The sequence below is a fragment of the Dermacentor variabilis genome, chromosome 1 (genome assembly GCF_050947875.1).
Source record: "Dermacentor variabilis isolate Ectoservices chromosome 1, ASM5094787v1, whole genome shotgun sequence".
NCBI lineage: Eukaryota > Metazoa > Arthropoda > Arachnida > Ixodida > Ixodidae > Dermacentor > Dermacentor variabilis.
In genome coordinates, this window is record NC_134568.1 from 212648261 (window position 1) to 212792439 (window position 144179).

General features: G+C 46.1%; 2 protein-coding genes across 6 annotated transcripts in view; both read right to left on the reverse strand.

Moving 5' to 3' along the window:
* LOC142592616 (luciferin 4-monooxygenase-like) overlaps positions 1-7071 on the reverse strand; it is an 83471-nt gene extending 76400 nt beyond the window's left edge. The window contains exons 1-2 of one of the 3 annotated variants that reach the window (XM_075704166.1): positions 6797-7071; positions 2952-3132 (exon numbers count right to left, since the gene is read on the reverse strand). In XM_075704166.1, the coding sequence (XP_075560281.1) occupies positions 2952-3122 (171 nt within the window). In that variant the 5' untranslated portion in view covers positions 3123-3132; positions 6797-7071. Of the gene's footprint in view, positions 1-2951; positions 3139-6796 lie in introns of all 3 variants that reach the window. The other 2 variants (XM_075704159.1, XM_075704172.1) reach the window with 2 other exon arrangements.
* A 28304-nt stretch (positions 7072-35375) lies between these two features.
* Positions 35376-105365, reverse strand: LOC142592638 (putative 4-coumarate--CoA ligase 1). Of its 3 annotated transcripts, XM_075704199.1 has the most exons (10): positions 104876-105365; positions 87680-87887; positions 73332-73438; positions 65547-65740; positions 59867-60038; positions 55608-55779; positions 51158-51255; positions 44561-44705; positions 43078-43335; positions 35376-36448 (listed from the first exon to the last, which is right to left on the reverse strand). In XM_075704199.1, the coding sequence occupies exons 1-10, from the start codon at positions 105008-105010 to the stop codon at positions 36312-36314; spliced, it is 1626 nt and encodes a 541-aa protein (XP_075560314.1). In that variant the 5' UTR covers positions 105011-105365; the 3' UTR covers positions 35376-36311. The 3 variants fall into 3 exon arrangements, with proteins under 3 accessions (XP_075560314.1, XP_075560325.1, XP_075560317.1); XM_075704210.1 differs by lacking the exon at positions 87680-87887 and having other exon boundaries at positions 104876-104955; XM_075704202.1 differs by lacking the exons at positions 59867-60038; positions 65547-65740.
* Between the last annotated feature and the right edge of the window lie 38814 nt (positions 105366-144179).

Genomic DNA, 144179 nt, shown 5'->3' on the forward strand with positions numbered 1-144179 from the left:
CTGGCAGCGAAGGTGTACAGTGTAGGTCGGGAAGGAGGAGTCACGCAGAGGTCCGCATTTATTTTGGCACCGATAACTTTTTGCGGGAGTGTTTAGCTCCCCTGCAGGACCTCCTTGTTTCTTGACGTAGGATAACTTATTCGTTGACAGTGCAACTTTATTGCACTGATGCGCCTAAATTTAAACGCCACTCTTTTTGTTTCGATGGTGTGCCACGGTGGTGTAAAATTGTTTAAATTTATTAAATGTTTAATGCTTAAATTTGTTATCTTAACGCTGAACAAATTCTGGCCAGAATGCGTGAGGCTGCTTACAATGTTAATACTATTTAAATACTTCTGAACGAGGACTGCGTAAGTATTGACACTTATATTCGCTATGGAAGTGACACTTTCGAAGCATTTCATGTTCGTATCGCGCTGTCCAGTAATACCCGGCAGTGTGCATGTTTACAATGTTCGGTGCACTGCCTGAATGCATAGTGCGATTCATTGCGTTAAGCGGGATCTACATTCGATGCTTATATAATGTTTTCAGGCGCACAGGGAATACCGAAATCGAAAGTCGACATTCTGACGGCACTCTGAAAAACAAAGGAATCTTCGCTGGGGCCGTAATGGTGATAAGAGCATACGCTGTTGCAGGTTGCTTTTCAGCGATAACGGAAGAGAGGAAGCGTGCCGTGGGCAACGCTACGTCCTTCGCTTCCGTTATCAATGCCGATATCCAATGTTTCTCTTTGAACAAGCTCACCGAGGATGTCATTGAGAGTGTCCTGGCTCACAATGGCGAATCGGTGTAGAAAAACTTGCACTGGAATGTCTCCGTGCATGACTGTAAGCGGAGGCTCGTGTGTTCCGCCTTACGCTATTATCAGTGCCAGCGCCCTAAATCCAACGTTACGGCTTTTCATGATGCCACCATAATGACAACATAATGACAACAATCGTTCACTTATGAAGACTTGGTTCCCTTAGTATACGCCACGATGGCTCCGTGGATATGACATTCTGCTACCGAGCCTGAAATCGTGCGTTCGATTCCCAGTCGCGGCGGTCGCATTTCGATGGAAGCGGAATTAATGCGCGGTCGCGTACCGAGCTTTGATTGCACATTAAAGAACCTCAAATGGTCAACAATAGTTTGAATTCGTTCGCTACGGCGTCCCCCATTACCTACCGCGCAATTCCAGGACGTCAAACCATGCAACTTTCCTTGCTTTTTTTTCTTACACCAACTGCGTGAATGGCATCTTTCGGCCTTGCACGAGGAGAAAGAGAGAAAAATAATATTTATGCTAAAATTAACTAAACGCTACACCAATGGCATCGAATGCATTCATAATCTCACAACCTAAATCGTTTGTAAAGAAGCGAATATTTGTCGGAAGCACTGGAAACAGCTGAAGGTCTTTTTTGTCCTGTCTCGGCTTTCTGGGATTAAGAATGTTCTCTGCTGTAGAAAAATCAACTCAGTTATATTAATTACTTTCATGTGAACATAGAGAAAGATAAGAATGTTTAATGATACGAAGAGCAGCGAGGTCGGCTTGAGGTATATTCCTCTAGCCAGCTACCCTGCGCTGGGGGAAGAGGAAGGAAAAAGGAACAAGATGGGTGATGATGACGAAATAGGTGGAGAACACCATGCGGATGTAAACTGGGAGCCTAAATTCGAGACCCGCTTTTTGAAAAAAAAAAAACAACAACAGCTAAGGACTGGATGACTCAAAATAAAATTGAGAGCACCGCCAAGTATCTTTGGTAAGTTCCTTTTTCTCCTTTTTGGTTGCGGAACTTGAGCAATATGACACGCACTCTGGCAACGGCTGGCTGTCGAAACGAGCAAGAGCAACAGAGAAAATATGTCGATCTCGCTGTTATTGAGGCCAATCTCATAGCACGCCGTCTATATCGATTCAAGCAAATGACATTGTTGGAACAGTGAAGATTCAGTGTGTCGCATAAAATGTAAATCTGGGATTTCTGTGCTGAATTTAGGGTGGTGACGTTGACATAAGTATCCGCTGGGATTGCGGCGATATAAGAACAGAACGCGAGTGTCTGAAGAACCCGAGTGTGTGAAGTTACAAAGAGAAATATTGCTACATTTATTGCGCATTCGCTCTTTTTGTGCATTAATTTGGCAGTCAGAAGAAAAAGCTTCTATTATTTAAGACGTTAACGACAGGGGGCATGCTTTGGTCATGCCAGACGTTGAAAAGGAGCGTCACTGTGACGTTCAAGCATCAGTTTGACGGGGCGGTGAAAATGACGCTTTTTACAGCTAAACAGCTTTTAGTAGTTCGGTGCAGGGTTTCCGGATTCTCTGTGCGCGCGTTACGAATATAGCCGAGTGAATCACCGTAGGGTATGGGCCAGTACACTGCTTGCAGGAATACTCACAGAAATTACACCGCTAACACGCGCTCCTATAGCGGAATCTTTCGCTAAAGTTCATCGCGAAAGTTCGCAGAAAAGAAAAAAAAATACACGCAGGATGGCAGAGGGCATAGAACTGTGAATTTATGATAGCATGTCTGAACACGAGTTCAGACCTCAGAAAATGCTTGCACAGTATCAGGTAGGTTTCGCACAAGAATACGCATAAATATTAGCTGAAGGTTTATGTTTAAAATAAGTGTGCATGCTATTCTATGTATATTACACAGTATGCATGTAACACATACACAGGTCAGTGTTATTTTAATGCTTGGGTTTTTTGCTTCATCATTGCCTAATTTTTGCTTGTTTTGCACTAATCTGGATCGAAACCGTGGAGGGCATGCTCAGTTTGATGCTGCTGCGTGGTACTAGCATATACATGTATTACACTGTGTTGTCATTATCTCTCTCTCTCTCTATCTCTCTCCGCGGAGTGGTGCACAGCGTTCCAGGGCACTTAATCGGGAATTTCGGGCGTTGAAATACCCTGATGGTTCGCGCACTCACCAGCGCAGTTCGGTCGGCAAACTCCTTCCATGCGTTCCGCAGGCACGTGGGGAAGTCACAGTCGGGAATAGGAGGCTCTGGAGCAGTGGAACGCACGACATTGTCCTCTATCACTGCGGCCGGGCCACGCGGTGCTTGCTGGGGGCCCTTTTGCTTTTGCTCGTCAGTCATGTTGTTCTTGCTGTAACTGGATGCATGCAGCACAAAGTAAAAGCAGGGCCTAGGTTTAACGGCACATATACTGAGTCCGGCATGATAAAACATTGGATGGTAATCAAGAGATCGGCGCACGGAAACCAACCATAAAGGGAAAGAAACAGGCTGATACTGGCGTGGTCTGTTCATGTTTTCAGCTTTAGTACACTCTCCATCTATCTGCCAGGCGTGTGAACGTTCTACCGTGAATTTCACGAAACACTAACTATACAGTTTCCTTGGGCAGGCTCCGCAGAAAGAGACCAAGCACAGCTTATGTTGAGGAGGGATGCCGTTAATTACGTTAAGCGCTACGTGAGCTAGCTGCCGTCACACGAAAATAATCGAAAGATGCTCGAAATCAGGACAAAAGGAAACACATACGTGTAGGGCGGAAGAATACGGGAGTTAAAAATGGCAGAGAGGCGACCTTCCACGATAGAATTTAGCTGTGGCGGCACGCTTGAGATGGATGGGTGGGTTTGCTTCACGCATGTTTTTGACATACCCTGCTAAATTTTACGATTACCTGAGCTACTATATGCCTAACAAAGTATGCCAGTTGAAATAATTGAAATACGCTATTTGAAATATACGCAGGAGCCTCGAACACACATGACCTTTCCTTGCGTTTTATACTCTGGGTATACAGCATATATAGGGTCATTCGTTATATCTGGTTTAATATTTTCTTTCAATCCAGGGGTTACAAATCGGTCATTATATTTAAAAAGGACAACCGCAGTCTTAAGCAAAATTACACCCTTTGGGTCGTATCTTGTCACACACCAATAAACGCCATCTACCTTGCTTGCGTTTCCTTTCTTGAAAACGCTGCTCCCGCTACTTTCCTTTCGAGAATGCTCTGTCATGCTGATAACGCGCATGCCGTTCGTAACTTAGAAGTACCGGACTTGCAGCGTTAAGGAAAAGAAATGCGGACAAGACAGATCGTTATGTGGCAAAATACGTCCCAAAGGGTGCAATTTTGCTTAAGAGTGCGGGGATAAATCAGGGTTTCAGTGTCGGCAGCCCAAAGTTCGGAGTTTTCCTGCTAGCTTTCAGAAACGACGAACACAGGCAACGTCTTGTGTCCAATTTAAACAAGTGAAACCACCCGTAAGGACATATATTGACTAGGAGAGCTACTCACAAGTCATGTGATAAACGCATATTTGAACAAATACTCGTAAGCAGGCATTATTTGCACTTTTCAAAGAAACGACATAAGCAAAAACAATAAATAGAGGCGTGGTAAGCGATCTTTTGTATACTTTGATCTCTGTACTTTTTTTTTTGCCAAATGAGGGGAAAAAACGCGAAAAGTAGTGCGCACGGACACGCTTCACACGAGATGTGACGCTTTTATTCATCTCGCAAGCCTTCCGGCGTAAATTATCATTTCATTTTGAGAATTTCTGTCTATACGAGGCCTGTCGGGCCTTAGAACGTACCTTAATTGGGTCATGTCACGGCGACCGTTCGCAACGTGGAGCAACGTCAGCAGCGCCGCGTTCTCTAGATTTGGGTATAGTGCCCCGGTGGCGTCCTGCCAGGAGGCCAGCACATGAATGATGTGCTCGCGGCTTCGTTATCATCCTTCAGAATGCACATCAGTAGTTCAGCAGAAATACGTAGTGAATGAATGATTCTGAGCTGGGGCTTTCCAACGAGGATCCAAAACCGCGTGCCGTGCCATCATACATTAAGCTTAATGTCGTCATTATCGTGGACATTTTGTTCAGTGTCCTGCCCCATTGCAACGTCCTACTGGTGCCCAGCAGAAAGCGAGCGGCTTGGCGCGAGTTACGATTGACGGTGAGCGGCGGTATCTTGGGTCGTACTAAAATCTGCTACGAGCCAAACACCGTCATGGCTTGTCTGGAAACAGTCGTAGATTCAGCTCTATGTGCGCACTGGGAGAGTCAGTGGCGTCAGAGGGGGTTGCCTCGCCAAGGCTGGCTCCCTCTTACGAGTTTCCGTTCCCCCATCTGGACGCGCGAGGCGCACAATTATATGTCGAGTGAGATTCCTTCGCTCGTTTTCAACTCTGAATGGTGGCACAATGATGAGACGTGGCTTTTCGACATTGGTATTGCATCTTGCCCTTTAGGAAAGAGCGAAAGTTCTTGAAAAATTGGGTTTAAGCCAGTTTTCATGAAACTTGTTCGTGGTGCGAAAATCGGGGATTATGTGGCTTTCCTCGAAAACGAAGGATGCTAATTATGTGTAATTGTTTGAATCTTATTGATCAAGTAAACAGCGCGAATATGCTAACTACCACAAAAAGTTGGTTCCAGAAATTCGTAGTGGAGAGACGCCGTAGTGGAGGGCTAACACCGCGACTACCGCTGCCGGAATTCGTATCCGCGACCACGTGCTCAACAGTAGAATGCAATGGCGACACAGCCATCATGCCGGGAACTAAATTATATGGGTATGGTTATACCAAAAATTTGGTTAAAGTTGGGTTACCTAATCGTATGTACGGCAAGGAGCCTATACAGGTGGAGCAGCACGCTGCATATATAATGTAATGCTCATACAGACAGACTGCACCGTGCACCCTCCGTTTAGATGGAAAAGAATCCTGAAACAGCTCTGCTACAACCCGTGGAAGTTCCTTTTACTTCTTTTGTTGGCTGCGGAACACGAGCAAATGACGCAGCCTCGAATATTGAGAAAGCCTATACAGTACAACATGCAGCACGAAGGAGGCAGAGGTCTATGTCATCTCGCGAGAACATAAAATTGGAATGGAACGTGAACCCTTGCCACGAGGGGCACACAGTGCTCAACCATTGCTCGGAAGCCTTCACGCTTCACCAGACCGCACGTGCATAAGACGCGAATTAGGGTACTCGGGAACATTCTCTGTGAAATGAGACGACAGACGTGGCGGAAAAAGAGCTGTCGAGCCAGAAAAAAAAAAGATTGTGCGATTGTTCTGTCGCAGTGTGTGCAAGTGATCTACCTATACTATCGATGGAAAGAAGATACGGTTTACTGGAGTCGTCGAGAATCCTTGTAGCTTGATATGCAAGCGTCTTTAAATAAAGATAAATTAGGGCTATGGCATGCAGGTGCAAGCGCAGAATTATCGAATATTTCAGTTCAGCCCTGCGTGCTCTGGCTGCGACGTGTACACTGGTATCTTCGTGTCTGCAAAGGTCCATAATCTTTCTTTGCTGGCTTTACCGCATTAGTGTAGGATTGTTTGGGCTCTTCGCTGTTACCTTAATAAAGAACCCTCGCTGATTACAAGATTGGCCCACTGTAGAGCATGTAGGATTGGGCATTAAACCGGCAACACTTTACACCATTTGTTACGTCCATTTCTTTTCTTAGTCAACATCGTTTTTGCGCTGTTCATCCGTCATCATGTAGCTGTACCAACCCGCCCAACTTGCCGCACTTTTAGGGAATGCTATGTGTGGAAAAGCACAAACAATAACTCACACAATTCTACAAGACACAAAAATATCACATTGGTCATGTTAAAGTGTGCTTTCAGTGAATGTTTTATACGACCCACATACACATGGAGGCAATAAACAAGCAATGCGCCCATCACAGGTCAGGCCTCAAATCCGTCGGTGCCATGCATTGGACTTTCGATATCTAAAGGCGAGACAGAAAGTGTACCTCACCTGTCCGAGCTCAAGTCCGCCCTATTTCCACCGTTCCGTCAACGGCTTCGATTGAAGTGCGCTGGGATGTACACCACGACAGCAGTCGGTAAGAGTGCCGTGTACGAGAGATAAGAGCACCAGACGTCAGTTACAGCAAGAAAATCACTCTCGTTTGCGGCCTCGGCGATGAACGCTTCCGATAATAAATCGGCACTCTACGGAAGCACGCTCACGACGTCACGCCAGAATAGCCCGGTGATCTATGCTCGCGCGTGTTCGGCCCGTTAGCCCGAGATTGCGCGGATGCAGTTGGCAGCACCGGAGCGGTTCTCGTCGTCGGCTCCGACAAGCACTGTTTGCTCGGCGATACGTCTAGAACGAGGACACTCCCCCATTGCCAGATGGCCTGGGGACACTCAACCGGAGATGGCTGCGCCGTTTTTCCTCCACCAGCGGCTGAAGGATACTTTTGGAGCACGAATGCTGTAGGAGAAATGGACTGAACCTTCTTGTACAGTTGACTCAATCTACTGACGCGCTACTGTAACATTAGGCTTGTATTTGATTATTCCTGATCACACGTGCCCACAAGTGGCCCATAAGTGTAAGAATGCCCATAAATAATGAATAAAGCAATTGATAATACAAACATTGTCTTCACATATGAACACATGCGAGTAGACATATAAAGAAAATGAAGATTTCTCGTATGTCATTGGCCGGGGACAACGTCCCTCATTACAATGCCGTGGCGTGGGAAACGACAGATGGGTGCAATAAAACGAACACGTAAGGAAACTGTAGTATATGACATGCCCGTTCGTGTTGTATACGGGTTTAAGAGGACGAATGATCTCCTTAATTTACCTTAGTTGACAGAAAAGTAGCGTAACGCTTCGGTGCCTCTTGATTGTGCAGGCTGGTTGGCCATATTCAAATTTGAAATTTTCTCGCACGTTATGTAGCCGATGCAGGTCCGTTTACACTGTAAAAGCGCTAATGCAATTTCAGTCATGGGTGCTGGCACCTGTGTGTATGGGCGCCGACTACGAAAGGGGGGGGGGGGGGGGCGGTGACTTGCCCCAACCCCATCCGGAAATTTGCCATGGCTGGAGGTGGTCGGTGGAGCTGGGCTGGCGCCGGCCGGCTCATCTGTATTTTTTTTTAAAACCTAAAGGTTGTTTAATTTCCACTCTACCCGCCTCCGTGGCGTGATATCGTTGCGCTACGCAGCACGAGGTAGCGGATTTGATGCCGTTCGCGGCAGCCGTATTTCAGTGGGGGAAGGATGCGAGAACGCTGTGTGCTGTGCTTTGGGTGCCCCATTAAAGAACTTCAGGTGATCAGAATTAATCCGGAGTACTCCACTATCGCGTCCCTCTTTGAATGACTGCGCCTTTTCATCACGTTAAGCCGCACAATTTAATTTCCACTGGGGAACGCACACGCGCAAACACACGATACTATATATATATATATATAACTTCAGACTTAAGTGATCCCTACGGCAGAATCGTTCTTCGACGACGTGAGAAATGAACATAAAGGATACGTGTCGCAGTATTATTGCTTCTCTTTCGGGTATACAACGCTGCGGGCTGGTGAAGTAACACTTCACTCATTTATATTTGTCAGCGATGGAAACATCGATGGAAAATATGCAAAACTTGCCAAAATGAAGCCCATCCGCGCTCACTCGGGCTCAGAATCAGTAGCGGTCAAGCGCTGCCGGTTTCTTTCGAACTCACACTCATAAATATCAGGGCGCTTACTCACAAAAAGGTCTTACGCTAGAATTGTGCGCGAGAGCAGCTTTTAACCAATCCTGACGCTAGACATATGATGCATTAGGGAAGGCGTCCGAGCAATGGCAAATAGGTCTTACGAGATAAAAGCTTTATAAATTGAGCCACAAATCCAGCCTGACTCTTCCGCCACGGTGGCTCACTGGTTTCGGTGATGTGGTACAGCTGAGAACGTGGTCGCGGATTCGAGGTCACTCGGACTCAAGCTCCCCCGGGCTGACAATAACGTTGCCATGGGACATCGGTGACGTATGCAGTGCTCGCTTTTCTAATTCGTTTTTACTGCGAAAAGCATTCTTAGTATTTTAGGACCAGATTTAGTTACGGTTATCTAGCGATCTAGCTATCCACATATCTCACCAAAAATGTGGGCCGATTCTTAAGGAGGTAGTGCAATATACAAAAATTCACGCAGAAACACCTCTGGAAGTTTTATAAGTATACGTAAGCATTGGGCCACTTCCTCATGTCCACGCAGATCGGTATCATTATCAATGTTATGAAATAGACTGACGGAAGGGCGGGTTTTGAAATGCTGACGCATTTTCAAAAATGCGGGCTGTTCGCGCAGGTATGTGCCCACTGGGTATGTGCCGCTCTTCAATGAACTTCTCTGAAGCCAACTTGGATAACTGTGTATGTGCCACTGGGTATGCGCGGGCTTCATGGCGGCACCGCCAGAAGGCGCAGCATGTCCAGGGGGAAGCGCGAGGGATACTTCGGCTAATGGCATACTTGGTAGCCATTGGGGAGGCCCACGTTTTTGCGTAGAACGTGAAATCTATAACCTCGAAAAATATTTACCAAAGTTTATGTGATGTGGTTTAGAAAAGAAGAGGAAAGGTTCAACAACAGCAAACACTTCGTCCTACTTACACGAGTTGTCTTGAGCAGGTGGCACCAACTGATAGAGTTGGTTGCCCTGCACAGTAAAGTTCTTCCTGCATGGAGGGATTCTTGCGTGCAGCAGCCGCCAGAGTTTAAACGCCACAAAGACACTTGGAGATATATAACTCGGATATTTAGAGCATTTTCCGAGGTCACCGGAGCAGCGCAGCCGGGGAAAGTTCATATTTAGGTCGACTCGCAGCTGCCGCTTCCTGTTGCGGATTTTCGTGTTGTCCAAAATTGGCGCTTCAACGAACGAAAATGTTGAGTACCGTTGAGGTGGAAGCTCGCTGCGCAGCCGAAGAGCATATCTTATTCTTTGGGCAGGGCAGAAATAATCAGGCATAGCCTCTCCTTTACAGTAACTGGAGACACTGTGCAAGTGCAGACATCGTTCCCCCCCCCCCTTTTTATATGATGCTCGGAGTATGGGCGTTCGCTGCAACTTCAAATGGTAAAGGAAAGCATCGCGTACTGATTCGTTGAGAGTGGCGGTTATTTAATAGAGATTGTTCTGGTTTCGCTCACTAATTAAAGAAGAAGAATCCTATAATTGGCTGCCAAGAAAAATCCCTGTTACACATCATGGTTTGTAAACTAGCACTGTTAAAATACGTGCAAGAAACAACAAGATACAAATGTTAAGAGGCGTCCCACATATAGAGACCTGTAAACGCGTAAATAACAGAATTGAATTCTTGGGTTTTATGTGCCAAAACCACGATTTATGTATAGGGCCCCCTTCTCTTCTTTGTGTTTGGAAATATTTCGGATGTAATCAACAGTCCCATTAGAATGGTTGCTAATGATAGCATTTTGTATACTAATTTGACTGAACAAGAGGATTCCGCACATCTTCAGGAAGATCTTGATCAAGTTGAGGTATGGTGTAAAAATAATTACGTGGTACTAAACAGCAACAAGTGTGTTCACGTCAGCTTTACCAAAAGTGTCGATAGGTTAACGAATCAGCACGGTTTAAACAATCTAGTTTTTAGGAAAGAGGACAAATACAAATATTAGGACGTTACGTTTTCCGAAGAAGGAGCATGGTCTGAGCAAACCAACAGTGTTATTAGCAAGGCAGGAAAAGCCCTTGGCTTTCTGCAAAGAAACCTTAAGCATGTGACTAAAGAAGTTAAACAGAACGCATCCCATGCCTATGTCAGACGCATACTTGAACATATCTGTCCTGTGTGGGACCCGTTCCACAATGTACATAATGATGTACTTGAGCGTACTCAGTCTACTGCAGCGAGGTTCGTTCTGGGGAAGTATGATCAGTCTGAAAGTTCTCGAGACATGGAGAGGCCTTAAGTGGCAATCCTTAAAAGAGCGAAGACGACATCTTAGACTTCAATTAGTTTATTCAATTTATAACAAGCAAACAGGAATCAATGCTTCAGATGACCTAAAACCAGTGCATTATCAGTTCTCCCGTTTGGATCACAAATTTAAAGTGCGGCCATACACCCCAAGGCCGATCTTTTTAAAAATTCCTTTTTCACAAAAACGATTTCCGAATGGAATTTATTACCACCACATTTGGTTGGCTGCGAGATTGCGGATTCACTTTATGAATGTTTGTACCCCCACAATGATGTCAACAAATGCACTGCGGGTAATGTCTGAGAGAGAGAGAACTAAACTTTTATTTTCTGAAACGGTAATCCAAGTCAGGACCCGGTTCACCCTAGGTGGGAGGATTCCTTATTCCAGGAGCCCTCTGGCTTGGGCTGCTTCCTTGGCCCGGACGACGAGACTGCGTTGGTCGTCCAGCTCATCAGAAGAAAGCTTGGCGTCCCACGTTTCAGTTGTGGTATAGATCTGCGGTGAGTTGGAGCGCTCTTTGTGTGCTTCTATGGGGCTGCATTCTTTGGAGTCGTCTTGTGGAGCTTGTGAGATGGGGTCTGCGAATGTGTCACAACATCCTCGAATAAGTGTGGCAGGGTGTCTGGGACGTCGCAATGGGTGCATGTGCATGAGTACTGCGTAGGATATAGTTTGTGCATGATTATTCCGTGTACGTAGGTGTTCGTCTGTAGGCGGCGGAGGATGACTTCTTCCTCTTGGCTCAGATTATTTTGTGGTGAAGGGTACGTTCTTCTGCCGAGTCGGTGGAATCGTAGAAGTTCGAAGTACTTTAGGGCGATGTCTTCAACGTTGGTGGCCGGCCTGGTGTGGGATGGCAGGAAATCCCGGCTGGTATGCTCGAAGGGCAGCAGCTTGTGCCGCCTCATTTCTTATCATGCCCTGATGGCCTGGAACCCAGTTGATGTGGGTGTCGGGGAGCGGGGCGCGTGCGATGTGATTTCTAAGTATTGTGAGTGCGGTTTCTGATATGCGTCCTTTTTGATAGTTGCGAGCTGCTGTTTGGAAGTCTGTTTGGATTACTGCTACTTCAGGGCAAGTTGTTATTACCTGAGTGATTGCTGTTTTCTCTGCAGTCTCGACGGCTCTTGCTCGGATGGCGACAGTTGCGAGTTCTTTGCGTTGGTGATCAGTGACGCTTAGGGCAAAGGCGTTTCGTTTAATATACCGGACAGCATCGGTGTATCCCGTATCAGAGTCTCTCACGTCTTTCTTGCTGAGTGCGCGGATACTGCTTTGCCGACGCTCCTTATGGTAAGTTGGATGCATATTGCGCGGTATACTTGCAACGCTGATACAGTCCCGGATTGCAGGTGGCGCTCTTGCTTTCTGGTCTGTGTCTGCAATGTAGCTTTCACTGTAGTTGAGGTAGCGCAAAACTGCACGTCCAGTGGGTGTGAGCTTGAACCGCTCTAGTTGGCTTATTTTATGAGCCTCGACAAGCTCTTCCCACGTATTTTGGACGCCAAGCTTGAGGTGTTTCTCCGTTGATGCCATGGGTGGGAGGGTCAAGGCTACTTTGATTGCCTTTCGAATGACAACATTTAGTTTCTTGATTTCAGCCGGCTTGAGCGTCAAGTAGGGAGTTCCGTAGGTGATACGGCTATAGTTAGGAGAGCTTGAATTATGCTGTCTCTGAAATATTCTTTTTTATTATCAGGCAAGTCGTAGCGGGGAGCTCTGGATAATTTCGATCACCAGGGGATATTTAACGTGCCTCCAATGCGCGGGACAGGAGCATTTTTACATGTATTCCTCATCGAAATGCGGCTGCCGCGGCAAGGACTCGATCCCGTGACCTCGTGCTTAGCAGCGCAACACCATTGCCGCTAAGCTACCGCGTCGGATCGTAAATAACAAAAGTATGCGACAGCCTAAGGGAAAAGATGACAAGGGAAAATTGGAATGGAGTCGAAGCACAGAAAATACCTTAGAATGATTCAAAGCTAAGATGGATACCTAGGAAGAAAGCAAAAAAAAAATCACTTGCCGTTTTTGAACCCGAGGCCTCATTTTCAGCAACACCAAGCCATATTGAGCCATACCGGCATGAGGTGGAAAACTTCACTAATCAGTTTTTGAATTACTGCGTGTTCAAGGTAGTCATTCTTCAATGTTACTCGGCCTTGCAAAACACTATTGGTCTCGAGCTGCTCCACTGGAGATACGGAGGCTATCGTCGGCGCGACGTGCTTGGTAGCATCACGTGCCAATTAGACAACAAATAGGCAAGTTCTCCCAAATAACAAATAACTTAACAATGAAACGACAAAACAAGAAAGTGATAAACTCCTGAGATGAGGGCCCTCGTTCAAGAAAGCGTCTTGTACTAGAATTGTTCGTTGATGAAAATTTCAGTCAGTCCTGACGCTGGACATATGATTAGCGAAGACGGCTGGCCAATGGCAGCGAGCACTTACGAAAGAAAAACTTTGTGAATTCGTCTCCAGACTGAATTGGCTGATTTTTCAAAGCTGACAAGCAAAAAGAAAATAAGGGATATTCGAAATTATAACATCGGATATGTTGAGGAAGCAGTAAAAAATGGGCGTAGCATAAAATCAGTAAAATAAAAAAAAAACTTCGCATTTTAAAGAACAGTATGCCCGGAGCCAAAGGTTAGCAGGGTAATGTGATCAGCGATTTCGACGTACTGAAGGCATTATAAAGGCAGAAGAGAAATTCGGTATGGAAATGTACAGTACACTCTCAGTCGAATGTTCAAAATAACGAAGCTAACTAGGCGGACCAAATATATGTGGCTAACAGCGTAACTGTAACCCCCAAAATTGCGCGACCCACAGTTGTGTGACCCGTTGTGTTAGCTGGACTTTTCTATGTGGTACAAAAGTTTAAAAAGACGACGCTTGCGATGCAGCTCGCCGTGTAAATGGGACATTTTTAGGTGGCAGAAAATTTGAAGATAGTGACGCGTACTATATTCGGTCCAGTAGACAGTACAGTCACGGCATGGCGAGTACATAAGTTTTCGCACATCTGGGTCGCCTATAACGTAAGCTTCTTTATTTGCGCGCGACAGTGGGTGCCGGGGCCAGCCTATAGCCCGGGCGGGCACCCGTCTCGCCCGTCCACTCTGGGCGGTCGAACATCCGAAGACACGGAACCTAACTGCTTTTCCGTTAGTCTTAGATGATGCTTATTTAGTCGCCAGCTTCCTGGCCTTGACAACGCGCCGAAACGGAAATAGCACTCCCCAGCTGCACGTTTTCTGGTGAAGCATCCTTTGTCCCGACGGACTGCCAGGCACGACACTATATTTATTATTTACAAATACTGCTATCTCATTTAGAGACATAGCAGAGGCGGGTTACATAACTTATGAACACAACATGTCAACCAACGTGGTTAGGCAGTTCTTTCTGAAATTGATTAGTCGGCAATGAACGCAGAGAACCGTCTAAGTTATTCCATAATTCAACAGTGTGTGGAAAAAAAAGAAAACTTGTAGCAATCTATTTTTGGAACGAAGGAATCTATGTTCGTCTGGCCCTCACTTACCCGTCTGTAGACCAGCTATTTAATGAAGTTCGAGAGGTACCAATAGCAAAAGCAAACAATACTCAATTAGAAGGAGTACGTCGGTGAAGATTCGTAGGACCCGGTGCAGGCCGCAGGTGCAGCGCCATTACGGTAGTGTAGCTTCGCAACCTCGCGAACACGAATCTGTAGTTTGACCTCAAGCTCATGAATAGCAAGGGAATATGGGACGATGGAGTGCTGCCGCCGGAGTGAAGGGAACCTTGATCATATTCGTAGCGAAGCCAGGCAAGGAACCCTCATTATCTAATCTGAGACTCACATTCCCTCCTCAACAGGCTTATACCGCACCTAAAAAAGGATCCCGCCACCTACTTTACACGTTAAGCTATTCAAACGATCTATTAATACGGGATACACTCCTTCAGCTGCACGGGAGCATAATCCGAACCGAGTGCAACTAAAGGCCACCTTGGCCGTTGACCTTGATAAAGCACTTGACTACGTATCTGAAGCTACGTGTGCCATGCTCGATGAATTTTCCAGTACCAACTATAGGCAGCAAATCTACCGCTTTGTGCCCGACTTACTTCGATGGCGTGCATTCACATTCAAGGTTTGTGAGCAAAGGCCACACAGTTATCAACACCCACAGAGGGGGAACCAGAGGGCTCCGTGTTTTCTCCGAGATTCAGCCTAGCGATGTGCCACGTACACCGAGGCCAGAAGCCCATGCCCGATGTCATGCACGCAATGTACTGAGATGACGTTACCATATAGAATAACAAGGTCTCTCAGGACGTATTCAGTATCCAATGGATAGCGTCACTGCTTGCATTGCATCAAAGCCTGTTGTACTGTGCAGCGCGCCACATATGCCGCTCGAATTCACTACGACTGGCTTTGGTGACTCCTATGACGGGCGATTCCCAGTATAATGATTAACCAGACGCAAAAACCGAAAGCGGCGAAATCTAAAGAGAAATGCACGACGAAATTAAGTGATATTACAACTCTAAAGATACTTTCAAATAATACAGCTTACAAAAAGGGCAGTGTTAGCGACGTTCTAAAGGATATGTTTGTGGGATATGAATTAAGAAAAAAAAAAGAGACGATCCGTTTGACCTGCTCTTGTTTTCACGCGAAAGAAGTAGAAAAAGACCGTACATGCCAGTAGCGGATTCTTTATCTCTGTGTACATCCCTCACAACAAATAGTGGTGCTAGTCTTAATTTAATTAACATAAATTTAATTAGATTACTTTGGGTGCCTGGTCATAGGGGATTATACATAAACAAGATGGCTGGCAGTCTCGCGAGAGCGGCCCTCAATGGTCCTCTGCTATCAGTACTTCCGGCATCAGCTTACCTAACCTTTACTATATACAGTAGATAGGCAATTGCTCTAGACTTTTTGAATCCAGCGATAGTAAATTTTCAGTATATCGACACCTCCTATTCCCTTGGCACAAAAATTTATTTCACACCAGAAAAACTGAAGTACTTTTCACCCGGTTACGCTGTCGAACACCGTTATTAAACTTTTATCGTCACAGCGCTGGTCCGGCGCCCTCCCCTCTGTGCCCATTCTGTGCAGTAGATGAAACAATCGACCATTTTTTCTTATTCTGCCGCCATTTTTCCGCTTTAAGAAAAAGCCTCTTAGCACCAAGGTTGATGCAACTTTGTTTAAATTTCTCCATTTTAAATATCCTTTCTCTAGGAGCCTCTTCTCTTGGCAACTACCACAGGGATGTCTGCTCAGCCGTGGAGGAATTCATAGTCGTTTCAAGACGTTTTTCTTATGTTCTTCAACTATTATTTTTATCCGTTTCCACATGGCACTTTAAACAGTTCTTGTGCCACCAAAATCTTCCTAATACCATCCAAATCTTGGCCAATCCCCCACAGTGGGTACGCGCCATTGAAGAAGGAAATCCAATCCAATCCAATCCAATGCCAGGGTGCCATTTAATGTGGCTGGACTCCTTTGCAGCTCGCATAGGCATCCACGGACTTCACAAGGAGGCCGGTCGACCCATTCAAAGCACGGTGGAAAGCCGGGGCCCCGTCACGAGGAACTCTGGGCCTTCGGAGCACCGGCGAGACCATGGATCCAGCACCGTCGGCGCCGGACCTGGCGGCGGTGGCCTTGACTCCCTCGGATGTGGCAGCCATGAACGAGATCGCGCCGCCGCCAAAGTACCGGCTCGAGCTTGGCTGCCGTTTGTGCTCACGCCGACGCTCGCCACCTTCGACGCTTTCCTCGTGTTCGCCGCCATCTCGGTCACGCCGGGCGTCCCCGCGACCGCCATGTGCTTCATCTGCATCACGGGCCTGGTCGCGTCCACCGTAGCCACCGTCTTCGACGCGCCCGATGAAGAGCACTAGTTTGGGCGGCCGCCATCGCACAGCTGTCCCAACAACGAGGAGGCTTTTTCCATGGAACGCCAAGTGCGGACATGCCGAAGGAGAACTGGTGGCATAACGTCAACGTGGGAGCTGTTTTATCGAAGTCGTTCTTGATTTTCGCACTACGACACAATGGTTATTACATTGATATTACGCTGATAAAATATTTTTATCACGGCCTTCTGTGTTATATTGTTTTTCTAACATGATTGTGTCACGCTGTTACAAAGCACATATAATTTATTGTTATAGGCAATGTTTCTAATTTTTAATAATAGCAGCGGGAAAATACGATCGTTTGACTAAGAAAAATGAAAGCCGCAAGTCTTAAGGTAACACTACGGAGCTGTGCCGTAATATTTTTGCCATAGAAACTCGGCCATCATGACAGTCAGATGTTCATATCGAAATTCGGCATCTAAATTACATTATTTCTACTAGCTCACAGCTGCTACCTGTTTACATTTAGGGGAAGGATCCGGCCGCAGGGGCTTTGCGCTCACCGTTTCGCGGAAATGTGCCCCATTAATTAATCAATGGCTGCATAAGTGTGCTAACCGATTACTGCCACTTCTACGTGAGAAGAGCCCTCACGCCGCCTTTTTAAAAGAAATACACATCTATGCCGCAGTACAAGCTGCACAAAAAGACCTTAGCCCCTAAATTAACCGATGTACTTAGAAATTTGCCCGCACGTCAGCAATAGCATATAGCTCGGAAAAACACGGTTGGATTACGTCTTGGTCTGTCAAAAAAAAAAAAACTCTGAGCATGTGGCCAGCTAGTTTTGTTGTTGGTGGCGGTGGTCGTAAATTCGATAAGCTTCTTGTAGGCCCACTGCGATATGAGAGATGCATTTTCACATATTGTTGAATGTTGCTTTAGAAGAATAGTATTTTCAGTGGTTGAGAAAGTGAGCAAATGCAGCTTCTGAGGGTGGTATTAGAATGATATTGCTCTGGTTCTCACCTGTATGTTTATGCTGAAATTTCTCTATCTCTTACTGTGCGTACTGCGCATGTGTAATGCGCATGCAGGGGCCCTATAAGGTAAAAATATTCTCATGCGTTTTTATTCAGATCTCCTGACGACAAATTTATGTAACCAACGACGCAAGCATCGGGAGGTGAACCGAAGCGTTGTTTGAAATGCCCAGTCAAACGCGCTCATCGTTTATAGGAAGTCACTTTTCTTTTTGCTTTCCAAGCGAATCACAGTGCCTACATTGAGCAGATTTTCTCATCGAATTGGCTGACAAGAGCCGAGGAGCACGCTCAAGTGGAGAGGGTTTTGACTGGGCCGAGGCTGCACAGTGAATGTAGATGAACGGATGAAGACAACGCTGCCGGCGTCTGCGATTGGTCCGCTTCCCCTTCCTTAGCTTGCGGGGGCTGGTCGAAAATCGCGGCCACATGCAACGGCGGGGGAGGGGGTAAAAAGGCCACCAGAACGGATCCTCAGCACAGAAGAGTTGGCAGAGCGATGTCGTATACGTTCCGAAAGGGCTCGATAACGTTAGATTTCTATTATACGCAAATAAATCCATGCTCCCCGGTAGCTCCGAGTAGCCAGCGCCAGAGCGAACGGCGGGCAGCTATCTTCTATTCCTTTGAGAACGAGAGAATCTCCGGCTATTACAAAGTAAGATAAGTTTTGTTCACCATAATAATGCGTCTTTAACGCGTACTTGTCACTTTGACGAGGTGAGTTTTCGCAGTTTTGTGACGTAGCGTGGCAGACAGGCGAAGTGGGCGCAGCCGCAAAACGTTTCACCAATAGGAAAGGGCAAATGGCGAGAAAGGCGTCGAATCAGAAATATTTATTACAGGGAAGCTGTTTGTGGCTGAGTGTTGGCGGGTCACATCTGCGTGGACATAGACAAACAATTTTTCATACGTGGGCCGATCCCGAAGATGTGCAATGCCGGGCCGACCCACGGTGAAGGTGAAGCAGGTGTTAAGCACTCCCCGTACGGGCCGATTCCGAAGATAGTGCAGCACTGGGCCGACCCGCGGCGGGGTTAGAGCAGGTTTCAAGCACTCCCCGTACGTGGGCCGATACTGAAGATAGTGCAATGCCAGGCTGACCCGTGGCAGAGGTGCAGTTCGCGATTCAAAGGCTCTCATTAACAGCTTCGCTGGTCGTCCTTCTTCACAGAGTGGAAGGGCACTGACTATTTTTTTCTTTCGTTTGATCTAATCATGCATAATCAGTGTGCATACATAATATTGCATGGTGCGTTCTCGCGGTCTTCGTGACGCCGCGTGACAGACCGGCGAAGTGGGGGCGGCCCGAAAACTTTTTGGCCAGTCTTGGACGACTTTTTACGGAATTGGAATAGAAAACTATGGAATAGCTTCACGTTGTAGCGCCTCTATTCCAATCTGTTTTTATTCAATATAATGACGTCAAATTTACGTAAGCGCCGACGAAAGCATCGGGCGGTGACCCGCAGCGTTGTTTCAATAGCCCAGCCAACCACTCTACTCGCTTATGCGAGGTCACTTTTGTTTGGTTTCAAAGCGAATAGCATTACCCACCTTGACAGGTTCTTCTTATCTAACTGGCTGTAAAGAGGCGAGGAACACGCAGAAGTGGAGAGAGATTTGTGAAGCCTGGATAGCTAAGTGAAAGTAGATAACCGGATGAGGACGGTGGTGTCGGTACCTGCGATTTGCCCGCTTCTCGTTGCTTAGCTTATGGTGGCTAGTCGAAAATCGCAGTGGCATGCAACGGAATGATAACAATGCGGCTAAACCAAATCCTCAGCGAAGAAAAGTTTGCAGGGCGATGTCGTATACGTGTCGGTAGGTATGGACAACGTTATACTGCCACGAAATTTTTTTTATTGTGCGCGAATAAATCCAGCATCCCCGGCAGTTCCGAGTAGCCAGTGCCAGATTGATAGGCGGGCAGCGATCTTTTATTTCGTTCGCAACCTTCGGCATTCTTCGGTTGCCCCGAAAAAAAATATATTCATATTTGTTCGGCATATTAATGCATCTTTAATTCACTCAGGTCACTTTGAGGCGGCTAGTTTTCGCGGTTTTGTGTTGTAGCATGACAGAAAGGCAGAGTGGGCGCAACATGGAAACGTTTGGCCAATTGGGGAGGACTAACGGCGGGAAAGGCGTAAAATGATTTTCCCTTTGTTCAGTCTAATCCTGCATAATAAGCGTGTATACGTCATAGCAGGTGGATAGTTCTAGCGGTTTTCGTGGCGAATTTTCTGACGAATCGTGGAGGGTTGATTGCAGAAATGGAATAGAAACAGTTTGGAATAGCTTTATGCCATAGCGCTCCAGGTGTCGCCTACGTGTTGTTCACATATTACATTTCCAAAATTTGTGCTCACTCAAGCAAGGGGCGGCCGACGCAATATTAAGGAAAATATCAATTCACATAGTTCTGTTCGCTTTTTAGGAACCTTGTGTAAAAATACTCGCCAGTTTAAATTTTATTGAGCTCATGTACATAAGTGAACGCATTCGATTGTTAGATTGAATGTTTCGGATTAATATGATTAGAATTGTTAAATCTGATCAATCCAATAGAATCTTCTGACTAGCGGGTTAAAAAAATAAATCCAATTGATCGTAACAATTAACCAATCAATTTGGTTTTTATTGATGTAAGTCAGTAAATAACATTAAATATCGACAGGTTTTAGGGTAAATTAAATAGAGAAAACAGAAAGAAGCGGCGATATTTGAATCGACACGTACTGCCTTTAATATCCCATTGACGACACCTTCCTTGAGGGAGCATAGATTTTGGAGAACTGGGCCCGTATTCGCAAACAGTTCTTAAGCTAAAAGCGCTCGTGCCAGCCAATGGGGATGTAGAACGTATTATTAGCGAAGGCGATCAGCCAATAAAAAACAGCACTTGCGAACGAAAAGCTTTGTGAATTCGGCCCTTGATCCTTGAGCGAAACGTTGTGCCACACTTGGAGGAATCCCAAGAGCAACGCCCTATATTTGCCGTAATGGGATAGCCACGCGTCACAAGCAGCATCCCATTGTTGAGTAACGATAACGCATTAGCGCCACGTGTGGTGCATGGACACGTGCAGTGTGTCATCATCGTAAGCGCATTATCGCAAACGATAATGCGCTTACGAAGCACTCGGACAGATACGGCGGTTCACGGAAACTGACCGTTCATCCGTGTCCCGTGAAATCAGTTTGACCCAAAAACAAAGCGTCAAGCAGAACTTTTGAGAAAGAAATTATGAAACAGATGTATAGAACTTAATTGTGCCTTTTGAAATTAAATAATTTCGAACAAAAATACTTCTCTAAGCCCTCATTTAGCTACTGTGCGCGCGCTTGGCCACCTTCGACTCGATGTGCAGACGCTGCACGCATTTCAGGCCATACTGGATATGCTATATGTGGCCCCACTCGAGAATGTTGCATCCTTTTCGACAAGAGATGTTTGTCGAATAAGAGGGTCCTAACTTTACAACATACATGTCAAACACATGCAACACATTTATCTTGTTTCATTTATATTCTAGTCATGCGTTCAGGAGCCGAAACGCGAACGCGGCCACCCGGACTCGGCCTGGGGAGCAGTGCGGGGTGCAGCAGCCTCGAGGCGTAGGTCTCTCCTTCACCGAACGTGGGGGAGGAGAGGACACTTCTGATCTACGGCAAGCCTTCCTGGCCTGTATTCATAGGATCCTCAGGGGCCAGACTACCGATTTGTCAGTGCCTTAGCGTCTTGGTCTTCATCTGGGCTCGTCTGGACTCACTTGAAACGGGAAAATGCGTATGAAAAAAAAAAGAAAAATGGAAAAGAAGAGCAGGAAGGCGATGCAACCTACAGTTGAAGTAGATCAAACATAATTTCTTCCGGAGAGAGTTAGGGGTGAGAATGGGGTCAAGCCACTGCGCTGGGCACTGTATGGCGTCATTCCTCGCGTGAGGGGAGTAGGAGGAGCGTCGGGCTGTTTAATTTTTTTTACTGCACCATCTTCAGGATCGGCCAACATTTTCAGACTGCCCATGCCCGTGGGAATAGCCGACATTTTTGGCCAACGATATGGCTGAAAGTTGTGTGTGGCCTTTAATACTGCACGCAAACAAGCAAAATGGTGAGCTGGTAGCTGGGCAAGATGTGCCCCGATAGTGTCGATGCGTTGTCCCTTGTAATAGGGCAACGGAAAATCTGTGGGCGCTTTGGTGAGCTAAACTGCGATAGGCGAAAACATATCTATGACTGCCTCTGTTGCTGTTGTCTGAACTGCTCTGCAAACGGACGCCGCCGAGGCCGCGAGCATGGGTGCAAGCACAGCCATATGGCTGCGAGGTTTGTCGCCGATGTGCGCGCACCCCCATGCGCATGTCCGTGCTCTCCCACGCGCCCACTCCCACAGCGCTACTGGCATGGCGCCTCCTCTCCTTGCTCCCCTCGCCGGTGATGACCGCTTTCCTGCGTCCGGACACTCATGAGCCCCTAAAGGCTTACGCCTTAATATCCTGCTGTATAATGATCACTGCCGCTGTGGGCGGGCAGTTGTGAGTACCGAGGCATGTCCTCAGAGCTAAAGCTTGTACAGCCTCGAGTTCACGCAGCTTCGTTTTGCAGGTGTTGCCCCCAATACAAGCAGTCTTTTGTATTACAAAACCTAGGAACAGAATATTACAATGTAGCGACATCAACCTTGTAGATGTACCCCATGACTTTCCGCTAATAAACTTGATGATGTGTTTATTGTTATAGATCGATACTTGGACTGTCCATTCAAACATAGGACAGGGCCAGCGATTACTATAGATGGAATAGTGTCGGGCTCGACACTCTGCGTTGCGGCTTTCCATAGTACGTTTAATGGTGAGTAACTGCGCTATCCTCGGTCACTGCGAAAAAAATATGTTTCAGTCAAAATCTCCATGCACTGAAATCTGTAGCCTATTTCTACGTCAGTCAAAGCCTTAACAGTATTCTACGTCAGTCAAAGCCTTAACGGTATGATGCGTTATGTTGTCGAATGTGCTTTTAATCTAAAAAAAAACAATGCTGCGGTGAGCCGTTTCAGACTTTCTTGACGTTGAACAAATGTGATCAAATCGATCGCATTGCGGCTGGAAGCCAGTCATAGCGTCTGTGTACACGTTGTAATATTCCAGGTACTATATCGTGGAAACAGAAATATCTGTCTAATATTGGCGTTTTTGTGACAGAACTAACTACTCTTTATATTTATAAAAAACAAAAACAAAATTTATAATTTTGCAACATGAACAATGTTGATGTCGTGCCCAGCGCGAGCAAGACCCCGTAAGTAGGTTAATCTCCTTTTTCTCTTTACTCGCGGGCAATGCGTTGCATTGTACGAAAAATGAATGAATGAATGAACTGTACGTGAACGTTAAGAAGTTAGAGAGAGTCGGAAGGAAGACAACGAAGTGCCAGGGGTCTTTTGCCCTCCGTCTCGCCGATTACACTCCTGGCGATAATTATGGCCATCAGAAAATTGGGTTCACAGATATCTAATGTATAGTGGTTACAGACGCGCTTTCGGTCTGTACACATTTAACTTTTACTAATCGGTCACGCCTGTTGAGTATATTTTAAACTCTTGTCCCAGACAATTTGTCTGAAGTCGGCTTTGTCTGGGTCCCCAGGCATAGTGGAATCTTTTTTGAAGAATCAGCTGACTTGCTCGCATCGTCATCGCTAGATGGTCCGGTTGTAAATGTTCTTCCTGATTTCTCTTTTATATCAGGAGCTAGATTCAAACACCTTTTATAGTTGAGTTATAATAAATCATCCATACTCTCCGCAGATGATTTTCGACATCTAAAATTTCAGTGGAACACGAGCATATGCCTTTCACGCCAATGCGAGGTGATGTTAGCAAGTTTCCGCTGTAGAGTTCCGCGCCTAAACTTTTACCTTCATAGATGTGGTTTATCCATAACTAACCTCTGCTCTTTTTGTAATGAACCAGAAACTATGGACGATTTCTTTCTTGCCGCCGCTTCCCCTCCCTCCGCAACATGTTCCTCATATTTCCAGCTAGTAAACTAGGTTTAGCACTTACAACACCAAACATTTTCTCTTTTGGTGCCTGTCAATTAGACAGAAGCCATGGTGCGAGGATTAGTGCTCTCCGCAAGTTCACTGAAGCATTCGGAAGGTTACGCTGCTAGGGTACCGACTGTGGGGCATTTTATTTTCTTCTTCTTCTTCTTCTTCTTCTTATTATTATTATTATTAATATTATTCACCTTTTCAGTATAATTTAATTTTCATTTATTTAGTTGATGTATATGTACTCACGAAATCTGTGTTATCAGTTAATTGCCAAATGGTTTGTTCTAAATGCTCACCCTTAGCCGTTTTGGTATGTTGTTGGGTGTACGTTTCAATCTCTCCAGTGTGGCCTATCCCCCTCGTGGGTATGACCCATATTTTGAGGCTTCAACAACACCAACAAGATGGCTGACACCATAGCCTAGCCCTACTGTGTCTTATTACAAATTTCCACAGCCGCATACTTTCTGTGTTTACATTCAAGTCGAGGTGTGGGTGGACTTCATCATCGGAACAAATGATCGCGGTGACATCCGAATCTTGGCTGCAGCTCCTCAAGGTGAAAAGGAACAAGCTCTTCCGGAAGCAGTGAGAACCGGTGCAGTTGTCTCCTATATAAGCGCTAGAACAAAGCTCATTTCAGGTGATTTCATTGCGAAAGAAAAAGTGAAGCTGAATATGAAACTTCAGGATTATGAGAATTTTGTTCTGACTCCAATTCGAAACTGCGCGAAGCCTGCTACCATTGCTTCGTCTGACAGCGGTGTCAACCCTATCACTAAGTTTCTTGAAGTGCAAAAGGAAAAGGACAGCAAAATAAATTAATGCGTTTGCTTGTAAACGTGACTGAAAGAGGAATAAACAGACCCAATCTCGAACACGTGAAGCCAGTTATATTTGATGGAGAGTCCAGTAGTCCCGAGTTCTGGCTAACATTTTATGAATATGCCTGCAATGAAAACTACTGGTACAGTGATGAAGATAAAGTGAAAAACATGCCACTATTCCTGTCAGGAATAGCAAAGGGTTGGTACGAATTGCGTGCTAAGGCTGACGCCAACAAGCCTTGGACGAAATGGAAGGAAAGCTTTCTCGCCTTTTTTGGCGAGAACAAGGTATTCTTATGGGACAAGGCTATCGTATTCAAGTGCAAATCTGGATCTACACTCAGCCATGTTTATGAAAAAAAGGAGGTTACTCCAGCTGGCTGACTCAACCTTGCCTGAGGCGTCCGTGGTTCTGCTTATCATTCATGGCTTGAATCCAAATATTCCAGAAGCAAATACAAGTGAAAGGGTCCAAAATGGTTGAAGAACTTCTGCAGGTAATGCGAAGCCTCTACCTAGAAGACACAGGACCCCAGCGGCAACCCATGATGCCTGGTGCAAGGTGTCCAACTGCCACATGAGCTGACGAAAGACGCCCGCTTGCAAGCTGGAAGCCTATCGCTACTCCTCTGTCCTTTCTCACTGACCAAAGAGGCTCAAGCCAATGTGAAGAGTGAGATGATGTGACAAAGAACTAAATAAAGAGGGCTTCGTCTTCCGCCTGACGACACCAAGAGAAGTTGTTTATTTGTCCCATGCAAGCCTGTTGTACATATATGTTTTTGTTGATGGAAAGGCAAGGAGCACGTTAGTTGACAGCGGAGCAAGCATCACAGTAATAAATGCAAGCATCGTTGACATTGAGAAAGTGCAACAGGGAGGGCCTGTACAAGCACATGGATACGACGGAAGGCGAGATGTTCACAATACTAAATGTACATGTGTAACCATATCGTGTTTCGGCAACAAGGTTTAAGTGCAGGTGCTAGTACTCGTCGGAGTGTCCTATAAATTACTCCTTTCACGTCCAGCCATCTGCGCACTTCGCCCTAACAACTACTGGACTGGAGAAGTAACCACAGAAAAATGTGCCACAGCCTGAGCGCTTCTTCAGCTTCGTCTTCGAGGAGCCTGCGGAAGCCATCGTCAGGTGAAGATGTTAAGTTGCTTTACCCTGTATTGCTTTGCTTAGAGGGATATCCCAAGGCAACTACCCAGTTTCAGGTACCATTTAAGTTAGGCGATACTACAGTGGTGAGAAAAAAGCCCTATAATATGTTACGGGAGAAGAGAATGGCTGAAGAACGAACTTAAAAAGATGCTGGATGCCCAGAACATTCGTGCATCCATGTCTACATTCGCGTCACCCATCACTATTGCACCTGAGGGAGACGGAAGTCTCCGACTCTGCGCAGCCTACAGGCAATTTAACAAGCAGACAGAGTTTTTCCTTTTCCTATGTCATGAATAGACTCTATCATAGACGAGACGAGTGGATCCAGAGTGTTTTCGCGTATTGATTTATGTAGAAGATTCTGGCAAGTTCCACTTTCTGAAGAATACAAGAAATGCTCCGCGGTCATAACGCCCTTTGACATCTATGAGTATAATTGACTCCCGTTTGGACGGAGGAACTCAGCCGCTTGGTTACAGAAGATGATGAACGACGTCTTGTGACCGTTTCTTGGGAAGTTTTGTAACGCGTACATCGACAATATAGTAATTTACTCTCGGAATGAGGAGGAGCACTCATAGCACCTTGCTAGTGTACTTCAAGCACTGAGTTATGCGGAGGTCAAGATTAATGACAGGAAATGAGAGTTTCCAAGGAAAGGTTGTATTTCTAGATAAAGTGTTTGATGGCCAAACCAAGACAACAAAGCAGGAATCAGTCGAATGACTCTCAATAATGCAGACGCCGTATAACCTACATTATTTGCGGGTACTTCTCGGCTTTGAGGGCCATTTTCGGTCATTCATTAGAGTTTATGCGGCGAAGACAAAGTGCCTCGCAGAAATGACCAAGCAGAATGTTCGTTTTGGTGTACAGCAGAACGCGATTCCATTTATCAAACCCTTGTAGACATGATTTCGTCTGATCTAATTCTGATGCTTGCAGACTTCAAGTTGCCCTTCGAGCTGAACCCCGACGCTTCTTATTACCGCACAGGTGCAGTACTTTACTAAAGGGATACAAAAGCTCAATGGAACCGGCAAAAGAAAATCGTGGGGTATTATTTGTATACATTCTCTAAAGCAGAGCTCAATTGCGCACCTACAGAGAGAGAAGCTTTGGCAGTATTAATGGCCGTACGTTATTTTAGACCTTACCTGCATGGTAGGGGCTTCACGCTCTGTACCGATCACCAAGCCTTTACTTATATCCTTAACCTCGCAGAGTCTAGAGGAAAAATCTGGAGGTGGGTGAGAGAGCTCCAGCAGATTGCGCTCGTGGTCCATCACAGACCTGGGGAACACCTCAAGGATGCCGGCTCACTTTCGAGACTTGCGGTAACCCCAGATCAGGAAAATATCAGCGCACCTCTGCTCTGGGAGGGAAGTGAACTGGAGTTCCACGATGGGAGGTTCGGAGTCCCGGAGACAATGGTGCCACCAATCTTGGAACTTTATCGTGACTCTCTAATCGGCCGCTTTCTGTGCAGGTGCTGCTGGAACACCATCGCCCGTCGGCCCATAAAGCGCTGAAGGCGCTTTTGTGCTTCTTAAGGACGACGGGCTTGTGCGACCATCTGTGACTATTAATCAAATTTCTGTAAGACCACACGCGTCAACGAACTCACCGCAATTTCCTTCTTTCCTTCCCTCCTCTCTCTCCCTGTGATCTTTGTTTTCCCCTTTCCCATTCCCCCAGTGTAGGGTAGCCAACCGGACGCTATTCTGGTTAACCTCCCTACCTTCTACTTTTCTCTTTCCTTCCCCCTTATCATTACTCTCGGAACTCTGGTGGGCACGACGGGATCAGGCAAACTTATCTCAAGATTCTTCAACGTTTCCGGTGGAAACGCATGAATGATGACGTCCAGCGATATGTCGAGTCTTTCCATCAACGTGAAGTCCACAAAGCGAAGGACCTTCTGAGGACAGACGAGATGGTCCTACCTCAACGTTCTGACATACCGGTTGGAGTCGTCCAGGTGGTTTTTGCAGAGCTCAAGAATAAGGCTGCAGGAGTAAAAAAAAACACAGTCTTTCCTGGTGGCAATAGATCAGTGTACTAAAATAGTCGATGCATGATAGAGAAGGGAAGACGCAAATAATGTGATTGCACTTTTGAGCCGAGAGATGTTTAAGCATACTAAATAGTAATATCAGACACTGTACCAGCATTTGTAAGTCAGCGTCTGCAAGAGTGCGGGAAGGAACGAGGAGTTGTTTTGCGATGCTGCGCGCCCTACCATCCTACAGGAGATGGCGTGGCTGAAAAAATCATATGCGACTTGAAACAGTTTATTTCTATATATCAGAGATTCAAAGGCGAATGGAAGTGCTGATTGGAGGCCGCTGTAGCTCATCACAATCGGTCGCACACTGCGAGCATCGGCTGTAGCCCGTATTTCCCAGCATTTGGAAAGGCACCGGTGCTCCAGCTGATCAACACCTCGGTATTGCTTACCGCCTGCAATTGCGCGAGTAGCGAAAAACTGCGGAAGCACACCAGCGATACCGCGAACATATGAGGAGATATTACGAGCGCTGCCACAATACGCGGGTACCTCGTATACAGCTGAACGATTTAGTACTCGCCAGAAAAGGTCTGGGTGCGAAGTTGGTGTACATGGGACCGCGTAGCGTGTTGCAAATTGCAGTGCAAAAAGGTGTTCTCAAGAGACTATGTTACGCCAGTGATGAGGGCGTGCTGGAGTTTGCAACTATAGGGAACCTCTTTATGTATCATCCCAGGACGGATGAGTCTTCAAAGAGGGGGAGTGTACGTGGACATTGTGAAGAAGTTAGAGAGGGTCTGAAAGAAGACAACGAAGTGCCAGGGGGTTCGGAATGAAAGTGGTTGACACCATAGCCTATCCCTACTGTGTATTATTACATGAATGAATGAATGAATGAATGAATGAATGAATGAATGAATGAATGAATGAATGAATGAATGAATGAATGAATGAATGAATGAATGTGCATCTACGGCATCATTTTCTTTATCCTTTCAATGCAATTCGCCAGAGCGATCAATGGGACGGTACGTTGACAAATCTAGCGTGGATTTACCAGGCTTGAGGAGCGGAAATAAGTGGCCACATTTTAATTCTTGTGGACCCAAAGCATTGCACCAGGACCTGTTGCAATGTACTACAGCAACACGAGCCGTGCTTTCTGAAGAAGGTTTTCGAGTGCCGTGTAGGTAACCGGATAACACAAAGGCGATAAAAAGCGTTTGTAAAAGCCAGAGCCACTTGAAGCCAGAGTTCAGCTTGTGTTGGACGTCGCTTAGCTTAAATCGAGACCCCAGCCTCGGAAATTTTCTGGGAATGAAGCCTTGGTAATAAATAATTGAAATTCAGCTTTACTTCAGCAAGATCGCCTTGGAAAACGTCCCTGGTCAAGCATGCAGTGGTCTGGTTACTTATGGCAAGTGTGGTGCATGCTCTTTGGCATCGAGAAAACAAAAGGCTTTTAAAAAATGCGTGTTTTCAGACGCAGTGCAAGGTTTTCGTGGAGCATCGTACTTTACGGTTTCGCTTGCACACGTATCGTCAACTTCACCGTTAGTCTATACCTGTAAACAATTCCGAACATCGCACCCCTTTTAATGTACTCGCCGTCTGCCGCTCACTATGCCGGCTCCGGTTGTGTGACACTTTCCTGCTATAAAATTTCCACAGGGCGGACTGCGCAGGAAGATGTTTCGTCGCACGTACATTTTCCTCGCGCTAGATACAGTGACCCGAGGACGTGCACAGGCAATTTTCTATTTCTTTCGTTCTTCACCGAGATGCCGGCGGAAACCGCTTACTCTCTGACAACCAAGGTTGTGGCGGTCATCGCCGCTTACTATGACAGCGGCTGTAAATAAGCATCCGAGGAGCTGACTCTATGCAGAACTCATGCCCAAGCACGCGGTGGTACAACCAGTGCATATCTCCGCCGAGTAGCAGAGCTTCCTATCGACACGCAAAACCGCGCCACGTGCCATTAATGGGTCATATAGCATGCAAGACGTGCTCACTTAAACAGATCACGAAAGATAGCGTGTGCAGCCCATTAATATAAAAAGATCACCAGTAGTATATCGAGTGATCATTTTAAAGCTCTGCAGAATTTTTTAATATCACCTGTGGCAGATAGCAAAATTCCACACCTTGACCTGAAAGAGCCGGACATTATTCACAGAGCCCGAAGCTTCTTTCATGAGAAATCGAAACACATAACCGACTAATTACTGGAAATTCGCTAAACATGCACATTGCAATTTACCTTGCAATACGGCACTTGCAAGACCTATCCAGTTAAAATGAATTTTCAGGATGTCACCAGTTTCGATATATTTGTTGCCTTTGTGTGCGACGAAATACATGGGCGTTCCACTCACTTTCGTGCTTCGATGCATAAAACGGTGGTATGTTAAAAAAGGAACAACAATGCGTTTTTACCACAGGTTTCATGGCGCATATCTCGAAAGCCATGGCATCCTCAAAATTTGTTCTTAGTGCGTATGCCTTGAAAAATAACCGGCTACAATCCGTGAGTTGCAGTATGTACCGTAAAGTAATTAACTAAGAACTTAACGTGTGAATTTTTGATAATTAGTTGAATATGTGTTTGGATTCGTTGTGCTAGTAATGTCCGCTTTTTCGAATAATCCAGCTCGAGGACAAGAATTGTGCTATCTGCCACAGGCAATTTTTGAAAATTCCGCTAAACTTAAGAAGGATCACCCCGTACGTATGCACTTTTCTGTTCTATATACGTTTCTTCAATATATTCTTCACTATACCCGTCATGACTATATCTTTGAAAGAACTTACGGATGTCTTGGACAGCGTATTCGGGACCGGTGTTTCTCTACCCTATAACCATTAGTTGACTACATGCGGGTTGACTATAACAAAGTTCTGCAGTATGAGCGCTATGCATAACAAAGGGAGTGGCGGCTTTGTTCCTTCCTACTCCCTTTTTCTGTCTGTTTCGTCATCGCGCTAATTTGCGTTCATAATCGGTATGAGACTCGACATCAGTGTTGCCAACTTCCGAAGCCAGTTTTTCGAAGCCAACTCAGACGAAAAATTCCTTATATGTCGCTAGACTTCTGCTAGAGGTTGTTGTTCGAGTTTGTGAATATGTTTTCTGTAAAGCTAAATTTTCATTTCAGTTATCAAAATCGACTACAAATTTTAGTTTAATTTTATTTATGTTCTAGCTCGTTTAAAAAAATGAAGCCATTGCTTTCAAGCTGAAATGATGGTCTGTGACGCCTAAGCTTCAGCTTGTCTTGTCAGAAACTGACCGCGAGATAAAGCGAAAACGAGCTGAAAGTCATTCTGATCATCGGGAGACCAGAATGCGCTAGCAGCGACTATAGAAATCAGATGAAGTGTCACGATTCAATGCGACTGCAGTGGAAAGTGGACGCACGTTAGCCAAGGCTATAGAGAAGGTGCACGTGCGTGTCGTTCTGCATAAAAAAAGGTACAACGCGAAGTTAATTATAAAATAAGAGAACAAAATTTTATAACAGGTAAGCAAGAATCTAAAGATAGAGATTAGAGAGACTGTCAAGATTTTATCAAAATGAAAAAGTATGTGACTTTCACCTACCCGGTTCTAGGTAAATCCCCCAGCGCGGGTACGTGCCAATATCTGTAAGAATCTGAATCTGCATCTACACTGTGCAAGTCGTTCTAACACCATCGCCACTCGCCACAACAGACCGCGTCAAGAGTGTCACTCGTTCACGTTGGCTGAAAACTACTTTCAGAAAAACTTCCTAAACGATGACATTGGTTATGTGCGTCTGGTAACAGCCTTTGGTCCTGCTTGAAGCCTCACTGTGTTCACCGCAGAAGACATCTGTAATTTGCTTTACATGCAAAACAACTTTGGACATCGACAATGTGCCAAGATTCACACGGAACCTTACTTCAATTATAGGAAACATGAGGGGTAAACCTCCTTTACAGAATTCAGCAGTGTCACAACAGTGTGCCACTTCCCGTACGACACCAATGTAAAAGATGTGCAATAAATTTTTCCGGCATGCTGTGTACTGACCACTACGCTTACGCGCTCACAAGTCATCTCCGGCACGCAGGCGTGCAAACAATGTTTTTTCTTCCCTGCATGCCAAAACTCACCAGAACACGTGAATTCTGGTACGTTTTCCCAGGGTGTTCTGCCTATGGGTGGTTTCAGGTAAATTTTACTACACTCCTGCATGGTCTGCTGCTCAGCGCTATAGGCTTATGCGTCCGCTTACGCCAAGCTTTGTCGGTGCTCCTGTGTTTGATATTGCAGTTGTAGTGGGAAATATATTTGTTTCGCCGGTTACAGATACATATTTCATTCAATGTGCACAGAAATTGACAGCACAGCTAGAGGTACGAACGGTAAAAGCGCAGTAGGAGTGCTTCGTTCATGAGCCAGTGCCTCCAAGCCCCGTCGCTTACCTGGCGAGACTCATTCACTGCGCTGCAGTACGACCATAGATCATACTTTACATGGTAATGCGATTGTAATTTGCGGTGACTGAAATTAAAACGTGCCATCACGTCAGCAATTGCATGTATCGGCTATCAATGTCGTTATAGAGGTTTCTCACATCTGAGAGTTTTTTTTCTCTCCGTGATTTAGCGCAGAATTTCTCTAGATTTGAGCAAACTGCCCTGTTTCCCTAAACAAGACCTAGAATCCATATATCTAAGGAAAGTTCTTGAGGGATGGCAGCACTGCTCGACATCTGCCTGATATCCAGCCGGCTTCACCACCTTGGGTACTAAAATTTGGGTACTACTACTTTAGTACCACATGGGTACTACTACTTTTAAAATTTTTATCAAACCTGCTAAACTTATTCCTTTTCTCTATTGAGTTCAGGAAAATAGATGATCGTCTTCTGAGTGAACAGACAAAACTAGAGCACTATCCGCACCGATCACCGGTGCAGAAGACAGTGAAGGCACTTTTGTGCTTTCTGAGAACGTCTTGCTTGTGGAAAGGCCTTTGACTCTGTAGTGCTGTCCGTGCATGCACGTCTCTCCACATCTCTCTCACTCTCCCTTCTTTCTATTCCCGTTCCTCCTTCCTCCAGTCTAGGGCAGCCAATCGGACTCTTGACTAGATAACATCCCCTCCTTCCTTTTATCTCTATATCCCTCTCTATTGTAAAATCGGAGTAAAAAATTAAGAAAGCGCTTCAGCACATGATATCATTGCGGTCGGTGCAAGGGAATGCCGGTCTACACCACGTCATAGCTGCGTAGATGCCGGGGCCGATGTGTCGAACGCTCTTGCCGGCGATGCAACGGTGGGTGAGGCGCTCGGACAACCGCTTCCTCTGATTGGTCTCTCTCTGTCACGTGGTTACAGATGCGTGGAACACACTCCGGCGCGCACGAAGTGTTGCGCATCGCCCGCGAACTCGCAGAAGCGCGTAGACGCGAGTCTGCGCGCGCCGCCAAGCGTGCTTGTAGTTCTGGCTTTACTTTTGCAAACGCATGTACGAGCGCATTTGCCCCCAACCAAGCTCCGCTGTGGCACCTGCATAATTCGAGTGAAACTGACATTTGAGCGAATTTTATCTGAGCAGAGGAGTAGCACAAAGACGGGCGTAGGATCTTAAAATCATAGGAAAATTATTTGGTGCTCATCGCTACATTGTTCTTACTGACATTTCGTAGAAAGATCGCATTTGAAAGTCCGAATCATTTAATGTAATAATTGGTGCAGTTACCTGTCTACACTTCTTTGCGAAAAATGCAAAGATGCCTTTGTTGATAGAGAAGCAAGCTCCGGCCAAGGCGATGTTAGTATAAACATGTGTCGCCGCCAGTCAGCAACTGCCAAAGCAGCCGCTGCGGTAGGGTCGCCGTGTGTTGCCCGCTTCTCTGGAATACGCCGCAACCCTCCCGGAACGGCTGCTTTCCGCCATCGCTACCTTGGCAGCAGTTTGCAATGCTTCCCCATAGGCGGATTCAACTTTGTATTTCTTCTTTAAAAAACGGGCAAGAAATGTCTCAGTTTCGCCCGAAAGGTGAAGCATCGACTGCGATAGCAAATTAGTGAACAGCTAGCCATACGAAGTAAGGACAGTAGTTTTCTCGGCCTTTAAGCTTGCAAACATAGGGATACCTATAAATTAACAAGCATGGTGTGACGCGCGCACAAGCAAACCTGAACACATCTTATTTTCATGAGCGTGGAAACTCGCTGACAAAACGTTGCAGTGAGGAAAGGCGACAGCAGCAGCGAGCGAATTGACCTTTCTGCTACCGCTCGCATCAACGAGAACTTAGCTGGGAAAACACAGAGCAGCGCGGACTCTGTACCCTTCGCAGATGACTTTCAAGACACAGCGGCCCGGCCGGGCGCGTGTGACCGCCTGAAGTAGAACGCGCCCCCTTCCTACGGCGCCCTTCCTTCCCGCTTTCCTCCGTTGCGTGCGCGAGATTGATGAGCGATCGCTGGCTCACCCTCGCACCCTTCCCTCGCACATACTGCATATGGCGTGCGGCGACGATTTTATCGCCCTCGGACTTTACATGGAACCTCACGGCGACGGCGAAGCCGAGAGCAGAAATGCGCCTGGAGTGTCTATGCGATCGCTATCGCAATACAGAGCAACGGATCAATTACAAAAGGTCGCAGTTTCGCCCGAAAGGCAAAGCATCGACTGCGATAGTAGATTGGCAGACAGCCATACGAAGTAAGGATAGTACTTTTGCCGTATCAAACTGTAAACATTCGCTTGCTAACTAAATTATCAAGCATGGTGTTCACGCGCGCGGCAGATATGAACACATCACCCTATATGACCGCGCACACTCGCTGTCAAAACGCTGGCGTGAGGAATCGCGGCAGAAGCAGCGAGCGAAGGGACTTTTGTGCTGTCTATCGCTTCAGCGCAAACCGAACGACGAGAACACAGAGCGCGCACAAAGCTAGGAGTCGTCGACGCGCCTAGACTCTGCCCTCAGCGCGCAGATGTAGACCGCGTGCAGCCGCAACATACGCAGTTGCAGCCGGAGTAGAACAATGCCCCCCTCCCTCCCCGTTCGCCGGTGCCTCGCAACGTTGGGTGCCTCGTGTGCGACGCAAAATGGCGCGCTTTCTCCCCACTTCTCTCCTTCTCGCGCGGGCGAGATTGAGTCGCGATCGTCGGTTCCTTTCGAACGCGTTCACTCGCACATACAGCGTTCGGCGCAGGGCGACGGTGTTACCGCCCTTGGACTTCAGAACATCACGACGACCGCGACGGCAGAAATGCGCCAGAGTCTCCATATAAACGCTATCGCAGTAATAACTGTGCCAAGTGTGACAATATAGTCCGGACTATAAAATATTATTTTTCTGCAGAATTTCCGTAAAAACAAAGCAGCGGTAAGAGCAAAATTAGTTTTGTATGATTTTATGAGAAAAACGTAAGTGCGCGTATGAGAAATCGACAATCCTCATTGTGCTGAGCAATTCCCTCAAGACCATCTTTTTTCGGCACGTAATTCTCTTTTCTCTTTGCTATTGACGTGACATCCCATTCGCAGTTAGTGACCAAGAGAAGTCGTTTTGCTTACGTCTCGGTAAGTGTTTTATTTAACGATTCAGTACAGCTGACCACTGAAGCGCAGCACTGCTGTGTCTTAGGCTTTTCAGCGTAGGCGGGGATATCATCAAAAAGAGCGCAGGCTCTCTAACACAAAATACATTAAAAAAAACTCTTTCAGGCGGCAAGCAAATATTTTGGCTATACGGGATTTTGCGGTTTGACAATATAAAGTGCTTCGGTGAGGCAAAACTTTGTTTTATTTGTGCAGTATCTTGTATTTTGAAAGTATCTGGAAAGTAGCACAATACTTTTCGTACTATGATAATTTTGGAATTTGTATATTTAGTACTGTATACAGAAGTAAATTACCTGCGCAGTATTTAGTCTCTTATTTTAGATATTTTCCTTTAGAACAGTATGCATGTCTTGTTTGCAACTAAATGAAACCTCACTTGTCCTTATAGATAAGACTGCCTTGAAGTCATTTCCTCCATTTCTGAAGAGATCCACTATATGGTAAAGAAATTAACATTTTAATTGTATATTTAGAGGTGACAGCGTAACACTTCGTTTGCAAAGAAAGAATTTTCAGGTACCCGCTTCAGGAAAGGCGTAAGTTCACGTGGAACCAATACGTGAAAACTAAAGATCTTTTGCGCGTTTCTGACCAATCCTTGATATTGAAGTGAGATCAAAAAAGTGTCAAGTGATGTTTTCTTCAACACAGTAACTATGTTTATAGTGCATCAGCCGCATGGCATGTTCCAGCCCGGATTTCCGCAGTGATCGCCCTTAGAACAACGATTTTGTGTTCCCTTTCGTACTGGTGTGCGTATAGCACGAGTGAACAAAGCCAGTGAATGCAAGTGCAAGAGCGTATACAATCATCGTTCAAGGGACGGGTGGCTTCTTCGACCCGACTTGAGCTCTCGCAGTGGGTGCTCCAGAAAGCTGTCAAAGTCCGCGAGCTGCCTGGCGTTGCAGGTAGGCGTTTCGCAGGTCCTTGCGCAGGTTCTTGCCAGTGTCAGACTTCGGGATGGTCGACACAAACTCCACGCCTCCATGGAGGTGCTTCTGCGGGGCGGTATTCGCTGCAACAAAAAAGATGCCCGGTTGCAGAATCTTCAAACGCAGCACGTTTGTGCAGAACGTTTAAACGGGACAGCCGTTTAAACCGTTGTAGTGAAGGCATCATAGGAAATGCAATGAGCGTCTTAGGCGCGTTCTCAACAGGCGTCGCTTATATCAAGTCAAGCATGGGCTTCAAGTTAAGATGCATTTCTGAATACGGGGGTAAGTGAACAACTGTCAAGCGTGAATGGTGAGAAGTGGGGACACACTTAAGGAAAAGAAGCCCATGTAAGAGATGGACTTTCGCGCTCCCTTCTCACTCGTTAGTGACACGAAGGCCAACGTAACTAGAGACTTGCAAGATCTGAAAGCTTGGCGAGTTGGTTAGAAAGAGAAACGACACACAGGGTGAGCAAGACACAAAGGCCGAAGACGAAGGCGACGTTGCTGGAGCGCTTGGCTGTATACAGCAACACTACATGCTTGACGAAGTTTTAGTGTTGTGACAAAGGAAACAAGATAGCCCCCGTCCAGTGCTTCCCGGCAGGTTCCCACGGCTTTACATTAAGGCGCGTACAAATATTCGAAATTTCAAACACTTCAAAAATGAATTGAGTAGTGTTTGGTTTGCTATTTGACTCGTACTCAGATTGAGGGTTTCTTATTCGGAAGTTTATTAGACCGAATAGCACTGTTCTGGATAACTACGGTTGTTGGAGGTGTTAGACAAGAAGAGCTAGGCAAGTGCCACTTGCAAGTGTACGCTTCGTTGGACAGACGTCCAAACTTGGACAAACGAGCTTCAGCTACAGCCCATGTATATTAATATGTCTTCTTCAATTAGGTAGCGCGCAATTTTTCGTGTCAACCCGTATAAGTACCAACGAAATCAAAACGTTCACACACATAGTCTTCGTGGCTTTCTTTGTGTCTTAATATGCGCATCATCCTCCGTAATCTTTGCCGTGCTCTGCTAATAGTGGCTTTTGATAGAAGTGCGATTCTGGCTGGTAGCCCACATGGATCAACGTACGGCGCTCATTCTCGAACCAAGCAAATCACCATGTAGTTCCCATGATGAATACTTGATCACAGAAGTGGGATAGTTTACTTGAATTGGAAGCCTTAGTTAATTAGGTGTACGAGAGAAGGGGAATCAAGGGGCTCGATTTTTGTTAATTACGGCCACATGAAGCTAACAGACCATGAAGACAAAGAAAGCATCAGGGAAATTAGCGGTGGTTGAATTGAAATGCAGAAAATAACAAAGAAAAGGGAAAGGAAAGTGGACGGAAAGATAGCTTATCGCCGGTGAGAGCCGAGCCCATAACCTCCCCATTGCGCGTGCGTTGCACTACAAATTGTGGTACGACGACGGCTATCAATCCGTCCACTAACTTGGGCATTTATGTTTGCTAGCTCTATCCCGGCGAATGTTAGCCAGCGCCACTCAGAGTCATGGTGGACGGATGTGGAACATCATTTTTTGCCCTATATGGCGTGACGTAACAAGTGAACTTAGGAAAGTAGGCACGTGTCTAATATATCCTCGTATGCTACCTACTGACATCAAGAATGTCAGGTTCGAGACCCTCGCTATGAATGAATCAGAGAAAGGAAACCGAGGGGCTCGGCTATATATACTGTAATCAAAATGCAACGGGAGTTCGGCGCCTTGAACGGGTTCCAAACGGTACACGACACCCACCCAAATCTCAGCCGTCCCAAAACCAATTATGCCCATGACCTACTGCTATTCTATCCTTCTGCTTGCCGTTCTTGCCCTTCTCTTGCTCTTCTTTCACTAGCGTGTTCTTTCGTACCGTTACAATATATATATATAGTGGTTGCGATGGGTAACACTGACAGGGTTCTACTACGAAACATAAATACCCAAGAAAGTGGATGGGGAAACGGCGCTGCGGTAGCTCAATCGGTAGAACATCGCACGCGAAATGCGAAGGTTGTGGGATCATTCACCCCCTGCGGAAAGTTGTTTTTTCATCCACTTTCATTTCTATGTTTCTTTATTTCATTTATTAAGCCCAAGTATTTCCCCCTATGTTGTCCTTGGTGTCAGTGTTTGTTGACTTATCATATGACTAATAAAAATCGGGCACCTCGGTTTAACCCCCTTTGTTCTCGCTTATATATATGCGTGTGTTCTCTATACCTGGCGTTCTCCATATATCACGCGCTTTTAAAATTTGTAACGTATTGCGACTCGATGACAAAAGTTTTGCACCTTGTATCAGTTATGATTTCTTGTTTGTGAAAAAAAATATGTGTGTTGGAAAAGCAGTCACATTTTCGCGGTGTGCGAGGAATTTTTGTGCGTACTATAAAATTTTCAGTGAAGATGAAAAAATATTCGGGACCCGTTTCGCGACTGTCCTCATCCGAACAGCTGGCTCGTCCCTTGTAGCAGTGCCAGCAGTAGCGCTTTGCCATTAGGCTGGTGCGTCGTTCGCGTACACGGGGAGCATTTCAGATAGGACATGTAATTAGAGATCAATGCCAGAAATAGGTTTTCCCGACTAGACTAAAAAAAACATGCTGTACGCGCTCTCGCGTGCTTGCTACCTCAACGTGCCGTAGTAGGAATACGGATGCAGGAGCCCAGAAAACTCAAGGTCAACTCATTTCATGGCAAAAAAGATGCATGAAAGACGCAATCTGAGTCACTCTTCTTTATTACAACAAAAATAACGAGTTCAAAAATCAATGTATGATTCTTATTTTATTATTAGAAGGAGATGCATCGTTGGGAAGACCATACATGGCTTTTAAATAGGCTCCATTTTCTCCCTTAAAATAAAATAATGCAACATGTTCTAGCAGTGCTGAATTTGCCAGGCCTGGGTGGGTATTCTATAAAATTTCCATAAAAATTGTCGATGATAATTAATTTAAAACATCTCTGAAATATTCCAATTCTCGGTATTTCTTCAATTTTTGGCATTTTTGGGGTCTTATAGCGGTACAAATACATGCTGTAGTTGCAAACTTCTTTCTTTACTTTGCGAGAAACCTTCTGAAGAATTGTCAGAAATATATTTCAGTTTCAACCCTTAGCTAAAATAGCCTACAAAAATCCCTTATTTTTGGATCAGTCAGAGGCAGTTGCTCAAAAAACCAAAGTTTGGCAGTTTTTCAAGAACATACTCTTGGTCACATAAACTTGACTTCCCGTGGGCCAATAGTGATAGGAGACTAAATTTACCAAAAAAATTTGACAGGTCACAATGCATTAGAGTGATAGGCCTTCGAAATTGTGAAGTCTAATAGTCTTCAGAACGCTCTTTTCCATCTTTAGTGAAATAAGAATTTTTTCAAGAAATCCGCGTTTTGTTTGTGTCTTTATCTGAACACACCCAGCGAGTAAGGGCACCGGTACAGTGGGATTTGCTACCCAATTAAGTTAGTGGGGTTTGCTTTGCTTACAAGCGCTGCTTCCATTGCCCAAAGATAATTAGGCCGCTTCAGTTCTAAATGTTTGAACGACGAGTGTCGCGACGCAGCACATAACTATTAATCCAACGCAATGATAAACACTACAGTCTATCTGACCACCGCGTTATGAAGGCGGCTACACGGCATAATAGACCGCGGGTGAGACGAGGTAGAGTTGCAAAGATAGAAACAGGGTATTTTCAGCGTGGTTATACGGATATTTTCATGCAGAAAGCGTAAGTTCAACGCTTTTTGCAATGCCCGCAGTATGACCGTTAGACTAGTAAAAAAAGAATTCATTTACAGACTTCTGGTCAGTGTTGTGGTGCAGCATAGTTGGATTTCGTGATGGTCGAGGCTACAGCGTTTGTCCTTCGCGCTGCTCAATGCGTGTCGCACGTCGTCGCCATTGCGCGAAACGCAGATGTCGCATGCGACTATGACTGCACGACGGCGGCAGTTTAGGCTGTGCTGCGCAAATTCATCTTGGTGCTTTCTAACTAGGGACTACAGGGCGTTTCAGCGAACACTTCCAAAATTTTCGAAAAATGCCCGTGGCAGACAGCACAATTCTAGTCCATGAGCTGATCTACTCGAAGAGGCGGAAATCACTTGCAAAAAAAAATATTGAAATGCATAATCAACTAATTAACAAAAATCAACTAATTAAGTTTTAAACTAATTACGTTACGGCACATATTACAATTTACAAATTCTGGCCAGTCAGTTCGCAAGGCGGATCCATTTGAAAGGAATTGTGTGGATGACACCATATAGGAGATATGTGCCGTCAGACTTACGGTAAAAATACACTGTCGTTTCGCTTTCATAACAAAACATCGTTTTATGCATTGAAGGACAAGTTACTGGAACGCCAATGTATTTCGGCGAAAAGTTCGGGAATTACTATCTCGAAACTGGTGTCATCTTGAGAATTTGTTCCAAGTAGATCTACCTGGCAAACTCTCCGGCTGGAATTTGTAAATTGCAATGAGGTAATTAATCAAAACGTAATTAGTGATTTTTTGTTAACTAGTCTATAGTGCATTTCAATTTGTATTGTGCAAGTAACGACGGCCTCTTTGATTAGATCAGCTCATGGATTAAAATAGTACTGTCTGCCACGGGCAATTTTCAAAAATTTTTGAAGTGTTCGCTGAAATACCCGGTATAGTATTCGAAGATAAGATGCCTACAATTCTTGGGCAGCGCACACACAAACGAAACACGAGAAAGAGGAGAGGACAAGCGCTTGTCCTGTCTTCTTTCTCGTCTTTCGTTTGTATGTGCGCTAGATGCCCAAGAATGGATAGGTTCCAATTCAACCGCTTTTCAACCCTTCCATGCCTACACGCCCGCATTGTAACCCTGCACGAACTTGTGACATTGCCTTAAAGAGCTCACAGTATTTTGTGCAATCCTGCTGAGCGCGACAAAAAACTATGCAGGTCCCACGCACTGTGTAAATTTGAGCGTCAGTGATGTTTTTTTTTGTTTTTTTGCGAGAACCATCACCGTAGTAAGACATGCCGCCAGACAAGATCGACAGATGGGCCCGCGCTACCGATCTGTGGTCGGACCACAAGTTTGTCCCGATACCAACCGAGCCACGTTTCCAAGTGTCTTGGACATTTGGGCACGGTGAGATAACGAAATTTCACGCTTCACGTGACATAAACAAATGTTTGAAAAATTTGGCACATCCTATGGGAATACCACCAACGGCATATTGTTCGTAGTTGTCTTGACTTACTGAAAATATTTTAAGTGTGATTGGTTAGCAAATTAGAAATTAGTCAAGTGCAATAATGCAATCCTCTAAAATATTCGTTTTAAGCATAAGTTGAATTCGACAAGTTGTACAGCGGGCTCAGACGGATGGATAGATGGATGGAAAACTTTATTTGGTCCTACAAGTAGTGATAATTAACCACTAAGCGGGCCGCTCCCACGTCGCTCAGAAACACCCAATGAAATTGGTTACGCTATCACTTACGTGTGTTTTTTTTCGCGGGCTCTGAAAAGACGCTATGTGATATACAATAAATTGCATCAAGAAGCGCTTGCGCATACGGATTCAAGCGCTCTGAATCCTGTTTCCAAAGAACAAAGCCCGCATATCCGTTACAAATAATAATAATAATAATAATAATAATAATAATAATAATAATAATAATAAAGAAAGTGATCGGCCACAGCGGGTTCACAAGGCCAACCAGGAAGCCACGTCCCCACCGTCGTTGTGAAGATGGAAATCCGCCACGGCAATAACTGTCGAGATAAACCACGCACTGAGGAAAGACGAAAACATGATCGCCGGGCCCCCCTTTTTTCTTTCTTTTTATGATGGGCATGCGGGCTTCACTTATTGGTAACATGATAGAGAGGACTGTAATCCGGACGCGAAAGCGCGCAGTGACATCATTCTCTTTTTTATCTGTTGCAGGCTTTCTTCAGAGCCCGGAAGGAAGAACCACGTAAGCATAATTTAAAGAAATTTGTTGTTTTCTCCTGAACACGAACCTTGTGAAGCACAACTCCTGCGAAAAGAAATAGCCTCTACGTTTTGAACTTCACCAAATAGTTTAACAGGTCCAGGTGAGAATACGAATCCAGAAGTGATCCAGAACGAGCAGATGTGCAGCAGCCGCCGCCGCCGCCATGGTAATCTCAAACTGCGATATTTGCGTTTTTCACTTTATTTTCTCGTAAAGCCGCTCCAGGGCGTTTTCCCGCCGGACAGGTTATACCGAAGGATATACTCAGGAATACTACCGCTCTACTAACGTCTCACCTCCCATTTTCTTCCTAAAGCGAATTTTTTTTCCAGTCTCCCGTTCGTTCTCCTAGGACACCTGGATGTCGTTCTCGCCCGAGGCTCCGTACGGAGCGGCGGGCGAGGAAGACGTCCAAGAACCGTGTACGCTCTCCTAGATTTAACGCCTCCCTTTAGGGAAAAGGGGGCCCCTACAGTAACTCAATGCTCTCCTAGGAGCTGCGCTGGCATCGAGGCACCGTCTGCTCTCCAGACTCGCGGCGCTCCCTGCAGGCGCGGTGCGGCAGAATGTGCAGACCGCAGACGAAAAGCGGCTGATTGAGGCAAAGAATACGTCGCATTAAAAGTCATACTGACGAAGACAAACAAGTCAAATTGGCTCACATTCCCCTGGATGTTTAACGCCCACCAGCTTCTCACCAGAGACGAGGGCTCGTAGCTCGGCTGCGGTGGCCTCGCTGGGCGCGTATCCAGCGTTCAGCACGACGAACGCCCTGGGCGCCTCGCCGAACTCGGAGTGAGGAACGCCCGCCACGGCTGCCTCCTTGACGGCCTCGTGCTGCGTCAGCACTTCCTCGATCTCGGAAGGGGCCACCTGCCTGTCCATGCACTTGAACATATCCTTGATGCGGTCCATCACGTAGAACTCGCCGGACTCGTTGTAGTAGCCGATGTCGCCTGTCCGCGCATATATGTGTACGTGAGGCCACGCTTCTAGTGCACATTTTTAACGTTCTCGGTGGCAGGCTTGCAGGCTCTCATGCGCGAGGCTTCCTACCTATCTGCTTTGCGCTACAAAGCGCCACCGAGAGCAGATTCTTTCTCGTGTAAATAAATTACAATTACAATCACATGCCCGATCATGGAAGGGCCCAATCACATTACTGCACACACACACGTGCACACAAATAGGATTATTTCGCGTATTCAACAAGACTGTTAGTGCGATAATATTCCAGTGCGGAACTTTGGCGACTTCAGCGACTATTGGAGTTGCTCGAGCGAAAGAATCAGGACACATCATCAAGAGTACTACATGATCACTCTGCTTGAGAGAGAGAAAGAGCGAAATACAAGAGTAGAGATTGTCGATCAGTCCATCCTCAGTGAGAGGTGAATTGAAAAAGCCGCATCGTTACTTATTCATATTATTCAATGCATGTGAGGAAATGTGGGCGCCTCTTAGAGATGCCGGCAACTGCTGCGCTCCGACGTGGGATGAAATAACTCAGCGGAAAAATACAGAACAATAATTACGCAAAAAAGTAGAGTTAGGCAGAGTTAGTGCCACCGGTTCACATGCTATCACATTCACAAAACGAGTTTCGACACAGTTGCTGCACCAGAAAACAAATTAAGTTTGGCCACTGTGAAAAAAAGAAAAGTAAGTACATGCAGAACATAATTCCAGAGATGCGTCCGTGTATATTCATTGCGTACGTGGTGACACGACAAAGCGATGCGTGGAACGTGGGCACAGCTGTTCGGCGAGATACAACTATTGTTTCACAGAGCATGAATAAAAGAACGCGATGAAACAAATTAGGACTGTTCTTTTTTTAATTTGGAGGTTTTACGTGCCAAACCAAGATATGATTATGAGACACGCCGTAGTAGTGGACTCTGGAATAATTCTGACCACGTGGGGTTCTTTAACGTGCACCGGGAGTTTTTGCATTTCGTTCCCATCGAAATGCGGCCGCCGCCGCTGGGATTCGATCCTGCACCCTTTGGCTTAGCAGCGCAACAAAGCAGTCCTCGTCGAAAGAACTCGCATATGTCAGTTCGATACGCCATAGGTGACGGTCATTCTCCGCGAAAGTCATTGCCCGCCATAAAAGTGCGTGTTCGAAATACGCTGTACGAATGTACAAAGAGGTGATTTTTGCTAACTACCACATACCAGTCCGCATAAAACCGTCTTCGTCATAAAGATTGGCTGTGGCCTCGCTGTTGTTCATGTAGCCACTAACGCATGTAGGACTTTTCATGCGTATTTCTCCTGTTTCCTTGGGGCCCAGTTTCTCGCCCGTGTTGACATCAACGACCTGCACGAAGGATGAACAATTTGCAACAACCTAGCCTTTCCATGAAAAGAAAAGCAAGAGGCGAAAACGTTAAAACTCTGTATACATTCAAACGCCGTGTGCCATCAGCCGGTGGTTGACAGAATGGTTCTGTCAGCGTCTCCAGCTTCTATGCTTGTCAAGCTGTCAAAACATGTTGGCGTTTGTCGCGTCAGCGTCGATGCTGGTCGGCAAACAAGGCAGTCTTCTACTGAAGTTGTCTGAAGACCACCTGCCGACTCTTTGTCCATCGTCAGCATCGGCGTCTAATTGTTGGCCTATAGTGTGACAACGCTTTAAGGAACCCTTCCGCCTGTTAAAGATCGGACACTAAATAGCGATACTAAATATGCTAAATAAGTTTTTGCGGATAAAGTAGTCTTCCAAGACTCTAGCTTCAGTCGCTTCGCGAAAGAAGATTTATCATTACCGAAGGTGATTAACTCTTTCCCTAGCGCGAAAAAGGCAGGGCATTGTACCAAATTTACCGAAAATATTCTTTCGCTCAGATTTTAGAGCTTTTTCTTCTGAATAAAACGGCATGATTATTTAAATTCAATGGGGCTCCTTTACTTCACAAATTGCGAATAAAGAAAGGTTGAAGAAGGCTTCACTGCCTAGCGTTGTTGTCTTGCAAAAAAGCGTTTTGCAAGGTTCGATACAATACGAAACATGCAAACACGAAGAAAAAATAACCTAGACGTTGCAAAAATATGCATGTAAATAGTGGCTACTTGTACGCAGCTCCTAAAGTAGTTGGTAGGCCGTCTTCGTTTGGTAGACTTACGGCCAGCCACAATGTCTTTTGGGCCGTTCATAGAATAGTCGTCATCAGGCTCCTCAGATGAGAACACATCACTTTCTGTTTCCGAGCAAAACTCTACAGGGCTGTCGTCTAATGAGGAGTCACCAAAACACATTCTTTTACAGTCGCTTTCATCGTCTCGCTTCGAGGAGCCAGCCGTGCTTTATGCGGGGATGTCACGGGCGGCATTATAATGAAAGGCGAGACACAAATGGCACAACGTGGACAAGTGTGACCATCTAGTGTCAGGAATAGCAACTAGATGCAATAGGACGAGTATAGTCGTCATGTGTTCACTATGTGACAAATTTTTGTTTATGACGGCTATAGTAGTCATTTGTTATATTGGTACGAGATTTTATGACGACTGTACTCGTCAGCGGAAGGTAAAGATGTTAAAAGAGTACTGACTCAAAAATTCGAAGTCGAGTCATCGTGTGAGATGGATCTATGTGGGCCCACACACACCGTCTGCAAAATATAAACGGAGCATATAGCGTGGACCATATTTAAAATGAATTTTAATATACGCGTGCGCACAGCCAACCGCAAAACGCAGCATCTCGCGACATCGACATGAAGGAAGGAATGTAAACAACCGAGAAAACGCTACGTCACAAGTTTGCACTGCCGTCGGGACGCGCCCTGCGAGCAAGTTTCTCGGCGCTCCGATAGCCGCGGTGTTTGTTTGTTTTTTGCAACTGAAGGCAGCACAAACAATCAGCTAAAATTTTTTTCCGACACGAAAGAACTCAGAGTAGGGTGACCTCTAAAGTGCGCATCTCATAAAACGTTGCGCGAAATAGTAAATCATTGGCGTGATTTTGACTCGCAAGCGGTCAGCGCAGCCGCTGCTGCAATCGTCTCTGCGAATCGGCTCGCCTGGTAACAACGGCGTAGGGAAAACTAATTGCACTGTCACTTATAAGCGACATAAATGTGCAGACGTTGATTGTGTTGACGAATATAGGTGCTTTATTAAGAGCTGCCGACGGCTCTTGCGATTCGTCGGCCTCGGATCCGACGGCCAGCGAGATCCGCCTATACCGTTCCTCAGTGATCGCCAGTTCTCCTGGCCTGCTCGTTCGCTACCCTCGGCGAGCGGCAGAAGTGGTCCAAGTTCGTGCGCGCCGCTGGACGCTTAGAATAGACGCCGTTGAAGAGCAGCCAAGCCAGATTTGCTCATTTCATTTCGAGCGTGCCCGGTATAAACGAAACCCGCCGATCTTAGAGCAGTCCAATGATCTTCCACCAAGACTGTGTACCCCCAAGCCTGATGCTGTGTCGACTTTTAGCCCGTCTTGCGCCCTGCTCCGGAATATGCTTCATTCCCAAAGCGCCCTCTACGAATGGTTCGTACTACTTGTAGCGGTGCGTACGCATATTGATAGCTGTCGCTAGCCGCACTTTCCGAGTCGCTGCTTTGTAGTGGATTCAACGAAAAGTGGTTGGTCATGTCTAATACGGCGGCGACTCCCGCCTGCAAGAAATAGTCACCGCTTTAGGACAAAAACGAGGATGACGATGATGGCGAGGACATCGCGAATCACGTGCAGGCGTAGCAGACGAACTATAGCAACACGAAGCTCGCGTGCCGGAGAGCGCGCTGGCGTGCGTACGTCACAGTTTTGTGCGATCACGTGCCCAGCTGTGTTTACATTCCTGCTTTGGCCATCTTGTTGCTCTCTGAAACCGATACTTGTACTGGTCGCTACAAACAAGACTCAAAGTAATTACCTGTCGTGCTCTGAAGCAAATGGTGTTTCGGGCCGTGATTACTGGCTCATTAGCTATTATTGCAGCGGAAGAAAGAAGATCGAAAATTTTTGTGTCACTACTCCTTTAAGGTCACACTTTCATTTCCCTTATTTTGCGCAGAACCCCGGCTCCCGTATGCGTCAGTGAAACATCACGAATTTCGATGTATTTTCACGTACCTTGGCCATTTTGGAGCAGAAAAAATTCTTTAAGTTTGGTAGATTTAGCCTTCAGTTTCTCTAGCATGTAATGTAATCTTTATTTACCGAAAATTAACTTGAGCCGCACAAACATTGTGGAAATGCATTGTGGCCTACAAGCGAGGAAACGGAAGTTAACTACAAGTTTACGCTCGCGGCATATTTAGTGCGCTGCAACGTCCTTGTCCAATAGTTACAAGTGGCTGCGCAAGGACCGATGGCATTGTGAATGTCTGAGCTGTCTATAGGGAAATCCTGCTTAGCATTCTTTTCTGCACTTCTTTTTCTTATTGTGCATGTTATTGTTATTGTTATTGTTGTTATTGTTAAAAAAATTAAATTATGGGGTTTTACGTGCCAAAACCACTTTCTGATTATGAGGCACGCCGTAGTGGAGGACTCCGGAAATTTGGACCACCTGGGGTTCTTTAACGTGCACCTAAATCTAAGTACAAGGGTGTTTTCGCATTTCGCCCCCATCGAAATGCGGCCGCCGTGGCCGGGATTCGATCCCGCGACCTTGTGCTCAGCAGCCTAACACCATAGCCACTGAGCAACCACGACGGGTTATTGTTGTTATTATTGCTATTGCTGTTGTTATTGTCATTATTGTCATTGTTATTGTCGTTACTGTTATTATTATTATTATTGTTATTGTTGTTGTTGTATTATTACTATTACTACTAGTATTACTATGCTGTGTTGTTTAGCAAGTTCTTCAGCGTTTAGCTTTCTCATGTCATCCTCATCATCATCAGCCTAGTTACGCCCACTGCAGGGCAAAGGCCTCTCCCATACTTCTCCAACTACCCCGGTCATGTACTAATTGTGGCCATGTTGTCCCTGCAAACGTCTTAATGTCATCCGCCCACCTAACTTTCTGCCGCCCCCTGCTACGCATCCCTTCCCTTGGAATCCAGTCCGTAACCCTTAGTGACCATCGGTTATCTTCCCTCCTCATTACATGTCCGGCCCATGCCCATTTCTTTTTCTTGATTTCAACTAAGATGTCGTTTACCCGCGTTTGTTGCCTCACCCAATCTGCTCTTTTCTTATCCCTTAACGTCACACCCATCATTCTTCTTTCCATAGCTCGTTGCGTCGTCCTCAATTTCAGCAGAACCCTTTTCGTAAGCCTCCAGGTTTCTGCCCCATAGGTGAGTACTGGTAACACACAGCTGTTATACACTTTCCTTTTGAGGGATAGTGGCAACCTGCTGTTCATGACTTGAGAATGCCTGCCAAACGCACCCCAGCCCATTCTTATTCTTCTGGTTATTTCAGTCTCATGATCCGGATCCGTGGTCACTACCTGCCCTAAGTAGATGTATTCCCTTACCACTTCCAGTGCTTCGCTACCTATCGTAATCTGCTGTTCTCTTCCGAGACTGTTAAACAATACTTTAGTTTTCTGCAGATTAATTTTCAGACCCACCCTTCTGCTTTGCCTCTCCAGGTCAGTGAGCATGCATTGCAATTGGTCTCCTGAGTTACTAAGCAAGGCAATATCATCAGCGAATCGCAAGTTGCTAAGGTATTCTCCATCAACTTTTATCCCCAATTCTTCCCACTCCAGGCCTCTGAATACCTCCTGTAAACATGCTGTGAATAGCATTGGAGATATCGTATCTCCCTGTCTGACGCCTTTCTTTATAGGGATTTTGTTGCTTTCTTTGTGGAGGACTACGGTGGCTGTGGAGCCGCTATAAATATCTTCCAGTATCTTTACATATGGCTCATCTACACCCTGATTCCGTAATGCCTCCATGACTGCTGAGGTTTCGACTGAATCAAACGCTTTCTCGTAATCAATGAAAGCTATATATAAGGGTTGGTTATATTCTGCACATTTCTCTATCACTTGATTGATAGTGTGAATATGGTCTATTGTTGAGTAGCCTTTACGGAATCCTGCCTGGTCCTTTGGTTGACAGAAGTCTAAGGTGTTCCTGATTCTATTTGCGATTACCTTAGTAAATACTTTGTAGGCAACGGACAGTAAGCTGATCGGTCTATAATTTTTCAAGTCTTTGGCGTCCCCTTTCTTATGGATTAGGATTATGTTAGCGTTCTTCCAAGATTCCGGTACGCTCGAGGTTATGAGGCATTGCGTATACAGGGTGGCCAGTTTCTCTAGAACAATCTGACCACCATCCTTCAACAAATCTGCTGTTACCTGATCCTCCCCAGCTGCCTTCCCCCTTTGCATAGCTCCTAAGGCTTTCTTTACTTCTTCTGGCGTTACCTGTGGGATTTCGAATTCCTCTAGGCTATTCTCTCTTCCACTATCGTTGTGGGTGCCACTGGTACTGTATAAATCTCTATAGAACTCCTCAGCCACTTGAACTATCTCATCCATATTAGTAACAATATTGCCGGCTTTATCTCTTAACGCACACATCAGATTCTTGCCTATTCCTAGTTTCTTCTTCACTGTTTTTAGGCTTCCTCCGTTCCTGAGAGCCTGTTCAATTCTATCCATATTATAGTTCCTGATGTCCGCTGTCTTACGCTTGTTGATTAACTTAGAAAGTTCTGCCAGTTCTATTCTAGCTGTAGGGTTAGAGGCTTTCATACATTGGCGTTTCTTGATCAGATCTTTCGTCTCCTGCGATAGCTTACTGGTTTCCTGTCTAACGGCGTTACCACCGACTTCTATTGCGCACTCCTTAATGATGCCCATGAGATAGTCGTTCATTGCTTCAACACTAAGGTCCTCTTCCTGAGTTAAAGCCGAATACCTGTTCTGTAGCTTGATCCGGAATTCCTCTAGTTTCCCTCTTACCGCTAACTCATTGATTGGCTTCTTGTGTACCAGTTTCTTCCGTTCCCTCCTCAAGTCTAGGCTAATTCGAGTTCTTACCATCCTATGGTCACTGCAGCGTACCTTGCCGAGTACGTCTACATCTTGTATAATGCCAGGGTTCGCGCAGAGTATGAAGTCGATTTCATTTCTAGTCTCACCATTCGGGCTCCTCCATGTCCACTTTCGTCTAACCCGCTTGCGGAAAAAGGTGTTCATTATCCGCATATTATTCTGTTCTGCAAACTCTACTAATAATTCTCCCCTGCAATTCCTAGTGCCTATGCCATATTCCCCCACTGCCTTGTCCCCAGCCTGCTTCTTGCCTACCTTGGCATTGAAGTCGCCCATCAGTAGAGTGCATTTTGTTCTCACTCTACCCATCGCCGATTCCACGTCTTCATAGAAGCTTTCGACTTCCTGGTCATCATGACTGGATGTAGGGGCGTAGACCTGTACAACCTTCATTTTGTACCTCTTATTGAGTTTCACAACAAGACCTGCCACCCTCTCGTTAATGCTATAGAATTCCTGTATGTTACCAGCTATTTCCTTATTAATCAGGAATCCGACTCCTAGTTCTCGTCTCTCCGCTAAGCCCCGGTAACACAGTACATGCCCGCTTTTTAGCACTGTATATGCTTCTTTTGTCCTCCTAACCTCACTGAGTCCTATTATATCCCATTTACTACCCTCTAATTCCTCCAATAACACTGCTAGACTCGCCTCACTAGATAGCGTTCTAACGTTGAACGTTGCCAGGTTCAGGTTCCAATGGCGGCCTGTACAAGAGCCATATACAAGAGCATTAAGGAGTCACCCCCTTATTTGACTAAGTTGCTCGCCAAGATACAACAAGACTACTTACTTTCACCTTCGTCATGGCCGTCGGTGGGCCAACAGTCTCATAATCTTTTCCCTTGTGCGATATCATTCCAGATCCAAAGCTCTCTGACATGCTGTACACTGAAACCGAGGAGAGATGGCAAATTTAGGAACAGCGCTATGGAACTAACATTACGTTTATCTTTCGTGTGAATTCAAGGAAATTGTTCGCACACCTTTCCTATTAGCTAAGTTCTACATAATCTTCTTTTTTTAAATCGCAAGACAAACAGAGTAACATTTTGATTATGGAATAAGTACAGGTTGTGGAGCAGTTGGCGTTTGCAAATCAACTAGCTTTTTGAGTGTTACCTCCAGAATTTAAGATATGTTTCAGCTTCAGTAGTCGTTGAGGTTTATCGAGACTATCGAAAAATGCCATCCCGATAAGCGTTAAATAGGACCCCAATCCAATATGCAAAATATTTTCAGAGCGTATACGTCTCGAAAGTTGTGCTATCGAATTTCTATCGAATGGCTTTGCATACTTGATGCCTTCAACTTTGCATTACAGTCTGGCCAGAAAATGGTTGCTTACAATCTTAATGACCGAATTTTAGTTAATTATATACTTGATGAGTAATTTGCACCCAAGAGCATAAAACAAGCAACATTCACATAACTCACATATGTAAGCAGCAATATTGCAATCACTGATAAATGTAAATACTTAAACAGTTACTTCGTGAGCCGTTAGTGTGGCCTACTCGGAATAGAACCTATAATGCTGAGACACATATTATTCACGTCCATTTCACACGTCGTTGAAAACGACTCTACCGCAGAGATCACTGACGTCTGTAAGTTTCTCAACAAGTAAAAAAAAAAAAAAGCCGCAAACTTGTGCGACCTTACAGAATCACAGCCCAATTTTCAGTATAGCTGTTTCTTTCGAGCAGTTACATTACAAATCTCAGGTGCTTGTAATTAAACCACACACACTGAAACATTGGGCGCATGTGACACCTGTTTGTACTGTCGTCCGCATATAACGCTTTATAGCACTCAATCGCTTTTTGCTTCATTGCGTTTGTCTTTAGAGCTGTTTTGTCACGTTGCCGCAACAACTCGCCCAGCTGTTCTCACCTTTACTTAAGAAATTTCTAGCCAATGCTGTACTTAACCCACGTACTTTTAACTTCACGTGGTCACCAACCGTATAATGTTGTCCCATACACCAAACTTGTTTCGGTGGCTTATAGTTCTCGCAGGAGGCCGGGCTAAATTCTACGGTGTAATTGAACGACACACTTTAATCTTTGCCTACACAGCACCCCCCATATTATATATATATATATATATATATATAAATCCCGAGAACGAAGGACCCTATGTTTAACGCATTCGGTCACTAGATGAAGAAATTGTTCACAAAGGCCGTAATTTTCTCACGCGCTTTGAACTCCGCATGCGCTTTTCGCTATAATGTTACTCAATTTTTCAAGAAGTTCCGTTTCGGTGGCAGTTATTGATCTACTATCGGAAGGCGGGCTAAATTTATCGGCGAACTCTGAACAATGTCTATACATTCCCCTCGCCTAGTTCACTAAGGTCATTGGAGGAGCCTATCATGTCTCGTGGAAAGCACAAAAACAGGCAAAAACGAGTATTTAGTAATTACTTCCAGTGATCTTAATTAGGCCAGAAACGCTAAACTTTCTCAGACATTGCGCCTAACGTGGCCCCCATTTTCACCAAATGTGAACTTGATGTGGTGGACAATAATCCTAGGGCCCTTGGACACAGCGCATAACGACCGACTCACGCTTTCAAGCACTTGCTTGAGCAATTTCGTAATTTAACAACACAAGTTTTACTTCGCATGCTGTTTGGCCGTAACGTTCCGCCATTTCTCACCGAATTCAATCTTGGCGACAATTACAGTTTTTCTCTAAACAGGAGGCTAAATACTGCGCCGTTCGAAAAACACACCTCTAACGCTGCGGAGCGTTTCGATTGGTAATTTTCTGCAATGAGTGTAACGAGCTCACCCGCTTTGTTCTTCACCCACACGTTATCCACAAACAAGGTGCAGGCGGGGACAAAATAATACGGCATTAGCGAGCGCGTGCCTGACATTGCGCCCTTTGACGAAACAAGCGTCTTCTGCCGAGACATTGTTTTGTGCACGCGCGACCTTTAACGCTTGCGCGCCTGCTGCTACACCCATTTCTTCCCATCGTGCTGTCGGCATCGCGATGATTGAAAAAGATTACGCCATAGGGAAGATCGCTGTCCTTTTCGGCCGGCAGGTGCTTTGCCACAACGGCGGATCAAGAATCTTGCGGTCTGCATGCAGCGGCTCCGCGCATGCGGCAGCTTTGCATCCGTTAAGATTCGCCCAAACAATGGTTGATCGTTTCCACACTGGTGTCACAAATTGCTCAACTAAAGTTTACCTTGCCGGAACATCCGATGACGTAGCACCTCGGCTACACAGAGCGAGTGCGAGATTTCGCTTGCGTTCTTATGAACGTAGCTCGTCATATGATGGGAATAGCTGCATACGTAGGATTATCGACACTTTCCTTCAAAACGGATTACCAAAATTAGAAGACAATGCCCCACAGGGAGCTTCTTTAAATGCTGGAAATCTTAAAGCGAAGTCGAGCAAGCGTTCCCTCCTATGATTTGTTTCCGAAGGGTTCAATAAAAACTGAGACAGAAACGAAGGGAATGTCTCGAGGAGATGGTGGCGCGAGGAGGCCAGCTGCGCTCCCCTAATCTGAGATTCTCCCTCATCGTCTCGACCGAGGCCCACAAGCGATGCATATACCTCCCTCGCCTTCTCCCATATAGGCACTGGGAGACCACGTGTCGTTTAGGTAAACGAGCCCCGCCCTCCTTGTTTTTATTTTAACTCTTCGTTTCTTCCTGCTATAGGCGCATTTCCGGTGGCGCTTTTGCGGCCTCAGTGTTTCACTGCCGAATGCCCGTGTTCGCGTTGCGGCTGACTATTTATGCGGGACCAGTGTAGGAGTTGGAGGCGATCCCACCGCGGCCACCAGTTGTAGGAGTTGGAGGAGGAAATCCCACCGCTGCCACCAGTTGTAGGAGTCGAGGAAGGACGTCGGGATGAAACACTTGGGAGGTTTATTTTACATTATTTACAGTGAGACGTCAATGAACAGTCGTACAGTCATTAAGGGCCGGCAGCAACTCGGACGCTGCGGCCCGCGGCAGAAGTTCGAGAGAGGTGAATCAGGGAATGCTCTAGGAATCTCTGGCATGCTCTTGCTGCTCTCGGTCTCTCTTTTAAGCCCTTCGATGTCTGGAAGACGCGTCATGTTCGGCCAATGGGAGAGTCCGCTCAGATGACGCCATTTTCGGCCAATGGTAGGCGCCCGTGCGGTGGTGTCACACACGGCGGCTCCCTGCGGTCTTGCCTTGCTGACTTGCAATGCGCTCTTCAAAGGCGGACGGGGGCGACGCTTGGGCCCCAATTGTCCGAGGGCCCCCTACTCCCGGCGGTATGGCCTCGCTGGCTTGCAAATGCCCTCTTCAAAGGCGGCCGGGGCGACGCTGCCAGGCCTTCCCGGTACATCACAGCCGTCTGGCTTCGGGACTCACGTTTCCTGGAACAGTGCCGGGCTATCCCTTCGTTTTCTGGAAGAGTCAAGCATTGAATAGCTCCACCGGCTGTGGGGCCCGCCGACTTGTTTGCACGTGTCGTGCCTCCGGAATGTGGCATCCGTGCTCCTGCATTCCTTACTTAGCAGTGGTGCGATTCGATGTGGTCTGGGAAACTCGAAGGGGGCCTAGAAAAAGGTCCCGTATCTAACACCAGCATGTCTTGGTCTCTGACGTCACTGTAGGCGGGACCTGCGGCGTGACACGCTACACTTGGGACTCGTCCTTCCTGGCGAGGACAGTGGCCGCTTTAAGAAAGCGGGCGCGCCGGCTCTTTCATGAATATTCAAGCGCTCAATAGCGGCGTTCAATAATGTCCATTTCGAGGGCGCGATGGTCGCCGCGTGATTTATGCGCCAGATTTTTTTTTGCTCAGAGTGGGCCAACCTGGTCAGGGGCCCTTTAAAATACATATTTTCCCAAATTGGTTAAGAACAGGTATTGTACAAGCTGCGTATCTCCATAAAATATGTACAGAACTCTTCAAGGACGTTTTAGGCCTCCATACCGCGGACTTAGAAAAGGCGTGCAACCTTCTTGTAAATTCTTATCTGTTGATATATTTTTAATGGTTTACAATAAACAAGCTTTTACATCAACGCATGGATATTTCGATTTATTTATTTATTTATTTATAATTTTTGCCTTCCATCATAACATTTTTATTGCGCTGGAAACCAAACCGCCTCCTAATTCTAAGCCGGGCCATACACTCAGGTCAGAAAATTATATTGTCGTCTGAACATTCATTGGTTGCGGGCTGCGTGTCACCGTACAGGATGACCAACACTGTTAATTCCTACCTTGTCCAAAATGGTCCAGGTTGAACTTTTGCAGCGTCTCTTCGACTGTCACGGATGGCGTCGCACTTCCGCCCACGTAGACTTTCTTGACGCTGCTCACATCGTATCTTTCCAACAGCGGACTTCTGACCAGCTTCTGAAGAATGGTTGGAAACTGGAACATGACAGTGGCCTGAAGGGGAGGCAGGGAGAGCTGGCGTTAGAAAATGAAGCTGGCTTTAGTACGGAGACTCATACTGGCTATGAGGAACTCGGTGTGCCCAAGAAACGAAATTCGAGTCTATGTGTTAACTAGAGCCGTATAAGCATCACTTTGACGTAGTAGTTCTGCGGAAACCCGCAAGATGGAGAGAAATAATGAATAAAGGGAAAATCCTTTGTAGCAATTGCTACGAACGGGTGGATGTCTGATTTTCCCTTTATTCATTATTTCTCTCCACCTTGCGGGTTTCCGCAGAACTACTACGTCAAACTTTTGCCCTTTGCTTCGTGTTGTCGACAAATTCGACTTCGCCCTGCCATCTGCTAGCCGCCTGGTTAGTTCAGATGGTAGAGCGGCTGCCCCGGAAAGGCGGTGGTCCCGGGTTCGAGTCCCGGACCAGGACGAATTTTTCTTCAACTTTGAGGCTTTTCTTTCGAGGAACCCGTATGGGTTTCCTTTGTAGCAATTGCTACGAACGGGTGGATGTATGATTTTCCCTTTACTCAGGCATCATTTTCCGACTCTGTGCATCAAACTGCAGTGAAAATGCTGGCCGAGAGCTACGCAAAAGCTCAATACAAATCGACTATAGCATGTTTGACGAAAAGTATGCATAGACTGGACGGAGTTCACTGAAACGAAGACACTCTTTATTTTCATGCACCACAAATTGCCCTGAGACCTGAGCGTTAAATCTAATTTATTATTGGCATAGCAAGCCAACAGCGCATCTATCGAGCACATATGAGCTCCCGCTTCTAGGCGGCTGCAATGACTGGATCTCCGTGTGCTGGTACTCTGTTCGGCGTTATATGAACGGTTCGCGCCTAGCGATAAATATTTACAACTCTGCTCTCTCGCTGAATTTGTAATTTATAAATATTGTGGACCATCAGTCGTCATGAGAAGTTTCATTGTTATCTATTTGTGGCCAGGCAACGAGATTATGATGTGGCTCGAATTCGTCAACGCCGAAGTTCGCGCGAGAAAGTGAAAGCCGCTAAAGCAGCCAGTGCACAGCAACAGTCAGCGGATGGCATTGTGGAGCAGCATGTGCAAGCTCACACAGCTCATCCATAATAATAGGAATATTCACTAGAGCAAACATTTAAATTATCCCGAGAGACATCAGCCACCGTGGCAGAACTGTTTGCAATCCTGTGGGCTTTGCGTTTCATAACATCAGAAAAGCATTCGCAAAAATGGGTTATATTTAGCGATTCGCAAGCCGCTCTCACATTACTACAGAGCAAAAAGAAAAATTCTTTGAACACTTCGCTATTGTATGAGACACTTAAAGAACTTACAAAAGCAAGCGCAATGAACCACGTAATTGCATTCCAGTGGATACCTGGGCACTGCAATATTCCTGGTAATACTGCAGCGGATGCAGCTGCGAATCGAGCGCACAATAACGCGGAGACAACCAATCTTCCTCTATTGCGTAGTGAAGTGCGTCTGCTACTGAGACAGATTTCTTGTCGCCTCAGCAAAACTACCTGGTTTGATCAGCAAACTAAAAACTCGGAGTTATAGTTTATAGGTCCATGTATAAACTTATCAATGCCGGAAAATCTAAGAGACAACAGAAAATTTGAGACATTGGTACACCGCCTGCGTCTTGGTACTGCCTTTACAAAACACTTCTTGTACAGGATAAAACGTGTCTCTAGTCCGCAGTGTTCTTGTGGACATCCAGAGGAAGATGTGAATCATCTTCTTCTCGAGTGCACGAAATACGATCCACAAAGCAGGGTACTGCAAGCAAACTTGTTGATGTTAGACAGAAGACCATTCACTCTAAAAAAGATACTTGGCCCATGACCAACTGCGGGCCTTCAAAAAAGAGCGCTTCTTGCTGTGAAAACGTTTTTAGAGGGCACCAGCATTTTGGGAAAATATTAGGTATCAGATGATCCGAATACGCTAAATGAGTAACACAAGCGTTGTCCGTGGTTCCTAATTGGTTCATGTGGTGATCGCAATTTTTACGCAATATGTATAATTCTGTTCTGTACTTGCAGTGCAGTACATGTGTCGTGTGTTTTGGCTGTACAATATATCTGACTTTATATATGCCTACGTGGACTGAACTAATGCACAGAACTTTGCGACTGATGTACTGTTGAATTGTATATTCTTTATTCATCCAGTGTTATACTGAGTGCCATATTTCGTGTCGCTATCTCCCTTTTTACGGAAATTTGTTTCCTTTGCCAAGTGACAAGGAGTAGCCGGTGCCACCATAAAGGCGTCAACCTCTCCTAATATTAACTTCAATAATAAAATAGGAATATTATAATAGGAAACGAATAGTACCAGATTTGGTTTAACTTATCCTTTAAATAGCAAAAAAATGACAAAAAGCTTGTCCCGAAACATCTGCCATCGACATAAATGAAATAGCGTTATGAAGCGACTGAGACTATATGCATTTCAATGAGCATGATAAATGATGATGACTTACACCTCGTGAAATAGACATACATGAAATGTTTTGTGCGCGAGACCAGAGCACTGCATTCTCGGACTCTAGCTCGGCCTTACCCGAAAGCCCGGGCCCGGAGCGGCCTCGGGGTGGACTCAGGCATAGGTCATCCGAGCTCGGGTTCGGCTCCAGCTTTAGTCGGGCCTGTTATGGGGCCGAATATGTTATTTGGAACTTCGCATGACTGTCAAGACTACACAATATTGCCGCGGAACCAATCTCATGATGATCTTCGACGGTAATGCGTTAGCACTGAATCAATGTAGGCGTGAGGCGTGTATATTCATGAGGCGTGTATTGCAGTGGGAATACTCTTATGCGCTTCCCCAACAACTCTCGGTGCCATCTAGCGCCGCCCAGGCGAAACCTGCGCGTGGCCTCCCGAAATGCATGGCGCGCCATTGCGTGCGAAAGTTGAGAAAGCGTCATGCGGCAACCGGACTCCCTTGATGATGATGATGATGATGATTTATTGGCATTCCCTTTGAAACGGGGTGGGGCGCAATCGTCACCTAGCCTGCTTGAGTTACTCAGGTATGCTATCAATGCTTCTCTTTCTAGCATTCTTGCATACATCTCAAATCTTCTCTAGCTACCTTGTACCTTGCTTACCCCGACTGTTGACCGATTGATGCTTCCGTCTACTTTAAATCCAAGCGATTCTGGAAGTTGTACTTCACGTATACTGGTCTCACCGGGCGAATCCCTTTGCGTTCAATTAGGATGTGCTGAGTGGTCTCCGCATACATAAGCCTCATCTATTTGCGAATATTTGCTCCGGTATGATTTTGTCCTTTCTCTCGCTCACGCTGCGCCATCTAGTAGCACAGCCGAGAAGTTCACGCGTTGCTTCCGAGACGAGAAGCGTGACACACCGTTGCCTGCGAACACTGAGAATTCTTCCCGCGCTTGCCGCATCATTAGTGGTAAATTCTCAGTGACCTAAGTTGGCATCAAAGGGGTTCGTTGAAGACCAGCACAAACCGAATGGCACATATTCAGCACTCTAAGTCGGCGTCAAGGAGTTTCTTCGAACAGCTGTACCCACTCAGTCCCGCGTCTACAATGAGCCATGTCGGCGTCAAAGGTTCGTTGACGAGCGCCCCGTATATATGACACATTGCCACGTAATCAGTTGCCCAAGTTGATCCAATGGCTCGCTTCGAACCCTGTTATCTCAGCACAGCAGCTCGATGCTCTACCCGTGTAGCTTAGGCCTTATTAATTTGGCCACCTGGAGTTGTGTAACCTGCACCGCAGTCCAATTACGCGAGCGTTCTTGCATTTGGCCCCCATCGAAATGCAGCCGCCGCGACCGGTATAAAATCGGTGACCCCTCAGTTTCGCTGTTCACAGTAATTGAGTGCACGTAATCAAACAGTCACTGGAGCCTGGCAGTTTTCTTACCGCTGGCCGTGCCGAGTGGTCGATCCCGGTGCTAAAAGGCGGCGACTGACCGAATCACCAAGGAGGGTAAGAATGAAAAATACAGAGAAGTCTACAAAATACGGCCCCTTCTTTTGGAATACATAAATGTCTCTGTTTACGAAATGCCCTGTATTCGATTACCTTGTATTTCTCGATAGCCGGTAGAACATCGCATGGCTCGGAGCTTCCGACGATCACCAGGCAAGCGCCGCTTGCGAACACGGCGTGATTGAAAAGCAGGCCCGACACGTGCGTAAACGGCGCAGTTCCCAGTAGCACGTCGTCGATGTCAACCACTTGAGTGTTGTCGGGACTGCTCAAGGAAGGAAAAGCACAACTGTAACTGTGGTTTCTATCCCTGCGCATTATACTGATGCATACCACGGATAGCCTACGCATCTACCTATAATAATTTGTGCCACGGCAAGCTTTCGAACTAAAAAAGCAAATGATTAGCTCGTCCTTACTCTCCTCCGCATACATTCTACACTAGCCTCTGTAAGCCCCTTCAAAAACATTCCGCTGACAATGTTGAGGGGCCAGGCCCGAGCTGTTTAGCCAATTACAGTACGTCCAGCGGAAGCTTTCTATGTCGCCCCCCCCCCCTTTAAACAAGGAACAATAAACGCTAAACTGCAGAAGCGCTTGTATAATTTCAGGAGCCTTTCAATGTATACGGTGCCATTGACGTACGTGACCTTGCACATCAGTCATCGCTTCAGGTTTGCGTTGACAGACTTGTACTAGCAAGGCGCAGATACTACGCACCTTGTTGAAGCCTCCTTGCTCGCTGTGGGATGGTATTGCGGCGTAAATTGGTCACTGGCATTTTTTTGCGTAATTAGGCATACAACAAGCAAGAGGCTTAAAAGGAAGTGATCCCAATAAGAGAGAACAGTAAATATTACTCGCTATTGCAAGTAAACTTTTCCGTATCTATACATATCGGAGACACAAGCGACACACAAGTGACTTCAGACAAGATGTATCATGGGCCAATCCAAACACTAAGTGTACTTTCCTGTCGGAAATAAAAGTAAAAGTGACGTTAGTGAAGATGCGACAATGTTTGCAAAATGTGCTGGCACCAGTGCTGGCACCAATGCTGGCAAAAATGTGATTCGCAGGAGCTGCATTGAAAAACCAAGGTACTAGTTGTTGTCCTGTGGGAAAATATGCCCACCAGTGCAAGCTTTCCTATAACCCGCCTTCCGGTTTGTCCTACGTTACATCTGGTACGAATCAGGAGCGTAGCGCATACGGCTACGGTGCTGCGCTGCTCTGCTCGAGGTCGCGGGTTTGGCCGTGGTAACAGCATTTCGATGGGAGCGAAATCCAAAAAAAAAAAAAAACGCTCCGTTGTTTAGATTTAGCTGCACGTCGAAGACCTACAGGTGGTCAGAATTTAACAGGAGACCCCCACCCCCCACGCCCAACAGCATACGTCATAACCAGAGCGTGGTTTTCGAAGGTAAAACCGCATAATTTAATATATTCACAAGTCAATGGGATTTTGTACGCAATACTCTTTCTATATTCAACAAAAGTTTTTCTATGCTTCTAGTCCCCAGTAGGAGCTAGGCGCCTCGCTACAGTTCGTGCCTTGCTCTGTCGTGTCTTCTGCGCCGTTCTTACGATGTTGAGATCAAACGTGATAGGCCATAGCGTCTAGAGCCAGTCTTCACCGCTATACACATCCACCGTGTGAAGAAGCAAGCGTTCGCATTCCGAGGCACGCAGGAAACACGCAGTATCCTTTAACATCGGAATTCGGAAAACATTTTCGGAATTAAGTAGAGTCCAATGAAATGAATGGAACATTTACCCATAGCACATCATCATCATCATCATCAGCCTGGTTGCGCCCACTGCAGGGCAAAGGCCTCTCCCATGCTTCTCCAACAACCCCGGTCATGTACTAATTGTGGCCATGCCGTCCCTGCAAACTTCTTAATCTCATCCGCCCACCTAACTTTCTGCCGCCCCCTGCTACGCTTCCCTTCCCTTGGGATCCAGTCCGTAACCGTTAATGACCATCGGTTATCTTCCCTCCTCATTACATGTCCTGCCCATGCCCATTTCTTTTTCTTGATTTCAACTAAAATGTCATTAACTCGCGTTTGTTCCCTCACCCAATCTGCTCTTTTCTTATCCCTTAACGTTACACCTATCATTCTTCTTTCCATAGCTCGTTGTGTCGTCCTCAATTTGAGTAGAACCCTTTTCGTAAGCCTCCAGGTTTCTGCCCCGTAGGTTAGTACTGGTAAGACACACATATTATATACTTATCTCTTGAGGGATAATGGCAACCTGCTGTTCATGATTTGGGAATGCCTGCCAAACGCACCCCAGCCCATTCTTATTCTTCTGATTATTTCCGTCTCATGATCCGGATCCGCCGTCAGTACCTGCCCTAAGTAGATGTATTCCCTTACGACTTCCAGTGCCTCGCTGCCTATTGTAAATTGCTGTTCTCTCCCGGGACTGTTAAGCATTACTTTAGTTTTCTGCAGATTAATTTTTAGACCCACTCTTCTGCTTTGCCTCTCCAGGTCAGTGAGCATGCATTGCAATTGTTCCCCAGAGTTACTAAGCAAGGCAATATCATCAGCGAATCGCAAGTTACTAAGGTATTCTCCATTAACTTTTATCCCCAATTCTTCCCAATCCAGGTCTCTGAATACCTCCTGTAAACACGCTGTGAATAGCATTGGAGATATCGTATCTCCCTGCCTGACGCCTTTCTTTAGTGGGATTTTGTTGCTTGCTTTATGGAGGACTACGGTGGCTGTGGAGCCGCTATAGATATCTTCCAGTATTTTTACATATGGCTCATCTACACCATGATTCCGTAGTGCCTCCATGACTGCTGAGTTTCGACCGAATCAAACGCTTTCTCGTCATCGATGAAAGCTATATATAAGGGTTGGTTATATTCTGCACATTTCTCTATCACTTGATTGATAGTGTGAATATGGTCTATTGTTGAGTAGCCTTTACGGAATCTTGCCTGGTCCTGTGGTTCACAGAAGTCTAAGGTGTTCCTGATTCTATTTGCAATTACCTTAGTAAATACTTTGTAGGCAACGGACAGTAAGCTGATCGGTCTATAATTTTTCAAGTCTTTGGCGTCCCCTTTCTTATGGATTAGGATTATGTTAGCGTTCTTCCAAGATTCCGGTACGCTCGAGGTCATGAGGCATTGCGTATACAGGGTTGCCAGTTTCTCTAGAACAATCTGCCCACCATCCTTCAACAAATCTGCTGTTACCTGATCCTCCCCAGCTGCCTTCCCCCTTTGCATATCTCCTAAGGCTTTCTTTACTTCTTCCGGCGTTACCTTCGGGATTTCGAATTCCCCTAGACTATTTTCTCTTCCATTATCGTCGTGGGTGCCACTGGTACTGTATAAATCCCTATAGAACTCCTCAGCCACTTGAACTATCTCATCCATATTAGTAATGATATTGCCGGCTTTGTCTCTTAACGCATACATCTGATTCTTGCCAATTCCTAGTTTCTTCTTCACTGTTTTTAGGCTTCCTCCGTTCCTGAGAGCATGTTCAATTCTATCCATATTATACTTCCTTATGTCAGCTGTCTTACGCTTGTTGATTAACTTGGAAAGTTCTGCCAGTTCTATTCTAGCTGTAGGGTTAGATGCTTTCATACATTGGCGTTTCTTGATCAGATCTTTCGTCTCCTGCGATAGTTTGCTGGTATCCTGCCTAACGGAGTTACCAACGACTTCCATTGCACACTCCTTAATGATGCCCACAAGATTGTCATTCATTGCTTCAACACTAAGGTCCTCTTCCTGAGTTAAAGCTGAATGCCTGTTCTGTAGCTTGATCTGGAATTCCTCTATTTTCCCTCTTACCGCTAACTCATTGATCGGCTTCTTATGTACCAGTTTCTTCCGTTCCCTCCTCAGGTCTAGGCTAATTCGAGTTCTTACCATCCTGTGGTCACTGCAGCGCACCTTGCCGAGCACGTCCACATCTTGCATGATGCCAGGGTTAGCGCAGAGTATGAAGTCTATTTCATTTCTAGTCTCGCCGTTCGGGCTCCTCCACGTCCACTTTCGTAGCACAAGCGGATCCTTACTGAGGTGACATGATCATGCACACAGGCATGCAGACCGTACTTTCATTGATACTCTTCCAATGATACGACAGTGCCACTTCGTGCGATAACTTCCGCAAATACACGAATGTGCACAAGGCTTTGAAACACGAGCCACTGCTATATTTAAGTCACCTCTTAGAATAGTCAATTCTTAGTCACTTGTTAACTTTCGTTTTCGGTGCATTCTATGAATTACGAACAGATGAGGATATTATAGATATGCAATATTCATGCTGCCTTTGGTTACAGCTATTATGACATTTGTTGATGAGGCCCGAAAACAACATTAGAACTATGAGAAACGCCGTATTTGAAGGCTCCTAATTAACTTTAACCTCCTAACGTGCGTCCAAAGTGTGGTACACGAAAGTCTTTGCATTCCAACCCCATCTGGAATGCAGCCGCCGTGTACGGGATTCGAACCAGCGACCTCTTGCTCAGTGACAAAATGCTTCGACCACTGAGTTATCGCGGAGGGTGCGTCTACAACAGTGCCCACAGTGCATGACTAAATTAAATTCTTGGGTTACGCATGCCAGAAACAATATCTGATTATGCGGTACGCCGTAGTGGGGGACTCCATGTTAATTTTGACCACCTGGGTTCCTTTAACGTGCACCCAATGCACATCACACGGACGCTCTTGCATTTTGCCGCCATTGAAATGCAGCCTCCGCGGACGGGATTCAATCCCGCGACCTCGGGCTTAGCAGCGCAACGCCAATGCCACTGCTCACCGCGGCGGGTCGGTGAATCAGTAGATGACTGAAAGTATACCAGGTGTCGTCATTTTTTCCTGCACCAAATTTTTGAAACATTGCCTGTGACAGATAGCACAATTCCTACCCTTGAGCTAAATTACTCGATGAAGCCGAGATTAATTCTAGAGAAACCAAAACGCTTAATTGAAGAATTAACATGATTGCAATAATTAACTTAATAATTATTTTACGGCACGTATTGCAGTTTACGAAATGTAGCCGGTGTGTTCGCAAGGCGTATTCACTTGGAAATAATTATCAGGACTACACCAGTTTCGAGATACTATTGTTCAATGTGCCCGAAAAATACATTGGCATTCCAGTTACTTTTGTGCTTCACTGCATGAAACTATTTTTTTAAGTGGAACTGTGTACTTTTCTTGCAAATTTGACCGCGCATATCTCGAAACTGGTGCAATCCTCAAAATTCGTTCCAAGTCGATATGCCTTGCGAACGCACTAGCTACAATTCGTAGATTGCAATAAGTGCTTTAAATTAATGAGCGTAAAACAGTGAAAATTTGTTAATTACTCAATTCTGCGTTTGATTGCTCGTGCAAGTAATGTTCGCCTCATCGAGTAATTTAATTAAAGAGTTAGAATTCTGCTATCTGCCACAGGCAATTTTTTACAAAATTGGTGCAGCCAAAAAAACAACAAAAATACACCTTTTATGTAAGCTAACTTCTCAGCTATAACCGCGGGTTCAGGGGAGAATGCCAACGCAGAACCGGGCCCAAGAGCTTCCAACTTAATTAGAATATGATTCTCGTAAACGCAAAATGATTCGGTTCATGAAGAGGGGCTTCTGCCTCTTGCGACTAATCCGGTCATCATACTAAAGAACGCAAAAAGCAGCAAACAAGATGGTCGCAAGGTAGCGCAAACAGGAAAGAGAAAGGCAACAGGGAAAGTGACGATGTTGTTCTAACCTTGCACAGAATAAATGGGCTACAGCGTTTCGGTGAGACAATATCGCGGCCTTTGGGAGCCCCGTGGTGCCGCTCGAGAAGAGGACAGCCAGCAGGCTCTCCGGGTCCACCCTGGGGAGGGAAGCCGCGCGGGGACTTCGCCGTATCGTCGAAAAGGGCACCATACCCTCGCGCTGACCGAAGACCACCAGCGTCTGCAAGGCAGCCCGGCGACGATTGATCCAAGAATTTCGACCACAACCTCGGTCAATGTTTTTATGATCATATAATAAGTGCTATCAACATTACTGAGACATCAACACGTGAAGACAGCACACGTGCACGTAAGAAGCTGCGCTCCTGGCTATTTAGCGCGCTTTAGTTCAAGCGCTTTCCCCATACAGTAGGTATTCGGTCCGTGTAGGGCTGGATGTCGGAGGGAGAGTTACGTTCACAGTGTGGCGTCATGTGTCGGCGCAATGCTTCGCAGTTCCCACACAAATTAGACATTCTTGCACGTATGTAATCTTCGCAGGTTTCAAATGAGAAATTTCTATGCGCCAGTAATTTTTGAAATTACGTAAATGTATATCCACTTTGGGACGACTAAGAGCGAAATATTTCAAGGAGTTCTACCTCACAGAGATGCCTTACATTGATGCATGTTTGTTCTGATTTTGGTGGTCTAATTTTGCTGCCGCTCCGCACTCTCTAGCGTTGACCTGAGAATTGACAACAGTAGCGAGCAGATAACAAGACGAGCTCAAGACCACAAGGAAATTTTAGATGCAAAAGGAAGAAGTGCTTATCCTGTGGAAAACATCTCGCCCGTCTTTGTACCTTTCTGGACATGTCACAGCACTTGTGGGGTCTACCGCCTCCTGTATCGCGGCGATGGATGTACAACCATACCGAGGCCCCTCCCGGGTTCCGTTCACCCGCGGACCTCGCTTCGAGGAAGCGAGGAAATACATCGAGTGATAGCGAGGACACAGAGCTGTACTCTGCATCAGGTAACGAGTCCTCGGAAGACAGCTTTCCATTTGTCCAGTACCGAAAGGCCAAACGAAGAATCATCAACGCATCTTCGGCGTCAAGTTCGGCCACCGTGAAAATTGCGCCTCAACGATGGCCTCACTCCATCCTGTTTGCGCCACAAAACGCTACTGACAACCTTCGCGTCCTCAACAGGCAATATCTCTCCATGTATCCAGAAAATCCCGTGCTGAACGAAATCAAGGATGTAAGGATAAACACTAGGAGAAACATCCTGGAAATCGCTGAACACACTACAACATGTAACGCAGCTGGGTAACATCAAGGTGCGATCCATCGTGCAAGCTAATGGTTCCACAATAACAGGAGTCATCTATGACATTGACAATGAAATATCTAACGCAGACCTCCCAGTTTTCATAAAACCAACGAGTGAGCACAACGTCATTGTGCAGGGATATAAGGTGAAGGTTGGGCACTTTCGCCACCAGGTTCGACCATTTATTCCAGGACCAATGCAGTGCTTCATCTGTTAGAAGATTGGCCATGTGGAGGGTGTTTGCTGAAATTCAGCAGTGTGCCCTCGATGCACCGAACTCCCCTCAGAAGACAACTGCAGCACTACCTCATTGAAGTGTCTTAACTTCCAAGGTGATTACTGCGCCTCTTCCAAAGTCTGTCCCCCAATCAAGAAAGAGATCTCCATTCTCAAACAAGTGGTGAGAGACAGCTTTACCCGCACAGAGGCCACTAAGAAAGTCCGGCGAAGACGACGTCATCATCGAAGGCCCTCACGACGGAAAATATCAACTTTTCAGGAAACGTCGACTCGTCAAGCAGCACCGTCAGCGGAAGTTTCCAGCACCCCAAGCACTCATTTCGGAAGGGAGAAAAACTGCCAGATCTCTCTCTATAAAGGAATGGCCGCCACTTACGCGTATACGACCGGCAGAAGAGCCACAGCAGAAGGCGCCCCCAGTACAGCAAGGTGCTGCATCCGAGAAGTTGCGGAAAACAGATAAGCAAGTGATAGCTCTTAGGCCTTTAATGAATGTCATTCGCGTGTTGCTAAACAACATGCACACACCGTCTGCCAGAAGTGCGCTTCAAGTACTGGACGCTTTGAGTCCGGTGCTGGCAACCCTAGAGCAGATCACGACTCTCCAGCCAGTGTCTTTAAGAGATGAGGTCCGAAAAGCAGCTATTTTTCAGTGGAATGCCCGCGGACTCAGAGCGCGCATTTCTGATTTCCGTCGCTTTGTGTATGCCAATGTGTTTCCCATTATCGCCATTTGCGAGCCGAACTTATCTAACACGATCAGCCTTTCTAGATAGGAATCGTTTATGCCGTCAACTGTTGGTGATAACACTAATGTTTTGGTGTTCATTCGCCATGACCTCACTTGCATTCATCAGCCTGTGCCTCCTAATGACAATAATCAATATACATGTCTAACAGTAAGAAAAATTTCCTTTACTGTTGTGGGCGCCTACCTATCTCCGTGAAGTCGATTTGGTTACAAAAGACTACGAGACGTCCTGTTCTCAACTACCGATCCGTGGCTCATTATTGGAGACTTCAACACCCATAATACACTATGGGGAAGTTCGAAGATCAACGCGAGAGGCAGAGCTCTGGTGTCTTTCGCCTACAAAAATGAACTTTGGTTGCTGAATGATGGAAGTCCTACGTTTCTACGTGGCTCCGCATACAGCAGCTGTCTTTACTTGGATTTTGTCTCACGAAGCCTTGTCGGACGCGCTAGGTGGTTTGCGGACATAGAGACGCACGGAAGAGACCACATCCCCACGTGCGTCAAGATCAGCAGTTTGGCTCTTTCCAAAATACGGGATACGATCCAAGAGTAGTGGACTAAAATTCAGAATTTATTATTATTATTTGTTTTGAACACATATACACATATATACAGGTAACAGGAAAGGAAAGGCGAGGAGCAGGCTGGCAACTGCCACCGGAAGGGGCACAACGCCTGCCTACTCTTCTGAAGGGAGGTGACAGCAACACAGAAATGGAAGATAGGAAGGAAGGGAGGAAAGAGGAAAGGAAGAGCAACAGGACAAATCTAAAGACTAAAGTAGAACACAGTACACTAGCACGTTGTTCCGCCGAGTTTCGACTCTGCAGCCGGAATTAAAGTGACGCCGCATCGAACAGCCTCCACAATTATCAATCACGTCCATGGCTAGTTTGCTACGCGGCTAATTGTGCGCTCCACGATGAGACGTCAAGTATAGCTGCACGCAATCACCGTTTCACTGGTAGTCGGTTCACAATATACACTACAAGGTGTTTGAACCCGCCACTTCCCATCTTCGAGGGAAGAAGCGTTAGGACACTGTACAGATCACACACAGTAGGGCCGGTCACTGAAGGTCACGCTACTACAGAATGTTGAACGTTCACGCTACAAACGTGAACTTAAGTTAGTTAGCTCTAGAAAGGTTAGTAGGGCGCGATAGAATTTAATGGAAGAACACTTTGAAGCCAATCCATATTTCGACTTGGAAGAGGCAACCAACAGCACGGTGCAAGACACTATGCATACTCTCAGATACTCTTCGAAACTGACGGAATTCGATGTGGAACTAAAACGACTTCGAGCGATCCGACGACGTGCTGAACGAAGATACCGACGCACGAAGGCACTGGACAAATTACGGACCGCTAGACGCACGCAAAAGAAGACATAGCTCCGGTTAGACAAGCTCGAATCGCAACGTTGGACTGCCTTCTGTGAGTCGCTAGATCCACGCAAGCCTTTATCGCAACTATGGAGAACGGTGCGAGGTGTCCGGACATATCCCCCGTACAGCAGTTCCCATTCAAGGCTCTAGCCCTCTATTAAAGGCAGAGGAGTTCTGCGCCAGACTATCCGGCCAACTCACAGCTCCCAACATTCCACCGCCTTCTAGTAGTTGTCTGCCCCGACGTGATTACTGCATGGATCTACCGTTCTCAATCCACGAACTTAAGGCAGCATTAGTTTTGTGTGGCCGTACATCAGCGCCAGGACCTGATGGAATTTCTTACTGAGTTCTGTGTCACTTAGGTGAGCGAGCGAGAGTTGCTCTCCTTGAGCTGTACAATGAACCTTGGCGAGGTGGCACGTTACCCATAAGCTGGAAGACAAGTCACCTTGTTCCACTCCTGAAGCCTGGCAAGTCGCCGTTGGAACTCTCATCATATCGCCCGATCGCTTTGGCAAATTGTGTGGGGAAAGTAATGGATAGGATGGGGGTCGTGGGACGCACGAAGTGGTACAAACTACAGCGTAATAAATAATGGCCAAAGACTACCACAACACCTATCCGGATGCCATGGCCCGCTTTCGACGAGGTCGGTCATCGATCGATAACGTCGTCGGCCTGATCACCTACGTTCAGCATGAGAAATGCCGTAAGCGTCTTTACGCTTCTTTGTTCTTCGACGTCAAATGCGCGCATGACAACGTTACGCGCGAGGCCATCCTCTCTACTCTCAAAGAGGTAGGAGTGAGTGGTTGGATGTTTCAATGAATACGTAGCTATCTCTCCATACGATCCTTTTTGTAAACACCGAGGAAGGCCATACTTCTCTACATAATGGCTACCGCGGCGTCCCCCAGGGCGGTGTACTTAGCCCTGTGTTATTTATTCTAACCCTAATTGCTCTTCTTGAGCACGTGCCAAGCACAGTCAGGCTATCAATGTACGCGGATGACATCTGCATATGGATGTCTGCAGTAACACGCCTAAAAGTGAGCGAAAATTCAGAGAGCTGCCACCCAAACTTCTATTTACCTCCGTAATCGAGGCCTGGTAATTGCCTCCTAGAAATGCGCACTGGTGCCATTTACACGCAAACCCATGACAAACTACAGGGTAATGACAAATGGCCAAAGTCTATCACACGTTCGGTCTTACAAGTTTCTAGATGTCATAATCGACAGTGACTTCTCATGGAGCTCTCACGTACCATGCGTGAAAAAACGGTTGACAGGCATCTTCCACCTATTCAAGTTTTTCACTGGCAAGACTTGCGGAATCTCGACAAGTGCTATTACTGCAACTGTACAGGGTGCTTTTTCTCGGCCTTCTGCGGTACAGCTTGCCAACAATAACCAACACAGGCAAAATGAAGCTACGCAGAATACAAAGTGTTCCGGCTCGCGCTCCGGATCTTTCTAGGCCTGCCTCAGAGCGCATCAACAGTGGCGACTATAGCAATTGCTAGAGACCACCTTTTCAAGACCCACGTTGAAATTGAAGCGCTGAGGACCTATATAAAGCATCTTGCCAGGACTCCTCTCCACCACATAGCATTTCTGCTAGCGAACAGACCACGCACCTCTTTCAGCCAAACGATAACCGCACATGGTGAATCATTGCCAGCTTGTTTCACTCCTGCTGCGAAACCTTCGATTTCTCTATGGTACCTCGCTCAGCCAAAAATCAACCTGACGATACCCGGCATCACGAAAAAAGCTCGTCTATCATCACCAGCCCTTAAACAGCTCACGTTACTACTTTTGTACAAGAACTACCGGGATTCTACGCACATTTACATTGATGGATCTGTCCTGCCAAACAGCTCCGCTGCGGCAATTGCGATACCAGCGAAAGTTACAATAATCAAATTTAAGACGACTCATGCGACAACATCGACGGCAGTAGAGCTCGCAGCGCTCCTTACCGCCTTTCATAGCATCGGTGATGGACCACCACACAAGTGGACGATCTTCTGCCATTCAAAGACGGCACTGCTGTATCTACTGTCACCTTTACGACGAGGACCGCGCGAACAGCCAGTATTCCAGATTACAGAGACGATGCAGCATATAAGTGATGCAGGCCGTGAAATAACTTTCCAATAGCTTCCAAATCACTGTGGGATTATCGGCAATGAACGGGCCGATCAAGCTGCCCGTACAGCTCATACTGAGGACAACCAAGTACCAATACCACTTTCTAGAACGGACGCAGCACGGAAGCTCCGCCTGCTTGCTCGGCAGTGCACCACGTCGCAATGGAATGAGCCCCATTTCAGGAATTCCCGACTATACTCCCTTGATACCACATTAAGCCTTCGAGTTCCATCAAAGCTTCGTCGTGGTGAAGCCACGCTTTTGTATTGACTGTGGTTGAGCGTTGATTTTACCAAAGCCCATGCGTTCCGCATAAGGATGGCCGACACCGCAACCTGTGACCACTGCGGCCATGAAGAATCGATTGGCTATATTTTGTGTGACTGCCCGCACTACATTCCACAGAGGGAATCCCTTCGCCACGAACCCAACCAGCTGGATGACCAGCCACTATCGGAAGAAGGAATTCTACACCATCGACAGGACCTAACATCACAGAAGAGGGCCGTGCAAGCGCTACTGCGCTTTTTGCGATCTACCGGCCTTTGTGAACATCTCTAACTGGAGTCCTTTTTATGTGTGTCTCTGTGTGTGTTTTTTAACCCTTCCCTCTCTGTCCTCTTTCTAACCCCTATCTCCCAACCCCAGTGTAGGGTAGCACACTGGACACTAAAATGGGGTTAACCTCCATGCCTTTCCCATTCATCTCTCTCTCTCTCTCTCTCTCTCTCTCTAGACAGTATAAGGCTGCGTTATAGCGGCGCTTGCAAGAATAGACGTATTTAGCGATTAGCGTTTTCAGAGCGAACACTTTTCTCTAATGAACTATTCAATACGGGCTGCCCGGTCTGCCCACGGAGACACCCAGACGCATCCAATGCCTTTGGCAAGGTCGGACGCAGCCAGGGAACTTCGCCTGCTTGCACGCAAAAAATCACAATATCTGTGGACTTTAAGTGCCTTCAGTTGCAGAATGCATAAGCATGACCACTTGATACTGCTACAACTGCATTCTAGCCTTTCCTGTGGTGAAACAACCTTGCTGTACCGCTTGTGGCTGGGAGGCGCGTTCACGAACGCTTACTGCTATCGTATGGGAATGGCCGAGAGCCCGGTGTGCGACTCCTGTAGGTGCGAGAAAACCATCGAGCACCTATTGTGCGCCTGTCCTCGAGTTGACGTACAATGCCTCTCTCTCAGGACCACTTTAAACCAACTGGACGCGAGCCCGTTCTCAGAGTCAAATATACTAGGACCATGGCGACACCCATCACTGGCACAAAAAGCGATTCGTGCATTAGTACACTACTTGAAGTGCACCGGCTTAAGAGACCGCTTATAATGTACCTGTGCATCATCCCACGTGCACTCAGTGCTCCCTCTCTCCCTCTTTTCCTCTTTCTATTCCCCTTTCTCTCACCCCAGTGTAGGGTAGCAAACCGGGCGCTTATCTGGTTGACTGGCCTTTCTGCCTTTGCTCTCTCTCTTCTCTGTGCGATACGGGAGAGAGGAAGAGGTGAGCTGCGCTTGAACAATGTCATTTAATGCTTCGTACATATATGTGCAAGTCAACAAATCGCTTCTCATGTTGCCCTTGATATGTTGCATTTCTCATCAATGGAAACTGGAAAAAAAAAAGAAATAGAAACTCGCGGAAACCATTGCATACAGCCATTGTAAATTGCAAGTTAAAGAAAAAGATAAAGCTGAGTTCTGAAACTATCACTTATTTTTATCCTCTAAAGTCCAAAGAACACGCTCGGAATTTTTGATTTTAATTATACTCCGATGAAAAATTATATTATCAGTTATTCACGCGGCTCAAACTTCAACGCGATCGTGTTGTCCAAGTGAGGTCTAAAGGGAAGTCCGTGTCCTCCCTATTATAGCACGTCTTCGTCAACCAAATGTGAAGTTCCCTCTGATGAGATGCCTCTTGGCTTACCTTTACACTGGGTATTGTCTTGCAGGCTTCCTGTGCCTTAGTTGCGTTTTCTTCATCGCAGAATACAATACAGGGCTTTGTTTCTTCGAAATCGTACTTCACCTCTCCTGCGCAACAATGACAAGACTTGGTGTGAATACTTAAGAGACAAAAGAAACTGAGGAAAAATACATATTTGGGACTATTTGATTTCAGTACCAAACTGGGTTACCGCAGAAGCTGGAGGCCGCTGAGCTCCACAAGTACTGCGGAAGTAGACGCTAACAAGTGTGAAAGCACATGGCATTCGAATGTGTATTACCTATGTGGAAGAAGAGCAAATTTCGACAGCACGCAACCAGAAGACAAGAAAATGTTTAGCGGATGAGAAACGCGACACAGCGCCCACCGCCGACCACAGCGTGCATTTAAATCGTGAGACGCCACTATTAAAGCTCTCGCTCGACAGCTCATGAGTCTGAAAAAAGCTACTTGGCGTTCGACAATGAAAGCGCCCGTTCGAGTAGGAAACGGCAGAAAGAACCAAAGAAATTATTCTGGTTTATTAAATAAATGATGCGCTTGAAAGCGCACATTTGTTGCAGTGATGATATTTAGGCAGCACTTTGTATTTTGTGGCGTAATTTCGTAGAGAACAGAGCCGGCAGCCGGCACATCTGTGAGAGTAGTAGAGATGGCTGCACATATATGTCAACTCGATGCATGTGCGCTGTCTTGTGCTGAGCCATGTCGGGTGATGACGTATAGTTTCCGTGAAGCGTAAGTCTGCGGGAGACGTCGAGAAAAAAAAAAAACACTTCGGCGGTAAAAAAAAGACTGTCCCTAATTCTGACCAGGCTAGTGGGATACGCTGATTGCACCAATCACTCACAACCTATACTCACTATCAATAACGGGAGTCAGGCACCTGTGGAAACCATGGAGTGATGATGACCAGTAAGCAGCGGTGATTAAAAAAAAAGAAATAAACCCAGCCGTGGCTTACACATGGGGCCAAATGTACGAAATATTTTGTTCGTAAGTGCTCTTTGCCATTTACCAGACGCACTAGGTAATAATATGTCCAACATCACAAATGACTGACAGCTGCTCCTACCGTAAAAAGAGACAGCGTAGCAACTATTTTGTTTATGTAGAGGCCCATATTTTCTGCCTTCCTAGCTACCCTCTCAGCGAGCTGTTGTTCAATCTCATTTCATGGGCAGGCCTACACATCTAACTTGCATTTATCGAGATGGCCGGCCTTGCGCTAGCAGCACTGTCGAAGCGGAGATAGGAAAACTTGCATGGTGCGAGGAAACGAAGGATGCTGGGATTGTGGATTGAAACCTTATTTCCAATTGTAGTTAGAGGTCCGCCAGCTCGTTGAGCCAAACTAAGTGCGTGGAGAAACGCACTTGTGGAGTTTCTCATGTCACCTTTGTCAGATAATGATAAAGCAGGCGTCTCGACTAGATTAATAATGTTCGCGATCCGTATGCTTCCCGTGACACATGGACAAGCTACTATAAAAAATGTACGTGTCCTATAGGGACTTCAATTTCGACAATGTTTTCACTCCCATCCGCTATTAGCAGCGGGATGTTGGAGTGGCGCTCTCTTGCTAGTGACGTCATGGCCAGGACGCCACTCGTTCCGGCTCGCTCGCTGGCTTCGTGCATGCTCGGGGCATTGGGCGCGCCAGCCGCACTTCCCGAATGATGCTTCGGCGGCTTTCTGCTGTTACGCCTAAACGGCAGTTTCTCTTTCGAAACCGCGTGAATCGTGGAAAATTTGCGGCTTGGTTATGGCAGTTGAAGGGGTCTACTGCAATGTCTGTAAATTCAGCATGGAAAATTTTGTATGCTGCTTCGCTCGCAATATAACGTTCTCTTAGTATACTTAGGTATGGCAAACATTGCATTTCACTCGGTACAGCCATCTTGGTATTTGGTGTACACATTATATATCCATGTTAGATGGATAAGGCTTGCGAAGCTTTAATCAAGATTCTTATTGCTCTGGTGAGTTCTTCCAGTATAATGCGGCCACTGTATTAATGCCTGAAAGGAAGAGTGAAGCGCGCATTTTATATGGAAAAATTGGCTACCACTTTTACGGTTCATCGAGACAGGCACCCAGAAAAAGTATTGCCCATGGCTGTTATAACAAATGCGTGTATGTATAGTATATACTTCACGAATACCATAACAGCAATCGGCCGAAAAAAATTTTCGTGGTTAAGATTGAGAGCTGAGCCATTACGAGCTATGGAGTGTCTCATAGTGGCCTGGAGCAGCGTTTATCTAAAATATGGCAGACCCGTCCCGCAACGGTACCACTCGACGCTCGTTATTGCGTTATGACTAGGCACGCACCGTTAGCCAAACCCATCGGTTCACTACAACTCCGAATTGAAACCACTAAGCAGTTCTCTAGAGCGCCGAATGTACTGCCTAATGAACACGCGACGCACTGGAGCGCTGCTTAGGCGGCCTTGAAGGGGAAAATCCAAACATCTCCCGAACTACGATGTGTCGAACTACCGTGGTGTTTAGTGATATGAATTGAGAACCATTCGGTTCGTCAGTCCATAAAAGACCGCCTCGTATGCCCGCCTCATAAAGAAGACACCTGAAGCCTCATATGAATTCACTTGATTTTTGACCTCCCTCCCCTGAATGATGGTATCTTCAACGTGCCTCATATTACCAATGATAGAGGCTTCGGCTTCTAGTTAGCTGCCATCATACGGCCTAAAAAAGCATGTTTTCCTCTAAAAGTTGGGCCGACCAGCTGTGTAAATTTCGCCGAACAGATCCGTCATAGTTCTTTCATAAGTATGCAACAAACACCTGCAAATTGCTGACGTGAGTTGAACATGTAGCAATGAAAAGGGAATACATATTGGTCCTTTCCTTTTCGTGTGCTGCAAACAGCTGAAAGGCTCAATTAGCTTTACTTCAAATTACCGCCACTTAAGGTTGACCGGTAAATAACGGCCAATAAAAAAAATCAAGCCGTGCATGCAGAATCTGGACCGCAGTGTTCAGTTTTCGCGCAACTGCCCAACGTTTATGTGAAGAAATGCAAAAATTCGATATTTTACAATGAGATATACTCGTTGGGCCGTATAACGTAAAACTATTCCAATATGTTTTTATTCCAATCTCCTGACGTCAAATTTGCGTAACCGCCGACGCAAGCATCGGGCGGTCACCCGCAGGGTTGTCTGAACAGACCAATCAAACGCTCTCGTCGTTCATAGGAGGACTTTTGTTTGCTTGAAAAACGAATAACATTGCCTACACTGAGCGGCTTGTCTTATCTAATTGGATCACAAGAGGCGAGGAGCACGCTCAAGTGGAGAGGGCTTCGATGGGGCCGAGCCACTGCACTGAATATCGATAACCGGAAGAAGAGGGTGGTGCCGGCGTCTTCGATTGGTCCGCTTTCTCTTACTTAGCTTGCGGTGGCTCGTCGACAATCGCGGCGGCATGCAACGGAAGCTTAAGATTGACGCTAAAACGGATCCTCAGCAAAGAAGAGTTGGTAGAACGAGGTCGTAAACGTGCCGAAAGTTTTCGAAAACGTTACACGGCCACACAGAAAGCTTTATTATACGCAAAGAAACCCACACTCCCTGGCTGGTGCGTGTAGCCAGTGCCGGAGCGATCTGCGGCAGCCATCTTTTATTCCTTTCGGAACGGGGCAGCGTGCGGCTATTCAGAAGAAAGTTCAATTTTGTTCGGCATATTAATGCATCTTTAACGCGTACGCGTCACTTTGACGCGGTAAGTTATTGCGGTTTTGTGACGTCGCGTGAGAGGCAGGTGAAGTGGGTGCAGCCCGAAAACTTTTGACCAATAGCCAAGGGCTAATGGTAAAAAGGCGTCGAATCATAAATAACTATTTTTGTTTTGTTCTGTCAAATTATGCATAATCAGTGTGTACACGTCATATCAGATGGGGAGCTATCGCGGTTTTCGTGAGGTCGCGTGACAGACAAGTGAAGTGGGGGTGGTCCAAAATAGTTTTTGACCAATCGCGGTGGGCTGATTGCAGAATTGGAAAAGAAAAGTTTGGAATAGTTTTACGTTATTGCGCCCGTTGTGAACAAAACAAGTTTTAGCTGGTTAAAGTTAAGGTAAATGCTGTAGAATTCCTATATAGCTAGCGTTTGTTACATGTTTTTTGCACCGCACGTAGTATGGCCAGTTAACTTGATTGTTCTATCCTATGGTTTTGTGTTTATGCTTTTATTATTCACCTGAGCTACGGTGACACAGTGTAGAACCACGCATGAAAAACCCGCAATGCGCTGGACTGCGCTCCGTCGGCCACGTTGCCTTTAAGACATTCATTGTTCTTGCATAGAAAATAAGCTCGTTGAATAAATTTTGAGGAACGAGAGATCGCAAAAATGTATTTGAAAGGACGGTCGTAAGTATACTATCATAGGAAACAAGAGCAAAAAAACTTACACGCTCCAGCTAGGAGGCGCCCGTACACTGCCTGAAGTGTAGCAGACGACGGGCACGTGTTCGTGCCCCGACGTCACGCGAGCGGTGCTCGCAGCGCCCCCGTATGTCGTTCTCGGGGCTGATGATGACATGTGGTGTTTAATGGCACAAGGGCCAGGTATGGCCAAAGAGCGCCATGGCAAATGGTAATTTGAACGATGTATTGTGAATGGCGTGGACAGTGAATTCATCAAGGTAGATGTGACATGGCTGTAAAAGGTCCTAAAAGCTGTCGCTGTAAATAGCGTAAAATATATAGGTACTAAAATGATGACACGGATTAGTTAGGGACATGGGCGATGGCAATTGGGTTAGTTAAAAACATGATGCAACAAAACAAAACATAACAGTGGCACGAGCTTCAAGAGAGCCCTTGAATAGAAGGGCTGTTAGTCGCGTGCTAAAAGTTACCTATTCAAATGATTTTCAGAATATCTGTTTCAGCTAAAAACTCTAACTAATGTCAGTCTAGACTAATTTCAGGTTAAAAAGCGGTTCATCGCTAAGCAAAAATGCAGGGTGAAGAGGTATATTTTCCCGATATGCAGAAGGGAAATACTTTTTCCTCTCTGTTTCTATTGCAGGGCTCTGAATAAGAACATGAAGAACTGTCAAACTATTGTCGCACTTACTAGAAGTTGGAGGATCGTCTCCAGTCAAGAGGTAAGAGTGAGTAACGTATAGTATGTCCTATTCTTAATCGGCAAAGAAGTGTTTCCTTGTACCGTGCTGTTTTCTCACTTATTCAGCTCCCTAGTTTTGGTTTTACCATGTGTAACTTATTCAATGTTTGCGTGTCCCGCTCTCCTTGCCAATGACTCCTCAGTTTACGACGTAGAAAAGACTTTAGCCCTGTGGCAGGAATAGGGATATTACCATCTGTGTCGTTAAAACTCACTGACGTAGCACTTTCGTCAGCAGCTACGTTGCCTTTTATACCTTTATGGCCAGGTACTCAGCATAAGACTATCGCTTGGTTGCACATATCTGCGGAGCACAATTAGTTATACAACTCTTTCAAAACAGAATTCTTGTTTTCGTAAACTAATTAGTGCTCTCACGATATCTTAATGAGTCTGCGAAGAAAACAGCCTTAGCGACATTTGTGAGCGTTATGCGCTTAATAGCCAAGAATATAGCGTATGCTTCCGCTGAAAAGACACTTGTGTGTGGGTTTAGTGCCCCGGATGTTGAAAATGAGGGTCCTAGAGCTGCGTAAGCAACACCACCAGGAGACTTCGAAGCGTCTGTGTAAAATTCAGCACAGGAATACTGTTTAAGTTCAAGAAAATGTGATTGTATGTGAGCCTCAGGCTCTCGTTTCAACATTTTTAAGGAAGAGATGTCACCATTGGATATTTTGGTACTCCCAAGGCGGTGGAAGCCGAGTAGGATCCATTAGGACATTTACTAAAACAGGGATGCCTGTTTCTTCTGACAGTGCTTCCAATCGGAGGGACAGAGGAGGCCTGGTGGCTGGGCGGTTACGGAATAGCCTGGCAGTGGACAAGTCGCGAATTGTAAAATGACATGGATGCTGAACATCTGATTTAACTTTCAGGGCGTAAGAGAAAGTTAATTATGTTCTTTGTAGATGTAGCTACCATTCGTTGGATCCAAGATACAGGCTCTCTACAGGACTAGTCCTGAAAGCACCTGTAGCAAGACGCATACCCAAGTGGTGAATCAAATCTAGCATCTTCAAGGCAGCAGGCGTAGCAGAGCTGTACACTATAGCACCGTAGTCAAGGCGTGACTTTATCAGACTTTTATACAATCTCGAAAGGCACCCTCTGTCACTTCCCCAGGATGTACGGGACAAGAACTTCAGAAGATTCATTGTCTCCATGTACTTCGCCTTCACACATTTCAAGTGGGGAATAAATGTTGATTTAGAGTACAAAGTGAGGTCCAAGAATTTATGTTCATGGTTCACAGGGAGCTGTTGTCGATTAAGGTAAATAGCGGGATCAGGTAATATACCTCTCTTGTTCGAGAAGAGAACACGCGTGTTTTTTTTTTGCGGGTTTAATTTAAACCCATTCTCGTCAGCGCACTTTGACAATTTCTTTAGCCCAAGATGTACATTTCGCTCACAGATGGAACTACTACATGATTTAAAACCTATTTGTACGTCATCCACTTACACAGAATAAAACATTGTACGTGGTATGATAGTATAAAGCGAGTTCATTTTTACAACGAATAGAGTGCAGCTAAGCACACCATCTTGTGGTACACCCGTTTCCTGTGTAAATAGACGAGATAGCATATTACCAACTCTGACATGGAACGTGCAGTTAGACAGATGAACTTTGGATGACGTTCAGCAAATTGCCTCGGACTTCCATTTCAGCCAAGTCACGGAGAATTCCGAAACGCCACGTGGTGTTATACGCTTTCTCTATCTCAATAAATACTGACAAAAAGAACTGCTTATGCACAAAAGCACCGCGAATATTCGTCTCTATGCGGACAAGGTGATCAGTTGTGGATCTACCTTCTCTGAAACCACACTGTCGGGGATCTAATAGTTTGTTACTTTCAAGAAAATGAAGAAGACGCCGGTTAACCATTTTCTCAAACAGTTTACATAAGCAACTTGTCAAGCCTATAGGCCTATAGTAGTTGACCGAAGTTGGGTCCTTGCCGTCTTTTAGTATTGGAATGATTATTGCTTCCTTCCAGGCGGATGGAATGCAGCCGGCAGAGAACACAGAGTTGAAAAGTGACAGTAGTGTTTTGTGGGTTTCAGGGTGAAGGTGTTTGATCATTTCATACAATATTCTGTCACTTCCTGGAGCGGACTTGTTGCAGCCATTTAGTGCAGCCTGAAATTCCGCCATGTTAAGTGGACAATTCTAAGGTTGATTACTATTTCCTTTCCGACCCAGAGGCAGTCGCTCCGCTTGTTGCCGGTATATCAGAAATGTATCTGAGTAGTGGGATGAACTAGAAATGTTTTCAGAATGTACTGCTAGAGAATCAGCTTGGTCAGCAAGTGTGTCTCCTCGTGTATTCACCAATGGTAGAGGATGAGCTTCGCGGTCTTTTATTTTGTTTACCCTGTTCCAGGCTCTTATTTCGTCTGTATATGAATTAATACTAGAGATGTATTTTTGCCAGCTTTTCCTTTTGGCACGGCGGCGCCTTCTTCTACCTTCCGACTTTATTTTCTTGAAGCTGATCAAGTTCGCGGTAGTTGGACAGTCGCGAAGTCGACTCCAAGCCTTATTTGGATTTTTCCGGGCTTACTTACACTGCTCATTCCACCAAGGAATACGTCGTTTAGAGGGCGATCCATTCGTTTCAGGGACACATATTGATGCAGCATCAGTTATAAATGCTATCAAATATGACTCTGCATCTTCGATTGAGAGAGTACAGATGTCATCCCAGGTCGTATGTGCCAGCTCTCTGCGTCGTTTCTAGTTAGCACAGTCGACCTTCCAACGGGGCAGATGTGGACAACACTTATCGCCTTTTGTTAATTTTAAGTCAATTTGGAAATGGTCACTCCCATATGGATTTTTGATCACGTTCCACTCCAGGCATGGCACGAGTGTACTTGATGTTATACTTAAGTCTATAGATGAGAACGTTTTGTTTGCCACACTGTAGAATGTGTGTTTTTTCTTGTTTAGTAAGCATGCACTTGTGGAAAAAAGGAAGTTTTCTCATAAGCGTCCTCTCTTATCACAACGAGGATCTCCCCAGAGGGTGTTAGTGCATTGAAATTGCCTACTACAATGTAAGGTTCGGGGAGTTTTGCGATAAAGCTCTGGAATTCTGTGCTGGAAAGTTGATGGCTGGGAGGGATGTACAGAGAGCTAACTATGACTAGCTCATTAAACAGCACGGCTCTGATTGACACTGCCTGAAGGGGCGTTTGCAGATGTAAATGCTGGCAGGCGATACCCTTATGAACTATTATAGCAACACCGCCTGACGAGGGGAAATCGTCACTGCGATCTTTGCGGTAACTGGCATATTGTCTGAGAAAGTTAGTAGGGAGTTTTAGAATAGGGGCCCCAATAGTTTGGGGCCCCAATGAGCTTTGCGGGTGTTAGCGTTGGGACACGAAGGAGTGAAGAGTTTTAGAATAGGGTTTTACGTACGCGGATAGCGTCTTGCGCTGACAGCGCCACTACGGTGTCAAAGAAAAGCTATTAGAAATAATTAAATAAAATATACCATTTTATGATAGGAATAATAATTTTGACTTGCGTGTATTCGCACTTAATTACAATTTAGAGGCTATTCTGTAAGCAACAAGCAATTAGTTGCGCTTAGTTTTGAGCAAACCAACTTTACTAGCCTTCACCAGCCAAGCTTAGCCGTGTTAGGCCTACGAGCCATAGAATCCACAATCTAATTCAAAATCAGCGGCGTCTAATGAGTCAATCTTCATAACACACCCTAGTTGAGAGAAAGCGATAACCGCAGTCACTTCTCCTAGCTTGCGAACTTCACGCGTTACCGCGAATCGAACCCAGTTTGGTGCTAGGTTAGAGCCGTCGCTTCGATTGGTGCCGCCATGTTTGCCGACGCAAAACTTTTGGGGCCGCTATTTGGGCTCCCGCTAAATCGGTGAAATAGCGTTCCCAACGCAAAACCCAAAGGCAGTTTGCGTCTTGCGCATGCGCAGTGGCTTCGACGCTATTTCTTTGGGGCCCCAAAACGTTTGGGGCCCCTATTCTAAAACTCCCTAGTGTGTGAAGGATTGAGGTGTGTCTCTTGCACACACAGCACCCTTGGATTAAACTTGCGAAGGAGTTCCTTAATGTCATCAAGGTTGTGTATTAGACCTCTCACATTCCAATGCATTATCTTTGTGGCCATATTGGAAGTGTTTTGTGGTGTGAGTAAAGAGAAATCAATTAGGTTAGCTCACGAGACCTTTCCAGGCCCCGGGATACGGGATTTTTCTTTTTTCTTGGCGTGCTCCACGGAGCTATAGCCGTTCCTTCGGCGTCTGAAACGCCGGAGTAGTGTTTGTTACATCCATCGTCTTTTCAGAGGCGCTGGATGACGCCCGCTCAGCGGGCACGCTCGGAGGTTTTTCGGGCCTGCCTGCACGAGCCGTGGCCCTGGGAGCGGCAGGACCGGAGGTCTGCTGGCCCTTCGTGTCAGGGGGTGGAAGAGCAATGGCTGCTCTTGCCAGGGGGGCTGATGGCGTAACCGCCGTCACACTCCGTGTGACTCGCGCAGCCGCCGGATGATGTGACACTGTGCCCCGGCGCGTCAAATCACTGTAGGACGAATTCGATTGGTTGTGGACAGAAAAACGCTTGCGCGCTTGTGGGAAAGAAATGCTAAGTTTGACCTTCAGTTCGATTATTTCTTTTTCTTTATTCCATGACGGGCACGATCGCGAATAGGCGGGGTGGTCTCCGTCAAAGTTAGCGCAGTGGGTTGCGGAAGAACAGTTGTCTGAGGTGTGGTCTTTAGATGGACATATTGCACAAGTAGCACGCCCTCGGTAGCTCTCGGTAGGTCCAAACACCCAGCATCGGCTCAACCCCCAGGATCCCTCTTTCCCCAGACACGGCTAAGCCGCACACGGCTACACGCGGAGGGTCCAACCCTCGTTTGCTCGGATACGTGGTGTCACAACACACCAAACGCCTGCTGACGCAGGCGCCCCTGCGGGGGTTCTCGGAGCTAATACGCCGCGTAAAGCTATGGCTACAGTCACACGCATGCCGGGTCAGTTATGTATCCGTAGCACAATATGTAGAACACAGCAGGCGACGTGAAAATCAATCAATCAATCAATCAATCAATCAATCATGTATTTACTTTTTTCCTATTCAACGCTACAACACCGAATTTTCATATTTTGGCTACTGTGATGGCTGGCATTGCCATATAGTTAAACTCCATTCCTTTTTATGACGCGATAGCGTTAAGGGCCCTGTGTCGCAATAAATCCGGCGCCGGCGTCCAGAGTTGGACTTCGCTTCGGCAAGTTCCGGACCTAGCATACCCAACCACTCTTCCACCACCATAGTTGCTCATACCTTGTCTTTCATTCTTTACAAAGTTATTCCTCGGAATTTTGAGAATGACAGCCCACGAACAAATGCAATGGAAAAAACATGCAGATCTCACGCACTGTGGGAATCGATGTAAGCGAAGCTTTCTGTGCTGGTTGCTTTGATCGACTAAAATTAGCGGGGATGTTGACGTCGAAAGCTTGATTTCTTCAACGTTTAGTCTAACACGAGAGTGGTGAGTTGATGTTAAACGTTACCTTGCGTGCGCCACTGCCGTTTGTCTGCGTAGTACACAGAACACACAGGGAGGTGTTTGCTTGAGGCGTTGTTGTGCGCCATATCTTATCACATCTGAGAGGGTTTAGCTTTGTTATTTCCTCACATGACACATCGCATTGTGACAGAAGTATTAAACACGAATTGGATTATGGGACTGTACGTGCCAAAAACACACTCGGATTATGAGGCACGCCGTAGTGGCGGACTCCGGATTAATTTGGCACTGTGATGCTCTTTAACGTGTCCAAAAATTGTGCACTTGTGTTTTCTATTTCGCCCCCGTTGAAATGCGGCAGCCGCAGCCGAGGTCCAATCTGCGACCTCGAGCAATGCCATAGCCGCAAAGCTACCGCGGCGCGTACAGAACTGTTGATTTGACGGTCGACCGCTTCCGTAGTGTCGCCTCGACCCTGCGGTGCGCTTTAATTAAGGTGGCTCTGCTCCTGCACGCCCTGCATAATTTTTCCGCTTGATATATTTGCATGGTGTTTATTTTTCCGAACTAGCAGGAACGTACAGTCGCGGACAGAATAAAATGGACCACGGCGAAGGCGGCCAGAGCGGCTGGATTTTATTTCTTTTTGCTGGAACGTGGGGAGCGTGACGCCGTGCAAACCGCGAGGCTTGATCCTCTACCCCTGGCGGCTTGCTATTAGCAGACTGCTTGGCCGGTGTAGTGAGCTTGCTGGCGGGCACATTTTACTCTAGTATATTCCAGGTGACAGTTTCACTGAAGGGGCCTTGTTAGGGAGGTGACCATGTTGAATGGAATTTCGTTTCTGGCGCATGGTATTAAAATCTGTCCAAGATTCGACAATAGCAGTTCTTATGAGAGAAAGCCTACCGAAGCCGCTTCATCTACTGCGAATAAACCCTAGCAGTGCGAGTTAGCATGGGCAAATATAAAGAGTGGGTCACGCACCGTCATTCCAAGAACATATCACGCACGGATAATTCCGAGTCTAGTGGACGCTACGCCGCAGTTATCCTTTGACTATGCGGTATCGTGGTCACGCGACAGAAAAAAGAAATGTATAGGGACTGCGGCTTTAAGGTGGCAGACGTCAGCAGCAGCGTGAGCTGGGCGCAGAGAACAGTGCACCCCTGACAACCCATTCCGGCAGCGCACCAGACATTAGAGAGTTTTAGAATAGGGGCCCCAAACGTTTTGGGGCCCCAAAGAAATAGCGTCGAAGCCACTGCGCATGCGCGAGACGCAAACTGCGTTTGGGTTTTGCGTTGGGAACGCTATTTCACCGATTTAGCGGGAGCTCAAATAGCGTTCCCAAAAGCTTTGCGTCAACAAACATGGCGGCACCCATCGAAGCGACGGCTCTAACCTAGCACCAAACTGGGTTCGATTCACGGTAACGCGTGAAGTTCGCAAGCTAGGAGAAGTGACTGCGGTTATCGCTTCCTCTCAACTAGCGTGTGTTATGAAGATTGACTCATTAGACGCCGCTGATTTTGAATTCGATTGTGAATTTTATGACTCGTAGGCCTAACACGGCTAAGCTTGGCTGGTGAAGGCTAGTAAAGTTGGTTTGCTCAAAACTAAGCGCAACTAATTGTTTGCTGCTTACAGAATAACATCTAAATTGTAATTAAATGCGAATACACGAAAGCCAAAATTATTATTCCTATCATAAAATGGTATATTTTATTTAATTATTTCTAATAGCTTTTCTTAGACGCCGTAGTGGCGCTGTCAGCGCAAGACGCTATCCGCATACGTAAAACCCTATTCTAAAGCTCTTCACTCCTGCATGCCCCAACGCTAACACCCGCAAAGCTCTTTGGGGCCCCAAAATATTGGGGCCCCCATTCTAAAACTCTCTATTGCGGCGCTGTAGCGGCCTCACCTCGCGCTGCTCCCTACGATTAAATAGCGCTAAGCCGATGTTACAGGTTTGGAGAGGCTGCGAACTAAAAGGGACGCGCATGCAAGAGCAGACGTCTCAACACGTATCAGGCGCCTTTTTCACTTGTTGGCACTGGTCCGCGTTTTTTGCCCGAAGCCATGGCTCATTTCATTGCGTCCGCGACTGTAAATCGCCGACAAAAGAAAAACATCGAGTTTGGTTCCTTCACAGAGCGGCGCTTTGATGGGCTGCGGCCGTCCGCTACTGCGCCACAGCGCTAAGTGCTGAACTACTGGCGATTCACGCGCCCCTTCGTCCCGACCATCAGCAGCAGAGGAGCCGTGGCACTAGAAATTTATCAAGCGCGACAAGCGCCAGCGCTAGAGCGAGGGTGCGGAGAAGTTTGACGTCACTCGGGGTACTCTCGTCGCGAGCGTGCGAAGCGCGATAGCAGCGCCGGCCCTGCAGCCGCTCCGGCCGCCTTCGCCGTGGTCCATTTTATTCTGTCCGCGACTGTACTGTACCGTACCTTGAACTTAAGCTTATGCGGTTGCCCGCAACCGCTGTCGAATAGTAGTAGGGTTTCCTTGCCTTTTTTAGTAGGGTTTCCTTGCCTTCTCCCCACCTCCCAAACCCCCTTGTATGGGAACTGCCTCTTCTCCTCCCTTCTCTCTACAGTTCTATCTACGTTCCCTCTGGACTCGCACGTTAGTAGAAAGGGAAGCGCTGAAGTTTTTGGAATGCTTTTGAGGGGGGTCAGTGATAATTACAGCTGTCAAGAGGCTAATGTGGCGACGCCCAGGGAGCATCAGAGGGCATTGTATAAATTCGATACGGTGAGGTCCAAACGAGTTTCTCGCGTCGCCTCTCCAATCTCCCTCGCTCCTGTCATGTATACACACGCTCTGAACCACTCCCCGCCGCGGTGTGCCAGACAGCAGCAGTAGAAGCAGTGGGAAACTCGAAGGAAGAGGCAAAGAAAGCTTCGCTTTAAGGAAATCCCTGCTGAGCAACTCCTTACACATGGTTAACCAGCGAAGCTGAAACGTGCGGCCCCGTTGTTTATCACTGCGTTAATCCCGACAGTTCAGTGAACGACGGCTTGGTACGGTGCCGGATCCAAGGTACGCAGTTGCTGCTTGCGATCGGCTGCACGAGCCTGTTCTAGTGCCCGGGCTGCAGCATTGGCAAGACCTAGACGAGCTCTTTCCCGGTTCTGCTCGCGGCTTCGCTAATCGAAAGCTGCCTGCTCCTGAGGGGTACGTATGACGCGTGGCCAACCCACTTCGGAGCCGGAGGAAAGCTGCTACGCGCGCGTTCGGTTGCGACGGAGAGCAACGACGTCACTACGGGCGCAATCAATCGTGCGCCTCTATTTCTAGTTTTGTTTTTGCGCATGCGCATGGGGTTGCGCCGGAGGAGTTTTCAGCGTACAGGCGACAGACAGACGGACGGACGGATGGATGGCCGAATCGGGTCGCCATATACAGCTACGCTGTAAAAGAAAAAAAAATGGAGAAGGTAGGAATGTTGACCAGCAGAAACATGCAAATTGGCCACCCCAAGTGGTCAACACATGCGACGAATGAAACGCTCTTTGCAAGTTACAAATAATTGATTCGTGCAAAAAAAAAACAAAACCTGGAAAGGAAAACAAGAACGAGCGAGTGAGGGAGAAAGTAAAAAAGAGAAAAGAGAAAACTGACGTGCTGTAAGGCTCGCCTTGGCAAAAACCATGGAGCCGCCGGCGAACGCAGTGCCGTAGAAGGCGACCATGGCATCCAGGCCGGTTTCGCAATGTATGCCAGCCATGTCTCCTGGCCCGAAGCCGAGGCTGGCCAGGCCGGCAGCGACGCGGTTGCAGGCATCCTCGAGCTCCCCGTAGGTGTAGCGCTCACCCGTGTTGCTATGCACCTGGCAGTCAGAAACGGGATTTGAGACACTGCTCGCCAAGGAGAGTGCGAGACGCAAAAGTGGCAAAGAAAGTGACAAAGCAAACGCCGAGGGTATTCAAAATTCCGCAAGCTAGGGTGTTATGAAGGATGCGCCGAGTTTCTCGTTCGCACGAGTTTTACCCGAGTTTGCTCGATGACAGTCAGTGAACGGAGATAGCATGGAACGCGCCAAAATAGCAGGCAAAAAAAGAAACAAAAAATGTCGAGAAAAAGCTGCGTATGATAACATGAGCGCACCCTACGCAGCACACTCCTTCCGAGTTTCAAGCAGGCTACGCAACGAAGCGCGCCAGCGCCGGGTATTGTTTAGCAATAACATGCTGTCCAGCTGTCTATTTGCACACTTGCCGTGAGCCTCTTGCCACGCTTTTCACGGGCGCGTCAAGGGTGTGCCTCCTCTTCATGGCATTATCATTCTATCCTCGGTCGAATGCGAACAGTGCACATGCGGCGCATTCATGCACCTACACTTTACCTCAATGTAATACGTTACAATACAACAAATGAAATAACGAACATTTTCTTTCTTAAAGTATCTGTTTTTCGTTTTGACTCCTATATAAATTTCTGATGAAAGACGGATAACGAGTTATTAAATTATTAAATTATTAAACGAATTATTAAATTTTACACTCTCTACCGCGAGCGGCGACAGTGAGGCGAAAGCTTACAAGTGGATACATTCTAGAGTGTCGCACGCATGACGAATTCATACGGCGAACAGTCGATCACCAGGGGTGCTGCAGTGCTATTCTCGATAAAGTAAGCCTTGACAATCATTTGACCATGCCCTGTTCATTAGGAGGGGGTTGGCAACGCTGCGTCACGGCATTGCTGTTCGCCCATGCGCTTCACTGATAGTAGTCCTCAGTACATCACCGATGACAGTGCGTTGTCCGTGTTTCATTTCGGCGGTCAAAACTGTTGGTGCCACTCAGCTGAGCACCGCGTCGCTGTTGCCGAAAAGTAAGTTACGCGTGGCCCGATCGGGGTGGGTGCGCGCACAAGGGTTACACAAGGTAAATATACCTGGTAGCGAAGCTTCCATAGGAGCCCATACGTTCAAAACATGGCGGTCCATAGGCGGTTCATGGGGCTTAAAGCCATCTGTATGTGGTGGGAACACTTCCGGTGGAAGAAAAAATAATGTGACGCCATGTCCGTTAAAAGCAGAAGTGACGTCATTTTGTTTTCGAAGGCGCGAAATTTGTTTTGTTGTCCTGCCTTTGGAGCTATATATTCAAATGCCCCGTCATTCGACTTGATGGGCGTTTCGAGCTTTCAGCGTAAAAAGGGATGCAGGAAAAGGCCAGCCGTACGGTTGTCGAAATCGCATCCCTGCACAGAACATACTTTCTTTGGAGGCCGACGAAAGTGCTGACCCTATTGTCGGACGCCAAGCCCGTCCGCCGGCGCAGTCGCACGAAAACAACTACACAATTATCTGGCGGTCGTAACTCGCTACTTTTGACTGAACAGATTAAGAAGCGATGAAGCTATCCGCGTCACCAAATTCAGACAAACTTCGACAAGCAAGAAAGCGCAAACTGTGAGGGGGGCGTATTTCAACAGGTGAGCTTTACGAGTGCGCCTTTCTGCCCATTTAAAGACGTGCGTTGCATTGCGAGTGATAATGGCGTCAACGCCCCCTGTAGCGATGGGCGCTGAAAATAAATGCATTTATTAATAATAGTAAAATTAAATAAACTTGTATTTTCTTAACTCGTCACGAATATATAAAATTGACTAGGAATTTATTTTCGTTGAATGAGTCTAACTGCGTCTCGCTTGAATTAAAAAACGCGTTTTTCTTTCCCAATGTTTGTTCCCTCCAAACATAGTCACGCTTCAATCGCTGCTCCCATAAACCCCCATGCTGATGTCGGTGACAATCTGTACTGAACCGCTTATCGCCCTAAGCTTCGCGACCTATTTGAATCGACCTTGGGTTACATGCCTCGCGCGGGGCGTAACCCTCCACTCGGTGGCCCCGAGACGATAGTGCAAATTGACGAGTGCCTTCTTTTCGGCAAGCAAAAGTACAATCGCGGCTGCCTGATGACCGGCGACAACGAACCGCTGAGCCGCCCAAACTACGGCGGCTTTGCAGATGTGCGCGACCAGAGGAGAGCTGCGACTTTTCAAGGTCGACCGACGAGGCGCGGCGACGCTAGGCTCCATTATTGCAGCCAATGTTCAACCGGGTACCATTATTCACAGTGTTGAATGGGCCGCATTACAACTGTCTCCAAAATTTAGCGGGTGGTAACAGAGCGAGCCTCAACCTGCATTGCGAGACATTAAACCCCAACCTGAACTTTGAGAACGCCATCGCGGGCACTCACACACAAACAATTGAAAGTTCTTGTCAAAAAGTGTATACTAGCCACCTCGTCAGCGGCGGGTACAGGGTAACAGCGCCGCTACTGGAGTCCCACCTGACATGGATATGGTGGCAATTAATAAACGGTCACGCGCGCTGCACAGACCCGTTCTTGCGTTTGTTAGAAGCCCTGGATCGCTCGGGACTACCGACTATAAAGATTCTTTCCTGCGATTGTGAGAAGCTATAGCTCGGCGCGACCTCGTATGAAGGTGCATCACAAAGAAAAAGCAAATAAAGCCTAGTTTCCTGACCCTACCGAGACGGCAAGGCTTTTGCGGTTTCCGTCGTGAACGCGTGGGACAAAGTCATCAACTGTGCTTCCGTCCGGATGACGAATCACGAGGTGCCATTGCACTTGCCATGCGAAACGGTCGGAGAGAAAGGGTGTGTAGCGATTCAAAAGTGGCCGTCAGTGCATTCCAGAAAGGCCGGGTAGCCCGGCAGGCAATTCAAATTCTGAAAGGCGCAAACATGGCGACACCTCCATACACTCCATCCTTTGGTTCCTTGCCCACGTCGGGGCGATTGAGGGCGTTCCTCTGTACCTCAACGAGTCTGCCCACGAGGCTGCGCGTGGCTTTACCGACCACGCTGCCCTCGGTTCGGGCGACTCTCTCCCCGAACACTGAGACACTCCTATAACGCACAATGAACTTACGAAATTCTTTTACTTAGAGAGAAAGGCTTTCCCGCAGCCTCACTCCAAGCTAAGCAGGCCGCAGGCGGTCACACTCAGACTCCCGCAAACGAACTCCTACCCAAATCCGGCGGCATATATTCCGAGATTCACCTGTTCTTGCGTGGCCTGTGGTGAGGTTGCTACTTTGCCTCATATGCTCTGGGAGTGCGGGTCGCTGGGCCCGAAGTTCACCAAGGAAGGGTGGGACGCGCTCCTGCGAAGTCCAGTCTTTGAGGACCAAATCCTAACCGTCCAGCACGCCCACGATCGGGCGGGCAGACTAGATCTGCCAGTCCCGTCGTGGGATTAGCCGGGTGCGCGTTTTATCGCATTTTGCTGGACCAAATAAAAGTTTACTCACTCACTCACTCACTCACTCACTCACTCACTCACTCACTCACTCACTCACTCACTCACTCACTCACTCACTCACTCACTCACTCACTCACTCACTCACTCACTCACTCACTCACTCACTCACTCACTCACTCACTCACTCACTCACTCACTCACTCACTCACTCACTCACTCACTCACTCACTCCTAACCCTTTGCTTGAATGAGTGTTTTCCTACATTCCAGCGGGCTTACAAGGTAAGCGCGTGGCCACTACTGCGCTAGCGGATGCTCATTTCGTCTTGCAGCCTTACTTTTGCGCGAGCAATGAGTGATCTGTTGAAAGCCCACTGCGAAAAGCCGACGCACATCAATCTGGCTCGGAAATGAGAGCGCAAGCACGTAGCGAGCCGCGCCAATCCAATCCATAGGAAAGAGGACGGGGAGCGTTCTCGTGGTATAACGCGACACGTATTAAATTACAAATTAGTCTAATAAACATTCAGTGGACATCTCGTAAGCATTAAAATGTCTGTAAGGCACATAAAAGTGACTAATAATATTGTACTAAATGCCTTTATTTTATAACTTGCTTGTGCATGTAATCCACTCGGTGGAACGACAAACAAGTGGAAGAAGGCACCGGCCATGCACCGACGGTATGATCACGTGAGCCCGAGTTTGTTTTTGCTGTGACAGAGTTACTAGCGCGAACAAGATTAGCGAAAAAAGGTGGGACAGGACAGTTAGTTGAAATGTAGCGCTCTGTCCTGTTCCACCTTTTTTTCCGTAGTCTTGTTCGCGCTAGTAATGATGTCACAGAAAATGCATCAACAACAACTAGCCCAACTTTCTGCGTTAATTACTCCAGTTGTTGACCACCTGTAAGGCAACGCCTAAGGGATGATGGCCACCCAGAGTGAATCTAGATGAACCAATGAAACAGGAGGCCTGCCGAGGGACAAACTTTGTTTTGGTGCCATTAGTTCTTTCATCTTGGGCGTCGACAGAGCTTGTGAAGATCCCGAGGCGCATCCAGCATAGCCCTCCTGGACATCTCACACACCTAACTTGCCCGTAACCAAGATGACTATGTTCCAGCTAGTAGCACTGTTAAACCTGAGACATTCGTTTTCGAAGCTTGGGTGGTGCGAGGGAGGTATGGCAGCAGAAATGGTGTCAGCAGCCCGCATGTTAAAACCTTAATTACGATACTAACCCGAGGTCGGCCATCCTGTAATGTTAAACAAGGTATGTGTTAAACGGAATTTCACATATCCCTCCCTCGGAATTCAAACTGTACTGCGCCTTTTTAAGGCACGTTAGCTATACAGTGAGAATAAGCAAAGCCCGATACAAGGGCTTAAGTTCCTGACATAGGTTACCACGGAGAAAGAGGGGAACTAGACAAAGACGTCTTGTTTCTCTTACCTTTGCAAGTAGTGCTAAGTGCATCCTTGTTCAGCAGCTGAACACCTATGCCCTCCGCACAAAACAAGCTCTTACCATGTGTAAACTTATCCAGTCAAGGTAAAGACAACTTCGCCGCATTCTTTGAAATATCTGTATCGCAGCATCCAGCCGAAAAAAACAACAACATACAGGGAACTATGTCTGGCAGTATTGCTCCAACACGTAAGCAGAACAAAATCGGCTCAAACCACAGAAACTGTACCCCACCAGTCTATTTTTTTTACAAAAATTCGAACATAATTTGGGGGCAGAATCGCTAGAGTTGCAGCGATGGGCGTTTCATCAAGAGAGTTCAGTATCCCTGTTCATCCGAGATCCCCATGTCGGGAGCCACGCTCATGATCGGTCGATAGTCGAAGCCGCTACCACGAGAGGCATAAGCCGAAAACTTCTCGTTTGTCTCCTATTTTCTCTTCCCTGTTTCAAGCGGATACGATAGTTGTTGGCGGCCGTTTGTCCTATCAATGTGGAAGTCAAAGTTCCGCGGTAAGGGAGAGCTGATGAGCATAATTCATTGTTTCCTTACTTCTTTATTGCGCCCATGAAAAGAACAGGAAGTATCTTACGTCATATCGAAAGTATCTAAAAGCCGAGAGTGCTATAAATGCACCGCGCCAGAGAGTCACAATCAGTGCTTCAAAACGGTTGAATGGTGCCCCTTTTGAAAGTTTGCGCATAGGCGCCGTTGTGCGTTATGAAGGTGTTACATAGACTTAGCTGGGGGATCAGGTAGATAGGTCGGATGCAACAGAACGAAGTAAGAAAGAAATGTTCCAGTTACTTATGTGTCTGAACGCATAAAACGACGTCTTGTTAAGAAAGTAACTGGAACGCCAATGCATTGCTCCGCAAAGTTCGGGAATTAATGTCTCGAAACTGGTCTCATCCTGAGAATTCGTTCCAACTGGATCCGTCTTGCGAACTCTGCGGCTAGAATAGTAGACTAGCTCACGAACTAGAATTGTGGTATCTGCGATAGGCAACCATCAAAACTTTTGAAACTGTTCGCTGAAGCACCCGGTATATATATTTGAATATTTTCTCGCTTGTACACAAATTGAAAGAGACAGTTTGTGTATAGTAAATTTCGTTAAAAATTGCCTTATTTATTGCTTGTCGCAACCTGACAATGAGTGTGATAAAACAAGGCGACCAGATGCACGTAGGGCGTTGTGTTCGTGTTGTGTTCGTTGAAGGGGAGAAATGTGGTTTCTCAACGCTCCACATAGATATAGAGTGCTCACTTGCATCGATATCTGTCCCTCGACACTCCAATAAGCGTTGTTATCTCTTCCATGCGAAGAGAAACGAATAATCGACAATTTGGGATAGCGAATTCTCGAATTGAATGCTCATAAAATAGCAAGGCCTATTTGACTCGTATTCAAAAATTACGAATATCCGCACACCCATTGAAGAAAGTGAAAAACCGAAAAGCATATTTTGGTGACGCAAGAACAAAAAAGGATATACGCAACGTCGCCCAAGCCGCGCGTGTTGGCACAGGAAGGCGACCAGCTGTTCTTATCCGTTAGGTTTCAGGAGCGCAGCACGAAGCCGCGTAAACTTATGGTGGTTCTAAAACTCGCAGTATGCGTTAAGATCGAGGAAGGAAAGCGTAGAAGAGGCCCCGGCCAGCAAGGACCTGTTGGAGAAAGTGTGGCGGAAGTCACTTGTTTTTCGCGAAGGAGCACTGGGACTGGTGCCCCAAATGTGAACATTGCCATAGCAACCGCGTTCCTGAAGCTCTCGCTGCTGCTTTCGACCTCTGAAAAGTGAGATAAGTTGTTTCTGCCCGTGTATTTCTCGCAGCACGTTCTGTTCGCGAGGCAAGCTGACTTTGGAGCGTTGTGTGTAAGCATGAAAGTTGTGTTTAAGGTCTACGAGTGTAAGTGTCAGTGAACAACAGAGACACTCAAGTAATCAAGGCGCGGGTTTTCGTCGTCGTCTTGAACGTGCCACGGAAAAGCACAGGAGCAAGGTCGATCCAAATAGGTCACGAAGCTTCGGACGAAAGGTGGTTCAGCACAAATTTTAACTGACATCAGCAAGGGCGGTTATGGGAGCAGCGATTGAAGCGCGACTATGGTTGGAGGGAACAAACGTTGGGAAAGAAAAAAAAGCGTTTTTTAATTCAAGCGAGACACCAGTTAGATTAATCCAACTACAATACAATTCCTGGTAAATTATATATATTCGTGGTGATTTAAGACCATATAAGTTCATTTAATTTTATTATTAGTAATAAATACATTTCTTTTCAGCGCCCATTGTTACAGGGGGCGTTACAGGGGGCGTTGACGCCGCTATCACTCGCAATGCAATGCACTCTCGAAATGTGCAGAAAGGCGCGCTGGTAAAGTTCACTATCGATAAGTTTGCACAGCACAAAAGACGAGGACAGAAGGAAGAACACAATACAAGCGCTGACTTCAGCTGATCTTTATTTGCGAAATCGCCAGAACTATGTACATGAGCAAAAGTAATAAAAAAACTACTTTTGCATAAAGAGGAAGCTTTAGCTCGGGTGCTCCTGTCTAAATACATGTTAAAGGAGAATTCATTTTTCTCGGCAACCACTGCACCAAATTTGACGAGGCTTGTTTTATTTAAAAGAAAAACTTAACATCTAGTGACTCTTGTTTCGGATTTTTCATTTAGGTCGTCACTCTTTTATAAAAAATTGGCAAAAATTGAAAATTTTCGAAAAACGATACTCTCAAGTTTACAACACCGTAACTCGGCAATGAAAATTGATAATATAATTCCGTGAATTGCATCTAATAGTACATCTAAAGCGGACAAAATGCATATGTTACACATTAATATAAAGAAATTAGTAATATGGAAATACAGCTTTTGCAGAACCCCTGTAAACAACGTAACAAATTCACGTAAGATGTAAAATGACATACAGAATTTGCCCGCTTTGACTGATCTAATGGATGCCGTTTACAGAACCACGATATCTATTTTTTATGCAGAGCTATGAATCTGTAAGCTTCGTGCTTCTATTTCTTTCAAACTTTCAAATTTTTGAAAATCTTTTAAAGAAAATTCAGGACCTAAATCAAGATTCCGCTACCAACAGTCACTACAATTTAGCTTTCTTTCTCAAATGCCACACATTTCATTCAAATCGGTCCAGGGGTTATCTCAGAAAAACGTTTTTGCGTTTTACAGGTATATGAATAGGTCGCGACGAAATTGGGCCCGAGCTAAAGCTTCCTCTTAAGTCACGTGAACCCCTATTGCATCATGGCCAGATACTTGATTTCATTTTTTGTGAGGGCATTAGACAACATGCTGATGCAAAGTTCGCCCAGCCGCTGTATCTTGTCAGCCTCGTATGATTTCACGCGTAAGCTGCTCTCGGTGTTTGGAAATTATGACGCAGTTCCGACATGTTTCGGCAATATCGACATGCTTGCGCTGTGCAAACATGTCGATATTGAATCACCAACTCGTCCAAGCTTCCACCTTATTGTAAAGTTCACTTGTTGAAATACGCCCCCCCTCATACATTGTGCTTTTTTGCTTGTCGAAGTTTGTCTGAGTTTGGTGACGCGGGTAGCTTCATCGCTTCTTAACCTGCTCAGTCAAAAGTAGTGAGTGATGACCGCCAGATAATTGCGTAGTTGTTTTCGTGCGACTCCGCTGGCTGATGGGCTTGGTATCCCACGATAGGATCAGCACTCTACACCTAAAGCTTTTGTCGGCCTCCAAAGAAAGAATGTTCTGTGCAGGGGGGCGATTTCGACAACCGTACAACTGGCCTTTTCCTGCATCGCTTCCCGCGCTGAAAGCTCTAAACGCCCATCAAGTCGGGACATTTGAATATATAGCTCTAAAGAGAGGCCAACAAAACAAATTTCGCGCCTTTGAGAACAAAATGGCGTCACTTCCGTTTTTAACGGATATCATCATCATCATCGTTCATCATCATCATCATCATCATCATCATCATCATCATCATCAGCAGCAGCAGCAGCAGCAGCAGCAGCAGCAGCCTAGTTACGCCCGCTGCAGGGCAAAGGCTTCTCCCATACTTCTCCAACTACCCCGGTCATGTACTAATTGTGGCCATGTTGTCCCTGCAGACTTCTTAATCTGATCCGCCCACCTAACTTTCGGCCACGCCCTGCTACGCTTTCCTTCCCTTGGAGTCCAGTGCGTAACCCTTAATGACCATCGGCTATCTTCCCTCCTCATTACATGTCCTGCCCATGCCCCCCCCCCCTTTCTTTGTCTTGATTTCAACTAAGATGCCATTAACTCGCGTTTGTTCCCTCACCAATCTGCTCTTATCCCTTAATATTACACTCATCATTCTTCTTTCCATAGCTCGTTTCGTTGTCCTCAGTTTAAGTAGAGCCCTTTTCGTAAGCCTCCAGGTTTCTGCCCCGTACGTGAGTACTGGTAAGACACAGCTGTTATACACTTTTCTCTAGAGGGATAATGGCAACTTGCTGTTCATGATCTGAGAATGCCTGCCAAACGCACCCCAGCCCATTCTCATTCTTCTGATTATTTCAGTCTCATGATCCGGATCCGCGTTGACTACCTGCCCTAAGTAGATGTATTCCCTTACCACTTCCAGTGCCTCGCTACCTATATCGTAAACTGCTGTTCTCTTCCTAGACTGTTATAGATTACTTTAGTTTTCTGCAGATCAATATTTAGACCCACCCTTCTGATTTGCCTCTCCAGGTCAGTGAGCATTCATTGCAATTGGTCCCCTGAGTTACTAAGCAAGGCAATATCATCAGCGAATCGCAAGTTACTAAGGTATTCTCCATTAACTCTTATCCCCAATTCTTCCCAATCCAGGTCTCTGAATATTTCCTGTAAATACGCTGTGAATAGCATTGGAGAGATCGTATCTCCCTGCCTGACGCCTTTCCTTATAGGGATTTTGTTGCTTTCTTTATGGAGGACTACGGTGGCTGTATCGGATATGGTGTCCCGTTATTTTTTATTCCGCCGGAAGTGTTCCCCCCACATACACATGGCGCTAAGCCCCATGAACCGCCGATGAACCGCCATGTTTTGTACGTATGGGCTCCTATAAAAACTTCGCTAGCAGGTATATTTACCTTGACAGGGGAGCGGCTGCTTCACTAAAACTGTAACAGAAGTTTCGTAGGCTTTGTTATGACGCGCGTCGGCAGCACACACGACGGCTCGTAGCACTGCAAGTTCAAAGCTGGCACCTTCCTGGTCCGGCAAGCTGATCGGAAGCGCAAAGGAAGATGGCAAACCAACAAGCCTACGTTTCCGGCTTCAAAAACGCGACGTCAGGGTCTTTTCTATTTTGTTTCTTTCGTCCATGGTTAAGATTATACTGCCGTGCCGTTGCAAGATAGGAATTAATGTAAGCACGCTATCTTCGGCGATGCATGCGCCTATCTCTTCGTGTTTTGCTTCCCGCGTAACAGTGACGTAAGCACACAGAAGGACACAGGACAGGGGATAACAACTGGCATGTTATTTTGAAGAAACCCAGTGGATATATATACATAAAGCCAACCGACGCGTACGTACACTCAAGGCAAGTCGTCATACAACGAATCTATTTAACACTCACAAAGAGAAAAGAAAAGTTATGTAGATCCGGCACACTGTGGCAATCGATGTTACGTCAAGTATTGTGCAGGCGGTTGGCTATAAGACCGTTTGAGGCTCTGCAAAGCGTTAGCGGATAAACAGACGTATTTGTGTAAGGCGATAAATTGTGCGTGTGACACTAACGTGTGCTTTATGACAGCAGCAAGGCGACAAAGAAAGTATGACGGCGACCGCGATGGCATAGCGGCTTAGATTTTTGCTACTCCGACGTAGAAACGCTACAACCTGTGCCGTGGAGACTTGGGGCCGATCCCAATGGCAGTTCAGTATGGGGCAGATTGGCGCGCTCTCGCTTTCAATAGCAACTTGTTGAAATGCGGTGTGACGTACACGAAGGATAGATGCAAGGTCAACAATCATTCACCCATTCCAATGGTGCGTCTGTAGCCTATACAATGGAAACTGGTGAGCGCACACATAGCCTCTCTTGGGTTTGCTATAGCACGTGACTCACACGCCAATAGTCTCAAAAGCGCTAGTTGGCTCGAGAGAACTGTGAATACCAGGCACCCTACGGTGCTATTAATATACACAGCTTGCGTGTGACTCCGCGTACGCTGGCTTGTCCGTGCGGCGACAATGTTTATGTACCACGGCCACGGCCTGGACCATTACGGCGGCGGTATGACGCGAGCTTCTCAGCAGTTCGCTCAGAATGCCGCCAACTTCAAATAAATCTGGATTCACATGCGGGAGAAATTGTGGCCTGATCCGCGGACTGAGCTGTCACGTGATCACTTTACGCAGGTGCCGCAGGTGAAAGTCTCATTCATGTGCGTTCGCCCAGCCGGAACGCACTCAAATAGTCCGAATGCGTAATCTAGACGCCAGCACTTTCGCGTTGCCGCTTGCCCGTTGCCGAAGCACCGCAGGCGAGCGCGTTCTCATCTGCACCTAACCCATGGTGCGAGCCCATATAGGCAACGAAATCCGACTGTCATGTGTTTTTTATCGCGAAGAGATCAACAAAAGTAAGAACTCGTCTATGCGACTGCAAAGGCGATTCCAAACAAACAGTTAACCTAGCGAGCCAGACCAATCGAGCCCATTTTGACAGACTTAAGCTAGACGACAGACGACCGCCAAACGGTTTAATGGCTGTGGGAAGCGAATTTTTTGGCGCAGGCCGTCATTTTTTTGTTATTCTTGAAAATCGCAAGATAAAAATTAAAATAGAAAAAATACTGGAACACATTTCGCACGAAGTTTACAACTCTATAACTCAGCAATAAAAATTGTTATCGCAGTTAAATAAACTGCACCAAATAATACATCCAAAGCGGATAAAATTGATGTATAATACACCAACAACTCGCCGTGGTGGTAAGTGGCTATGGCGTTGCACTGCAAAGCACGAGGTCGCGGGATGAATTAAATTGACCTCCGCAGCGTTCGCGCTTACGTTAACTATACATAGTTTACGCAACTATACTGAATGAGACGCCGTATCATACGCTTTCCGGAAATAAAGTGGGCATTCAGATTGAGTTCTCAAAAACGACGTCGTGGTAAAATTCAGGCAATTGCGTAGTGCCAAGAAAACCTAAATCTGAAATCCACGCAGGTGTGCCGCAAAAGAAATCCTATTGCATAAAGCTGTTCGGTTTGCGCAGAATACACATGTTCGAGCACGTTACGTCACGTAGGCGTAAGTGAAGTAGGCGTTTAATAAATGGGATGTGAGCATGTTTGGAGCCTCCTCTGAAGACCGCCACTCCATTAGTTAATATGCACTCTTCAGAGTCGGTAATTATTAAAATAAAGAGGTTTTTACGTTAAAACTAGCGGTGGACGAACATAAACTCGTTCGAATATGAACGGGATACGAATAGTATAGGTTGAGCATCGTGTCCTATAGTCAAAGGAAGGTGCATATATTTACAGCAAGAATATTTATTTCGGAACAATCCGGTACCGCGCCTGTGCTGACTCGTAAAAACGCTAATACTTGGACTACTTGCTTCAAAGGTTCAAAGGATTAGTTTTAAACACAAGCGCAACAATTACCATTTTAAAACAACGCACGATTAACCTGCCAACAACTTCACAGCTTGATTACAAGCTACCTTGCCAAGAAAGAAGGGTGCCGCTGCGTGACAAACGCTTTCCAAAAACGCTGAAGAAATGGTAGCAGAAAAAAGATCAGAAGCTGTGGGGAGAAAAGACAAAAAAGTGCAGCTGAAAGATTTGTACCGCAGACACGTCTGAAAGGGACCCGTTGCGAGGAAAACATCACAGGGTGTGGCGCAAAACATAAAACATCTACGTGACTAGACCGCCAAAAACAATAAAAGCCAGACTATAAGCAAGAATGACAGGCTGTCATGTAGGCTTCAGCCGTGAAACCAAAAAGAAGTCTTGTATTACCCATTTTGCTTCTGCATTGCTCCTAAAATGTTTAACGCGGTAGCGTTAGGGGCTTTGTGTCGCAGAAAATCTGGCGTCGGACGTCGTTCTGGCAAAATTATTTTTTCGGACTACCCATACCAAGGCCCTCCATGTGGCGCAAGGAAGCTACTGAAATAATTGAATTTCTCAAGCAAATATACGTACAAAAATCGTAAACTACGACTTGCACACAACCTACAGAAATGATGCCGTCGGATTGTAATTTGACTATATGAGAAAACATAATTCTGTTACGCGAGAACTCAAAGAAACCCCTTTTCCAGCGTTTCTACCATGCATAGACCGGCCACGGCGTCCGCCACGTGAGCGCGCCGGCGCGTGAGCATCTTGAAGGCCACGGAGCGGCGCGCCCGGTTCTTTGCAATACCTCAAGAAGGTGCTCGCCTCTGCCGCATCGCGGCTCACGCAACAGATGGCGTTCCTATCAGAAAGCCCGCCTTCGTGCATAGCCTTCGCGGCCATGGTTTCCCGATAAACATTACGGTTACCTACGCTACAGTTGCCAGGAAGCGTGAGAAGCAGTCAGGGATCTTTGAATGCTATCGGCGTTTCACTCTTAAGAGGAGGCTTTAGCTCGGGCCCAACTCCGACGCGGCCTATTTAAATACATGTAAAACGCAACAACGTTTTTTCTGCGATAACCCCTGGACCAATTTTAATGAGATTAGCTGCATTTGAAAGAGAAGGTTAAATTCTAGCGACTGGTGGAAGCGGAATTTCAATTAAGGGCCTAAATTTAGTTACAAGAATTTTCAAACTTCGAAAGGTTGAAAGAAGAAAAAGAAGCACGAAGTTTACAAATTAATAACTCTGCACCAAAAACAGATATCGCGGTCGTGTAAACGGGACCCGTTAGATTATTGCAAGTGAACAAATTCGATTTTTCATTTTACATCTTACATGAATTTGTTATGTTGTGTACAAGGGTTCCGCAAAAGTTGTGTTTCCATATAACTAAATTTCTGAGATTCATGTGTAACATAGCAATTTTGTCCGCTTGAAATGTACTAGTAGATGCAATTCACAGAATTGTTGTATGATTTTTCATTACTAAGTTACAGAGTTGTAAACTTGATAGTTTCATTTTCTGAAAATATTTGATGTTTGCCAATTTTATAATAAGAAATTGACCATCTAAATCAAAAATTCGAAACCAACAGTCGCTATACTTTAGGTTTTTCTTTTAAATGCAACAAACCTCGCCAAATTTGGTGCAGTGGTTGCCGAGAAAAAAAAATCAGTGCCCTTCCACTCTGTGAAGACGGATGACCAGCGAAGCTGTGTAATGTGGGCCCTTTAATGGCGAACTGCACTTCCGCCGCGGGTCGGGCCGGTATTGCACTATCTTTGAGATCGGCCCACGAATAGGGAGTGATTAACGCTTGCTTCACCTCCGCCGCGGGTCGGGCCGGTATTGCAGTATCTTTGAGATCGGCCCACGTATGGGGAGCGCTTAACGCCTGCTACACCTTCGCCGCGGGTCTACCCGCCATTGCACTATCTTCGGGATCGGCCTATGCATGGGAGTGCTTAACGCCTGCTTCACCACCGCCGCGGGTCTGCCCGGCATTGCACAATCTTCCGGATCGACCCACGTATGGCGAGCGCTTAACGCCTGCTTCATCGCCGCCGCGGGACGGGCCGGTATTACACTATCTTCTGGATCGACCCACGTATGGGGAGAGCTTAACGCCTGCTTTACCTCCGCCGTGGGCCGGGCCGGTATTGCGCTATCTTTGAGATTGGCCTACGCATAGGGAGTGCTTAACGCCTGCTTCACCTTTGCCGCTGGTTGGCCCGGTATTCCACTATCTTTGAGATCGGCCCACGCATAGGGAGTGCTTAACGCCTGCTTCACCTCCGCCGCGGATCGGGCCGGTATTGCACTATCTTCCGGATCGACCCACGTATGGGGAGTGCTTAACGCCTGCTTCACCTCCGCCGCCGGTCGGCACGGCATTGCACTATCTCTGGGATCGACCCACGTTTGGGAAGTTTTTTGTTTATCACGCCAATGCAACGAAAATTTCCTTGGACGGTAGAGGTTACAGCTTCGCTGTAAAATGAATTCTCCTTTTACATTTATTTAGATAGGAGCACCCGAGGTTCCTCTTAAAGGCGAAGCTTAAGCGCTCCATCTTTTTGTCGTTGTCTCCCTTGTGATAATTTGCGATAGTTTGTTTAGCAGAAGGAAAACAGTAACCAGACTAATATATTAGGTTCTTGGGAAATAAATTATGGGGCTTTAAGTGCCAAAACCACTTTCCGATTATGAGGAACGCCGTAGTGGAGGACTCCGGAAATTCTGACCATTTGGGGTTCTTTAACGTGCTCCTAGATCTAAGTACATGGGTGTTTTCGCATTTCGCCCCCATCGAAATACGGCTGCCGTGGCCGGGATTCGATCCCGCGACCTCGTGCTCAGCAGCCCAACAACATAGCCATTGAGGTTGTTGCGAAATATTTGGTTAGTTTAGAATATTCGAAAATATACAATTACTCCTTTTCAAATACTAATACGAATAGTTAGTGTGTCGTTTTGCCTTTGTATTCGAAACTTCGAATATTTGATAACTCCTACTTGAAACCGTTTGTAAAGGCAGATTCTAGTCAAACGGAATGTCAGACATATTGTTATCCTAAGAGGCTAGTCAATGGCAAATTGTTCTGAGGAAGAAAACGTTGTGTGAATTGAAACTCAGGTATCCTGCCATTAACAAGTGACTTATTATGAATTACATATAAACAATTAGCACTTGCAACAAAACGGCATTTGATTACACTTGCTGAAAGTATATCTGGACCCGTCCCTTTGGATGCATAGAGGGATTGCAATAACTTACGTCGTAGTTATGCCTTTAACTGAGACCTGAATTTATTCATTTATTTGTTCCATATAACCTCAAACGCTAAAGTAGTGTAGAGCGGAGTGGGTTATAGATTATTCAACAATGACAAAAATGTGGCAAGATATACAATGGGAATACGAGTGAGAGCAAGATAACCCATACAAAAAACTTATCAAAGGGCAAAATAGAACAAAAAGAAAATTCAGACAGCCATGAAGAATGAACAAATCAAAGAGAAAAAATCAAACATGCGTAATACGGCACAAAAAGAAACACACTGTAATGTGATACAACAATTGGAATGTAAAACACGAAGAAAGATTGTCAGAATAAGGGATAAACCGTGATAGAAGCAATGTTAGCGAGCAGGTGATTTCAGTATCGAGACGTGTGCTGAATGAAAGAATGCAAAAATCGTGTTTGAGCGACAGGACGCACACCCAGCTTTGTTATCCAATGCTTTCCATGGCGGCGTAGTGAACGCTGCAGGCTTGAAACACGAACTATTTTCCGGGAAGGAACACAGACCTGAAGAACGTACTAAGTAGTGCAGCTTTCGCGACGTCCTGGCTCAATAACTCACCTTCATGTAATATATCGTGGGTGCCAGAACTACAGCTACCACACCGTCTCATATATGACTAGGTGTTCTTTTTACCGGTTTTCAAGAAATGCCTCAGCCAAGAGCCCAGAGGGCACACATCCATACCCTAATATAAGTGCTCCGGAATGACGAACACCAACGTCAGAACCGGCTTCAAGAAACGAGTACTTCTTGAACTTAACATTGAAAGCGAGTTAATCTGCGGCTAGCAAGTGCTTGTAGGACGCTAACTGACTGCCCAATGTTCCACACTGCTACCGCATGCTTGTCTACCCAAATTGTTCAACGTAACTTGAAAAGAACACACCAACACGGAATTATAAGTGAAAAGCCATTGCAACATGCACTAAGCATCATTATGGGCACGTTCCACGGCAGTTTCGCTCCGTTCTTTGTTGAGCATAAAACCATAAATAACAGGAATGGCGAAGTTGGGCGGCCAACGTGTCGAACAGCGCCGACGACGCGAAAGAGAGACAAAGAACCAAGACAGCGTCAGAGTGTGCACCGTCTCTCTTATATTGTCGTTGGCGCTGTTTGCGCACGTTCACGCGTGAAGATTCATTGTAATCGAGTCACTTACCAACGCTGTGCGATCTTTGAATTTGCCCCAGACAGACCTCAAGTAGGTCGCGTAATCGGCGTCCGGCACCGGCTGATGTGGTACAGATGACCTCACTACCCGGTCTTCGATAATCGGTGCATCGCACGCGTCCATGCTTCTCTGCAGCTTGCACGAGTCTCGCCGCGCTGTCGGGCTCAACGTTTTCGCAGGGAAGGAAGCGACCGCGTTCTCAGCGCGCAATCTCGATACGGGGCTTCCCGATGCGTGTTCTTTCCTCGCGAAGAAAGGCGAGTGGGGCTGTATAATGGGCCGCAAAATGCCGGTCTTCAGCCACTGAAAACGTCCATCCGTTGCCGACACTCGATCAACCTCTTTTCGCGCCAAGGTCAGTGGTGCACCCCACGTATCTGTATAGTCTATTGTGACGAATACCGGTCCCCAGATTGTTTATTCTTGCTTCAAGTCGTTTATCCTGCTTCGGTGAGCCAACCCCCTCAACTGTGACGAGTGTCTACGAGGCGACCATAATTATCTAGCCACTGGGCACAAAAAAAAAAAAAAATAAGTGCGGTTGGGAAGATACGCGGGCTGTATAGATCAGACTGCCACCGGTGAACGCAACTGCCCTACGACATGGCACACTCGAAAGATAGCGAGACCTACCTGCAAGTGCACTGCAATCAGCGCACACTTGTTTTCGAGAGACCCATCGCATCAGCGAACTCGAGCGATCATGAACGCAGACAAAAACGGCGGTTTACACTCTGTACGAATCATTGCGAACCTATCTGTTAACATTCGCGGTGATCGCTTAGAACAAGCATTAGGAACACGGAAAATCATTATCAGGGCTCACTAACACGTGATGGTGATTAAAACATTTTTATAAGATAAAGAAAAAGAATGTGAAACCTTTGATCCTCACTGTGTAGGGGCAACGTAGCGTCTCGATACACTCGTCAGTAAAACGATTTCTTGGGCGAGTTGGTCACTTAATACAGACATAACAGCCGCGCCAAAAAACACACACAAAAGAAAGGAACACTGTCAAACACTGAAAATCGCTGCATTCACAACTGATTTTATTCAATGAAAAGAAGTTGAATATAAAGGCTGCTTCGCGCATGTGCGTTCGGAGATAAAGACCGCGTGCCACCGCAACACCCCACAGAGTACATCTTATCTTATTGCTGATGAAATGTCACTTTCCGAACTATATAACACAATTGACGCATCACTAATGCAATCACTGCCCTTTCTCTTTGTATGGAAGGCTTCCAGAAGCTCTCGTGCGGTCTTGTCTTTGCCCCTACCTAATATCTTCGCACTCTCAAAATGCAGCCAACACTTCTTGCAGGAGTAGCAGTGCTATACTAAGCACGCGTCTTCGCTGTTCTTTAAAGTTCTTTAGTGCTCCCTCAGCCGATCGTTCAGGCATCTGCCAGTTTGACCTACATAGGCTTTCCCGCAGGACAGCGTTATCTCCTATACCACTGCTGATTGGCACCGCAGATATGGCCTGGCATGATTTTTTTCCACAGCCACATTTTGCGGATCCCTCGCCGGAGATACGAGGGCTTAGCTTGGATAGCTCTACGGGAGCGGAAAGAACGAGCGGTACACCAAATCTGCCCACAACCTTCTTCAGGTTGTGCGAAATGTTGTGTAGGTAGGGTGCCACTTCCGGTCGCAAGCTTCTTTCCTCTTCCCTCGTCTTCAGGCTCGTCGTGCGCTTCTTCACTTTTTTTCAGGAGCGCCTCGATAACAGCCGTCCCGACCGACTGAGGGTAACCAGAAGCTGAAAATCTTTCCAATTGACTATTAAAGCTGGTTTGCATTTCTTGTTCGCACGATTTCTCCAGTGCTGATACCAGGCATATGTTCATAATACTTCGTTTCACCGAAGCAGAATGCCCTTCAGTTTTTAGACATACGTGTCGAGATTGGTGAGGAACGTGCGTGTTGGGCCTATGCACCGTGTGTACAAAAGCAGCTCTTATGATTCTGCCCATTGAAAGGTCGTAAAACCAGACTTCGTGACCAATGCGTTAGCACGCCGCCCTTGTTACTGACAAGAAAAGAACTTGAGCAACCACTATCTTGAGTGCAAAAAAGAAAAAAGTGCATGTTTCACATGAAGTGCGATCACGTGACTGCGACACGTGTGGGCAATGGTTATAAGAAGCCGTGTTTCTTTCGGAATAAACACTGTTGAAAGTGAGCGCTTGTGGTGTCTTCCTGTCTCGTCTCTTGTCTACATTTTGCGCTGTTACTAGCAGGGTTAAAGGTAGCGGTGCCACGTACCCGTCTTTTGTTCTTGTTTTTTTCTGGCTTACCAGGCATGCTCTCACGATGAGAGTGGATATTTTGGTATTGTGGAAGGGTAACTTACTAAAACAGCTAAAAAAATTTATTTCCTTTAAATACTGGAGGAAGCTAGTGCGAACGCGGAATCGGAAGCCCAGAGACTTCTCAATAAAGGAACGGGTTTACTCACATACGTTTGTAAAATTCTGGTGCCACATTAGCAAAACTTTTCGTTCGGAAGTGCTCGTTTCTATTGGGATTTCCCCTTTACTAATCATATGTCCGACACCGCGGTTGACGAGAACATGTTTTTCAGAACCGTTCTAGCGTAACAACTTTGTGTGTGTTTCTGTATGTAACTCCCAGTTTTCGCATGTGTACGTATTTTCGGTAGTGCATGTATTAGACTGCACGCGTTTATTCGGTCGCGCATAAATCTTGCGCATGCAATACCTGTTGTTACAAAACTTTCTCTTACGTGAGTGACTGTTTGCGGCCATTGTCTCGTTGTCACGCCGATAGGAATCACGAGTGGTGGCTCCCGACCGCCGGGCAAGCAAAAGATGCTCTTAAGAAGTCTTTCTTTTCTATTTGTTTTTCTGAAAACACGCCCCAATTACCAATCTTCTAGAATACTTGTTTTTCTTTTTTTTCGTATAGGCCAACGCCTTTACTGTTATCTTCTTTGTTGTGAACATTGACCGGCGGAACTTTATACAAGCACCAACTAGGATTTCTCTATTCAAGCAAACGATGCCACCTCAGTGATATTCATTGAGCTTTCTTTTGTTCCTTGCTGATTGTGACTCATTTTGCTTGAAGCGATCGAAAATTTACGAAAATTGACAAAGGTCAACCGTTAGGAGAACAATGGACAAGAACGTCCTGTTTGTAGTTACATCACCATGGAAAAACAAAGAAAGAAAACACAACAAGAAAGAAAAACACGAAAAGAGGTAGACTGATGTAGCAGTTTTGTATAATGTCCCTCACAGAAAACTGAGCTAGCCAAATTGCACATATTGCACATGACTCTAAACTGACCAGTATATTGCAAGTGCAACTCACGCGAACTTAGCGCAACCGTCATGACAAATTGCACGAAACCATGTTGTCAGCCTTGAGTGAGACATAGACTCAGGGGGTGAGAGACAGAAGAAATGGTAAATTCAGGGAAGGGAATCAGAGGGGAAGATCGGGTTTGCTGTCCTACGCTGGGGAGAGAGGGGAGGGGGAGGCAAAGTGCCAGCAAAGTAGAGCGGGAGAAAGAAAGGGAGCACAGATACACAGTTACAGTCAGTCAGTATCACTGCATACTATTACCGCACAGCACTGTAGCACTTATAGCACTATGAACATCAGTTCAGGCTACAGCCGCCTTAGACACGGACTTATAAGGTCGGTTTGCTGCTTGCTGGCATTGTTTCCATTTTGGTGCACGTTACCTCTGTCTGTAGATATATATTTGATCTGAATGCGATAAATATCATATTTCAGCTGTTGTGTAACGCTATTAAAGGACCTAAGCGTAAATCTTGCTGCAGTGAGTGCATATAAATGTTTTTGTTGCTGTTACAAGACGCCCACGGCCGACTGAAGTTGAGGATGCACGAGTTAACGGATGTGCACACAACGCATGCGCACGCAAGCCCAAGTACACATACAGTAAAAAAAGCTGGCGTTCCGCTACAGTAAAAATAACGATCTAGGGGTGTAAGAAGAAGATGGACATAAGAGTATGCGTGTAGCAAGTTTGATAAATATCTCTAAGTAATAGCACAGCTTTTAGCCATGCGGCACATTTTTACTGTGTAGTTGCCTCAGATAAACGAACGAGAAAATAAATGGTGAGTCCAGCCGAACGAGAAGGATACTAATTAGGAGTGGGCGAATATTCCAAGTTTCGAATACAAGTCGAGTAATACACGCTAACTATTCTTATTCGAAAATGAACTATGCGGTATTTTAGAATATCGAAACGAAACAAATATCACTCAACAACTGAATGTTAAAGTAATGTTAATGTTAAACGCAGAACCAAGAGGGGTAATGGAGGCTTTGTTTTTGGTTTTGTGGCGGAAGCTCACATGATAACCTGTCATTTTCGCTTGTATAGTCTGTCATTTATCGTTTTTAGTAGTCGTGTCATGTAGCTTGGATCCGTTGCATTGTATTCAGTATATGCCTTGGTCTACCGCGGAGCGCGTCAGCGACAGAAGTTAGTGCAATCGCTCAATATTACTCTATCATAACGCTCATTACCATTGAAACAATGCGTATGCACATAAGACATTTCGCCCGGACCCCTACCCGCCACCTCGCAAGTCTTCCAGTAGAAAGTCCGCACATGACATTGAGTAAAACTGTCTTCGTGCACCATGCCTCTCTCAGGTCAGGTTACGCACCTGCGACAAGACCTTCGATTCCTCCATGGTGTGTGAGTCGTGCAGAGAACCTCAGAATCCCAGGACTTCAGAAAAGTCGGACTTGCCGTCAACTGAAATCAAGCAACTTAGTATACTTACCTCTTGTACAAGAAATACAGTGACTGCACAAACGTCTATACTGATGGCTCAACAACATCAACAAGTTCTGGTGGCCCTGGAGTTATCTGAACAAGGGGAATAACCCCGCGGTTCAAGAGTTCCTATATCAACACGTCTGCAGCTGCAGAGGTCGCGGCTCTCCGGGGTACGTTTCATGTGGTCAAAAGAAAATTCTGGAAAATGGGCAGTCTTCTGCGATTCAAGGACGGCCTTGCAATGTATACAGTCATTTCTCTGACATGGCACTCGTGATCAACTGATGCGTGAAATCGTGGAACTTATCCATCACTTCAGAAAAAAAGGCCATGATATCTATTTTCAATGGATAACAGGCATTTGCAGCATCATTGGAAATGATGACGCAGATAAGGCAGCTCGGATGTAAAAACAAGAAGACTCATGCATCCCTATTGCTGTCTCAAGGACAGACGATACGAGAAAGCTTCGCCTTCTAGCATGCGCACTCTCGTTAGCTGAGTGGAATACTGCGCATATAGGGCGCACCCGAATGCACAGACTAAATCCTTCGCTGCAACTTGGACCTCCGGCCGTCTGTTCTGTGTCGGTTGTGATCAGGAGTTCCCTTGAAGAAATCTTATCCAGCAGTAATTGGAATGGCATGTGATGAGAACACTGATGAAGTGCGAATCAACATGCTAGTCGGAGAACTTTCACCACCTATTGTGTCACTGTCCCCAATTTTAAGCACAATGACAATCTATGTTCAATGCATTCAGCAAACTACATTATCGTCTTCTGAAGGAACAGACACTACTAGAACACCGTCAACTCCAATAATAGGTGGTGGTTGTGGTGGTAAGCTGTAGCAACAGACTGGTTTAACCTGGTGATCAAAGCCTGCGATTACTCCACCCGAGGGGTTCTTATAAAATCACTGCGGTGTTTCTCCTCATGTCCAACTTACCAGTCTCCCTTAAGAATGCAATAGGGAGGCATGAAGTTTCTTTGCGGGCTATAACTGATCCTTTGGGGATCACAAGGTGTTGCAGGCCCGTACGTGCCTAAGGCTTAGGAGTAAGGATCAACTGCGAATATCTCAGCAACCTTCGGTTTGCAAATTACATGGTCCTGTTCAGCAACATTGGGGACGAGTTACGACAAATGATTGGGGACTTGAACAGAGAGAGTGTAAGGGTGGGGTTGAAGATAGTTTGCAGGAAAAAAAGATAATGATCAATAGCCTGGCAAGGGAACAACAGTTCAGGATAGCCAGTCAGCCTCTAGAGTCTGAAGGAATACGTTTACCTAGGTGAATTACTCAAAGGGGACCCTGATCATGAGAAGGAAACACAGAATAAAAATGGGTTGGAGCGCATACGGCAGACATTGTCAGATGCTGACTGGAAGTTTACCATTATCAATAAAAAGAAAGGTTCACAATCAGTGAATTCTACTGATGCTAACAGATGGGGCAGAGACTTGCAGACTGACAAAGAAGCCTGAGAACAAGTTAAAAACCGAGCAAAGAGCGATGGAACGAAGTATGTTAGGCGTAAAGTTAAGAGAAAGGAAGAGAATGGTGGTGGATCGGCGAGCGAACAGGGATAGCCGAATTTCTAATTGACATTAAGAGAAACAAATGACGCTGGCAGGTCATGTAATGCGTAGGTTAGATAACCGTTACACCACTGGGCGTTTACAAAATGGGTGCAAAGAGAAGGGAAGTGCAGTCGAGGACGGCAGAAGACTAGGTGGTGTGATTTGGGTGGGAACTTGATCCACGGTAGACCACGGTAGAGTTGTTGCAACGCGGCCTATGAGTCCGTAAGGAGGACCACATTCTGTGGAGGCAATGTCTTTAGCTTGTGCAGAGCAGTAGCTATTGCCACGCCTTCCACAACTGTCGACGAAGCTATACAATCTACACGGCCAGATCGCGCATATCTCAGACAGGGTATGTAGAATGAGACTTCGCTGCGATCTTCGTCTACTTTGAGCAATCCGTGTATACTTCGAGGTGATTCGGATAAGTCGGGTTGAAATGTTCCGGAACTAGTGACTTGGCTTCTGCAGCTGGAATTCAGCTCCTTGACTGCAGTCGTGCTACACCTAAGTTGCATGTGATATCCTTGAATGTACAGGGTGGGTCTACCTTTCCCTCTGTCTCGAGCAGCGTAATCCTAAGACTCGAAGCGTGTTCAGTAGCGCATAAAAATGTGAGCACGGCCTGTTACCTACACGTCGTAAGAGAGCTTTGCTGGCCGAAGACTCACTCAAACGTTGTAGTTGGGTCATGAGAGTCTGGGAAGTCTGAAGTATCAGAGGTCGTGACTCAGTTTCGCAGAGCATTCTTTTGTTCGATGCTGCCAGAGGGACTGCCAAGCACAGCCGAATACCTTTTCTGTGTATGGTTTCTAAGCGCTCGTATTGGCTATCTGAGGATAACATCAGAGGTAGCTGGTATAGGATCCGACTTGTAATCAACGCTGTATGCAGTCGTAGCATCGACGCCGGGCAGTCGCCCCAGCGTGTGCCAGCGAGTCGCTTGAGCACATGAAGTCTCTGTGACGATAACATCACGACGTGGTCAACAGCGCGGCGCCCGAGTAGCTTTTGGTTCAAGGTAACCCCGAAAAATCGGGTGTTCGGGACTTGTAGAATGTGGTACCGGTTCAAATTCAGCTTGAAGCATGTAGATTTTCTTTTAATTCCAGGAAATAATATGAATGTTGATTTCTCTGCTGCTAGTGATAAGCCAAGCGTTGTCAAGTGGCCCTGAATGGCATGTACTACTCCCTGGGCTATTCGTGCGAGGTGACGATGCTCGTAGCAGGAGACCCATATGCAGATATCATTGCCATATATTAACATCTTCACGGTTGTTCGATGGTTTAGCGTTCTTTGGAGAGTTGTCATGACGATGTTAAATAATAAGGGAAATAGAACATTCCCCTGTGGTATGCCTCACAATATAGCAATTTCATCGCTCAAAGTGACGCGAAGACGAACTCTGATGCGGCGATCATTGAGAAACGTATGTGTGAAGGGCAAGAGATGGCCCGTGACGCCTATTGCTTGTAATTGCCTGATGATGGCTGTTTGATACACGTAGTCGTAAGCCTTCGAGACATCCATAAAAGCAGCAAGTGTCGACAGGCCGTTTGTATTGTAATGTTCTATGTGACCTAGCAGGTCCAGCACATTGTCTTGAGCACTTAGACACTGCCGAAACGCAGTCGTGCACGACGGTAGTTTCCGACCCTGCTTGACGAACCAAGTGAGTCTTGTGAACACCATCTTCTCCATTAGCTTCACTGCACATAGGTCAGCGATGCCGCTCTGTACGTGTCCAGAGCAGCCGCAATTTTTCCAGGCTTCAGAAACGGTACCACTCATGCTACCTTTCATAAATGTGGTATATCCCATCTGACCCACACTTCGTTAAAAAATTCAGCAGGTCACGTCGTCTCTTAACCGGTAGGTTAGTCAACATGTGATCGCTTATAAGGTCAGGTTCCACCGCACAGCGACGTCGGAGGCTGCTCAAAGCTAGTTCCTGCTCTCTCAGTTTGAAAGGAGCATCCATCAGAGACGACGATAACGATGGAGGCGGGTTGGTTGTGCCTGCTGACCTACCGAAGAGTATACTTGAGCAAAGGCATTCGTAAGACAATCGAGGGAGTTGCCTAACTTCGATGCTAGGGCTTCAAATGGCTTGAGTGGTCGAACCTTTCCAGCATGGTTATTAACGACCCACCATATCCTAGGCACTGACGTGAAGACCAAGAGGCTTGCGCGAAATGCTTCCCATTGATCTCTTCTTAGCTTCCTCGTGTAACAGCGGCTTACTGCGTCATTTCTGTCATATATTGTCTTCACGGGTGGGTCACCCTTCGTCCTCATCAGCCTTCGTTCCACTCTTTTACAGACAGCGCATAGATTTTTCAGCTTTAAGTCAAGAGCGGGGAAGTGGTCGGGTAGCTTCTGCTCAGTGGTAGCTAACCTCTTGTTACGTAGCATATCCGCGAAGAGGTCTGCAGAAAATTCGCATAGGTCGTTCCTGTACGTATCCCAATGCGTCACAGGGCAGGATATTTGGCCGTTGGTTCGAAATCTAGCAATGTTGACGAATACAGGGAAATGGTCTCTGCCAATTCTGTGTTTACTCGCCGTTGAGGATGCAAGAATGTCTGCTGAGTGTAATGTCAAATCAATGATATGTTCTGATGTATTAAGCCCTTGTTCTTTCTTGTTTTTTTTTCTCACTGCTTCTGAGCAAATGTATGGGTGGAGGGACCTTAGTCAGGCAGATTTCATCTGCCTTCAGTCCTTTCAACTCAAGCAATGTATGTCCAAATAAAAAATGAAAAATGAAAACTGAAAACACTGTAAGAGGCCGGTGGTTGGAAAAAGGTTGGCTGTCTGTCAATCGCCACACAGAGTCCCTCAGTATCTAAAGCACTGACAATTTGCTTCCCACGAACATCAATCACCTTATCCCCCCAGATAGTATGGTGCGCGTTATAGTTCCCGCATAAATTCCTCGGAGAAGGGCAGCGGCTGCAGAGGTCCCTTATGATTTCTCCGATTGAGACCTTCTGACGAGAGCTTACACATACGGACGCCATTCTGAGGCTTCAGTTTCCCAATCGCACTTACACAGAAGTGACCGCCAAGGCACTGCTGCAAAGTCTGGAACTGAAGGGACGAAATGTATTATTTCACGTCTGACATAGCGTCGCGCTTCCGTTCGGAAATGTCAGAATACTTTGGTTTCCACGTGCGACATAACCAGCAATTGATCTGTAACTTGGAAGGCCAGCCTCGGACAGGGCCAATATTAGCACAGGCATCTTACGTAAGAAAAGCGACAGTTCAGGTAAATGACGCTCAAGACCCGCGCAGTTCCATCGCATGAGAAGCGGCCCCTTTGCACTAGACGATGAACATTTTGCCCTCACCACGTTCATGTTGCTGGGTCGTTTAAAAGGCGGCAGAGCTTAGAATCACCCACTCCACAGCCAGGACTACTAGCACGTCTTTCGTGGAGCTCCCCAACATTTTCTTTATGTGTGATCGCAGGGCTTTGAAGAGAGCACGTAGCACCTGTTGACAGACCTCCTGTGGTGTTCTTTTTTCACCGCAACGCAAATGGGGTCGCTGCAGTGCAGGCACATAACTTCGCTGTTCCGGTTGTTCAGCAGTATTCTCGCATCAGGGCCTCTGTTCAATGATTTGACTGCTTTAGCCGGTCCACTGTGCGATGTCACCACTGTGTCCTGGGTTCCTCATGTAGGCTTCAGGCTTGGGAATTCAGTATCTCTCTCTGAGCTTCCTGTGATGCCGTATGACTCCCTGCGACCTTACGTCGTTTTCTTCGTCTTATTCTTCTCATCCTTTGCCTTTCTTCTTAAGATAAATGTTTGCTTTTGCTTTAGTGGCGCTGCCCGCGTAGGACACTTGATTAACTAGCGGGGTGGGACCACTACAATTTGCACACAAGAAAGTTCTCGCTGAACGTGCATGTTTTGGAATCATGTGATCCTCCACATCTCTTACATCGGTGATCACCATGACAGTACTTGGCCACATGTCCATAGCGCTGACACTTGAAGCATGGAGGGGGCTGCTCAACGTAATGAATGGCCTCTTGACTTGTGAAGCCCAAGTTGATCTTCGCGGGACGGTCCATTTTTGGTGCGAACGTGAGAACCATGCGGTTTGTTCGCCTGGACTCCCATTCGGGAGGTAACCCATGGATGGCAACACCCACTTGTGGTTTTAGATAGTCCAACAGTTCCTCGTCAGTGTACCACTTCGGCACTGCTCTAATAATACGAGTATTTGGCATGAAAGAGTTGGGCACTCGCGCTGATACCGCAATCCCTGAGACTGACTTGCAACTGAGAAGGACGCTCACATGCTCTTATGTCTGGGCATTGAAAATCAGCGCCCATTGAGCAGTAAATCGGCTCCTAACTGGCAATGCGCCAAAATTACTTCAACATCCGTAGACCGAGCAACGGGATTTTTTTTTCAGGTCAGGTCCCTCCGTGACACATGTAATTATCACTTGGATTCTGACTGTCCTCCCTCTTCAGTGGCACACAAGCCTGAAGCCTTCAGCGTCCAGATCACATTGATGTCCGCTCTTTCGCGATCATCAATAAGCGTAGACTCACCGTATGTTTCTGCAGCCTTTTATCTCTTACGTTCACGGTTGCTCGCATAGTCAGTTGGTTGCCTCTGGTTCGATGTCAGGTTTGGCATAGTCATGACGAAGCTCTCGCTGCTACAATATCGAGCTTTTCTGTAGGCTCCTACCCAAGAATCGGCTCAGAACGCACTGAAGGCACGTTCGTGCTTTGAGAAAACCTCTGGCTTCTGCGAGCGCCTTTAACTCTGTAGTTAGTGCTGTGCGTGCACGTCTCCCTAACCTCTCTCTCCTTTCTTTTTATTCCCCTTCTCCCTTGCCCAAGCGTAGAGTAGCCAACCGCACTTTTGACTGGTTAACAACGCTGCCTTCCTTATATATATATATATATATATATATATATATATATATATATATATATATATATATATAGATATATATATATATATATATATACATATATGATATTTTTTCGGCAACCGTTTATGGAGAGCTAGTTATGCAGCATTCATTCTATCTTGGAAAGCCTGTTTGTAACCGAGCTCTAAAGTTGTACAAGCTATTACCGCAGTTTCTTTAATGACAGATTTGATTTGCGTTTAAAGCTCATCCATTCTTCCTAATAGTTAGCTGTCTTTTTTGCGCGAACGAGTACCGGCATGGTACTTAATTATGCCAAAATAGATATTTCTGCTCTAAACATATGCGTCTACGTTCGATTATTCGATTCTATATTCGATACTTACTATTTGTATTCGATTCCTACTTTAAATAGTTGACATTCGGCCACCTCTACTGCTAATTAGTGTGAATGTGAATGGAAGGCTTGTCAGCGTATTACGTCTTTTCAGTGATATGAATCTACTGGAGCGCGGCAAACAGAGGAATAATATGTGCTCACCTGAAATGCAAAACGTACATTCTATAGCAATAGGATCGAAATTTGGGCGAGTTGGCGCGATAACAGCGCTCGTGCTGTGCATCTCGTCTAGGTCTTCGTCATTTTGCTCTGCAACAAAATTACGTACATCCTATGATGACTCTAAAAATTTTGTTGGTACTCAAATTTATGAAACAACAGAAGGTGCAAATACTAAATGAAATCTGCCGAATCACGTCAGCTCAACAGGGTGCATCAGAAAGGTGAGAATATCCTGCATAAGTAGTTATAGTTACAAATAGCTTAGGCGCACTACATGTCGGTGCGTGGAACATTCTTACGCCTTTGGGGCACCCATATATTGTTGTACATCAGGTGTGAAGGTTGTAAGTGGTGCATACACATTAACAAAGCGCTGTGTTCTGCGGCTCCATTTGCGAGTGCTCTGCGTGGTGCTGCTGCGGTTGTCGTTTTAGTAAGCAGTACTTATTCAGTGATGGCTCCTTGTGGTAATATCGCTTCAAAATAAGATCTTAATATGAAGTACACAACACCAACAATGCTAATTCCGACGCATTTGGAAAAGACGGCGACCCGTCTTTTCCGTGTGCCGCCGTGGAAGGCGCTGACGCACTGTGAAGCCGATGCCGACTTTCCGCGCGCACGCGTCTTTCACTCGAAACGCGGTTGAGAGCAGCACTGCAATAGGATAACGCATACGCTCAATTACGTGGTTTTATTGCATATTTCTCAGGCTTTCTTTAAACGGCGAAAAATATTAAAATTAAATTATGGGGTTTTACGTGCCAAACCCACCTTCTGATTATGAGAGGCACGCGGTAGTGGAGGACTCCGGAAATTTCGACCACCTGGGGTTCTTTAACGCGCACTTAAATCTAACTACACGGGTGTTTTCGCATTTCGCCCCCATCGAAATCCGGCCGCCGTGCAGCCTAACACCAAAGCCACTGAGCAACCACAGCGGGTGGCGAAAAATTTACTTCGCAGCATGTACATTAACACAAAAATATGATCGGTCGTTGTTGAATCCCTCCTACAACGTAATGAAACGCACTTGTCCTTAAAGTGAATAAAAATTTTTGAATAATTGATCTAAGGTAATTATGTAATCAAGCGGAATATAAAAACATATTTTCACGAGCGACACATGACGGCAAACCAAATGTCGTTGTTTGCCCCAGCTGCGATTCACCACTTTTTTTTTAAATCATTGGTTCAACTAACCTGAAACACCCTGTATATGGGAAGCCACTGAAATACATTATCGTGGCTGCGAGTTCCAGCAACGTGTCAGCTCAGCAATTTGCACGATTGCTTTACTGTGTGCCCTCATTGCCTGAATGTTGCAAAGTAGTTCAAGCATAGACTGCGGATCACTTCCCATTTATCTGAAGTCCGACTTGACGCATTAAGTGACCTTGTCTCTTTCGAAATCGCGTACTTTTCTGCCGTCGTTGTGGTGCGGTAAAGCGAAAGAGCTTAAGCATGCGTTCTACTCTTAATGTGGGCATGCCAAGAGCACACGCTGAACTGTTCGTAAGAGCAAATGCAAGCCAATAGGGATGTTGGAAATATTAGCGAAAGCGACCAGCCAATGGCAAACACCGCTTACGAACAGAACCCTTTGTAAATTCGGCCCTACGGCCACTGCAATCTCTTCATACACTTTACCCGCTGTGGTGGCGTAGCGGTTAGGGCTATGCACTAATAAGCACGAGATCGCTGGATCGAATCTCGGCCGTGTCGGCCGCATTTCAATGGGGGCGAAATGCAAAAACCCCTGTGGTACCGTGCATTGGGTGCACTATAAGGAATCCCAGGTGGTCAAAATTAACCCGGATTCTCCAACTACGGTGATCCTCATCATGAGATCGTGGTTTTGGCACATAAAACCCCGAAATTCTTTTCTTCATTCACTTATGGTTCCAGCACAATACAAAAAACTGGTCCTATCTGGCTTCTGGGTAGCTATTTTTTCTGCTTTGGACCAAACCGCAAGACGCACCTTCTCAGTGCTTGCGATCTACAAAACGCGTCACATTAGAAAATTTCAAATCCGGCAAGGTTGACTTGGGTGCCCGCTACTCCTCATACGTGCCACCCATTTCATATATTAATGCATTGGATCCGTTATATCCTGTGTATACTTAAAGAAGCTTCAATGCAAGAACAGAGCGTCGTTGCGTTGTTTTTGACAGACAAAAAGTTTGAGCTAGACTGCAATTCATGCCCATGTCACATCGCCACATTGGACGCATTATATTGCATTCTCTTTAACGGCTATGAAGAGGAAAGCAGTCAAAGTTAACAGGTCCGCCTGCAACAGGCGAAATTCTAGTGACGAATTCACAGAGCCCACTTACGTGTAAATGAGGCAAAACTGACCCTAAATATTAAACCTTTTTGAAGATCACTATGCGTACGGTGCTCACCACTGTAATAACGAGCGCTGTGGTTATCCAGCGACACGTAATTGATATCACAGATGCGGACATTCGTACTTTCACCAAAAGTAACCGTGAATCCATTCTCGAAAGCAAAGCTGTTGTTGGAACTGCCGACGTAAGACAGGATTCCCGCGATATGACGGTAATAGTATTGCCTGGGACAGGTCAAGTTGCGGCTGTTATACACAATGGAACGCGCTATCCCGGACGATTTCTCAAAAGGCGTGCATGACTCGTGTGCGCAGATGCTGAGCGCGATCGTGTTGTTAAAGCACTGTAAGTGCCTTTTGGGACTGCGTTGCACAGTTTAACACATGATTGATTTGAGCGCGCGCTGCTTTTGGAAGACAGCAACTGAACTGCTCATCGGTGCGGAGGAATTCTTGGCTGGCTCCTAAGCCCGATATGATGTGTTTACCCAGGCTTGCGGTAGGTGCGCTTAATAATCACGAAGACGCTGCGCGATGTTGCAGAACAAATGCGGTAGCCTTCCATAGACAATTGGCAAGTTCATCAGTCATGTAATTCGTTTCTAGAGCCTCAAGCTATTTTGTTGTTTCTTACAAAGCGGAGCGCAGAAGGGGTTCGGAAAAAGGAGACAAGACAGGAAAGACGCTGTTTTTCCGAACCTCTTCTGCGCTCCCCTTTGCAACATATGTCGAAACAACTAGCCCAACAGCTGATTATTCTATTCTGTTGTTGTTGTTGTTTGCAGTAATCCTACCAACGGGGACGAGGCCGTGCATTATTTTTTCCAGACGTTTGTGAGGCTATGCACTTCCCTACCAGATGAAAAAAAGATGTTGCATTTTAACAATTTGCTCTGGTTTTGTTATTATGCTGTATGCCATTATATTACTGCTTCGTGCAGTTGGAGAAATAATTAGGAAGGCTTTAATGCATGTTTTCGCCATTTCATTGATTTTGTTGTTTACAGTGAAGGAGTGCAAGCATATGGATGCGCAGGTGACAGTCATGCTCATGATGTGGAACAGGACGTTATTGATCCCATATGGAATGAGAACACAAAATTTATGTGCTCATCTTGTGGATTACTTCACAAGTACATTACATTTTATTATGGGGTTTTACGTGCCAAAACCACTTTCTGATTATGATGCACGCCGTAGAGGAGGACTCCGGAAACTTCGACCTCCTGGGGTTCTTTACCGTGCACCTAAATCTAAGTACACGGGTGTTTTCGCCCCCATCGAAATGCGGCCGCCGTGGCCGGGATTCGATCCCGCGACCTCGTGCTCAGCAGCCCAACACCATAGCCACTGAGCAACCACGGCGGGTACTTCGAAAGTAGAGCATGGTTAGTGTTGTGCAATCAAGCTTACCTCAGGAACCGACTTGACTGCATGAATCGTTTTGCAGGCAGTTGTTTGAATAGAGAGCGTATACGGATATTCAACTGTGTGAATAACAACTTCTAGGTGAACAACATCTCTCGGGTTGGTTTATCTTTACTGATTCCAATACATGGCCAAGGTCTAAGTGCTCGTGGTGCATGGTACAATCGGTCTGCAGGGTTACATTACAAAGCTCCCTAGGGTCCAATGAAGAGAATGTGACATGATACAGCATGGTCAAGCGTTCAGAGAGTTTTGATTGAGACATTCGGTGTAGAAAAAAAATTTCTAAAAGAACAGGTCCTCCAGGTTCAGGTTATGCGTGTCCCCGTAATTTTCCTCGTCGTTTATTGCATTCCACCAGGACTCAGCCGATGCGATGCTACCCTACTTTTTCGATAATGGCTCGGAGTAGCATTTGCAAATCTTGCATTCCGCATTGGAGTGCCTGGCAGTGCTGTCAGTGAGAATTATGGTCTCGAGGAGATACTTGAACACAATGTGCGCTGTTGTGCTCAATGTGCAGAGACAAATGCTCGCGACGGTGTTAGCTCGTATCGACGGCAGACCATTGTCAGAACAAATGATTTTAAAATGCCGACGCCACAAGCCGTCGAAGCAGAGGGCTACGAATTCATTGTTGCAGTTCTTACGGGCAAAAAACCTGCATGAGCGACTCTAACATGCACTGACAAGCGTCAACGGTATGTTGTGCTATGGACAGCAGCAATTGTGTGCATGTGCTCTGTTTCTGTCGTTTTCTCTATTTTCTTCTTCCCTTTCTACACCCTCACCCCTCCCCCACATCCCAGTGTGGTGTACTAAACCGGATTTTTCTTCTGGTTAACCGCCCTATCTTTCATTTCTGTCTCTCTGGCCTCGTCATTCATTTGACGATGTATTCCGAATGCGCGCTTACCGGGCCCAACAGAACGCGGATACATATATCATCACGTTTAGTGGCGCTTTGGTTCGATTGATCAAACGAACACTGGGTCATGTGACAGGAAAATCGACCGCTATACCACATTCCCGTAACCTTTCGTACGGGAACTCACTATATGTCTGTATTTACGTTCCTTTCTGCATCTGCTGCAGCAACGCGTATTTTATCATAGAACGCAATAAGCACTTGTGAATGCCACGCCGAGCCACTAGCGGCTGACTGAAATACACTAAGCCCTCACACGTGTGTTACGTTTGTGAAGGCTTGTGTAAAAAAAAAAGTGCGCTTTTACTGTCACATTAGTTACCTTGCCTTCCATTTTAACCCTCAAACGAAAACAATTGATTGTTGCACAAACAGCTAATATCTATGGGCACCGTTCACAAAGCTTTTTGTTTGTAAGGGCTTTTCACCAATGGCTGGCTGTCTTCGCTCAGCATCACGATCGACTGACGCCGTCTTTTACGAACAATTCTAGCATAAGCATATCTTCTTACTTTCTGTACTTTTACGAACGAAAAGCGATATCAATTTGTGATAGCGATATGTGATATCGGGCCCTCGTTTACAAGCGTCGCTCGCTGGTGACTATGGCCGCAGTGATAGCTTTGCTTTAATGCTGGTTACTAGAAGCCTGCTGCGTGCGTGTGCTTGCAAGCGTGTGTGTTGTGTTGTGTCTGTGGTTACGAACGTTTTGCGATGGGCACGTTCTCTGAAAATTATGTCCTAAGTAAACACGCCTCGTGCTATTTGTCACGCTTCGTGTACCATCTGTGCTGCCGCACAAATGGTACGCTCCTGCTGCTGCAGGTGGCTCAAACCCGGGCGATGCGTTTTCGCGAATTCGTCGCTACTTCTAGTATCATCGAAGAATTCCGCGAGCCCACACTCAAAGAGGTTTGCTGCTTTAGGGAGTGTGGTTATCGGAGGGTTCAATGCTCTCCGCACGTGTCGTCCACGTCACTCAGATTACACAGCTCCTCTACACCCTGACCTCGCACAAGTGGACTGACAGACCGCACAATCAAATTGGGTAAGTGATAAGCGGAAGGGGCCCCGATAGCGTTCGTGGCTTCAATGCTTGGAAATGGAATCGTTAAGTTCACGTGCTTGATGATTCTCCAAGCGCGCTCTTATCTGGAGGTGGTGTTGGTATAGTCAAGTCACACAGCTGCTTCTTGCAGTCAAGATTTCTTATCTCACTATGGTGTTTTATCGTAATCGTGGCTATGGTGCATTCTGCGTCAGAGCCGCAGCGGCGAGATAACCTCCCACATGCGGCTTCAGCCCTCGTGGTCCTCGAACTTTGTTCTTGGCAAGATTAAACTGGAAGTGATAGGGGAAAAGGAATATCTCGTGTAAATCAAAGGCAAAAGCATGTGGCACGGTTTAGCAATGTTTGATTAATCTTGTCTTTCATAAAAACAGTACTTTTTATGAGCTTTTCTGATATATATATATATATATATATATATATAAAACATGCATAGAATACAATCAATAGGAGCACAGCGTCACAGTATCCGGCACAGAGACAGTTCAAAGAATAGAAGCGAAAGCACGGTTTTGCTTGCATAGGGAGAACCTAAAAAAATAACCCAAGTCTGCAGCTCCCTCCCTGAACTATGATCAAGAACGCCTTGGAAAATGTGCCTACGAGATGCCAAATGTGCATTCTAGCAGATGGTGACATCTTCGAACAAGTATATTAATTAAAGGGCCCCTAACGCCGCCTCCCCACGCAACCCCATTACACTCCATCGGCAGGCTGCCAGCTCTTGCCCGTTTCAAGCATAAAAAAACTAAAGCTACGTTCTTGTTCTCTTTCCACTCCTTAGACGCTTTGTCGCTTCGGCACCTCTCGGCCCGCAGCACGCATTTGCGCCGTCATCCGATAAAAGCCGCGCACCCAGATAGGTACACCAGACATGATGCCCTGTCGCGGGCGTCTCGCTGTAGCCGACCTTGTTCGCCCATCGCACGCTTGAGAGCAGCACAAGAACACTGCGCAATCGCCTCGTCATGTGGTATTTTTTCATATTTCGCGGGCTTTCTTTGGAACGCGGTAAAAAGGACCACGTGAGATATGTCGTGTAGGAAACAATTTATTGGGCTGTTTCTCAGGGCGCTCTAGAACTTTTTGTATCACACTTGGGGTCTGGAGGCAATACTTAAAAAGTTGATCAATTACAATTAAACATAATTAATCCGTTAGTTAAGGGGAAAATAAAAATTAGCCTGAGTAACTCTTGACCTGTGCCAACATTATGCATTCGGTTCAACTCGCTTCCGGTGTGCCTTTCATTTTTAAAACATTGGCTCAAGTTATGTGGTACAACATATATATATATATATATATATATATATATATATTTTCCAACAACCCCGTTCATGTACTAATTGTGGCCATGTCGTCCCTGCAAACTTCTTAATCTCATCCGCCCACCTAACACTTTCTGCCGCCCCCTGCTACGCTTCCCTTGGAATCCAGTCCGCAACCCTTAATGACCATCGGTTATCTTCCCTCCTCATTACATGTCCTGCCCATGCCCATTTCTTTTTCTTGATTCCAACTAAGATGTCATTAACTCGCGTTTGTTCCCTCACCCAATCTGCTCTTTTCTTATCCCTTAACGTTACACCTATCATTCTTCTTTCCATAGCTCGTTGCGCCGTCCTCAATTTAAGTAGAACCCTTTTCGTAAGCTTCCAGGTTTCTGCCTCGTAGGTGAGTACTGGTAAGACACAGCTATTATACACTTTTCTCTTTAGGGATAATGGCAACCTGCAGTTCATGATCTGAGAATGCCCGCCAAACGCACCCCAGCCCATTCTTATTCTTCTGATTATTTCTGTCTCATGATTCGAATCCGCCGTCACTACCTGCCCTAAATAGATGTATTTCCTTACCACTTCCAGCGCCTCGCTACCTATTGTAAATTACTGTTCTCTTCCCAGACTGTTAAACATTACTTTAGTTTTCTGCAGATTAATTTTTAGACCCACTCTTCTGCTTTGCCTCTCCAGGTCAGTGCGCATGCATTGCGATTGGTCCCTTGAGTTACTAAGCAAGGCAATATCATCAGCGAATCGCAAGTTACTGAGGTGTTCTCCATCAACTTTTATCCCCAATTCTTCCCAATTCAGGTATCTGAATACCTCCTGTAAACACGCTGTGAATAGCATTGGAGAGATCGTATCTCCCCGCCTGACGTCTTTCTTTATTGGGATTTTGTTGCTTTCTTTATGGAGGACTATTGTGGCTGTGGAACCGCTATACATATCTTTCAGTATATTTACATATTTACACCCTGATTCCGTAACGCCTCCATGACTGCTGAGGTTTCGACTGAATCGAACGCTTTCTCGTAATCAATGAAAGCTATATATAAGGGTTGGTTATATTCCGCACATTTCTCTATCACCTGATTGATAGTGTGAATATGGTCTATTGTTGAGTAGCCTTTACGGAATCCTGCCTGGTCATTTGGTTGACATGGCGGCGGTGGCGTAGAAGTAAAACACCCGCCTCGCGTGCAAGAGGTCCGTGGTTCGAATCCCAGTGCCGCGGAATTTTCCACCGGATTAAAAAAAAATCCGCGTGTTGATAAAATTGCATGAACAGGCCTGGAGTGCGGCCTGATCCCGGTGACCAGAACCGGTAACGCACTCCATCACCAAAGCAGGATTGGCCACCCTGGTGCAGTACTTGGCCACAACCTCCTATATGAACACAACAATATGTAATCTGCTTTTCATAAGAGCATTTTTGTATGAACTTTATTAATTTTTGTGTGAATCATTTGCCTTATTTTATTACTCATTTGATATGATTAATAAAATGGGGCCCCCTGCTTAACCCCCTTTCTTCTCGTTCGTTACATAACGAGGGTCTCGAATCCAGCAAAATTGATGCCTTCAGGTAGCACGTGTGGGTTTATTGACCAGTTTCCTTCACCCAAAAAGATCAAGTACTCGTGACGCCTGCGGCAGAAAGGATGTTCCACATCCGCCGCCAAGGTTTGTGAGGGGTGGCGCTGGTTCACACTCCTAGAGTTAGTTCCAGTAGTAACACATAAATACCCCAGAAAGTGGATGGGAAGACGGCGCCGCGGTATCTTAATTAGTAGAGCCTCGTACGCATAATGCGAAGACGTGGGATCGCTCCCCACCTGCGACAGGTTGCTTTTTCATCCACTTTCAATTCAATTAATTTATAATTTCCTTATTTCAATTAGTCAGTACGAGTAATTTCCCCTAGGTCGTCCTTGGTGTCTTTGTTGACTTACCGTATAACATTTGCCTTTGTAGATGACGTTAATCTTACTATCACGCCATTCAACAGGAATTTTATTCGTCTTAATCACTTGTTCTGCGGCATTAGTCAGAAGTGCCTTGTTCCTTGGACCCAGGTGTTTCATTAGCTGTATGGGGATATAATGGGGCCCTGTGGCCGAGTTATTAGGGAAATATTATTCTGCTTTTTTGGAGTAAATGTTTTGTATGTTAAATTTTGTTCTCTCAGGATTTTCTGTTGTTGCTGGATCTGTTTGTGTCTGAACGACACTTTCATTCCCACCGAAGTTATCCCTCGTAACGTCTCTGATTTACCGTAGCGCATCGTCTTCTTAGAAGACGTTACCGTCTTCATCCCTTATAGCCATTTGCGAATTCTTAGTCGGAGCTCCGGGTTCCAGAATCATTTTGGTGTGCCATTGTCTCTTTTACGAATGTTATGCGCCTGTTCACTTGTGCATTTCATTTTCTCTTCCACGGGCTCAGTCACCCCCTCTTTCTTTTCTTGGTATTTGTCCCATCTAAGGAGCACCTCTCATTCGTGTATAATCCCACAGTTTTAGCTTCTCAATGATCCCTAGACGCCTGATTACGCTCTTCTATAGCTTGCTTTATTTCCTTGTTCCACAACTTGGGTGGTTTCCTTCTTCCAATCAAAAAAAAAATTTTTTTTTTGCCATGTCTGCCTTATTTCCTGCTGTATAGCATCTACCAGTACCTTAGATTCCCAGACTGTTGTAGGGAATGCCTCCACTTTCGTCTCTGTTTTCTGCGGTATCTGATATTTGCTTTTTATTAATTTTTAGAAATTCTATCGCCCATATTTTAAGGTTAAACGTTTACGATCGCTACCCACGCTATCTTCTCCATGTTCATCTATCATCATTTGGTCTAGTCGTTGGTAGACCGTTTCTGAGACTAAGGCGTGTTCGATACATGAATGCCTGCTTCCGCCCTGCCACGTTACCTGTCCATGACACTTATTATCCATGTTAACTACTGTAAGGTTCTAGTCATGGCACAGATCTAGCACTAGGCAACCGTTGTAATCAGTACAAGCGTCTTAGTCCTTCATGTGCACATTCATATTTCCTGCTAATACCATCTGGCCCGATTTCTTGAAATCATTAATATTGCTTTTAATGCAATCAATCAATTCTTTATTTTTGCCTCTGCTATCACTAACTGTCCGTAGGTAAGCTACTTCAAGCCACATCTTTTTTCCTTCCCATGTGCCGCTAATCCATAAATATTTTACCCCTTGCCACTTCATACTTCGCCTAATTAGCATGCCTACACCTCCGCCATTGCTTGACCCAGTCATATTGTTGCACCCTTCCCATACATAATTGCCAATAACAGGCAGCTGCTGCAGATTTTCTAGATGCGTTTCGGTGAAGGCGTACACGCTAATAGCTTCGTCATTCAGCTGCGTTTGAATTTCCAGTCATTTTTACTGTTTGCACATTTAGGCATGGATGGATGGATGGATGGATGGATGGATGGATGGATGGATGGATGGATGGATGGTTGGATGGATGGATGGATGGATCCTATGAGAGCTCCATATGAGGCGGGGTGGTGAGTTGCGCTACCAACTTTCACTCTTATTTTGTCTAATGTCTTACCTATCTTTTAAAAAAAACAACACACTAAGAATTCCCAGCCTCAAACTTTCTGAACCATTATAGCGAACTTTGTTTTTGTACGCCATTTATAGCGAACTTTGTTTTTGTACGCCTCCGTTTGCAGTGTCCCTAATTTTCTGCCACCAAACCTCCAATCGCCTCTTTCTGATCTCTGTTACGGACATGCTTACTTTCCGCCTGCTATCCCTGAACCCAAGCAGTTCAATGAGGCCAGAGGAGCCAAAACCGGCAGATGGGTAGATATCTTCCCATTCTAATAAATTATGTTCCATCGTTTCTCTAGCTTTACCGCAGGAAGCACATGCTTCTTAGTCCTTGTTATAACCTCGCTTTACAACTACGCGTTCTAAGGCATCCAAATTAAAAGCTAAATTATGGGGTTTTACGTGCCAAAATCCCGAACTCATTATGAAGCACGCTGTAGTGTGGCCTTGGAAATAATTTTGGCGACCTGGGGTTGTTTAACGTGCACCTAAATCTAAGTAAGCGAGTGTTTTTGCATTTCTCCCCCATTGAAATGCGGCCGCCGTGGCGGCGATTTGATCCCGCGACGTCATGCTTAGCAGCGCAACGCCAAAGCCACCAAGCAACCACGGCGTGTTCTAAGGCATCCTGATCTCGCTTCGAAAAGCAAGGAGCTTCTATTTGATTTGTCACAATATGGGGTATCTTTCTTGATTTCGTTTTTTTCTTTCGAAGTAGTTTCTCATAGCGGGTTTCTTTTCCATTGCCACAACCCATGAGATAGCCTCAGTCCCTCTCACTTTACGTTTAATGTTCTTTGTTGCCATGTTGCTGACTATACCGGTCGCATACTTGCCGGTAAGCTTCCCAATTTTTTTTCTCCACTGTGAGCCAATGTTTTTCTTGTACAAATATCTGAACAATTTTGCAACCCAATTACTTTCTTCCATGTTTCTCAGTCGTTGTTCAAAATCAATCTATTTAACTCTGAGCTTCGCCACTACAAAACCTGTCCAGCCCATATCACCCTGCACAGCTTCATTTGTAGTCTTCCCGTTAGCGCCCAATGCGAAGCGTCCCACTGACCTCTGGTTGCCATCGAGTCCTGATTGTACCCCTGACTTTAAGCAAATAACCAACCGCCTGTCCAAATGTAAGTCCTCGAACCATATTACACTTTTCCACATACACCGGGGCAGCTCATACCTATTTCACCCCCATAGCGCTCTATTTTTCATTATGACCGCATTTCTCTTCCCTTTAGCTATTCTTTTTTTTTTGTGTGTGTGTGTGTGTATCTCCAGCTATCTATCGCCTTCGTTTATCCATACACCAAGGTATTTGTATTCTTTTACCCGGGGTATTTCCTGGCCATGTATTAACACTGTTTGTTCATTGTTTTCATTGAATACGACAAAACCTGATTTTTAACGCTAAATTTTAATCCTAAATTCTCACCTTCTTGTACACTGATATCAGTTAGGCGTTGCACACCCCTTTGCTTGTTGCAAGGAACACAATGTCTTCCGCATAAAACAAACTCGGAAGCTGCTGCTCTATTTGGTGCACGCCTGTTTGTATGAAAGATTAAACCCGATATTGATTCCTTCTAGGTTCCCTTTCCATCCTTACCATGTACATCATAAGCAGACATCATAAAGAGTAGCGGGGATAAAGGGCACGCCTGCCTCAGTCTCTTGACGATATAAACTTTCTCCTCGCTCCTAATTTTCCCCCATTCAAAGCAAACGGTATCTTCTCAGTAAATCTCCCCCAAAAGCTGCATAAGAGTCGTTGCTTACACCTTCGCCTTCCAAGATATGCCACAAAACGTTGCGATCTATGTTGTCATGCGCTCCGGTATTGCTGCAAAAAATCACATCTAATGATCTCCTTTCTTCTCTGGATATTTCTATACACTGAGTGAGAACAAAGAAGTTATAATACAGACGTCTACTAATTTTGAAATCATTCTGAAGTTCTCCCAATATGCCATTTTGTTATGCCCATGCTTGCAGCTTTATGCAAAAGCAACAACCATGCAGCCCCTCTCGCGGCAGCTTGGGCCATCATTAGAGACCGGATTAAGGGGAAAAAGCCCATTTGTTCGTGGCCCACTGAGGCCCCACCCCTTTTGGCGTATAAGCACATACATAAAGTGGGTTAAGAAATAGCTTAGTACTGAATTAACATTCCCTATCAATATCTGCGTGTGTACTTTGCGTCTATATATGTATGCCTGCTTTCGCTTTTAGCACCTGAATGTTCTTTTTGGGGCCCTCTTTTTGTTTCAAAAGCAAGTTTGGTCACTTCTTTCTTTAAGACCTGCAGCAGCTATGGCGGACGCTGTTACGAATGGCAATGCACCTAGCAATGTGACCCAGAAAATAAGCGCTTTGGTTGTCAAAGTTAGCTGAGCTGTTGAGTGCCTCTCACCATATGCCTGACACTTGTAAGCGGTACCAGAGAAAATATGACTAAATGTATTATTCTTCTGCGATACGCACGCTACTCCACGTTTGTTACACTGCAGGCAGGGGACTTGAGAGTAACGCGGTCTTGTTTTTCAGCGCCTCCGCTCCTCTTGTAGTTGGACAGATATGCTTCGCCGATGGTGGCTCATCCAAGCTCTGCTATAGATGAACCACGAGCTCCACTCCTCACCCTTCCTGCTTTTTAATGCGAAAGCATTATATGCCACATTACGCGAAAATACGGCGTTGTCTGCGGTGTGACCGAATGATGTTACCAAGAATGGCCGACGGCGAAGAGTAAAACGACATCAAGATGTACTGGAATTGACGTCAAAGATTTCAGGGAGGTTTCTGTAAACAAAGTGTATTATTGCCTTTGAAAAAAACATTGAGAAAATTTTGATCCTGGTGGGAATCGCACCCAGCCCTCGAGAGAGTGAGACAAGCACGCTTCCCCGGCGCCACTGTGGCCCCACGGTTGCGGTTGACTAAATGTGCACCTAGTGCTTGCGTCATTGCACACGTCACGTCGCAGTCATCTGGCTGACTAAAGGTTGACGTAGTGTGTGCATGGTTGGGCGCGTGACGGCGCAGCCACTGGCTAGGAGGTGGCGCCTCGCCACGAGTGTATAAAATGAGCGTATAAAATGAGCGTGTAGAATAAAAAGTATTAATGTCCAACTGAATGCCGCTGAGCGGTCCTTCGAGTTATGAACTCCTCGCGGGCAAGCGAGCGCGTTGAGACTCTTGGCGCGTTTTCATTTGACTTTACCGAGGCGCAGTTAAAACGCAGGCAAGGGCTTGCGTGGACCAGGAACGCGCGGAAAGAAAAATTCCCCAAAACGACTATAATGCTTTCGCATTCCCTCACGCAAGCAGTCTTAATTGTCTGCCCAATTTTTTTTTATTATATGCAAGAAGGTGCATACTTTCATTCACCAATGTGTGATAAAAAGAGAAACACCTTGCGAAATATAATCATAGTGATATACAAAAAAAAGCGCATAAGGAAGGGCTGTGAACAATTGACGAGCAGTGACGTTGCTACCAAACCACACGCACCCTAACGCAATTTTATTGCACCCCATGTGTGTCACAGCAGCTGCCGAAAGTGTTTGTGCAAAGTTTGAGTCAGTCTAAGGTATGAAAGATGGACTTATTTTTCTGCTGAGATAAATTTTGGAGTTTCGTGTCTAGGAATTTTGAACATCGTCCCTTACGCTATCTCTCGAAATTCACCGCAGTGTATCAGCGTAACTAAATGGGTAGCATTAAAAGAAATGATGTTGCAGAAGGCCACCCAAACTTCAACAACCCTGAGTTAGCAACATCGAGAGGGTACATGCATATTCACGTAACTAAGTCGTAACGTGTTTGCTGTGTAATAGCAGAAATGTGGTCAGGATTCAAACACTGCTAACAACGCAGCTGCAAATTTACGAGTACGTACCCTAAATGCGCATGCTATTAGAAGGGCGTACCTTCTCAATGTTGCTAACTAAAAGTTGTCGAAGTTCGGGCGACGTTTTGAAATACGATTTTTAAAAATGCTGCCCATTGAGAGTTACGCTGGTGCATTGTGGTAGTTAGATGGCCGCAGGGGCAATGTGCAAAATTTGTGGGGATGCGTACAGGCAAGCACAAAAATTCCAGACTGCACGAAGCTGTCAAACATGTGGAAATACAAAAATTCTCTTCACCTCTGTTGATGTGTAGCACGGTTATTTTTTATTTATTTCACAATAACCCTAAAGGCCCTCTAGGGAGGGTTATTACATAGGGTAAAGGTTACATCGGTGAAGCAAAAAACCGTGCATAATTGTAAATACAACACAAAAACAAAATTGGAATAAAATTAATTACAGTGCATCAACCTAAAAACACAGAAGAAACCAAATGAAGATAGCCATCAGTACTGCAACTATTTAAGATTTGCACAAACTGTGACAACGGCACGGAGACTTTGGTTATAATGAAAAGCACTTTTCACATCAGAGAGTGAAACATCATATATTAGGTATGCATGTTACTGCGCAGAGCGTCTGTAAATTTCGAGGCATTTGTTTCCGTTACAATGTGAGATGGCAGATTATTCCACTCTATCGCAGTGTGTGTGTTACTGTGAAGAGGAAAAGACGCATGCGAGGTATAAATAACTGACAAAATGCGAGGGAATGACACATGATGCATTGATACGTGATAGTAAAGCTTATGTAATAGTGTTAAACGAGATATACTAAGACGAAAGGATAAGGCTTCAAGCTCGGCACGATTTTTTAATGCTGTTACAATGAACTGTCCTGAATAATCTGAAAAGATGAAGCGTACAGCACGGTTCTGCAGGGATTTTAAGTCAGTTGTGTGGTATGTCTGATGGGGAACCCATGTGGCTAAGCGTACTCTATTTTAGGGCGTATTAGTGTTGTGTGGACAAAACTAAAAATACACTTCAGCGTACAAGCTTAATCTGAATCAGAAGAGGCGGGACCTCAAAACCCTAGAGGTTATAACTACATTATAACCATAGAGGTTATAATCATGTCTTACTTATTTTTCAAGTTTTACAAAGATTTGTAAAGTGCACTATTCAGCGCTTCTTTAAATATTGGAACATTTATTGACTTCATTCTATTAGACACAAATTCCATCTTTCATGAACCATTTAGCAGCTTTCCCAGCGTATTTCGTGTTTTTCGGGCTTGCTTCACTTGATGCGTTATTGTAAGAATGATAGCCTGGCTTTTAGATATCATCTACTTACTCATAGTGTCAAAATAAACGTATTAAGCGTGTTGGATGCAGTACGGGGATTCACAAAAGAAAAAAAAGAACTCTGGGTCTTTCTTGGACCAGCACTCAGAAGTTTTTCACTGGCTGTTGCGATGGTGGCGCCCGATTTCCCTCTAGGTAATATAGTGAGAAATTTTGTGTAAACGCGAAGTCGACGAGCTCTTTCAACTTTTTCTCTCTTTTTCTGAATTGACGGCCGCTGTACGTATTGCACTGAATGATAACTTTGTCCATACTTAGAATCAAGCCAGAGATAGAGAGAGAAAGTAAGCAGAAGAAAGGCAGGCAAGTAAACGAGGCCAGCGTCCGGTTCGCTGCCGTACTCAGGGGAAAGTGAAAAGGGAAATAGAAAAATTAAAGAGTGACAGAGGGAACACTGTGTGTTGTAAGGATTGGGGTCGGGCATGAAATAAGCGGTAGCTGACCCATGCCGTCGTCCGACTCATCCACGCTGAGGACGTTGTTGAAGGGAGGGACTTGTTCTCATCGAGAACGAGGAATATGGGATTTATTTATAATATCTACATGAAGGGTAGAGTAAGTTACATTTGATCAGTCTAGCATGACTGAAAGAGAAAGCACACCGAAGAGCCGGAAACGGCTGCTTAAAAACCCTCTGTCCTCCCTAGATCCCCAAGTGAGGGAAAACTGCCGTTCAACCTTCATCCAATGGGAGCCAGTGTACGCTACTCGGTGCTCCCTTTCGGAAGGCGTCCGTTAATGAACTTCCTATTTGTGAGTAATTCGGAATGTACCGTTGATAGTACACAAGTCCCAAAAATGAACGAATGTCTGTTTTCATGCGCGCATGAGAAAAATCTACAATCGTTGCTATTTTCAGCTCGGCCGGCCGTCTCGTGCCCTGGCCGACAACATGGCCGAGATAAGTAACATGCGACCTGCCAAATCTACACTTTTCCGCCTTCATCGTTAAGCGTGCTTCCCTAAACCGTGAGAACACCTGTTTGAGGTGCGATACGTGCTGTTCCGAGCTGTCCGAAAAAATTGCTACATCATCAAGATATGGCAAGGCGAACTCCTGCAAGTCTTTTAAGACAATATCCATTAACTTAGAGAAGCTAAACGGCGCGTTCTTCAGCCCGAAGCTGAGGGCGAGAAGTGCCTACAGGTGAGATAAATGCGGCATAGCGGCTGGCATTTTCTGAAATGGGAACTTGCCAGTATCCCCACGCGTGATCTATAGTTGAAATGTATTTAGCAGCGCTAACTCTTTCGATTCGTTATTCAATGTTGGGTATCGGGTACAGCTGATCTCTTGTGATGGCATTTAACTTCCTGTAGTCGACACACGGACGAGGGTCCTTATTAGGGGTTTCTAAATGCATTATAGGTGACGTATAGTCACTCTCAGCGGTCTCAATAACTTCCAACTGTAACATTCGCTGTATCTCTGCCTCCATAATTTCTGTCTCTCATGGAGACACCCTGCAAGGCTTTAATCTTACGGGTTCGGTTGGTGTGAGCTCTATTTCATGCGTTATTAGTCTGATTCTACCTGGCCGATCGCTGAATCTGTCGAGATATTCCCCTAACAGCCCTGTTAGCTCATCTAGCTGCTCGGGTCTAAGAGCGTGCGAGCTTACCGAATGTTTTACCACTTCTTCCAGGCTGATTTCAGAGTTGGAGCTCGCCTTATAATCATTAAACTCGGTACTAGTGTTATCCTACTCCTTAATGGTAAAGTTAACGATTCCGCTCCGTTCTACGTACGGCTTCATCAAATTGCAGTGGTATATCCTCACCTCCTTCCTGCGACCGGGCATTTTCAGAGCATATAGTTAGTATCTGAAAGTCTGTGCAACACTTTAACGGGTCCGTCCCAATGAACTTCAAGCTATTTCTTTCTTGAAGGTTTGAGGATCATTTCCTGGTCTCCGGCGTCAAACGTACGAAGCCTCGCATTCTTGTAATAGTACTTGGCGTTTTTTGAGCTACTCCCATGTTCTTTTCGGCTAGTTCTTGGGTTGCACTTAACCGTTCCAGCAGATTTAGCACGTATTCTACCCCTGTTGGACTCTCTCCTCTTTCCTCTCACATCTCTGTTAACATTCTCAGTGGAGAACGGAGTGTCCTCCCATACACTAGTTCTGCTGGCGAGGACCCTGTAGCCTCATGAGAAACCGTTTGCAAAGCAAACAAAGTGGCCGGAAGACAATTCTTCCAGTCCTCCTTGTGCTCGTAACATCGCGCCCGCAAAACTCGCTTAAGCACTGGATGCCACCTCTCTACACTATTTAACTGAGGGTGATAGACGGAACTGTGTATCGACTTATCCGCGCACTTTTGTAAGAATGTAGAAGTCAGTGCACTGGTGAATACGGACCCTTGATCCGCCTGAATTTCGCCTGGAAACCCAACTCGTGCGAATACTGACAAAAGCGCGTCTACTACTTCGGTGGAGCTGAGCTCTTTCAGAGGGATTGCTTACGGAAACTTTGTAGCCGGACACAGCATGGTAAACAAATACCTGTAACCCGACTTTGTCTTTGGTAGAGGCCCTACCGTGTCTATCACAAATCATCTGAAAGGTTCTGAAGTTAAGGGCACAACCTTTAGTGGAGCTTTCCAGGTTTCTCCTGGTTTACCCGAGCGCTGGCAGGCGTCGCATGATCTTACACAGTTTTCTACGTCTTTAAACAGCCAGGCCAGTAGTATTCCATAAGCAATCTTTCCTTTGGTTTGTATATGCCTAGGTGGCCAGACCATCCATTTCCATGACAGAGGCTCAAAAGGCCCTCCCTGTACTTAGTAGGTACGACTAACTGATCTAGAATCCTGCCCTTTCGGTCCCTGTAGTGCCGATACAACAATCCTCCTCTCTCTTGTATCGTCACGTTGCGCCTAGCAGTGCCTTCTTTAGCTGTGTGATGCAATTTAGCTAAGCTGTCATCATTCTTTCGCTCGGCTGCCAGTGACCCTTTGACCATACGTAAGAGCCGATCAAAGTTCTTTGAGGCCGGTGATAGCAACGACCCTGTCTCGCTTGCGAGTGCGTCAGTTGGCTCTTCCTGCAGGCGTGAACTTTGACACCCTAGTGATACGCTCTCACTGAGCTGGTCAGCTGGCACGGTTTCCTCAAGCGTTTTTTCGTCCCTCGAGCCTAGCTCGGATTCGGTTACTGAAGTTACCTCTTTTGCTACTTCCGCTGGAGCAGCCTTTGCATTTTCAGCTGAAAGCGACGCGATTTTACGAGCTTGGCCTCGCGTAAACGCCTGTACTACGCCCTCTCCCAGTTTAATCCCTTTGTCAGGCAGTAACTCATCCGACCGATTCGAAAAAATGTAAGGGTACTGCAGCGATAAGAATTTGGAAACTGCAGCCTCGGTCACGAGCTCCCCGAACGGTCCACTGATTTTGACTTTGGTCTTGGGTAAACACACGCTGTGTTCTTCTACCTGTTTAATCCTTGCTACTTCTTCCGTGAAGTCATCTACCGTCACGTAAGACGGGCGGACAATGTCCATAGTTGCGGCATTGTCTCGCAGCACCCGGCCTGGTTTGCCTTTAACTTGCAGGTCGTGAAGATATGGGCTTAAAAGTTCCACATTCCCTTCTTTTTCATCCACGTAGGAGAAAACTACGCTAGGCTTCCCGCAGTTTACAGTGATATGTCGGAGTTTGTGGCACTTATAGCAGCGGATCGGTCTAAAAGATTCGAATTTTCTTTTCCGCTCTTTTTGTACGGTTTTGTACGTTAGTTTTTGTACGAAACCATACAAAAACGTTCGTGCCGTATATTTTTGTACTGTACGTCGCTTTTGTAGCAGATGATCGTCGCTGCGCGGCTTGCCGACCAGCTAGCGGATTGTCATCTAATTACAAGAATGTCAATAAGCCTCAGCACGATGGCGCAATTACCGCAATACATTGCCTGTAAACGTGTTACCTTTTACGCTATACCGGTTCACCAGAAATGTATACAGCAGAACAACGTTGGTAGCGACATTTCTTTTTTTTTTTGCAACGCATCATGTATACAGATAGCACATAAAGCTGCAATGACCTTTCATATTCTACTTATCTGCCGGCGTAAAGCGTTCGTTAGCGACATATTGATTCCGCACGCATTGGCGCAATACGGTGGCTACGAGCAAGTGTCATGGCACCAACGCAACTAAATGCAAAAAAATGAAGAAAAGGCTAGCTTCGTGCTTGTTATTGTTACCACGTGGCTCTGCTCCACTACTAGGGACGTGCGGAGCTCATCGAATGCCCTCGCTGGATGGGCTCTGGCAGAAAGATAAAAAAATGTCGTTGCCTTTAGTTCTATTCAGGTGGCTTAGTGGCAGCGGCATCATCATGAGACGCTAAGTTCAGCCAACATTTATAGTTTCGCAGGGTGTTGTTGCTATAGCAGTATTTTGTATCTTAAGATACACAATACATTCTTTAATGTATCGTAAATACAGATACTGATACACGCCTTCTCAGACGTATCATGATGCAGATACAAGATACCCAAAGAGTATCTAAGATAGTATCTAAGATACATGCATCTTCGACACTGTCCAGCCCATGTGAGGATCAATGGAGTGTAGTGATTGTCAACAAGCAGCTGCCATCCTTGCGTCGCGTGTCTGGGCTATTCGAGGAGGAGACGGCGAACATCCTCATCGTCGTTGTCACAGGAGCAAGCCGGGGAACAAGCCCGTTTTATTATTTTTTTTATTGCGACAGCGTGTCTTCTGGCATAAAGAATTATACATATAGATACACGCCGCATTCTCGGAGGAAGTCCAGCAGTGTCCGTTGGTGGGGCCCCAAGATCCAACTGTCTACGTCTGGCAGCCGACCTGAGGGTGGTCCACATCAAAGCAGGTGTTTCTGGCGGAGGACACGTAGAGAGGGGCAAGTCCAGAGGAGGTGCCCAATGTGCACCTCGCAGACAGAAGCGGGACAGAAGTGGCAGGAATCGCTGATGGAGGTACGGTACTGTGCCGACCACGACCAGGTTACCGCAGGGGTGAGGGCGACACGGAGGCGTAACCTTCGTAGCAAGATCTCTTCCCAGAGCGCTAGGCCGCCAGGTAAATCGGTGCCACACGTTTTATTTGATATAGGGAATATTTGGTGCATAAAGTCCCAAGGCGCAGTCGATGAATTAGTGTCTCGATACTTTTCGAAAGTTTTGCATCCAGCCAGTATTTGAGTTGAAGGTTTACTCCGTAAAGAATCGATTGCTTAGTACGTTCATTGAACTAGCTTGACATACACAAGCCCTTATTTAGTTCTTTTATTATGTGTCGCATGTCCATTGGTGATAAAGCGATGAGTTGAATTTATGCATCTTTATGAGCCGATTTTGCCAACGAGTCCGCTAATTCGTTGCTTTCTATATCAGCATGTCCTGGGACACACTGTAATATCACTTTATGTTCTCTTTCGGTAGCCTTAGTTGAACTCTTTAGTACTGCGTATGTTATTCGTGCGTGTGGTTGGTTGTCATCAATATTATCAAGACATGCTAAAACCGATAAAGAGCCCGTGTAGATTACCCACTTTTTTGGTGTCTCAAATGTTTTGATAAAATAAGTGGCTTAGAGAATTGCCACTAATTCCGCTATGGTTGGTGACGACGTGTGTCATAGCCGACACGCGTATTCTACCTGTAAGAATGGCATAACATAAGCTGCAGTCGCACTTTCTGTGATTACAGAACCGTCCGCGAACTCGTAAATAGACTCCTGGTACTTGTCAAATACCTGATGTAAGGCTAATTGTTTCTCTGCTAATGTGGAAACGACGCTTTTATTTTTAAAGTCCTCGATTGCCGCTTCTATTTTCGGTGCCTGTAGAAACCATGGTGAGTAGCACAGGTCTCAGTGCGAAAAATCCGATCGTTGTAGTCGTGATTTATGCTCTCAAAACATGGCGTGCATCTGTACACCCGGACGATTCTCTATTATTCAAAGAATTGAGTGCACAGAATGCTGGGTGGAAATTTGGAGAGATGCCATCATGTTTCCAGGCTGCGAATTACGGTAAAATGCGGTTCCCGCGCTTCTGCAATAGTGAGGTGACTAGATGTAGCTATGTCACCTTTGTCATGTCATCGCCGTGATTGCGTCGTCTTCAGACAGTCGCTGTCATGCATCCATGGTCTCACCGTCGTCGTCTTGCTATCCCGGTCGTCTCAACGTCGTCATTCCAGCGTTGTCATTCGGTTATCGTCGTACAGTTCTCGTCACGCCATCGTCCTCATACACTCGTCATCTTATTGTCCTGATGCCGTCGAAGTCAAGATGTCCTCGTTACACCATCATTTCAGAATCGTCATTTTATTGTCGTCATACCGCCTTTGTCGTTTCATCGATGGCATCCCTTCTCCGTCATTCCGTCCTCCTCAATGCGTCGTCGTCATACAGTCGTCGTCACGCCACTCTGCTCAAGGAAGTACCATAGGGGGAGGGAGGGGGGGGCAACGTGGAATAATCCCCGTGAATGGCGTGGCTACATTGCACGAATGCTAATCGCATTTCCATCGACATTCATCGTGAGATGAGTTCTGGCGTAAGCGTTTCGCCAAGAAAGTTGTAAAAGCCAAGTTGTAAATGCCTCTATATGCCCCTTGTTATTGCTAAATCATACTGTTACGCAGCAACAACCCAACCATCGTCGATCGCCAATGAAAGTCAATTTACGCTATGAAAAACTCCCGATTTCCTGCTGAAATGCCGATACGAAGGTTGTGAAAGCAGATATCAGCGGCGACGGCAACTACTGAGACCGAATGCATTACGCGGGGCTACCCAAGCGATGGTGTAATGAAACTGTCCGTGAAATGAACTTTGTTTAAGGTAGCATTTTGCCAAGCCTGAAAACATTCACGAGTCCGCCACAAGAATGCAACGCACTTAAGATTGTTCACCGTTCCTATCCGCAACTCGAAGTACGCGTATTTTCTACAGTATTATCTTGAATCATTAAATAACAGTCACTAAGTAAGCAATTGTTAAAGTAATAATTTAAATGCAAAACCTTCAACACAAGACTTTTAGAGCCTGTTGTGAAATATCGAAATGATTTATTTATGTCATTATAGCTGCAGTGGTTGCAGAAATGCCGCGGCAGCTCATAAGCTATGCGTTGCGCTGCTGAGTTCGAAGTCGCGCGATCGAATCCCGGCCACGGCGGCTGCATTTCGATGGGGGTGAAATGCAAAGTATTAGTAGAGTTTGCGGAACAGAATAATATGCGGATAATGAATACCATCTTCCGCAAGCGGGATAGCCGAAAGTGGACGTGGAGGAGCCCGAACGGCGAGACCAGAAATGAAATAGACTTCATACTCTGTGCTAACCCTGGCATCATACAAGATGTGGACGTGCTCAGCAAGGTGCGCTGCAGTGACCATAGGATGGTAATAACTCGAATTAGCCTAGACCTGAGGAGGGAACGGAAGAAACTGGCACATAAGAAGCCGATCAATGAGTTAGCGGTAAGAGGGAAAATAGAGGAATTCCAGATCAAGCTACAGAACAGGTATTCGGCTTTAACTCAGGAAGAAGACCTTAGTGTTGAAGCAATGAACGACAATCTTGTGGGCATCATTAAAGAGTGTGCAATAGAAGTCGGTGGTAACTCCGTTAGACAGGATACCAGTAAGCTATCACAGGAGACGAAAGATCTGTTCAAGAAACGCCAATGTATGAAAGCCTCTCACCCTACAGCTAGAATAGAACTGGCAGAACTTTCGAAGTTAATCAACAACCGTAAGACAGCTGACATAAGGAAGTATAATATGGATAGAATTGAGCATGCTTTCAGGAACGGTGGAAGCCTAAAAGCAGTGAAGAAGAAACGAGGAATTGGCAAGAATCAGATGTATGCGTTAAGAGACAAAGCCGGCAATATCATTACTAATACGGATGAGATAGTTCAAGTGGCTGAGGAGTTCTACAGAGATTTATACAGTATCAGTGGCACCGACGACGATAATGGAAGAGAGAATAGTCTACAGGAATTCGAAATCCCACAGGTAACGCCGGAAGAAGTAAAGAAAGCCTTGGGAGCTATGCAAAGGGGGAAGGGAGCTGGGGAGGATCAGGTAACAGCAGATTTGTTGAAGGATGGTGGGCAGATTGTTCTAGAGAAACTGGCCACCCTGTATACGCAATGCCTCATGACTTCGAGCGTACCGGAATCTTGGAAAAACGCTAACATAATCCTAATCCATAAGAAAGGGGACGCCAAAGACTTGAAACATTATAGACCGATCAGCTTACTTACCTACAAAGTATTTACTAAGGTAATTGCAAATATAATCAGGAACACCTTAGACTTCCGTCAACCAAAGGATCAGGCAGGGTTCCGTAAAGGCTACTCAACAATAGACCATATTCACACTATCAATCAGGTTATAGAAAAATGTGCGGAGTATGACCAACCCTTATATATAGCTCTCATTGATTACGAGAAAGCGTTTGATTCACTCGAAACCACAGCAGTCATGGAGGCACTGCGGAATCAGGGTGTAGACGAGCCGTATGTAAAAATACTGAAAGATATCTATAGCGGCTCCACAGCCACCGTAGTCCTCCATAAAGAAAGCAACAAAATCTCAATAAAGAAGGGCGTCAGGCAGGGAGATACGATCTCTCCAATGCTATTCACAGCGTGTTTACAGGAGGTATTCAGAGACCTGGATTGGGAAGAATTGGGGATAAGAGTTAATGGAGAATACCTTAGTAACTTGCGATTCGCTGATGATATTGCCTTGCTTAGTAACTCAGGGGACAAACTGCAATGCATGCTCACTGATCTGGAGAGGCAAAGCCGAAGGGTGGGTCTAAAAATTAATCTGCAGAAAATTAAAGTAATGTTTAACAGTCTCTGAAGAGAACAGCAGTTTGCGATAGGTAGTGAGGCACTGAAAGTGGTAAGGGAATACATCTACTTAGGGCAGGTAGTGAACGCGGATCCGGATCATGAGACTGAAATAATCAGAAGAATAAGAATGGGCTGGGGTGTGTTTGGCAGGCATTCTCAAATAATGAACAGCACGTTGCCATTATCCCTCAAGAGAAAAGTTTATAACAGCTGTGTGTTACCAGTACTCACGTACGGGGCAGAAACCTGGAGGCTTACGAAAAGGGTTCTACTTAAATTGAGGACGACGCAACGAGCTATGGAAAGAGGAATGATAGGTGTGACGTTAAGGGATAAGAAAAGGGCAGATTGGGTGAGGGAACAAACGCGAGTTAATGATACATTAGTTGAAATCAAGAAAAATAATTGGGGGGGGGGATGGGCAGGACACGTAATGAGGAGGGAAGATAACCGATGGTCATTAAGAGTTACGGAATGGATTCCAAGGGAAGGGAAGCGTAGCAGAGGGCGGCAGAAAGTTAGGTGGGCGGATGAGATTAAGAAGTTTGCAGGGACAACATGGCCACAATTAGTACATGACCGGGGTAGTTGGAGAAGTATGGGAGACTCCTTTGCCCTGCAGTGGGCGTAACCAGGCTGATGATGATGATGATGAAATGCAAAAACGCCTGTGTACCTTATTTAGGTGAACCTGAAGGAACCCCACGTAGCCAAACTTAATCCGGAGTGCCCCACTTCAGGGTGCCTCTTAATCAAATCGTGGTTTTGGAGTGTAAAGCTCTAGAATTTTTTGTCGTGGTTGTAATTTTTTCCGGGGCTGTGAAGGAAGCGCGAAGACGGTTCAACCCCCAGTTGAACTCGATGAAGGACAGTCTTCCTGAGTGAACTGGTGGTCACGGCGCACCGCACTCTCACAGCGCACCGCACACCACATCGCGTCATCCCTCGCGTCAGGGGAACGGGAAAACGTCGAACTCATAGATGTTTTGACTGCACTGTCTTCACGATAGCGCACATTTTATAGCGCAGCTATTTGGCACCCGTTCCTGCGTTTCGCGTAGCCGTCGAGCCTCGCCGTCGTCCCTCGCCGTAACCAGCTCCGTAGCCGAGGCCAGTGTGCTGCTGTAGCTGCGCTCGCTCCTGGCACCATATTTTGCGCACAGCGTGAGCCTTGCTCTCTTCACTCCTCCTCCAATGCCACCCCGTGTGCGGCGGCAATCACAGCGCCGGCTCGGTGGCGACTGATCTCAATGATGTGCTGCTGCCCAAGCCGAAACGCATAGCCGCCGCTGTTCGCCACTGCGTGTACTCCCCCCCCCCTCCCCTCCTCCGTCGCGGCGACCGCGCGAGAGCGCGCGGTGTTCTCCGGTTGCCGAAGCGCCGACTCGCTATCAGCGGATGACGGTGCGCGCTTCCCAAGCCGAAACGCAGAGCCACCTTCACTTGACTTGCTAGCAGCGTCAGCGGCGTCAGTCAGTCGCTGCCATCTCTTCGCCGTGCAACGTTCCTATGCGCCTACGCGCTGCTTCCCGCGACCTCCCAATAAGCCAGGCAGTTGCGCCAAGCTACGCTCCGTTTGCGGCGGCTGGTGCGAAATGTTCCACACGAGACAGATTGTCCGAGGCTCATAGACGGTTTAGCCGAAACAGCTGAAGAGCTGCGCTCAAGTTTTGCATTAGGAAGTAACGTAATCGTGGGCAATTTTTTAGACTGCACTTTTTTCGGGATCAGTTTACATTATAAACTGTCATATTTTCGGCATCGGCCCACATTTTGACCAATAATGTCGTCTTAATTACTCTTTAATAGTTTACGTTGTTTTATATGCCAAAACTACGATCGGATTAGGAGGTATCATCATCATCAGCCTATTTTATTTCCGCTGCAGGACGAAGGCCTGTCTGTGATCTCCAATTATCCCTGTACCCTGCGCCAACAGATTACAACCTTGCGCCTGCAAATTTCCTAATTTCATCACCCCACCTGGTTTTCTGCTGTCGTCGACTGAGCTTCCCTTCTCTTGGCACCCATTCTGTAACTCTAATGGTCCACCGGTCATCTAACCTACGCATTACATGGCCTGCCCAGCTACACTTTTTTCCTTTTACTGCCGATTAGAATATCCGCCATCCCCTTTTTCTCTCTGATCCACATCACTCTCTTCCTGTCCCTCAACGTTACGCCTAACATTCTTCGTTCCATCCCTCTTCGAGCGGTCCTTGTTTGCGAGCTTCTTTGTCAACCTGCAAGTTTCTGCCCCATATGTTAGCATAGGTAGAATGCGTTGATTCTACACCTTTATTTTTAGTGATAGTGGTAAGCTTCCAGTCAGGATCTGACAATGTCTGCCGTATGCACTCCAACCCATTTTTTTTCTTCTCTAAATTTCCTTCTCATACTCAGGGTCCCCTGAGAGTAATTAACCTAGGTAAACGTACTCCTTCACAGACTCTAGACGCTGACCGACGAGGGTTGCAATATGGGCTTTTTGGTAATGCATCTTGAAGGGGTGTACGGTAGCGCTATTAAAAGACGGGACAAAAGAAGACACACAGGGACACACATAGCGCTGTGTGTGTCTCTGTGTGTCTTCTTTTGTCCCGTCTTTTAATCGCGCTACTGTACACCCCTTCAAGCTGTCTGGCGATCCTGATCTCTTGTTCCCTTGTCAGGCTATTGGTC

Bases quoted from the DNA above. Each gene is read 5' to 3' on its own strand.
- LOC142592638 (XM_075704199.1), bottom strand. From the start codon at position 105,010: ATGGACGCGTGCGATGCACCGATTATCGAAGACCGGGTAGTGAGGTCA. The intron at 65,741-73,331 runs GTAAGCCAAGAG...GCTGCCTTGCAG, and splicing joins AGACAATACCCAGTGTAAAG to ACGCTGGTGGTCTTCGGTCA. The intron at 51,256-55,607 runs GTAGGAATTAAC...CCTCGGTTTCAG, and splicing joins CCTGGACCATTTTGGACAAG to TGTACAGCATGTCAGAGAGC.